Consider the following 144,179-nt stretch of genomic DNA (forward strand, 5'->3'; position numbering starts at 1 on the left):
AGAAAACAGTTAAGACTTATAAGCAAATGGATGTTTATGACAATATGGTAGTTTCATGGTTGCCATTTCTGAGTCAAGCACTTTAGTTCCAGATTGTAGAAAGCATCGGTTGTGTTCTGCAATCCTGATATACTGCAGCTCTACCAACTTGGTCTTCCATATCTTTGTCTATGTCAGACCTGTGGGCAAATCCTCTAGCCACAGTTTTCGTATTCACCACACCCAATTGTTCTACACAGAATTCTTCTATAACCTTGCTTTATAATTCCTTTAGTATCATTAATCTTTGCATTCTTGGTTGGGAGAAAATTCAGTGTCTTCATGGAACATTTTCAAGTCTTCATTCAGTTCAGTGAATGAACCAAACTATCCATAAAACAAGTTTATACATTTGTCTCCTTTTGCATAGCTATACCTACTCCTATTGCTGTGACAGGGACATTTTCTTTGCAGCTGCTTCATAAGGTAGTCTTGACAAGGTGTCTGCTGTTGCGTTTTGTTTGCATGCTCGGTACTCAAATGTTATAATTATATTGAGACAAGACAATGTAACACTTTGTTGATGCCACTATTATAGGAATGACAGACCTTAGTCCTGGAATGGTCAACAAAGGCTAATAGTCATTAATTACTCAAGGAAAAGACTTATAAGGAAAAGAAATAGCAAAACCTAGTAACTGCAAATATAAACACCATCACTGACTTCTCTTTTTGACATATTTTTCTCACTTTTGGTCAGTGTATGTAATGAGTAAACAGTGGACTTTTCATTGCCACTGACCATGTCATTGGCTAATTGCTACTCCAACCCCATTCTTAGAAACATTGCAAATTTTAGTGCACCGATGGTATTGTAAAGCATGAACATGTACAGATTGCTGAGGCTTTTTTTGCACATATTGTACGTCTTTTGCCGATCTGTTCTCTACCACAATAGTTTGCCCTTCTTTAATGACTTTGAAGTGGAGTCCATGCTGTGGCAATGTTGGATCATCCCCAGAAGTGAACAGAGCTCAGTAATGTTTTCTAGTACTGATAATGGCCTCCACTTACTCTTTTAACTGGCTGCAGCTGATTTCATCCACTCATAAACCTAAATATCTTGTCACCTTCCGTAGAAAGGCACATTTGGTTTTTTTTAACAAGCAAAAGACTAAGTGCTGAAAAACATAAATTTAAACAAAATGCTGGAAATGCATAGCAGGTCAGGCAACACCTATAGGGAGGAAAACAGTGTTAAAGTTTCAGGTTGATGACCTTTCTTCAGAACTAAGGAAGGTTGCAGAGAAGGGGAGGTGGTGAGAAAACACAGGGAATGTCTGTGATAACAGGGAGAACTAGAAAAAAACAATGATGCAGATTGCTGCCGGCTGAGAAAAGATGATGAAGTTTGTAATGGTGGCTAATCTATCTGGAGGACGTGTAAATAGAAGGAGTTGAATGAGATCAGAGGAAGGAGAAAGGAAACAATGTTGTAATTGTGAGATACAGATTGTAGCATTTGCTGTGCTGTGTTTAATTGCTTTTATTTCAGATTTTCAGCAACAGTTTGGCTGAATGAAGACCCTCCTTTTTTTTGATATTGCTATCTTGCATGCCTGTTCAGATATCAGATAAGCATTTTTAATAACTTGAATTGGGAATGTTCAGCTGTTAGACCACACACAAACCTGGCTCGCAATGTGTGATCCAAGAACACACTGAGATTTTAATACCATATCAGATTTTGTTAGAAAGACTATGTAATCTCCTGACCTCTGACTGCAGGTTCCAAATTTTAATGCTCCACTGTCTCCAGCACTGGGTTGAAATAGTTTTACAGCTTTTATAATACTTTGTTATATGGGACATTGGTTGGCAAGAAAGTTTACAAACATCACATAAGTATTTGGCCCATTTCTATTGACAGGAACATCATTTTGTTCAGTAATGGCTCCATTCCAAACATTTTCGCCTGCACCCTCTACTTCGGTTATGTTATTCACTCTAACAATTTGATGTATGAATTGAAGGGCTCTAGTGCTTTGTAATAACTGCTGCAATTTCCAGCGTAACTAACCTGGGACTGATTGCCATTTTGTATTGTGCTCCAGTTTGATAGTAACTAGGCTTGTCTTTTGTTGCAAAAAATTTTATGAGCACTATTTTTTCCTCATGCTCAATGGGCACCTCAGATGCAGCAATTAATCCTGAACTTTAGACTCAACCTGCCAAAGCAGTCATGTGTCCCTCAATGTCTCCGACATCCTTGTCACTTCTGATGTCTGTCATTCTTTGCCATCCCATCCTTGTTACAGGAACATTATTTATACTACTTTATCTATGGATTAGATGAAAAAAATCAGCAAACCAGTAGGTCACGCAAGCTATGTTAGGATTTGACTGCTAACAGCATTTGTAAGAAAGTTACAATGATTGACTGAATGAAAGTAATTTTTTTATGACTAAGCTCATATATTTTTATTTGGAAAAGACTTGCTTTAATGGTAATGAGGGCAATTTTCTGTGCTGCACTCGACCTGTTTGCTGCAGTCTACATTGTGGTGCGAGTCACGCAGCAATGAATGAGTGAGATTGCAGGATTCTCTTTGTTCAGTGGTTGGATAAAAATGAATGCCCTTAACACCTACGTGCAACCAATCTGTGCTACTTCCTGTGCACTTGCTCTCTCTGCAGCTTTAATTATTTATCTTAAGAAATAATTTATACTGTAACAGGAATTTGTGATAATTCTGATTAACCCATTTTGCACTAAATTACCTTTGCTGCAAGCAGGTCATTTTATTATGAATAACTGTACACAGAATTTTTGAAGGTATTATCAGAGATATCAAAAATAGAACACATACAAATATTTTCTCCTTGATCTGAATAAAATTGAACTTAGAATTACAATGTTTCTAGCCACAATGCATTTATTTTACTATGGACGGATAATAAAGGATTAATTTGGTAACAAATGTGTCATTGTATCTCATTAACCTGAAGATTCAGACAAGCTTCAATTGGACAATAAAAATGTGGTTAACTGCTGCAATAACTTAAATATTTCTTAAGATTTTAAATGCTTTACATTTTCTTTGATTATGAATTGAATGTATAATGTCATTATTTTATTATCAAATAATTTAAAACAGTTGCTCTCTAAATGGTTCACTTTGTTGCAAAATAAGTAATTTTACATATTTCCCACTATATTCCATATATCCCATGCACTTGATTATTTAATATATTAAATACACAAAATATTTTGCTTGTCATTTTATGTGGAATCTAAAAGTTCCACTTAGGGCTATATTTTATATAATAAATTAATTAAGATGCTATTCTTGCATTAATTAATTTATAAATGCTATAGAGAGGTCAAAACCTTTTGTGTGGGTTAGGCGTTCCACCTCAGAAATGTACTCAAAAATACTTTTCCATATAATAATCTGTAACAGTCTGATATTTTGAATAAAATAATTAACATTCAAATCACAGAAAAATTGAACAGAATGGTATCTATCCACTTTGCTGATGTGAATGAACCAGTTGGATGCATCTTCTAGGGGGTCAGATAAAAATATATGTGAAGAAAACTGCTTTAATTAAATTAGCATCTGGATTCTGCTAGAACCATTTTTAATGTGTATATTTTTTGATAAATTCCAAGCCTGTGCTATTGAATTGTAGTAATTAGTTTATCTTGTACATATGAAAGAAACACACCTGTCAGGAAAGTGGAAGAATCCACTATTCAGAAATCCTATCCTGAATGAGTCATCCAAGTTCTTTCTCATTGGATAAAGCCATTAGCACCCAAGGGATTGTTTGGCAGATGCAGCAAGGCCTTATTTCATTCACAGAATTATTGGTATGCGCCCTTACCATTTCATTCAAATAAATATAAATGATTTGAAATATCACTTTACCATTGGATAAAAAAATCCTATTTTTTTTGTATATGCTGGAATGAGATGATATTGTATTAAAACCTAATTCTTTGCTGATCGGAATGCATGGAAGCTGTGTTAAAATGTTGAGAAATTAATGCAGCAGAGATTATGAATGAGATTTACATTATGCCTCTTAATAATGGTGTTTCTCTGCAGTGGAGGAGGAACATCACTAAAATGGTGGGTAAAAATGAAAAGCACTATTTAATGCTGCTTTATGGATCTGGAAAGCAGAACAGTTCAATTTATTTTAATGGAATAAACCACATTATCGGAAAAATGCTGAAGCTGCTGTCACTGTGTCTTAGTTTCACAGTATTCTGACAATTTTATTTTTTAGAAACATAATTAAATGAAGAAGAAAGTGTGAAAATGCTCAGTGGTATATTTTAGTTTACCTTTCTATGCTCGGTTTTAAAATTGAAATAGAGTTATCTAAATTAGAGCAGAGGCTTTTGAATTCATGCTTTTTATTACACATCGACATCACTGCAGAAAGTTAAGCTGTTTTTCTCAGTTACTTTACTATTCAAATCCAGGTTTCTGACTTTGTCTATTATGAATAAGATTAGATGGTTTTATGTGGTTTAATGTATTGTTTAATCCACACAGGCAGATGCAGGGATTTTTGAAAAGCTATATAACAGCTGCATTCAGAAAGGGAAGGGTGTATAGCTTGCTGAGTTTAAATGATTGAATGTTCCAGCACAATAACATACATAAGTAGGAATAATTTTGCTGAAGGTGAAATTCCTGGTGATTAGAGCAGTTTACTTTCTGGAAAAGAAAAATTCCACGGCTTTGGATGAAAATGCCTTTCTATCAAAATGGGAATGGGAAATTTGAAAATTGATTGGTTCTAGTGTGCTGTAAGTGGGTGGATGGTTTTGCAACAGGAAGTGATTTGCAGTGTTCAGTGAGCCTTTTGTTGAAAAGGGTCTTCTCATTTGTGTGAGTCATGCTTTTGCTGCGAGCAGCTTGGCAGCTCCAAGCAGGACGGTGATCTCTGTCTTAGCAAAGTACTACTACGCCAGGCCCTTACCTCTGCACTTAGGAGACGCATTTATTTCTGTGGGTATTTATTTACCTGGGTTTGTCGGGTTGCTTTTGGCACTATGAGAGGTCTGCTATGGTAGAACAAATGCATTCTAAGTTTGCGTCAGATCTGGATGTACTTGTACAGAAAATCAGATAGAAGGGCATGCTTCACCGTGCAAAGTATAATCGTTTCAGGAATGATTCAGTGACATCATTCGATGAGCTTATACACAACTTATCAATGAACGGCAAGGGCTCGACTGTTACGACGACAACAACGACATCTGCTGCATCTTCATACCCAGAACCACCAGAGGTGCTCCGCAAGGACCAGGAAAATGGGCCCACGACCCTCTGCAACTTCATCCAAAAGATGTCCCATCTGAAATTTGCCAGCACAGGCAGCCTGTTGGGCATCAAAAATCTGTCCTCTGCAATGAAAGACCTTGCCTCCTCTAAACAGCAAGGCAGTTCAAGCACTCCTAGCTCAGTTTCAGCAGCTGTAGACACATGTAACCCTGTCTCCTCCACTCCGTATTCCCAGCAGGACATGAACAAGATGAGCACTGACAAGAAGACCAAGGTAGAAGATATTCACTTGTGTGGAGAGGATTGGAATCACAGTGGAGGCTTTGTTAATAAACCCTCACGAGGGTGGCTGCACTCTAATGAGAAAATCCTGGGACCTGGTGTGACGTACATTGTAAAGGTTGGTTCTTTTTCATCTTATAGTCTTATCTGAAAACTTGAAACCATTAAATTTACAAAGCAGCCCCTTTACTCATCCCATCACCACATAAGCTTTAACCTGACCCTATAGGAAATATACACATTAAATTATACATCATGTTTAGTGGGTGCAACGTCAATAAGAATGTATGTCTAAAAATTTCTCTTGCATACTTCCTAGTTCTATATATTGCAAAGATTCATGCAAGATAAGCTATATCATTGTAAATGAAGATTATCTACTTTGTGTTCCCATGTCATATGTTTGAAATGTATTAGTGGCTATTGTAAAATATCATTTGAAACTGCTTACAATATGTAAAAATCTTACATAGTGCTACAACACTTAAGATTTTTTTTGTCAGCCTCGAGTATTAATCTACTTCAGTACAGCTCGGAAGCTATTCTTGGTCACGGAGCTGGTTCTGATTTTGAATTTAGATATCAAAAAGCTGTATCCTACAATAAAAGTCAGTTTGAATAAACACTATTATGTAAATGAAAAATGTTATCTCCTGCACATCATTCTATGAATTACTTGTCCATGATATAGAAAGAAATATTAATATCAAACCAATAACAAAAATGTGAAACAATGAACCTGGTTCAGTGCTATACTATAAATTCTTGTGAAAGGGTTACTGGCAGTATAATTGCGTGTCCGAAGGATTATTGCAGATGCAAAATATTTCTCCCACACTGGAATCCTGGTGCCATGTGATGGGTACAACAATAAAAAAATATTTATAACAAGGAATGAACATAATAGAAATGGCTGGACCAGTACTTGCTGCCAGAATATAGTCGAACTTGAGGTAAATGGGTTTATGTTATAAACTTGAAGGAACCTGCTCAGATAAGGTAATCAGTTTTTATGAATAGTAATATTGTGGAGGAATATGAAAATTACCATATATAAGGTGATGTCAAAATATTATTTAGAATGATATACATAATATTTATGATAAATTTCAGGTGCAAATCCTAAGCATTTTTTGCACCTGGTCCAGAAAATAATTGTGCAGCTAAAAACTATGTACTTTAGGAGTGACCATACAAATAATTTTGAAGATTTGCAGGAATACTTCATAATAATAATTATATAAGGTGAATTGGGGGGGTATTATTTTTTATGGAACTTCATATAAGGTCCTGACCTATCCCTACACAACCAAATTATTTAAGAAAAAAATCTTGATAAAAGATTTTCATCCACAATAGTCAAGAGCATTATAAACTCAGTGTGCCTGGGGATTTTTTTCTTTTATGAACATTAATGTTTGAAAATACCATACCGCTGTCACTAATATATTAAGGAAATTCTCCTTCCATTAACATGGAGATCTGGATTATTCTTTTTTGCTGCTGTTCAAAATGGTGGTTCTAAAATCAGATAACGTTGAAAGACGCATTTTTACGCAATTAAATACCACTGAGCAGAATGTGCAATTCATTTAAAAAAAATAAAACTAGCTGCAGCTTGATTTATTCCAGGACTACATGTGCACTTCAAACCATACATTCTGAATTTTAATGTATAAAGTATGAGAAAAAATGGTTTACTGAGAATCACGTAAAACTACATTTTAGTGACACCAGTGTAAAGGATGTAAGAACAAGAATCTGAGAATTATATTATTGCAAATTAAATACTTATCCAGCAGCCTTTGTGATAAACCCATTACGTGTTGAAGTGCTCTTGTTAGGACAACTTTCCTAAAGATTCTTCTATTTAAATTTGAACCATGAAAAGTGAAGTAGTTAGTGACACTTATGTCATTTGTTTTATCATTAAAAATCATCTCTCAGGCTGCTGTTCACGTGAAGGAAGCAATAAATGTACATACAATGCATGCACTGTGATGAAACATTACTGCTATTCTTAATGGCTGTGTATCGAACAAATCTGTATCTTGCTTGCAGCATTTTTTAATTAGTGCCTCATGTTCACTCCTCACTTCATGCATCAATGAAATAAACAACCTTTTTTGATACAAGTACAAATCTTCCTAGAATTATGTTAAGCTTGGTACTTTTAGATTATAATGAATTTTCTGTGATGATAAATTTGAAAAACAGACCAAGGTATCTTTTTTGAAAGGGAAGAAATAAAAGGAACGTATTTGAAATTTATGTTTTACCATAGTATTTGGTTTTCAGAATTTGGTTTTATACAAATTGAATAGCATCTGGACACTGGGGATTATTTCAAGTAAGGTCATAAGTGAAGATGTTTGGTGCTCACTTCTATTCATAACTCCTCAGAAAAAGAAACAATCCATGCCTAAAAGCAGCAAGACCTGAACAACATTCAAGCTGCAACTGATAAGCAGCAAGTAACATTCACACTGCTCAATTACCAGGCAATGACCATCTCCAAAAAAAATTCTCTCGTCCTCCCTTTTAATGCTCAGTGGCATTGGCCCCTTTAAATCATCCACCATCAACACCCTGGGGATTTGCCACTGACCAGAAACTTAACAGGACATATTGTATAAATACTGTGGCTACAGGAGAAGGTCAAAGACTGGGTAATTTGTGATGAGCATCTCATCTTCTCATTCTCTAAATTCTTCCTATCACTTATGAAGTACAAGTCATGTATGTCATGGAGTATTCTCCAGGTGTCTAGATGAGGACAGATTTTGCAACACACAGAAGTCTGACACCATTCAGAACAAATCAATCCTACTCCTATTGGCATCATATACACTACCCTAAATATTCACTCTGCCCACCTTAAGCACACAAAGTCTGTAGTGTGTTCCATCCACAAGATACTGTAGCAACATGCCAATTTTTGTTCAATCATACCTTCCAAAACTGTAACATAGGCTCACCGCAAAGATCCCCTCCAAGACACGCTACACCCATCTTTAATTGTCACTGCTTTAAAATTATGGAACTATCTACCTAACAACAGTGTTTGAAGTACCTTTACCATATGGAATGCAGTGGTCTAAAAAGGCAGATTACAAACTCTTTTTCAAAGGCATTAAATGCTGGTCTTGCCGGCAACATCCATATTTTGTGAATGAAAAAATGATTTCATATTTGTATTAATTGTCTACTAGTCCCATAAGACATTTCAAGCTATTTTTCTTACAGATGTGTAATGGACAGTCTTGCAGAATAACATAATACTGAAATGAAGAAATGTGTGTCAGCTGACAGACCTGGATCATTAAGATTCTTTGCCAAATGTCTCCTGACCTTCCGTAAAGATTGGCACAACACAGATTATCCTCGGTCTCAGCAAAATGGAAAACGCTCGATTGTCATTTATGATATTTTTCCATAACCAGCATCAAAAGTACACAAACACTTGAATGTTATTAAAAATGACCTCAAAGGCACAGGAAATACCAGATTGTGGAAATATAACAAAGGAAGTAGAATGAATGTCCAATTCTGTATCAGTGCCTGCTTGTTTAGATTAAAATTTATAAACCTCCTAGGTTGCTGCAGAAACAAATGACTTTTTGTTTATCTTTTCATGGATGTGGACCTCTCAGGCAAGGTCAGAGTTTAATGACTGTTAAGAAAGTCATGGTGAAGGTGATTAGGGAATTCCTGGAATTTAATCTGGTAGGATAGTGTGTCCTAAAGTGGAACTTGCAGGTGGTAACCTTCCCATATCCTTCCTGACCTTGTTTTTTTAGGTAGTAGATGTCACTGGTTTGAGAAGTGTTGAGAAGCCTTAACGAGTTGCTGTAATGTATTTTGTAGGCTGCACATTCTACAGCTATGGTGGTGGAGGGAATGAATGTACAGGGTGGAGGATGAGGTATCGGTCAGACTGGTTGCAATGTCCTGGTTGGCTAAGTTTTTTTGAATGTTGGAACTGCATTCCTACAGGCAAGAAGAGATTTAATAGACTTAATAGAGATTAAATAGATTAAATTCCTGATTTATGCCCTGTAGATAGCGGAACAGTTTTAGGGAATCAGGACGTGAGCATTCATGACGGAATACCAACTCTCTGATCTACTCATGCAGTCATTGGCCAATCCTGCAAAGCAGGTTACTATAGGGTGTTAATGGCAGAGGAATGTGGCTATGGTAATATCATTGAATGTAAGGGGGAGGTGGTGACACTCTCGCTTGCTACAAGTAGTCATTGGCTAAAACTTACATGGCACAAAAGTTACCTCTTGTTTATCAGCCCAAGTCTGAATGTTGTCCACACCTTGATTTAAAAATGATTTCTCAATTAGCTTTATTACTAATTCAATAAGTTGCCGTGTATAAAAAATAAATTTTGGGCATCCCAGAGTTTCAACTTTTCTGCTGACATATGGGAAATGCATAAAACAAATAGAAAACATTTATTAGGAAACAAACTGAGCAAGTTCATGGCAATTACACTGGACATTGTATTGTCATACAGCACAGAAGCAGAACCTTTGGCACACCATGTCCATACTAGCCACCAAGTATCAATCTTATTCCATTTTCTTTCACTTGATGCCATGGTACTTCAAACGCTCATCTAAATACTTCTTGTGAGAGGCCCTATCTCCACTGTTGCCTCAGGTTATTCTGCATCAATGGGAAAGCAATCCAATGGTTGATCAAACCTCATACTAAGGAAGATGGTTATGGTTGTTGGAAGTCAATCTACACCAATTCCATTTCCAATTCCAATTCCATGGTAGGACTTCACTGCAGGAGTTCTTTCGAGCAATAAATAAAAAATAACAAAAGGAAAAACGTTGCAATGATGAGGCCTTCCGCTGTGGTGCCTCTGAAATGTCCTCCTCCTTCCTGAAATAAGGCTTCCTCTCTACCACAGTGGATGGAGCTCTTAACCACATTTCCTATATTTCCCGTCCATCTGCTCTCACCCCACCTTTCTCCTCAGACAGAACAGCAATATAATTCCCTTGGTCCTCTCCTTTCACTCCACCAGCCTCTGTCTTCAATTATTCTTCACAATCATTCCAGGTGAAGCAGTAATTCACTTGCACATCTTCCAATCTAGTCTATTGCATTTGGTGTTCTCAGTGTGGCTTCTCCTACACTGGAGAAACTAAACACAGGTGCTCTGCAGAGCACCTGAGCTCAGTTGCCGGGGGTGATCCTGAGCTTCCTGTTGCATGCCACTTTAATTCTCAATCCTACTCCTCTTCTGACCTATCTGTCTATGGCCTCCTCCACTGCCATTGTGAGGCCCAATGTAAACTAGAGGAAGAACATTTTATCTTCTGGGCACATTCTGGAATGAACTTTGAATTTTCCAACTTCAGGTAAACTGCTCTCTCGTTGTTTTCCATTATCACATTTGTATCCCTTTTGCACTTTGTTTCTCTAAGATGCCATACTGGCAGTCAGTATTCATGCTCCTTATCACTTGATCTGTCTTAACCTACCTTCATATAGTCTTTAGTCTTACACCTCACCCAGGTCCGTTTTGAAAACTGTAAATCCTCCATTCTCTCCCCCAGTTATGAGGAAGGATAACTGACCTGAATCATTAACTGGTTTCTCTTTCCACAGATGCTGCTCAACTGGCTGAGTTCTTCCAGCATTTTCTTTTTTTTTAAATATTGTTCAGTGGTTGCCAAACATTATTTTGGTGCATCCCACTTAAGAGATTTTTTTCTGTTCCCCCTCATTCTCTGCCTTAATTATAAATATTAAATAAAACTATTTGTTTTTATGATAGTATGACCATCTCTGTCCTGCATTTTAACTTTAGCATGTATCCAGGTGAACAGCCCTTGTTTGAAAATCGAGGATTAATACTAGTTTGTACTAGCTTTACCAATTTATTCTGAAGGGCAGCTCTAGATATGTTATTTAGCTAGTTATTTAATGAAGCAAATTATACCTGTGTACATACTGTATATATTCATCTAATTTGCAATCAACTTGGTAAAAATAACCTGATCTATTTACAATTTTGCAATAATCACCTTAAACTGATTGAGCTTATAAAACTGAAATAAGATATTTCCCTCCACTCACGCCATCACTTTAAAGTATTGGATGTTTTCTTCCCAAATTTAAATAAATATCTGTCCAAGACAGATGGCTTCGCTGTTCCTTTGCTAATGATGTCCTATGTGGATAAGCTGTGTTATTTTATGGTTGTTTTCCTTTGACTGATTTGCTCAGGTATGCCAGCATATTTTCCAATATTCCTAATTGTTAATAGCTGATAAAGCAAGTAAGATTTTTGTAATTGTACCTGCTGGAAGCAATCAGCATGTTTTAAAAAAAGATTCTGCTATGTTGTGTTCTCTAGTTTTGTGCTACTCTGGTACTTTTGTGCACTGGGGCCAGCCTTCCCTTCTCGTGGATTAAATGTGCCTTGATTTCCTGGAAATTTAGTAATTCCTTATTGTTTGTTCATCACCATCCTTAATCTGGTAGGATAAATGTGTTCCAGTTCTATAGTACCTGATGCAAACTCTTTGCTGATTTCCCTGTTGATCCACTGAATACATCTCACTAACCCATGGCTTACAAAAGAAGCTAAGGACAGTATTAGATCTAAAATGGAGGCATATGAAGTTGCTTGAAAAAGGGGCTGGCCTTAGGATTTGGAGCAGTTTAGAATTCAGCAAAAAAGGGCCAACCATTTAATTAAGAGAGGAAAAATATAAGAGTACATTTGCAAGGAACTTAAAAATGGATTATGAAATCTATATAAGTATGTAAAAATAAAAAGATTAGTGAAGAAAAATATAAGCCCTTACAGTCAGAAATGGGAATATACATATATATAAAAAATAGCAGATGCTGGAACCTGAGATAAAAATAAACTAAAAATGCTGGAAACAACTCAACAGGCCAAGTAGCATCTGTGGAAAGAGAAGCAGAGTTAACATTTCGGTGCTGAGACCTTTTATCAAAACTGGGGGAAAAAGGCTCTCTTTCCCATTTCTGATGCTGGATCTTGGACTTGAAATGTTAATATTGGCAAACTTTATAACAGGGAACCATAGAGCAATTAAACAAATACCTTGATTTTTTTCGTCATGGAGGGGAACATAAATAACTTCCCAGAAATGTTATGGAACCAGGAGTCAAATGAAAAGGAGGATATAAAGAAAATTAGTATTAGTAAAAAAATAGTGCGTACAAATTAATGGCCTCATATTCCAAACCTAGAGTACTAAACCAGGTAGTCATAGAAATAGTGGATGCATGCCACTATTTGCCTTCCAAGCTTTTATAGAATATGGAACAGTTCCATATTCCTATGTCCATGAAGGGCACAGATGTTAGACTGGGTTTGTGGCAGGTCGTGAGTGTCGTTCAAGAGATGTACTTATTTGACCTTTTGCTCACCCAATCTGCCTGAGGCAAATGCATCAGTCTATGATAACACAGGAAGGAATAACCACCACACAGTCCTTGTGGAGACAATGTCCCATCTTCATGTTGAGGTCACCCTCCATCTTGTGTGCCACTATAAATGTACTAAAATGGGTTGGTCTCAGAACAGATCTCAGAACTATGCATCTATGAAGTGCTGCGTCCATAAGGAGCAGGAGAAGTATATACCACCATTAAATTATAATTTTCCGAATGTACTGCTGTTACTTCTTTAATTCTTTAATAATTGATTCTAACATTTTTTTCAACAATAGATGTTATAAGGCTTATCGGTCTAGATATCCGCATTTTGCCCCCAACATCCTTTGAGAATAGGGGTGTCACACTGGCACTTTTCCAATCATTTGGTACTTTTCCAGAATGTAAAGATTTTTGGAAGACTATAACTAACGTTTCCACTGTGCTGGTGCCCACTCTTTTTTAGGATCCTAGGACATAACCTATTTGGGTCATGAGGCTTATCAGTCTTTAGCCCAATCAATTTGCCTAATACCAATTGTTTAGTGGTTATGATGGTATTTAGTTCCTCCCTGGCATTATTAGGTATGAATGCAATGCCCGTAGTACCTTCTACTGTAAAGACTGATGCAAGATATCTGTTTAAATCATCTGCCATTTCCTTGTTCTCCATAACTATTTCCCCAGCCTCATTCTCTGAGGTGTCTTTGTCCATTTGGACCTCTCCATTTTTAAATACTTAAAGAAACTCTTATTGTCTGTTTTTATATTTCTTGCTAGTTTGCACTCATGGCTTATGTTCTCTCTTTATTTTTTTTTGTACTTGTCTGGATTCTGAATTTATCCCAGTCTTTGGATCTGTTCCTAACCTTTGTTTCCTTGCACGTTTACTCTTTTAACTTAATATGTTCTTTAATTTCTTCAGTTAGTCATGGTTAACTCTCCTGGCGAATCTTTCCTCCTAATTGGGATACATTTTTGCTGAGTATTATGAATTGCACCTTAAACGTCTGCCACTTTATTCCTGAATGTTAAATTCCCAACTTTGATCCCCTTGAAATTATGTCTCTGTAATGGCAATCAGGTCATACTCAATTTGTCTCCACAAGACTTGGGTTCTTGATTGGTAAGGGGGTTAAGGGTTACAGGGAGAATGGGGTTCAGAAAAAAAATCGGCCATGGTTGAATGTTGGAGGAGACTAGATGGGCTGAATAGCCTAATTCTGCTCCTATATCTTATGACATACCCATTCAGCTTTATTTGTGCTGTTATTTTTCTACCTCATTACAAATGTTTTCTGCTTTATAGGTGGATGACCTTACTTCAGAACTGGCCAGTTCTGACACAGACAGGAAAGGGTGGTTATCTGAAATATTTGAATTTGTTATCAAGTCTTGAGGGCAGCAATATGCCTAGACAGAGATGAGATACTGTTTCCCAAGCTTGCATTGAGCTACATGGAGGCATTGGTTGTCCTTCTTCTTCTTCTTAGACATTCCCTTAGGATTGAGGATGACTTGCTTCCTCTCTGGTTTTGAGAGTCCTAAGGTAGTTAATAAGGCCAATGCAGGAATGGTGGACTCTTCCAGAGATAGGCAGGAAATGGCTGATGGAATGGGCAGATGGGTAGTTTGTTAAGTAGTGTACTTCTTTTGCTGTGTGTGCAGGGCTTCTGTATGTTTCTGACATATGGCTTCAAGTTTCTCATTGCCATTCCAAATGTTGCTCCTCCACTTTGAGCAGTCAGGGACCAAAGGTTCCCAGGAGTCCATGGGATGTTGCACTTCAAGGAAGCTTTGAGCACATCTTTGCATCTTTTTTTTAATCTGTGGTAATCTCTTCCCATGACAGAGCTTGGAATGATGTATTTATTTCAGAAGTCTAGACTTGGAAGTGAAATTGATGTGGCCTGCCCAATGTCGTTGACCAAGTAGGGCCTCAGGTCTGGGGATTTTGGCCTGCAAGAAGATGCTGAAGTTGATTCTCTTGTCCTTCTGGTGAATATGGAGGATTTTGTGGACTCATCATTGATGATATTTTTCCAGTGCCTTGAGCCGCCTCCTATAGGTAGTCTGGGTCTCAGAAGCATATAGGAAGGCAGGGATTACTGCTGCTTGGTAGATCATGAGTTGATGCCAAGTCTTGATCTTCAAATACCCTTTCCCTCAATCGATCAAAAGATGTGCTGGCGCATTGAAGACGGTGTTGAATTTCATTATCAATGTCTGCCTTTGCTGAGAGGTGGCTCCCAATGCTGTATGGTGCAGTGGAGGCAGTCTGGTAGAGAACTTTGGTCTTGAAGATTTTGAGAGTAAGGGCCATTCTCTTGTATGCTTCAGTGAATGAGTCACTGATGTCTTGGAGCTTGGACGCAAGGAAATGCAGGCATTATTTGCATAGTGCAGCTTCACTATTGAATTTTGGGTGACCTTGGTTCCAGAGTAACATAGGAGGAGTGTAGTTGCTGTTGGCTGAACAGTTTCTTGTTAGTCCTGAAGATCAACTCCACTTGCAAGGGATGTTTGTTGGACATGAGGTACAACTTTATGGCAAGAAAGATTGAGAGAAGTGTTGGGGCAATGACAATGGTCTTCACAGAAATTGATTCTGTTGTAGATCACTTGTTTAGTATCATGACTTTGACTCCATCAGTCGATATGAACGCTCAAACTCCCTCCTCAAATTCAGCTGTGCACAGAAATTCATCTCCATCTTATGTTTGCTCCACAACAGAGACATTGTAGGATGCCAGTGACAGAGAGGTCAGTGAGAGATAGATGGAGGCCTTCTGCAAAGCAGTTACCCTATATTTAGTTTCTCCAAAGTTTTCACATTTTTCCCAGTTTTAATGAAAAATTATTTGTCCCCAGATTCTGCCAGACCTGCTGAATATCTCCAGCATTTTCTGTTTTTATTTCAGATTTCCAGGAGTTTTGATTTTGCCTTTCATGTGTTTTATGGAGGCTCATTTGCAGGCATAAGGGAAAAGCTGGGACTAAATTGGAGAATCTTTCATAGAAATGGAATAGGAACATTAGATCTTATGGTATTATGATTAGTGGAACCTAATAGGCAGTATCACATATGATTTACATAGAAATAATCTGAAGCATGTCTGCCTACACAGCTCCATTCAAACATATATGAAAACATGCACATTCATAAAATGTAAAACGCTATAGTGACAATGCTTCAGAATTTATCACCTCATACAAAATTTGAGGGATGTGTTTCCTTGTATATTAGGAAAAAGACTATATGATTAACAGTAGGATGGTTCATTTTTAAGTGTTTGTATTGACAGGTATTAGTGCATTTTTAAAATCATTTTCTGGGGTCTGGGTATTGCTGGCAAGGACAACAATTATTGTGCACCTTTAAGTATCCTTGAGAAAATAGTGGTGAGTTGCTTTTTGAACTACTGCAGTTCTACTGGTGAAGGTACTCCCACAGTGCCATTGGGGAGGGAGTTCCATGATTTAGACCCAGTGATGATGAAGAACCAGTGATATATTTCCAGGTCAGGATGGAGTGTGACTTGGAGAGGAACGTGCAGGAGATGGTGTTCCCATATACTTGCTGGCTTTTTTATTCTTCTTGGTGGTAGGGGTTTGGTAGGGTAGCCTGGCTGAGTAACTGCAGTGCATTTTCATAGAGACATAGAGCATAGAAACAGGCCTTTTGGTCCACCATGTCAATGCTGATCATCAACAGCCCATTTATACTAATCCCATTTACCACCACTTAGTCCATATCTTTGGTGATTTCAAGTGCTTGTTTCAGGTTCTTCTTAAATGTTCTGAGAGCCTCTGCCTCTAACATCCCCTCAGGCAGTGCATTTCATGTTTCAACCATTTTGTAGATGGTGCACACTGCAGCACCGATGGCAGAAATAATATACAACAGCTGAATTTTTTAAAGCACGGCAACTCTACCTGAAGGCATCTGTTCTCTAATATCTGATGAGCTGATTGATGTTGAACCATAAATAAAAATCATATGAGATGGCTGCCAAACTTTAAGTTCCTATTTATTTATTTCTCTGTGCAAGAAAAGAAAAAAAATTACATAATTTTTAAAATTTCAATTCCTATTGTAAAACTGGTGAGATCAAATTTGTCGCCTATGTTGCTCCCCTTCTGATTTTCCCAACCTTTAGACTCACCACCAGTTTTGTTTTTGTCAAAGCTGAATGTTACCCTCTTGGACAATCCAAGTTTTATTTCCAAGTTTTTGTGGTGTACTTCTTGACTTTGTGTGATATTGTAACCAATTAACCTCTTCATACATCTGTTTTATTTGCGTCAAAGGAAACAGCAGTCATGAATACTGTAAATGGGTTGTCAACTCATTTTCATCTGTATTATACTATATCACAAATTCAAGTTTCACCCCAGTGTACTTAAAGAGAAAGACAGATGTAGTGATAAAGATATAATGAAGATAAAGGGAATTCTGAAGATATTTATAGCCAATGAAATATTTCTTAATTATGATATTTATTTGTAGTAAAAGCAAAAAATGCTGGAAATACTCAACAGATCAGGAGTAAGGTCTTTTATTAAAAGGTCTTTTATTAAGACCTTTTATTAATACTGGGAAGACTTAAAAATGAAACAAGTTTTAGGTTGCAAATTAAGTGGAGAGGTAAGAAGAACAAAAGAGAAGGTTGGTAATGGGGAGGAGTCTAGGAAAGAATGAATGGCAAATACAAAAGAGATTGCAGATACTGGAATCTGGAGCAATAATCAGAATGCTGGAGGAACTAAATGGGTCAAGCAGCATCTGTAGAGGCAAGAGATGTAAGTTGATGTTTCAGGCCAAGACCTTGCATCAGGACTCAGAGAGAAGAGGGAAGATTGCTAGGTGGGAAGATGGCAGTACAGTGGGGTGGGGGTGGGACAGAGGCTGGTCAATGATAGGTGGATCCTGATAAGAAGGGAATCATGGGCCAATGGAACTAGGTGGGGGGAGGGCAATGGAAAGGTGAATGAAGGGAGAAGGAAACTAAGAGGACAGGTGAGTATGTGTGGGAGAACACGGGGGGTGTGGGTTACCTGAAAATGCAAGTTTCATTGTTCATACCATTTGGGTTTTAAGCTATCCAAGCAGAATATGAGATGTTGTTATTCCAGTTTGCGTTTGATCTCTCCATAGCAATGAAGAAGGCCGAGGACAGACAGGTTGGTGTGGGCGTTGGAAGGAGAGTTAAAATGACATTCAAGACAAGCTTGAGCTAGCCGTTGTGGACAGAAAATGGTCAATGCCTGGTTTCACTAATGGAGACCACATTTTGAGCACTGAATGCGATAGACCAGGTTGGAAGAGCTGCAGGTGAACCTCTGCCTCACATCAAAGGGCTGTTTAGGTCCCTGGGTGGTGGTGAAAGGGCAGGTGTTACACCTCCTCTGGTTGCTGGGGAAGTGCCAGTGGATGGGGATGGCTGGGAGGGGAGGTTTGAGCAGACCAGGGAGTCACAAAGAGAGTGGTTTCTGCTGAATGCAGAAATGGGGGGAGACGGGAAGATGTGATTGGAGATGGGATCACACTGGAGTTGTGGAAATGGTAGAGGATGATGTGTTGGATGCAGAGGCTGCTGGGGGGAGGTGAAAGGAGAGGACCAAGGGAACTCTATTGTTATTCTGCCCGGGGAGAGGGGGAATGTGTGCAACTGTGCAGGAAATGGAGGAAGTGCATGTGAGGGCTCCATTAACTATGAACTATGGCAGAGAGGAAGCCATGTTTACAGAAGGAGGAGGATATTTCAGAAGCCCTAGAATAGAAGGCTGCATCTTGAGAACTGATGCAGCAGAGAGTGAGGAAAAGGGATGCATCCTTACAGGAGGTGGGGTAGGAGGAGATGCAGTCGAGGTAGCTGTAGGAGTCATGGAGTTTATAGAAGATTTCAGTGAGAAGTCTCTCTCCTGAGATGGAGACCGAGAGATCCAGAAAAGGAAGAGGAGTGTCAGAGATAATCCAGGTGGATTTGGGGGCATGGTGGAAGTTGATGGCAAAGGTGATGAAATTGATGAGTTCTGCACAAGTGTGGGAAGCAGCATCGATGCAGTTGTTAATGTAGTGGGGAACTAGTTGGGGGCTTGTGCTGGAATAAGCTTGGAACAAGGACTGTTCCACGTAGCCAACAAAGAGGCAGGTGTATCTAGGGCCCATGCGAGTGCCCATGGCTATGTCTTTGATCTGCAGAAAGTGGGAAGAATCAAAAGAGAAGTTGTTGAGGGTAAGGACAACTTCTGCCAAGCTGTTGAGAGTGTAGAGCTGATGGTGCTGGCTGAAAGAGTGAGTGAATAGCAAAAGTTATATCTGAAAGAGGTGTAAATAGGAGGAGATAAATGAAATCTGAAACACCGGAATAGAGAAGCTAACTGAAAGTGAGATACAACATTGGAATGGCTATTATCTGAAATTTTTGAATTCACGATTGGGTTGCTGCAATGTGCTTGATGAGAAGATGAGGTGTTGTTCCTAAAGCTTCTATCGAGCTTTGTCAGAACAGTATAGGAGGCAAAATTTAAGAGATCAGAGTCAGTGTGGGATGGGAAATTAAAATGATGGGCAACTAGAAGTTCAGGGTCATCCTTGTGACTGGATGGAGTTGTTCTGTAAAGCAGTCATCTAATCATGTTTATTTTTATTTTTATATCCTTCTTTATATTTCACTCTCCTACTTTATGTGTTTCATGTATTTTTCTTCATTTTACTATTTAATTATAATCAAACTACAGCATCCCACATCCACTTTATTTAGTTATACCCAGAATCAGAAGTAGATCTGTGATCTTTATGGATCATTGTGTTCACATGATTGGTGCTAATTCAATTTGCTCCCAAATACAGTTGCAAGTACAGTATACTCTTACTATCTGGATGATTTATCAGATCAGAAAGCTACAATTGATTAACAATGATGAAGGCAAGTATTTTTTCTCATCGTGACATCTCACATGTCCTGTTAATTTCCACAAAAGACTATGGGAGGGGTGTTGGTGGTGGAACATTTAGCCCCTAAAAACATCTGGATCTGAGTTGGGTAAGAAATAAAAACATAAAAAGAAACAAAGATGAGCCCAGTCCAGTTACAACTTAGCCACTTACAGCTTTAATATCTTAATGAAGGAGAGTGTCTGCGATTTTAATTGCCTTTCAGGTTTGTCAAGGCAGCTCCTACCCTAATCTCTCTGGTTGACCCATTGTCCTCGCTTTTCCTGATTTCTCTCACACTTCTCCTATCCATTGATGTTTGTTTCCCACTCCTGCAAATCCCCACCCTTCAACATTGTTGACCTTCCCAACACCAGTATCAATGCTTCTCCTTGAATCCCCATCCCACCTGACATCCCCATCAATAAGAAATCAGAATCAGGTTTATTATTACTGACATAGGTCTTGAAATTTGTGGTTTTGCAGCAGCAGTACAGTGCACATAAAAATTACTATAAGTTACCAAAACAAATAAATATTGCAAAAGAGGAATAATGAGGTAGTGTTCATGGGTTCATGGACTGTTCAGCAATCCAATGGCAGAGGGGGAGAAGCTGCTCATTAAACACTGAGTGTGGGTCTTCAGGCTCCTGTACCTCCTCCCCCATGGTAATAACGTGAAGAGGGCATGTCGTGGATGGTGAGGGTCCTTAATGATGGATGCCACCTTCTTGAGGTACTGCCTCTTGAAGATGCCTTTGCTGGTGGGGAGGGTTTTGCCTGTGATGGAACTGGCTGAGTCTACAACCCTCTGCAGCTTCTTTTGATTGTGCACATTGGAACCTCTATACTGGTAATGCAACCAGTCAGAATGTTCTCCACCGTACATCTGTAGAAATTTGCAAGAGCCTTTGGTGACATACCAAATCTCCTCAAACTCCTAACGAAGTAGAGCCCCTGGCTCAGCAGCTCAGACAACATCTGTGGAGAGAGAAAAGCAGACCCATTCTGATACAAACTGCAAAGGCTGATTATTTAGAATTGTTGAATTCAATGTTATAAAGTGCCTCATCAAAGGATGATTGCTATTCCTTGAGCTTACAATAGGCTTTGTTGAAACAATGTAAGGGAGCAAAGACAGAGAGGTCAGTGTCACTATGCGATGAAGGATTAAAGTGATAGGTGACTGGAAATTCAAGGTCACCTTTCTGGACTGAGCTGTTCTGAAAGAGGTCATCTGATCTGTTTCTGGTTCTCCCACTGTAGAGGAGACCACGTCATGTGCACCGAGAACAGTACACCAAATTCAATGAAATAAAAATGAATGGCCAATGTTTCAGTCTTTCGATGATGGGAAGGGAAATGGCAAAAGTCAGGTATTGCATCTCCTGCAACGGCCAATCCCTCCCCACACTTCTCATTAATGTCACACCAATCCTTTAATCCCTCCTTCCATCCTCTACATTTCCCTGTTTGGCTTAGTACTGTTAATCTAATTTCTCAATCTGCCTGATGAAAACCAGACAGCGAATTCCAAAAATGCCATTAAATACAGGAGCACATAACGAAAACATGTTCTACTAGATTTACTCTGATTTGTAAAGGCTGTCCTAGTAACTTAACCCTTGGAATCCATCTATGATTCTAGTAAATCTACACTGAGTACCTGGAAGTTCAGTATGTCCTTTCTAAGCTAGGTACCCAAAACCCTTCACAGTATTGCAGATTGCTTCAAGCAAGTCTTTGTATAACAGTAGCATAACTTCCATCCCCATGTTTTCAAGTCCTTTAGATGTAAAAGCCAGCATAACATATGCCTTTTTGAGCATTTTCTATAACCCATGACATCTTTATGCTCTATGCAGGTGGACCTTTAAATCTTTTTAAACATATTATATATTTTGGCTTTTCACTATTCAATAATAGTGTTGCATCCATTTTGACAACTCTCTCAGTTCCAAATTCTTTGATCCTGATACAGGTCCAATTCCATGAGCCATTGAGACTGACATTATTCCTCATAGGGTACAGATCATTCTGGTGACACCCTCCACCCTTTACCACACAGTACATATTAATCCAAGTTACCTACACAAGCTGTGTCCTCAACCCCAAAACATTCTTTCCTCTGAGTTACTACAGTGGTCTAACTTTTTGCCTTTGTCAGAGAGTTATTCCCACCAAACTGGGTTCACGACAGTAAGAGTCCAAGAATCAGCATTAAGAGCTCCTCTGTTCCTACTCTTACCAGACCTATGACCGTGTGATAACCTCAGTATTTCACATTTCCACATTGCATGATTGGTTTATCTTGCACATAGAATGAAAATATGAACTAGCTTTTAAGTGCTGCTTTTAAATCTGTTGAAATAGATCAACGTCATAAGGAGAATCATTTTTCCAGAAAAAATGGGCTAAGAGTTGTGTGGCTAGGTACCTATCCCTCTTTGTCTAGGATGGATAGGAATGTTGATGGAAGATCTTTGCCTGAATGTACAGTGGGCACAGGTCAGCTGGGAATGGGTTTTGTGGTCTCTTGCCATTGTTCCCACATTACCTGCTACTTGGATACCTCAGGGTAGGTGAATACTACAAGGGTCATACTATGGTCAAATCTCATTGACTGAAGGGACTGCACAGGCTTGGGGAGAAAGCCAAAGACTTCATGTGAAAACTGGCCAAAGCTGTATTTCATTTCTTCCTCCTCAGGATCTCCATTATTTGGGAATCTGGATGTCTGAGACATAACAAAGGACTGAAAGATCTGCACTGTAGCCAGGTTTGAGGTCTCAGTCTTCAAATAACCTTTTCCTCAGTTGGCTCAAGACTGTGCTGGTGCTCTGAAGGTGGATGATGAATTTCATCATTGTCTATTTATGCTGAGAATTAGTTCTTTGCATATGGGAAGTGGTCTGTATTGACATGTGTCTCCCTGTGAATATCTATTGTCAGACAGCAAGATGGGTTGGTAGAGGATCTATGCCTTCTGAATGCTGAGTGGAAGACTTAACCTCTTTTATCCTTCAGTGACTGTGTCAACAATGACTTAGAGGTTGGCCTTGGTAACTGAGTTTTGGGTTCCGGGGTAAAGGTGCCATAAGCTGCAGAGTTTCACATTTGTGCTGTAGATTAGTTTCACTCCAGTGGGATGCTTGTTGGGGGTTGAATAGAGCATTGTAACAGGAAAGATCAAAAGATGTGTCAGAGCAATAACGCGGCCTCCCTTGACTCCAGTCTCTACTGTAATTGGATATGTGCTGGACCCATTGGTTAGGCTTGCATGCTGGTATGAAACAAGTGTAAGTTGGAGGTGAATTTCTGCAGGCAGCTACTTTCCAGGATACTGCTTCACAGTGCCTTGTAGCTGATGGAGTCAAAGGCTTTAGTGAGGTCAAAAAAAAAGGATATGTATAGTGGTTGGTGCTGCTTCCTGTTTTTCTTGGAGCTGAAGATCATATCCATTATCTCTCTAGCTGAACAGAATCAACATGGCGAGTCATTTAGCAGCCCTATGACCACTGGGACGAGGTTGTTGAGGAGAACCCTGATGATGACTTTCATTGTGGCAAACAGACAATGTTGTTTTAATACTGTTAAAATGTAGTAATGCCATTTCTGGACCAAAATGTAGGAATGCTCAGCAGTGGGGCAATATTTGTGGAGCAAGCCCTTTGTAGCATATGCTGCAGTTACATGTTTGCCTTTGCCGGGGCCTGTGATGGGATTTGTTACAGATGCTGAGGGTCTGAACAGGCATTGGATGAGCTGGCCAGAGAACAGCATGGTGGAGTTTGAGGCTTTGGGACTGGGATTGGGGACCAGGAGCTGGGTCAGAGATTTAGAGTCAGAAGTTAGGCAGTCAGATGATCACAGAGTTTAGGTGGGGGATCTGTAATCGACAACATTGGGATTGGGAATAGGATTCAGGGCAATTAGAGAGTTGGGGCCAAGTTTGAAGTGGTTATGGGGTGCTTGGTGGGATGTGAGAATGGCATGAGGGGTTTGGTACCAAAGGGGACATTGCATGGGAAATAATATAATGTGTCATGTGATGAAAAGAAAAACATATCAGGTGAGCAAGTGCAACTCACATTGGGAAATTCCCAGTTAATTTTACAGAGTGACATGGAACAACCCAAATATGGTTGTCAATGCATTTTACACTGGGAACTCCTATGGAAAACTGAAAGAGGAGAGGAGGAAAGATGTGTCTTGTGATGGCATCACATTGATAGTGTTGGAAATCTTGGAGGATAATCCATTGGGCATGGAGGTTGGTGGAGTGCAAGGTCAGGACCAGAGGAAAGCTATTAAGTTTTGGGAGGGAGGGATAATGAGAAGTGAGAAGTGTGGGAGACGTAACAGCCACAGTAAAGGGACCTGTCAACTATGGTGGAAAGAAACCCTCTGTTGAAGGAAAAGGAAATCATATCAGAAGCACAAAGATCAGGGGTTCATAAAATCTGCTCATCTGTCCTGTGCAGCTGAGCAGATTTTATGAACTTGTCCTTAACACACTTGAATTAAATCCCAACCCTAGTTTAATTCAGGCATTAATCAATTTATTTGAAACACATCTGTTCTCTCCTAGAGTGCATCATTAACTTGTAAGATTAAGCTTTTCTATACTTGCTCTTTGGTGTCAAAGAAGAATTTGAACCTGAAGCTCGGAAAAAAAAAGGGAGGCTGACTTTAATAGCTCCTGAAAATTTGTGAGGAATTCAAGAAGCTGGACTACCCTATGAGTGTTGCTTCCAATGCAATCTACACACCTCTATCTTTATTTTATCTGAGTTATGCAACACATTGAACCATTCAACAGTGCTACTGTGTGCCTGAACACCTCAGTCAGGACCCGAATAAGCTGCCCTATCAACTTTAAAGATCACCCGGACTACTTAAAAGGAAAATTTAAAAAGAGATGTATTTCTCCCTGCTCCCCACCTTCCCTCTTCATCCTTCTCCACATCATTAATCATCCAGTTCCTCCCATTGCCCTTTTTATCCTCTCCCAATGCCCTATCCCCCTCCTTGCTGCCCCTTCTTGCTAACCTCTTCCATTCCTTCCCTCCCCATGCTGTTCACATTCGCTCGCTCCCCACCATTTCCCCATCTGATCACCATCCCTCCTCCTCTCCTTCCATTCTCCTCCCTCCCCATTCTCCTCACTTCATGTCCCACTCCCCTGCTCTCCCTCTTTTGCCCCTCTTCATACCTCCTCCAACCCTCTCCAACTTCCTATCACCACCTCCTACTCTCCCTCCCCCATCACTCACCATCCACATTATTCACCTAATTTGCCCTCAAAAACCATCTCTATCGGTGCTCCTCCCTCCCTTTTTCTCCTCTTTCCCCCACCTGACCCTCCGTAGAGGGTCATATCTCAAATAACAATGAGTAGGAGTACAGGAAGGAGATAGCTTAGTGACACGGTGTCATGACAACAACCTTTCCCTCAATGTCAGCAAAACAAAAGAGCTGGTCATTGACTTCAGGAAGAGGGGTGGTGCACATGCACCTGTCTACATCAATGGTGCTGAGGTCGAGAGGGTTGAGAACTTCAAGTTCCTACGAGTGAATATCACCAAAGCCTGTCCTGGTCCAACCATGTAGACAGCATAGCCAAGAAAGCTCACCAGCGCCTCTATGTCCTCAGGAGGCTAAAGAAATTTGGCATGTCCCCCTTGACACTCACCAACTTTTATCGATGTACCATAGAAAGCATCCTATCTGGATGTATCACGGCTCGGTATGGCAACTGCTCTGTCCGTCACCACAAGAAACTGCAGAGAGTTGTGGACACAACGCATCACATCACAGAAACCAGCCTCCATGGACTCTGTCTATACCTCTCGCTGCCTCAGTAAAGCAGCCAGCATAATCAAAGACCCCTCCCACCCAGAACGCTCTCTCTTCTCCCCTCTCCCATCAGGCAGAAGATAGAAAAGCCTGAAAGCACGTACCACCAGGCTCAAGGACAGCTTCTATCCCGCTGTTATAAGGCTTGAACGGTACCATAGTATGATAAGGTGGACTCTTTACCTCACAATCTACCTCGTTATGACCTTGCACCTTATCGTCTACCTGCACTGCACTTTGTCTGTAGCTGTGACACTTCACTCTGTGTTCTGTACTATTTTACCCTCTACTACCTCAGTGCACTGTGTAATGAATTGATCTGTATGAACGGTGTGCAAGGCAAATTTTTCACTGGACCTCGGTACATGTGCCAATAGTAAACCAATTCCAGTTCCAATTTCTTCCCACTTTTGCTCTTCCCCTAACTTCACCTCTCCTCGCCGCCTTCCTTCTTCCTCTTCTCTCCTTCCCCTCTCCATTCCAGTTCTCCCACCCACTTGCCCTCCCCTTTCTGGCCTCCTCCCATTTCTACCTCTTGCTCAACTCTTCTTCCTCCCCATCTCCTCCTCCCTCTTCCTCTTCTCCCTTCCTCTCTCTCTCTCTTCCTGCCCATTTCTCCCCTCCTTTTCCCCTTTACATTTCCCCTTTCCCACTTTCCCTCCCCCTCTTTCTCCTCTCCCTCTCCCTTGTTCCTCTCCTTTCCTTCTCCTTCACCTTCTGCCCCTACCACCACCTCTTCCACTCCCCACTCTTCCTTCTCCTGTCCTTCCCCTCGTTTGCCCTGTTCCCCTCCAACTTCTCCGCATTCTCACATTCCTTCTCCTTGACACCATCCTTGTCTTCCATCTTCTCTTTGTCATCACGCTTTCCTTCCTTGAGCTTCTTCCTGTCTTCCTCCTCCTCATCTTTTTCCTCATCTCCCATTTCCTTATCCTTCTTTCTTCCCAATTCAGTAATTTGAATCGTATAAATCAAGGCCGACATTTAAAGAACAGAGTCTATAAAGTGTCACCATGAAATGCATGTGATATTACTCAAAAAAAAAACACATGTTTGTGGTATACATAGAAGTTTTTAAGTTCCCCTTACTTCACCTTTTATATTTTGCATATATTTAGCATCCAAAGACCTCATTTATAGAACATCCATTTTATTAGTGTCTGTTTTAAGGTGCACTGATGAATGTATTGGAAAAAATGAAAGAAATTACTGACAGTGTAAGTCATTACAAAGGTGGCAATTATGTGTCAACAATGTCAGGAGCCTGTTAGCTAAAATGATCGTAATACTCAGATTCCTATATAAGTGTTCAGGAAAAGGTGCGTGACTACTTCTAAATTGTACATTAGGTTTTGTTGTGCTTCTGATTCATAGGTAATTGATGCATAAGGGGCAGTGTGTTCCTTCCACATATAAAACAGACATTTCTACTGGGCCAGTTTTGCACCTCATTAAATTCTAAAGTAAGCTGCAGTATTAGTGAGTTCCTGCCAAAAATGGGCCGTGGTTCTATTATTCCCTTAGTGCCTGACTGAGTGGATTAGGGGTAACCAGGGATGTCAATGAAAGTGTGTTGTGTAGACTTGTTGTAAACCACTACTGGGAGCAGGTCTAAGTGGCTGGCAATATCTGAGAAGCATCTTTTCTTACAATTCAGAGTTATCAGGAATATAGCTACAGAACTGTTCACGAAGGGCAATCTTGATGTCCAGGAAGTTGCAGTGTGAGCAGAGGTATCTAAATACTCATAATAATCAGAGTCAGGAGATGGACAATGTTCTCTCAGTACTTTGTTTTAACTTCAACATTAAATTGGTACATCTGGTGACGACGTGCCCACGATTAGGATGATAGGATTTTATGCAATGCAGGAGAAGAGGGTGAATGCTGAAAGTAGAAGCATGGTCAAATAGACAGCTTTGACAGAACTGAAGTACCATTCCAGATCCAGTAATAATTACAAGTACAGTCATCTCTGTCCCAAGCAGCTCATTAATTTCATTGGAACTTTGCAAGCTAGCTCTGGGCTATCAGTAATGTTCACTTGTGTATACTTGCACGTCACAACATTTTGCAAAACAGAGTGGGAATGTGACACTTTTGATGTTGTTCAGGCTGAGAAAACCTTGCTCCAGAGCATGAGGCGCTTTGTATTTTGCACATTTTCTATTTTTGTTACCAACGTCTTTGACCTTGCAACAGTATTATTCAAAATATGGGCAATAATGTTAGCATTAAAACTTATTTTATTTACTCGGCAATTCAGAACAGGGAACATGTGGTTATATTACAAAGTTGAAGAACAAAATTGGTACTGAAACTTATAATCTTAAAAGTTCAAGATGGATGCATCCATTTTAGGAGTGTTGAAAGCTGTTGGGAGAGATTCAAAAATAGAAGTGTGGGAATTGTCAGTAAGGATGGAAGACAACCAATTCCTTTCTACCGGGAAACCAGCTGAATTACAGCCCCTCGGAGAAAAGTAAGCATTCCTACTCAAAGGAATTTATTCAAGAATATGACAAACTGATGTTTATTTTTGGTTCTTAACTTATATCCAGTTGTGGTAACATGAGGAGCAAAATAGAGAAATATTAACAGTAATGTTGGTAAGAGCTCTGCTTTCATAATTGGGCGACATTAGAAAAGACTGAGTGGCAGAGTGATGCAAGGTGGCACAGTGACATAGCAGACAGTATTACTGCCATGCAGCTCTAGCCATCCAAGTTTAATTCTGACCTTGGGTTCTGTTTATGTAGAGTTTGCATATTGTACATGTGACTCAAGTGCTCGGGTTTCCTTCCAAAAAATATATGAAATAGAATTGGGTAGATGAAGCATGAAAACCATCAGGGACACAGTATGCAAATTGTCTCAGACTATAATTCTAAAAGATTGGTTATGTATATCACAGATACAAATTCTGGGTGAAGTGAGTTTGGTTTATTCCTTGGCATCAATTTCCAGAAGCAGTGGTGAGCTTGGTTAATGAGAATCTCAGTCATTCACTTGTTGGATCTATAATGAATCTCCGTAATTAATTAGCACAAAAGCTTTTAAACTCAGATCTAACCCTCTCTCCAGAACGGAGAGATAGCAGTATGAATTATTATATGTTTACTGGGTTCTCATACACTATTTGATTTCAAAAGATTTGTTAATGTCTAAGTAATATAACATTTAATTGGCACCTAGAATCTATCTCCATGTACTATCTGCTTTCCAGATCAATCAACCTGGCCTGGCCCAATAGATAATTTATATCCAGGTGTTAAGATATGGTAAAGATAGTTTCATTATTAACTCCAGAAACTTTGGAAAGGTGTGAAACAAAATATAGAAATCTTGCTATTTTGTTTCAGTAGATACTTTGGAGAAAATATATTCTCCTTAGATCTTTTCTAATCCTGAAATTAAGTTAGAATCAGAATCAAATTTATTATCACTGACTTATATAATGTGAAATTTGTTGTTTTGCGGGAGCAGTACAGTGCAAAGGCATAAAAATTACCATAAATTACAAAATAAATAGTGCAAAAAATAGGAATAACGAGGTGGGATTCTTAGGTTCATGGACCATTCAGAAATCTGATGGTGGAGGGGAAGAAGCTGTTCCTAAATCATTGAGTGTGGGTCTTCAGGCTCTTGTACCTCCTCCCTGATGATAGTAATGAGAAGAGGGCATGTCCTTGGTGATTGATGCTGCCTTCTTGAGGCACCACCTCTTGAAGATGTCCTTGATGGTGGGGAGGGTTGTGCCCGTGATGGAGCTGGCTGAGTCTACAACCCTCTGCAGCCTCTGAGATGTTGATACTCAGGAACTTGGAAGCTGCTCACCCTTTCCACTTCTGATCCCTCAATGAGGACTGGTGTGTGTTCTCCTGACTTCCCCTTGCTGACGTTGAGTGCGAGCTTGTTGTTGTGACACCACTACACTGGCCGATCTGTCTCACTGCTGTAAGCCTCCTCATCATCATCTGAGATTTTACCAACAACAGTGGTGTCATCTGCGACTATATAGATGGTATTTGAGCTGTGCCTAGTCATGAGTGTAGAGAGAGTAGAGCAGTGGGCTAAGTACACTTCCTTGAGGTTTACCTGTGTTGATTGTCAGTGAGGAGGAGATGTTACTACCGATCTGCACTGACTGTGGTCTCCCGATAGGGAAGTCGAGGATCCAGTTGCAGAGGGAGGTACAGAAGCCCAGGTTTTGAAGCTTGGTGATTAATACTAAGGGGATGATGGTATTTTATGCCAAGCTGTAATCGATAAACAGCAGCCTGACTTATGTTTTGCTGTAATTAGAAATAGATATACAACAGGTTTCACATTGTAGGGCATGCATGATTCTTTTATTTTCAAGATCTAGGCATTGCTGGAAAGGCCATTGTTTTTTGCCCTTGAGAAGGTGATGAGCTGAATTCTTGAACCACTTCAGTTCGGCTGGTGATGGTACTCCTACAGTGCTGTTGGATAGGGAGTTCTGGGATTTAGGTTCTGTAACAACAAAGAACCACCAAGTTACTTCTTTCAGGATTCTCTGTGACTTGGAGGGAAAAAACCTGCAGGTGACGGTATTCTAACACTGTACATTGGATGTAGAGGGAATGAACGTTTAGAATGGTTGTTAGGATGCCAGTCAAGTGATGTGTTTTGTCTTGGATGGTATTAAGATGTACTTCTTCAGGCAAGTGTAGAGTATTCCATCACACTGCTGGTTTGTTCCTTGTAGTTGGTGGAAAGGCTTGGGGTGTTAGAAGGCAAATTATACTCTGCAGGATATCCAGCCTCTGATCTGCTATTATAGTCATGGTATTTAAGTGGCTGGTCCACTTGCGTTTCTAGTCAATGGTGAAATCAAAGTGTAATAGTTTGGAAGTTACAATTCAACAAATAACTTGGGCATAGCAAGGACCTAGATAACAACAATGAGATACATTTATTTTTTGGAATGTTTGATTGAGGGAAAATATTGACCAGGGAACCAGGATACACTATATTCTTCAGATCGGACCGTTTAGATCTACAGAAACAGACAGACAAGGTTTTGATTCAACACCTTATTCAAAACAATGCACCTCTTATAATAGAGTACTCCTGCTTACTGCAGAATGTGGCATCCTAGATTATGCACTCAAATATGTGGGATGGATCTCAAATCTGCAATCCTGTGAGGCGGGAGCACTACTGGGCTATGCCAATGTTAAAATAAAAGCCTCAATGTGGCATTTATTTCTGTTATTGTGCACTGTGGCAGACTTGGTAATGAAACTATTATACCTATATATTTATCATGTATCATGAGGAAATTAAATGCTCTGGCACAAAACTTAATTTATTGTTTTGGTACAATCTTGAAGAAATGAATTTATAGAGTTATTATCATGGTTAAAGCTGCTATTATTCTGGAGTATTTTCACCTATGATGCTCTATGTGGGACAGGAAACTTATGGACTATTGATGCCATTGGAGTTATAGAAAGATGTAGTATAGAAGGCCATTCAGCTTCTCATACATATTTCAGATACTTTTTCCCACTAAGATTTCCCGACCGTTGTTTTATCAGCTTAGTATATTCTGAAGTGTATTTTTTGGAAGTTAAGAGGTATAAAAAAATCTATATTTAGAAAATGAAGTTCATTCTAAAAAGGCTCTCCTTCCAATGAAATTGCAAATTTCTCTATTCATGATATATTATCTAATCAATCTATCTTATGTGTATGGTTACACATCCTGTGAAATTTCCCCCTGAAGATTATTAATTCAGGTCCCAGGATGAATGTTGCTAATGGGTGAAGTGATTGGACATTGGTAAAATAGTTCACTTAAAGCATGACTCAGTAAAGGCAAAGATCAAATTAATTGTCTCACTGATTTGCTCTTTTTCAAATGCAAAAAAAAAGAAAATTTTAGAAAATTGTGTTGATTTTGAGCTTTTGCTCACAAACCTGAGTTCTGCAGTTTTCATTCGATTAGATTTCGCCTGGTGCAGTAACTTACAGTAATTTCACACGTTACTTAACAACGTGATTGCTTTTGCTTGGGAGTCTGGTGTTGCCAGACATTACATCACTGTCGATGCTTTGTCTAAAAGGCTTATGGAAGAGCCTTTTGGGAACCAAAAAAGATTATAAAAGCAAAAAACCAAGACTTGCATTTATATTTGCATCTTAAATCTACAGCTCTCTGCTTCAGAAGTTTTGTTTATTACTTAAAGAAGTAAAACTTTGAATTAATAAACCCACAGACAATACTCAATTATATGCTCTGGGAGATCTAGTATTATGTTGCCACAAGTGGTATCCTTACCAATCTAAACTTTGGTGTTCTAAGTTGTAAAATATTAATTTTTCAACATAAATTGATGTTGTTGTTGAACTACGCAAACTGAAGTAAATAATTTGGAAAATGATCAATTTCTTTACCAAATTATCTTAAGTAAATATGCACACAAACACTTAAGATGTTTAGCTAATGTTAAGCATTGAGTCTTAAAGTTTGCAAATGCAATCAGGGTCTAGCAGTAGGGAAAACTGACAGATAAGGTCTCCCCAGGACTTGTGTAATTCACAGTGTGCGCACATAGGTCTGGGACATGATTCAGAATTTTTGGCTGAGAGCTGGTAGTTCAGTTTGGAAGCACCACCGCAGCCAACATCCTTTGGCCCGTAGTATAGATAAATCAATTAGACCATTTCAGTGTCCTATAAGACTAATACTGCCATTTTGTTAAAATGCAAGATTATAATATTTTTCTCAGTGCTATCAGCAACACAGAATCTTTCAGAGAACAATAACATTGAATAATTTATACTTTTACTGATTCTGCATCTGAGGTTATAAATTGAGAGAGGCTTCTCTTTGTCGTTCAGCATAATGTTGGTGATAAACCAGGAAGTAAAAGTGTAAACTATTTATATAATTTTTCCAAAGGTTCTGTTTGCAAAACACCTTTGCAATGTGAAGCCATATCCCATTGGGAAAAAGAGAAGCCTCTTGGAATTGTCCTTCGATGAACAGGGCAAAATAGTTAAATATAATTACCATATTACTTTAGAAGCTTGGGTTTGATTCCAGTCCAGACTGTTGAGGGCAAGTCATCTTAATCTGTTAACTGATTAGGTTGCAAACTAAATTAATTTCTATAACTTTAACAAAATCTCACTGGGTGCAGTACAAAATTATCCTGTAAATTTGCATTAATTGAAAATATTGCTTAAGAGCTTCAAAAACAATGATTGATCAAGTGAATGTAACTCCTTTTTGAGGTTGCATTTCAGTCTGCATTATAATCTGGCTGCGATGAAAATTCTGTCAAGTTTCTTTTAAGGAAGGAGTGGGTGTGGGGAATGGTTGGCAACAAGAGGGACGGAGGATAAGTACATTTCTGGCTGATGGGAGGAGTCAAGAAGATCAGGTGATGGAGCTTCAGAAAATCAGGGCCTCAGGGCCATTGGGAGATTGGTTTGTTACGGCCTTGGAGATTGAGTTGCTGGGAACATTAGTGGTGGCAAGGTTTAGGGCCAGAAGATGTTGGAAGGGTGAAGCTGGTGGACGGACAAGAATTGACAGCATTTGGAGGAGTTTGTCTAAAGGATCAAAGGTAAATATAGGAGCAATGTTAATGTTTCCTGTCTGCACAACTTGATTCAATATTGCTGTGATTTTGTTACACATTTTGTATCAATATTTTCTCACTTTAATTTTTTGGGATTGAACAAAGGTAGTCTTTATCTAAACCAACATAGTCTAATTTCCCCAAAAATGTTCAAAAGGAGCATTGCATAGAGAATGATATTACCTCAGGATATTCCCTAAGATGGAAATTTCACCAGGAAGTGTCTGGTAAAATGTCCAGAGTGATATGAAAAGCATTTCGTTGTGGGAAAAATACATTTGTAATTGTGTATTGGTAAAATAATCCACAGAATGTGATCAAGTACCTGGGTAAGAGTCTTTCTCAAGGCAGTTAGATCAATAACAAAATATCATAGTCCTTTGCTCAATAGGTGCCTTAATAAAGTGGATCTGTTCCTTGGTAGCATATTTTACTAATCTTTCAATTCTTGGGTGAACATCACCCTAATGGTTCATACTCAATATGTCTATATTATTTCTCCTTTAGAATGGGTATCAATAAGCCCATATTGGTATTGGTATGAAGAAGTCCAAAAATTCTTCAGCCATTTCCCTATGATACACTACTATAAATAACAGATAACACCTTTTAATCTGGCAAAATGTCCCCCAAAGTTTCCAGGATTGTTATCAGAATATAGCCAAGCTATCATCACAGATAATGTCGAGAGTTTTCATTCAGGATTTTTCTTCCCTCTTCTTTTCTATCCTTGCTGTTCTTGTATAGATTTTTACTCGAGGCCTGGAGGTAAAGGGTTAGTAGTATTGTAAAATGACATTCACTCTCATCCCAAAGGCATTTTCTTCGAAGGGACCAGGGAATGCAAGCAACTTAAAGGCAACCAGTGATGCACATCTTTGGAACTATAAGGGAGCATGTAATTTGTGGTTAAGTTATTGATTTTTCACTTCCAAAAAAAATCTTGTATATGTTAATGTTTCCTGTCTGCACAACTTGATTCAATATTGCTGTGATTTTGTTACGCATTTTGTATCAATATTTTCTCACTTTAATTTTTTTAATTGCACCAATGATCTGGAGTGATTTTCATGTGTTGCCAAAAAATGACTTAAGATGCTTTTATGTTAAAAAATATTTTTAGTGATTGAAGTCTATAATATTCAAAATAAGGGCTTAAAGAAAGGTGATCAGCCAAAACATTACACAATTCACAAGATAATCAAACTCATCTGATTGATTGTCGTTGCTATCTTCCAATTGAAGTCTCAGCCTCTTTCAAAAGCCAGGTCACGGACATGGTATTTTTGCCAGAACTATCGCTCCGAGACCAATTTAGGCAGTTCACTATGGTCATGTAAAGTGCACCTTATTTGCCTGAATGTATTTATACTATTTAGATATACAGTATTGATAAAATAATTTTCTTCAGTGTTCTGCTTGGTGGCTTTATTTTTCAATCATTTTGAAATACTGGAGCATTTTACTACTCAATATTGAAAATTACAGTATAATTACAAATTTGTTGTAGGGCTCATTTTATGATTCAGGAAAATATTGAAATAATATTAAAGGAAAAAAAGAATCTCATTCCCTTGGGCTTTCTGAAAAAATTGTTTTCTAATCACTCATAGAACCTCAAAATACAGTGCAAATAATTTTTGACCTGTTAATTTTTCTTCATTGCAAAAATTCTAATATTGAAATAAATGCTCAAGTAATATTTAAAAGAAAACAATCACACATTTCACAATATTTAATGGATATTCAGTATTTCTTTTGTATTCTTTAATTACTATCAGACTTGAAGGGCTCAACTTCAACCAGAAATCTGAATGTGCAATTAATAACCCTGTCTAATCCAGTGATTCTAGCACTGAAGTCATGAACTGTATACTCTTCTGGATAGCAAGCCTGACCCAAATTTCTCAGAAATTTGATCTTTGCTTAGGGTACTGGCTGATTAGACATGAGTGATATGGGAGAGACTGGGTCAAAATCAAAGTTGAGAAAATTGCAGGGGGAGACACACACACACACACACACACACACACACACACACACACACACACACACACACACACACACACACACACACACACACACACACACACAATCTTTCTCATCTGATGGTACTTCATTTTTCAAAAAAGCCACTGTTCTGAATTTTGAATCCCACCTTGTTGTGTTGACAGTTTGAAAATTTCATTGTTTAATTGTTTAATCTTATGAATCTGAGATCTTAAAGTCCAGCATGTAGAGAAGGGAAAGATGGAGTGAGAAAGGCATAATTAGAGAGAAATATAAATAGTTTATTTCCTCAAATCCATTCTTTTTTGCAAAAATAATTGAATTTTGAAAGCAAGCAAGTCCTCTTTCAGAGAAACAGATAAAATTGAGTGGAAGAGGGGTGTGGGAATAAGAAAATCTGTGATGGGTAAAGAGGCCTCCAATATTTTATGGTCTTGCATGAACATTTAAAAAGAATTAAGATAGGGGGCAAAGGGGAGGCTAGGATAGAGGAGTTCAGTGGGGAAGAGAGAGAGAGAGAATTTTTGGGGTATTTAATGATTAAGAAGGGGAACATATAGGGAATGCAGTATGTTAGGGGAATGAATTTAGTGAAATAAATACATGAAAATGAAAAATAATGAAATTGCAAATAGTGATAGTGGCATTTAGGAGGCTGTGAGATAGACACATGAATATGCAGGGAATGGAAGGAGGCAGAAGAGATTTAGTTTACTAGGCATCATGTTTGGTGCAGAAATTGTGGGCTGAAGGGCCTGTCCTTGTGCCGTACTGTTCTGTGTTCCATTGTTCTATAAATGGGGGGGGGGGGGGGGGGGAGATCATGGTGAGGAAATCACCAACGATCGCAGTGCCCTAAGTGGAGCCGGAAGCTGTTGGTGTCTTCTTTTTCCTTGGCACATCATTCTATCCATTATGTCCCAAGTAAAAGAAAGAAGATAAATAAAATAACGGAGGGAAGCAAATGAGGACAGAAGTACTGAAAGATTAAGGGGAGAGAAACAGAGGAGATGAAGAAAATAACAACACATATTTGGAGCAGACTCGATGGGCCGAATGGCCTGCTTCTGCTCCCTTGTCTTGTGATCTTGTGATCATCAGAGACATTTATTCACTAGCCTGCATTGTAAATATAAGTTAAATTCTTCTAATTATATTTGATGTACAAAATTAGTAATTTCACTCGCAAAAGAAACCTGGGACATCTTAAGAATGTGGTAACAATTTATACAAATGCAAATTCTTGTTCTTTTTTCATGAAGTCTGATATATGCTATAAAAGATCTAAAATATCATTAAGCACGCTGCTGCCTACACAGTTTGATGTCTCAGGGCATGACCAGTACCATCAGTTCTAATGTTAGTGGGTGAATTTGTTGAGCTAAAATCAGCATTGACAGATTAGCCTGTCATTTCAATAATAGGGATAAGTTCAATGTTTAAACTTCTGGGAGTAACCTGGTCATAAGTACCTTGCCTTTAGAAATAGTTTCTGGCCAAAAATAAATCATTTTTATTCATGCAATCACAGGTTATGATCCACTGGAAAAATTGGCCCACAATTTAAAGTAAATTTTCATTTGAAAAGTCAGAGAAGTAGCAACTAAAATAACAGTTGAAATAACAAATAACACTGGGAAGAAAAAGACAATTGAGGAATAAGCAAATGTGAGACAAAGCAGAGATAGGCCTAAAAATCCCTGATTGGTACCACTAAATGCAATGAATTTCTAAAGTGGAACACAATGCTTTGCTCCTAGCTTATAGTGTGTTTAGCAGATTGACCAGAGATAGATATCAAAGGAAGTAATGTTTCAAAAATGTTAGATAAGTTGTTAAAATTGATTAGTTTTATCATGAAGCATTATTACTTCAGTAATAGCTATTTCTGATATCTGAATATTTAGTCATTTTTTGATCATCATAATAAAAGCTTAACAGTTGAAGAGGTGTTCTTTTCATGAAATTCTGCACCCTTTTTTCTCCAAACTTTCCTGCATCCTCACCACAAAACTCAGCGTCAGAAGTTTGCAAAGGAACATCTAAACAAGCCTGATGCATTTTGGAAACAAGTCCTGTAGACTGATGAAGTTAAAAGAGAACTTTTTGGCCGCAATGAGCAAAGGTATGTTTGGAGAAAAAAGGAATTTCATGAAAAGAACACCTCTCCAACTGTTAAGCACGGAGGTGGATCGATCATGCTTTGGGCTTGTGTTGCAGCACGGGGAACATTTCACTTGTAGAGGGAAGAATGAATTCAATTAAATACCAGCAAATTCTGGAAGCAAACATCACACCGTCTGTAAAAAAGCTGAAGATGAAAAGAGGATGGCTTCTACAACAGGATAACTATCCTAAACACACCTCAAAATCCACAATGGACTACCTCAAGAAGCACAACCTGAAGGTTTTGCTATGACCCTCATGGTCCCTGACCTAAACATCATCAAAAATCTGTGGAAAGACCTCAAAGAGCAATGCATACAAGACGGCCCAAGGATCTCACAGAACTAGAAGCCTTTTGTAAGGAAGAATGGGTGAAAATCCCCCAAACAAGAATTGGAAGACTCTTAGCTGGCTGCAGAAAGCATTTACAAGCTGTGATACTTGCCAAAGGGGGTGTTACTGACCATGTAGGGTGCCCAAACTTTTGCTTTGGGCCCTTTTCTTTTGTTATTTTGAAACTATAAAAGATGGAAATACGGGGTTCGATTCCCCTCGCTGTCTGTAAGGAGTTTGTACATTCTCCCATGTCTGCGTGGGTTTCCTCCGGGTGGTCCGGTTTCATCCCACATTGCAAAGACGTACAGGTAGGTTAATTTGGGTTTAAAATGGGCGGCGCGGACTCGTTGGGCCAGAAGGGCCTGTTACCACGCTGTAAATAAAATTTAATTAAAAAAAAAAGTAATCTTGCTTAAAATATTAAAGAAATGTGTCATCTTTAACTTTATGCCTTTTGGAAATCAGGTCATCTTTTACTTGCTTAGCTATTCACAGTAACAGAAATTTTGACCAGGGGTGACCAAACTTTTGCATGCCACTGTATGCTCTCACCTCAAAAATCCCAACCAGCATAATTTTGCCAATTATTGTTCATTCATGAATTCTCAGTCATTAGACAAATGATGGAAAGGTTTGCCAAAAGTGTAATCAAGCAGTACTTAGCCACCAATAGCCTACTCGCCAATGATCAGTTTGGGTTTCACCAAGACCACTCAGCCTCAGAACTTATTATAGTCTGAGTCCAAATATGGACAGAAGAGTTGAATTCTAGAAGTGGGAGTACAGTGAGGCAATAACCCTTGATATGAAGACCGCATTTCACTGATGTTAAGGATCCCTAATAAAACTGAAAATTGATGGGTTTTGAGGGAAAAGTTCTCCATTGACGGAAGTTATACTGTTCACAAAGGAATATGGTTCTTGGAGGTCAATATCTTAGACCAGGGCTTCACTATTTATGAGTTCTTCATTGCTGATTTCTAGGCTGAACCATCTCCAAATGTTTTATTAATGGTTACAGATCAGAAATGGATATGCTTACAGGTTTTTCTACCACTCGAAATTCCTCAGGCAATTAATTAGTTCACATACAACAAGACCTGGACAATATACAGGCATGGGCTGATAAATGGCAAGTAATACTCATGTCACACAAATACTGGGTAATGGCCACCTCCCACAAGAAGGAGTGTACAACTGCATCGCCTTAAAATTGAACTGCATTACCATTTCAACTGTCTTCCCTGTCACCTGGGGGTTGTCAATGACAAGAAGCTATATAAAAACAGTGGCTACAAGAGTAAGCCAAAGGTTGGGTGTTCTTTGGCATGTAATTCAAGTTTTGATTCCTCAATGCCCTTTTGCCATCTATAAGCCATAAATCAGAAGTATGATGGAATAGTCTCCACTTGCCTGGGTAAATAAAGCCTGAGTATCAAACAAGCAACTTGTTACCATCCAGGATGAAACAGCCCATATTCAGTACCCTATTCTTCATCTTAAATATTCCCTTCACCACTGGAGCTTTGTGGCTCTGTTATGTACAACTTTTATGAGTCACTGCAAAAGATCTCAAGGATTTCCTTGTCAGTGGCAACTAAACCCATGACTTCTACTGCCTAGATGGACAAAAGAACACCCTCTGTGATAGATAACATAGTACTCCTGTCCTGTCCTATATATTTTATAAAATAGTTAACCACTATGTGCTTCTTTAATACAACCCCTCAATGGAATTACCATTACTTGGTTGTAATCATACCTAAAGGCTTTCTAACAATGTCTTAGCTTCCAGTTCCAAACTTGAATTTGCCCCACCATTGGTAAAATTTCCTATAGCACTCTAAGCCTTAACACTAGAATTTTGCTTCTAAACCCCTATATTTCTTATTTCTCCTTCAAGGTCCACAAGTAACCCACCACTTGACAAAACTTTTAGTTGTTTTCTTCTTTAGGTTTTTTTTCTGATTACGCCTCTGTGCAGCATCTTCAGATGGCTTGAAGGTACTCAAAACGCTTCATGTTGTTGTTGATACAGATTAGTAAAGCAAAAAACATTATAAACAAGTCTAAAGTTAAATAGCTGTGATTCTCTGGTGAATCATTCATGAGTCACTCAGTAATTCTGCAATTTAGTAATCCCTTGCTTCTGCATTTCCAAAGAACATATTGTGAATTTCACAGCCGACAGGTCCTTATATAACTCCTATAGTTCCAGAAGATACCTACACATGAGTTATGTAACCCTCCTCTGCAGTTAGAATATATCCAGAACTGCAGACTAAACTGGCAAATGAAATATTAAATTTAAAAAAAAGTTGGGGATGCCCAGCAGGCCTTCGATATCTGAAAAAGTAAGATAAGTTTGTATCTTGGCTACAAACTTTTAGTTGTTTTCAATTCAGATTGACCAGGCGAGTGATTCCAATTTTTTTTTCCTTTTAAATGAAATTTTTAGCATTTATTTTCACTTTTTTATTTCCATTACTGCATAGTTTAGGGACATTGAAGTCCATTCTGGGAAAGCAGTACTTTTGGTGACTGTAAAACTCATGTTTATGGAGAAGGCATTCCATATAGATTCTCTGGAATTATAAACAATATATAAATTCCACCAATCCCGATCTTGGTGCCAATGGAAGAATCATGAAAACAGATATCGAATTTGTAGGGTCTTTGGTAGGCACCTTATTCTCATGGGACGAGTAGGTGCGAGAATCAGTCAAATTTCCAGGGTCTGCTTATCATAACTGGAGGAAAGTATGTTACCTTTTACTCTTGTGAGGGAGGAGAGAGAATATATTGATCAAGCATCTTCTCTTGAACTTAATCATGTCCTTCAACCCTCCTGAGCAAAGGGCTGATCTGAAAAAAAACTCATGGGTGAAATTATGCTAGTTTTCTGGAATCCTTGGGCTGCAAGTAGTACTTCCAGAATTTGGTGTGAATCATTAATGCATGCACAAAGAACCTTTGCACAGTAAGCAGACAATGATGCCAGTCAAAATATATTACTGATTAAAGGCCAATATTGACACTGGTAACACAATCTCTTAACTTTGCATGGTGGGTCACATGTTCATGGGAATGAAGTGCTCATTCTCTTCCCTGCACACTTCAGCCCAAAGCACACATGCATACACACTATTTAGAGGATTCGTTAAATACCTTTGGGTTAGTTGCAGGTTAATATCTCCTGAATGTTGCTATGTCTCTAGCATGTTGCCTAGACTTCTTTTGAGTTGAAGGAATCCACATGAGTGATATGACAAATGCCTAAAGAGGTTTTTCAAGACTTCAGCACACTTAATTATTTTATGGCAGGACTGGAAAATTGAGCAAAAGACTCATGGATGAGGACAGACTCCAGGAAGCTGTGTGGGATGGTACATGGGTGGCTCTGAGGTAATGAGGAGGGAGAAGTAATTTCAATGGAAGGCATGTCCTTCTGAGTGTTCAGGAGCAGTGTTCCTGTATGACTGGAAGGAGCAATATGCTGACATTTAAGTAAGGATGCCATTATTGAAATCTACATTAACTGTAGCCACAACATAAACTTAAAGGAGGGCAAGGACTGTATTGTCATTGATTACCAAGGTTACCTGGGCAATGAACGTTTATTCATTTGTTTCCTTCAATGCAAAAGCTTGGATATATTTGCAGTATCTTGCAGTATGCCATCCATGGTTGTGCAAGGGTGGGCACTGAAGCTCTCTGTTCAAAGAAAACTTCTTACAATCCATTCTCTATTGCAAGTAGTGGGAGAATGTGGCTTTGTAGGATTGCATGCCTTCCCCGATGCTTGATTCCAAGTATAGGAATAGGACTTGTTTGTATTCTCGATGGACTGAATGGCCTATGTCTATGTCTGTGCTTCAACCATTCACTGCTTCTTTGAAAAATGAACAGAAGAGCTGAATTCTGAGATGAGGTGAGAATGACTGCTCTTGACATCAAGGATGCATTCATCTGAGTGTAATAAAAACAGAATGTGCTGGAAACACTCAGCAGGTGAAGCAGCCACTGTAGAGAGAGGAACAGAATTAACACTTCAGGTTGATGACCTTTCATCAGATTTAGGAACAGTTTGAAAACAAGTATGTTTTAAGTTGCAGAGGTAAGGTCATCAACCTGAAACGTCAATTGTTTCTCTCTCCACAGATGTTGCCAGACCTGGTGAATATTTCCGGAATTGACAGTTTTTATTTTGGATTTCCAGCATCTACAGTTGGTTTGATTATCTGAATGTAGTAATTTAGTAGTATCTCTTTATTTTATGTTGTGGCCAAGAAGATGCTGTTTTACTCAGAGGAAGTTAGTCCACAGTGATGAACCAAAGGATAGACATTGGGCAATGATAGCTTTCTCCTGATGATACAGCCAATCATTCCAGTCTGAATGTTGTGTAAACACACATGCAACATGCATTCAATGAAACCAATGCTGCCACACAAAATCTGATAGTACAGACAGACCACTGGTACAAAGAAAGCATGTTCCCATCAGCTCGACTGTTATGGGTGTCGAGATTTGCATGTTGCACAACCTAGAGTCATAGAGTCATAGAGCAATACAGTATAGATACAGGCCCTTCGGCCTAACCGGTCCATGCCGGCCATGGTGCCCACCCAGCCAGTCCCAATTTCCTGCATTCGGCCCATACCCCCTAGGCCCCTCCCCTCCACATACCTATCCAAGTGCTTCTTAAATGATACTATTGTACCTGCCTCAACCACTTCCTCTGGCAGCTCGTTCCATATACTCACCACCCTCTGTGTGAAAAAGTTACCTCTCAGGTCCCTTTTAAATCTTTCCCCTCTCACCCTAAACCTATATCCTCTAATTTTGGACTCCCCTACCCTGGGGAAAGGACTGTTACCATCCACCTTATCTATGCCTCTCATAACTTTAAACATTTCTATAAGGCGTTCTCCTCCTTTCCAAGGAATAAAGACCTAGCCTGACCAACCTCTTCCTATATCTCAGGCCCTCCAGTCCTGGCAGCTTCCTCATAAATCTTTTCTGCACTCTTTCCAGTTTAACCACGTCTTTCCTATAACAGGGTGACCAAAACTGTACGCAGTACTCCAAGTGCGACCTCATCAATAACTAATAGAACTGAAACGTAGTGTCCCAGCTCCTATTTTCAATGCCCTGACTGATGGCCAGCACTCTAAATGCCTTTTTCACCACCCTGTCTACCTGTGACGCCACTTTCAATGAACTATGCACTTGTACTCTTAGGTCACTCTGTTCCATTACACTCCCCAGTGCCCTACCATTCATTGTCAAGTCCTACGCTGGTTTGACTTTCCAAAATGCATCACCTCACACTTATCTTTATTGAAATCCATTTGCCACTCCTCAGCCCACTTCCCTAACTGATCTAGATCCCCCAGTAATCTACCATAACCGTCTTCACTGTCAACAACACTTCCTAATTTCGTGTCATCCGCAACCTCGTCACCATGAGGGGACAGCTCTGGCCACAGGCTGAACAATTGCAGCAGAAGGAGCAGGAAGGGGGGAAGCACCTGAGATAGCCCTTTCTGCCTATGCAATGAATGAAGAACTTGTTTGAATGTGATATCAGTAACCACAATCCACAGATTCTATCTCCCCATAATCCCACACTTTGCTTTTCTTCTTACCAAAATTAAAAGATACAAGTGACCCCCGTTCAGGTAGTGGAAATTCACACAGAATTCACAAATCACTCTCCAAAAATTTGAGATATGGAGTAAAATTCACTGAAAATACGGAAAATTGCAATATGGACTATTTCCTAGGAACGCAGCTCCCTCCCTGTAATGTGGGGTTTGCCTGGACTATGAAATTCAAAGTCTGCCACACATGGATATTTGTTGCCTTGATGTCAAAGAGCAGTTGCTCTTACCTCATCACTGGAATTCAGTATTTTTGTTTATATTTTACACAATCACACCCTGGATGGAGGCTATTCAGCCCATCAAATCTGTTAGATTTTAGGTGATCCCCTTTATCCCATCCCCTGCTCTCTCCCCATGACCCTGCAAATTGTTTTCTTCTAGGTTGTTGTCCAGCTACTTTTCTGAACACTACAATTGACTCTGCCTCCACTGGTGGCACGGTAGTGTAGCGGTTAGCATAACACTATTACAGCGCCAGGGACCCCGGTTCAATTCCCTCCGCTGTCTGTAGGGAGTTTATATGTTCTCCCCGTGTCTGTGTGGATTTCCTTTGGGTGCTCCGGTTTCCTCCCACATTCCAAAGACGTATTGGAATTGGTTTATTATTGTCACTTGTACCGAGGTACAGTGAAAAGCTTGTCGTTAGGAGCTGTGGGCATGCTATGTTGGCGCCGGAAGAGAGGTGACACTTGCGGGCTGTCCCCAGCATATTCTCAGTAATGCAAAAAGACGCATTTCACTGTGTGTTTCGATGTACATGTGACTAATAAATAAATAACTTAAATATCTTATTACCCTGGCAATGATCTTAGATCTTAACCATTTGCTGTGTAATTAACTTTTCCTTATGTTATTTTTGATTCTTTTGTCAGTCACCTTCCTTCTACATTCCTGGTTCTTGACTCTTTTGCAATGGCATCAAGTTTTTCTTTCTATCCAGGATTTTGTTCCTTTATCAGATCCCCTCCTCCTAGGGAGAACAACACCAGCTTCTCCAATCCATCCATTAGTTGTAACTCCCTCAACCCTGGAATCATTTGGAAATTTGGAAAAATTTCTCCAAAGCCTTTACATCTTTCTTAAACTGTGGCACCCACACCTGGACACCTGTGGCTAAAACTGTGTGTTGTGAAAGGTTCATCAAGACTTCTTTGCTCTTGTACTCTATGCATCTATAAAACAATTGAGAATTCCACCTGTTTTTTAAACCACTTTCTCCACCTGTCCTTCCACTTTCAATGAACTATGCAGATATCCCCTCAGATCTGTCTTTTCTTGTAGCCCTTTTAGAATTGTGCCCTCTAGTTTACATTGCCTCTGCTCATTCTTCCTACCAAATTGTAACAGTTCTCATTTCTCAGTATTACATTTTATCTGCCAATTATCTGCCCTTTTCCACTAGCCTGTCAATATCTTCTTGAAGGCTTTTACGATCTTCCTCATATCATGTCTCCAGGTCATCTGCAGATTTGGAAATTATGGCGGCATGGTAGTGTAGCGGTTAGCATAACACTATTACAGCGCCAGTGACCCAGGTTCAATTCCTGCCGTTCTCTGTAAGGAGTTTGTATGTTCTCCCCGTATCTGCGTGGGTTTCCTCCAGGTGCTCCGGTTTCCTCCCACATTCCAAAGACGTACAGGTTAGGAGCTGTGGGCATACTACGTTGGTGCCGGAAATGTGGCGACACTTGTGGGCTGACCCCAGCATATTCTCAGTAATGTAAAAAGAAGCATTTCACTGTGTGTTTCAATGTACATGTGACTAATAAATACATATCTTAAATATCTTACATCCAAGTCTGGAAGCTTCAGAACCACAGATCAGATGCTGCTCAGTCTCTTGCTGTTTTCAGCGCACTCAACCAATCTTTGATAAGAGATTTAAAAGAGTTTTGAAAAGAGTCAAGTAAAGACTGCACTTTGTGATGGTTAGGACCTCAGAAAGAGGATAGGGTGGAGCAGCTCTTCGGCACTTTAGGCTGAAAATTATTACTTAAACTTCAGCTGACTTCTTTTTCATTAGGTTCCCATGTCACTAAAAATGTTAAATTGTCTACTCACATGCATGATTGAATGTGGCAGTACTGTAGGATTTTCATCCAGTCTGTTGGTTGTGTGATCACATGGCTCTACAGCACATGGCTTTTGCTGCTTGGCATGTAGACCTGGGTTTGACTTTAACCAAGTGCCACCTCATTTTATAGTATATGCCTAATAATGATTCAGGCATACCCTTCAATGGTCCTAAATGAGTCCATGTCAGCACCCTTGTTTGATGGTAATGACAGAGCAAGCAGTATACTAGCTCATGTATTGTGGTGGAATACAACTCTGCTGCTACTAACAGTCCATAATACCTCGTGAATACCCTACTTTGAGCAACTAGATCCATTCTTAATACCATGGTGTAGGATCTCTTTAGTGTGATTACAATAGTATGCTAACTTCTGTAAATCTAGTCATGGGCAGATGCATCTTCAGTTGATGGATTGAAGGATTTTCTGTCACGTTGGCTTGTTTACCTTCTGCCTCAAGCCCAGTATAGAAGCTACTACCTTTAGGACTTGGAAAGTGGTGGTAATACTGAACTTAGTGAATACTTAGTAATACTTAGTGAAGGACATTGGAGTCCCCCCATCCTCTTCATTCTGTACCTTTGGTTCTCTCATTGGTCCTTCCAGTGGTTTTCAACATGAAGGAGCATTGATTGAACATCTGAGAGGACAGTAGGTAGTAATCCTTGTCCATGCTTGATCTGATACCACGATATGTCATGGGTTTCAGAACCGATTTTGAATCTCTCAACACCCTGCTGCCTGTGTACAATTGGACCGTCATCTCTGGTGGTCAATGCTGCCAGAGGGACAAGGCCCACACAGGGATGGTGACAGAGCAGATGGAAAGTTGGAAGGAATATATGATTCTATGAATATGATAATGTCGGTTATGGCTTGATTCGTTCTTCATTGTGTGGTCATTCCTTTGCTGTTCTAGTGCCTAGGTCTATGTATGGTGATCTATCTGGCCTTATATTTATTGTTTTCTGTAACAGTTTATTATAACCGAGTAAGTTCCTTGGCTATTTCAAAGGACAGTTAAGAGACAAGCACATTATAATGGGTCTGGAGTCACATAGAGACCTCAGGTGTTACTAATGCCAAATGCCCTTCCTTAAAAGCATTAGTCAACCAAATTGTTGTGTGAGAGTCTGGTAGTTTCATGGCCATTATTACTGATACATGCTTTTTATTCCAGATTTACTTAAACGACTGCATTTAAGTTCATCAGCTGTTATGCTAGGATTCAAAATGATGTCTGAATCATTGTTCAAGGTCTATATGTTACTAGCTGTGAAACACAGCCACAATAATACTATTCCCAACAAGCTGACCATGCATAACAACATTCTGAGCTTCCATGGCAGTCTGAGCTACCACTGCTCGTGGTGTAATGGAAGAAGTAATATTTACTATTACATCCTGCATCTTCAGTATAGACTGTTCAGCTTCATTTGTAGGACAACTGTCAGAAACCAATGGAAATGGGGACATTATAAGTTGTGACCCTGCAAAATTATTTGGGGTTCTAGAGCTCCAAAAATGAATAACCACACTGCTCAATGCAAGACACAGAGGAAATTCTTTGAAATAGCAGATCAAAGTACCACCTATTCAAGACAGTTTTCTGTGAGATGCCATGATAGCTAGCTGCTGTTATGGTACATAAACAACAGAATTTCTGAGGAGCAAAAAAAAACTGCTGGAAGAACTCAGTGGTTCAAGCAACATCTATGAAGGCAAAGAGATGGTCGACATTTCAGATAAAAACTCTGTATCAAGGTCCTGAGACAGGGTTTCAGCTTGAAAGTTGAGTTTTTCCAGTAGTTTGTTTTTTGCTTCAGATTCCAGCACCTGCAGTTTCTTTTGTCTTTAGAATCTCTGAGGATTTTTGCCTTTTTTTATCAGAAATCAAGATGTTCCATAGAACTATGTCAGGGTGTTTTATTAAACTTTTGTCTTTGAAGAGTACTTCAGGCTTGATTTCAATTTCAGCCTGCCTGCCTCAGCCTAGCAATTGTAGTGGTTGAAGCTATGCCAGCAAAGCTGGATCAAGATATTTAATGAAGGCATCTGTGAATTTCAAGTTCAGTTTGAAATACTGAGAGAAAGGAAAAGCTCATAAGGGGTGTGTGCCTTGTGCCATTTCACCTGATTTTCTGCATAGTTTCTGCTAGGTATGCAGAGTTAAAATTGTGATTTCCTATCCTATTTATGATATATGCTGTTTATTGGAAAAATCTTATCTTGACTGCTTATGAGGCAATATTTTGTGGTGGTATTGAAAATTGTCCTTGATTGCTTACACTAAACAACACATACTTGGTGGTGGCTGCCTTTTGTAATCTACCTCATTTTGGAAAGAAGAATGAAAATATATTTTTAAAAATACTGTGGAAAAACAATGTGTTGTTTAGAAGGATCTGGGAGTTTTTGTACACAAAATACTGCAAATCAATATGCAGATAAGGGAACAGATTCAGAAGGCAAATGGTGAATCCATTTATATTGCAAGGAGGCAGGAGACCAAGAGTAAGTCCTCCAATTGTGCAGGGCTTTGATGAACCCACATTTGAAATAAGTGTGTGGTTTTGGTTTCCATGCACATTAAATTGTTTACCAGATTGACTCCTGCAATATAGGGTTTGTCCCGTGAAGAGAGATTTAACAGGATGGGTCTATAATCACATGAATTTGAATGGGTAAGTAGTAAGAGATGGTTTTCCCCACCTGAAGTGTTTTGAGAATATAGTTTCAGGATAAGAGGTCAGCTATTAAGGTCTGAGATGAACAGAAATTTCTTTGCACATCTTTTGAATTCTCTACCTGAGAGAGCAATGGGTGCTGACTTGCTGAATAAATTTTTGGACTCAAAGGTAATCAAGGGATATAGAAACACAGCAGCAAAGTGGAGCAATAGAAAATCAACTGTGATTTTATTGAACGGCAGAGAAGGTTTAATGAGCTATGTGGCCTAATCCACCTTCTATTTCTCATGTGCATGTATGGATAAAGGACTCTGCTCTGCCTCTTTTTTGCTGTCAGAGCAACCCCACAGTATTTCTGGGCCTATGTTTAATAGATGAAAATATTTGCATTGATGGATGAATCTGATTCTTATTTGTTGAAAGTAGACTTTTATTTCAAGTTAATCAAATTACCATTCAACTTAAATGTTACCAAAATGTTTTTCATCAAATTATCCAGCTTATGATTAGCTCTAAATATCACTGTGTTATAAAACTTATGCTAATATGATATTTAAAATACAGAAAGATAAATTCAGTTTTAACTCAATAAAAAATAGCTGGTTTATCTTTGAATTCAGAAACAAAATGATTAACATGCCTGGTGGTTTAATTAAGCCATTAAAAAAAAGCCAAAAAAAAACCCTGCAGATGTTGAAAATCTGAAATAAAAAGAGGAAATAATAACCAGTTCTGGCAGTACCTGTGGAACGAGAGACAATTAATGTTTCAGACCAATGAATATGCTTGATTTTTTTATTTTTCCTAGGTCTGACGAAAGGTCATCAACCTGGAATGCGGACTTTGTTTCTGTCTCCACAGATGCTATTTCCTTTATTTCTGGTTTAATTATGCATACTGATTAACTGTTAAATGGTAATTAATATTTCAACTAATGTCACATTTGCAGTAATGCAGAGATGCAGTTTTGCAAGATTCTAGACCAGATGTGGAACCCTCCTAAAGGTCTTTGGCGCAAAATTTGCCCTACAATTTATAGTTCCAACTGAGCTGTAAGCTCTTGTGTGGACAGAGGCATGATAGATTAACCCCACAACACATTCCTGGAGATAATGTTGGTGAGACTCACAACTGAATAACCAGTCAGAAGTTACCTAAAGTGGAGTAACTGTTTCATATGTGTAACCCATTAATAGACATGAAAACTTTGTGAAGAACTGCTTCAATTTACTTCATTCAGGAATTTATGGAAGGGGCAAGAATATCATTATATGAGATGAGTGGGAATTGAGACAAATATTTTGGCTATCTGGCCTCAAGAAGGCTATCTTTTATGTTGTCTAGTGCCACTATGACAAGAATGTATAGCTGTTCTTCATTTTGAGAATCAGTGTGTTTTGAAAATCAAGAAAGCACATGGATGAGTAAGAATCAAGGGGACAACTTGTTAAGCTTTGTTTTTGAGTTTACCTCCCCAAATGTTGAGCCTATTGTAAAGTGTTTGGTGACATTGAGATAAAATGACTTGTTTGACCTTGGATATATATGTGAAACTTAGAAAGATATGCTTCATGAGGTCATTCTTAAGGATGAGGTTTGAACCTAGAGCATGAATGTTTTCTAATATCTGTGGCATCATTCAATGTAGGGTAGACTTTCCATGGCAGAATTTCAGTGAATTTTGACTACTGAAGGAGCCCACGCCAATCAGAGTGGAAGTGAAATCCCGTTTGGAGCCAAACGAAATCTAAAGTGATAGAAGCAATCATGCAGGCGGTTATGTGGGCAAACTGTCTGTGGGATGGAAGATTTTGGTTGATCCGATAAGAACTCCGCCTCTCCGCAATCCCACAAATTTGGAATAGAGCAACTTACCTGCTTTTGGTGGCTGACAACAATCTCTTTAGGAATGTTCTGATTGGTAGCAAAACTGATACCAAAGTTACCTGAAATGTTTGCCTTTGAAATAGGGTTGTGGAAAATATTTAAAATATGGAACGCTGTGGAGGTGGGAACTCATGGCCACATTCTGTTCATCTACTTACATCTTAAATTGTTGATAAAATTTAATTTATTGACATGGAGCTCACATGGATATTGTAATAAATCACTGAAAACCCCAGCCCTGACAAATTACATGCATTTGTGTAATCCTACCTGTTATGATTGCATCACACATAGAGAAACTCTGCTGTAGGCTCAGTCAAAGTTTACAGGATTAGGAAGAACTCAGGCCAATGTGAATTTGAGAGCTCTAGCACATCTGTGATTCCTCCCCATCCACAGTTGGAGAATCTGGCGACTTCAATACAAGCCTGTTATCTTGCAGTTCAATGAAATTTACAAGTCTACACCACTTTAGTGAACAAATCTGGGTGCATGCTGCCTCCTTTACAAAAGCTGAGTGCTTCAAACGACCAGTAAATAATGCGAGTTTCTTATTTTTGAGGAATGAGGTCCCCCTTTGGAACTAGACCTCCAGATGGACTCCATTTCTGCTGTGATTGTGCAGGTGCACCTGCTGAAACCTTCCTGGAAAGGTTGGTCCAAGGCTGGGTGGAGGCATAGTTAGATCCCAGTCTAGGACCACTTTATCAAACACTTGCTACGAGCATGCAATTGTGTACATGGATGGCACAAATTTAGGAGAGCTGCTCTGCAGATAAATCAAATAATGGCCCAACCTAGTTATTCCAACAGAATTTTGGCTTAAATGTGCACCATTAAATGAATGCTACAGATCATTGCATAGCATGTCAACAAATATTTTAAACACTGTTGTTTGCTCATTGCACACTTTCCAGAGGAGGCAGGACTATGAGGCAATGCGATTCCATTGGTGCCCATCAACAGATGCTCCTTGGAACAATGTGACATGATTTCCCATGCAAATGTATAAAGGAGGGGTGCACATGGAAGAAATCCATCCTGTGTGTAAAAAAACAGAAGATGCCAGAAATTCTCAGTGGGTCAGCCCACATCTGTAGGAAGAGAAACAGAGTTAATGTTTCAGGTCAGAGACCCTTCGTCAGAACTGGGAAGGAGAGGAAAGAAGCTCGTTAAACTGCAGGGAGGATGGGGGAGGGAGAATATCTCTGATAGGGTAAAACTGGAGTGACCATAGGGATAAGCTGTAAATAATGTTATCAATGAGAACCCCATGTGTGAATGACATGAGGTTAGCAAGGGTGAATTATAACCGGAATTGTCTGATAGAACTTCCACTGGTTGGACTTCATTCTGGAGTTGAATGAATTTTCAGATATACTGTATGGTGCTGGGAAAAACAATAAGTATCTGGATTTCTAGGCCCATATCTTTCAGAAAATGGTCAGTATTCCTCCATTACCAGCTATCCTTTAACGTACCAAAGGTGGCGGTCCAGTAATATATGTAGCAAGGGAATTTGAGTACAGGAGCAAGGATGTCTTGCTGCAATTATACAGGGCCTTGGTGAAACTACACATGCAGCATTGTGTGCAGTTTGGATCTCCTTACCTAGGAAATAATGTATCCGTCATAGGATGAGTGCACTAGACTGATATAGCATCCTTAATGTAGAGAAGTGTCTAAGGATGGTAATGGCAGCAATGGGGTGTATCCGTGATGCCAAGGATGTAGAAGGGTTTGTTATCATATGCAGCGTTTCAAACAATACATATAATACAACCATAACATCTACCTCTTGGAGCAGCTTGTTGGAAAACTTGGTTGATAATGCTCCTATGAAATGACTTACGAAATTTTACTGATTGCAAATGCGGTATAGATGTCAGTTGTTGCTATTAATATGCTTTCAAATATTGTAAGAAATAAATTATTATTTGAATGGAACAAGAAGAAAAGTAATTAATGTATTAGACTGCTAGAGGTTATGAAAGATAACAAATTATTATTGAAAAAGGTATTGACATTATTTTAATTTTTTTACAGTATCTAGGCTGTATAGAAGTGTTACGGTCAATGCGTTCCCTTGATTTCAATGTAAGGACACAGATTACAAGGTAAGGTACTATTTTAAAAATGTATTACTCAGTTATTTCAAATGTAATTTTTCAAATCTTAATCCTGGTCGTAATAACTTTGTGACTTAAAAATAACATCATATCTTCAAGAGATTACAGTATATCTGAGAAAAATCATATTGGAACCTGTATGATTTGAGTAAATACTGTGAAAGCTTCCTCAATGTGTCAAGCTGTATGTCAGTCTTTCAGACATCTCAATGATCTTGTACATTACTTACACAGAGAGTCTTTGATTTATTTACAATATGCTGCTTAAGGTGAAACATGATCAAGTGCTTCAGAAAGAGATTGCTCCCTTGCAGTAATTTAGTGTTCAGACTGTGGTCTTGCCACTGACAAACTAAATTTATGGGAGTGGGTGGCTTCTTGTCAGTTGGAAAATGGAGAGCTAAGTTGCAATGCAGGAAACATTTTTCTCTTTGGTTGTCCAATGAAACTACAAAAGAGTAATATTTATCTGAAAGACCTGATTGTATTTTGATTGGAGTCAGTTAAGGGCCCAGTTGTGGGGAGTTTCTGACGGCAGGGTTCTGGGTGGGGAGAGGGAAGACAAATGGTGACACAAGAGACTGCAGATGCTGGAATCTGGAGCAACACACAATCTGCTGGAAGAACACAGTGCGTCCAGCAGCATCTGTGGGAGGAGAGGAACTCGCAACATTTTGGGTTGAAACCCTGCATCAGGACAAATGGTGGTCGTGGGTTATGGTCATAGCAGTCTGTAGATGTTGGCTGTTGGATTATTAATTGCAGGGTAAGTGGGAAAGGAGAAAAAATGGTGGTCAGGGTGTCTAATCTCAGGGGGAAGCTGATGATGATTGGGAGGAAGATCCTGGTCCAGGTGAGGGTGTAGGGAGAGATTGTGGAGGAATAAGTTGCCTGGGTAACTTGTTGGGTCTGATGGAAACACTGACGACATTAAGCATGTCTGACTCCTGCCTCTTCTGGACCAAAAGGAGCACTATAAAGACAACTCATAGATTTAACACATCTGCAAGGTTTCCCAAGGCCAGGATACCTGGCTGACTATAGTTAATAAGACAGATACCGTTAAAACAATCTCTCATTGAAATATTTGAAAGACCGACCCACTTCGTGAGAGTAAATTGGCCATCCAGCTCTTATCCCATCTCTGCTAAAATCAGATCAGTTTCAGATAAACTTTGTTCTTGCTTCAGATGATGTGCTTTTTTAACCCCCAGAGAAAACCAAACTCACACATAGTAAGTTTTTGAAGATGGAAGTAATTCTGAAACAGGCTAAAAGGTCAAAATCTGACCATTTCTTAAAATAAAACTAAATGGTATGTTGATAGAATGTGCAGCATAGCAGAATAGAAAATCTAGAAATATTGTTGTGCATTACTTGATTGCATTTTATCAAAGCACAATCGCCAATAGTGCACCTCCTTAAATTAGCTGTGGGTCCTCTGTATATGAAACACATAGGCACAAGGCTGTCAGATGTGTCAAATGGCATGAAATGCAGATTTTGAATCTAATTGAGCATGTATGAGGCTTGTGAATGGTGGTCTTGGATGCTATTGCAAGTCTAAACCGCTCAATGTCTGCTTAGGCTGTAATCAAAGAACCATGGCCTTATTTGGTTTTCTGCCAGGATCTCAGATGCATCTGTCATCTTTTAGGTAGGTCCTCCTCTAAGTAGTACTTTTAATATTCATTCCCATCATGTCTTCATCTTCTCCACCTCCCACCACTCCTCATTATCAACTATTGAACCAATCCCAGCTCTGCTTCTGAGTCCGCACCTGTCCAAACCCTATCTCCATTTATCTGCTAGACCAACACCCCACTATACTGTCAATGACTGATCAGTTGTCTGTCCGACTTCCAACCCCACTTTGATCCTCTCTTTGACTGGGTCCTGCACCCCCCCCCCAACAAACCTTGTGCCAGTTCTCCTAACCATCCCCACATTCTGATTTGATACCAGCTCCTTCCACACAAGGTCAACAGTCTACCAGCTTTGCAATGACTGGAGGTCGTGGATTAAAGTCCTTTGTGGAGTTGAAGTTGGCAAGGTATCTTGTGCCTTGTGTGTGATGGAATTTTGGTGCTGGGGGACGTGCACAAGACAGGTGTGTGCCACCCAGTCAGTGCAGCTTCAAAGTGCCTTTTCAAACCATGTATTTAGCTCGTCAAGATTGAACAAATGTTTGTTCCCATTAGTTTAGGTCTACTCTCTTCATCTTTTTAAAGACATTGTATTCTTTTGAACTCTCATCAGCTGTTTATGGAAGTAAGCTAACTTCTAACCTTCTTCTGTAGAAAGATTTTTATTACATGCCTTTCCTATGTTTATATTAAACTTGTGTTCTCTCATTACCATCTCGTGGACCAATAGAAGCAATATACTTGACTCTCGATTATCTAGGGTATGGGAAACACACAAAATACAAAAGATAATACAAAACATGTTGAAAGAAATTAAATCTATTGCATAGTTCTTACTTTATTATGTATGCCGTATGACTCAAGGATATTTATCAACAGAGTGATTTGGTAGCGCAATTGAGTAAGTTCTGTATTTAAATGTGCAAACAGCAAAACAGCAGGTGATCCCTGGGGCTTCATCAGGGAGAGGGATTATCTGCCCTGGAACTCCCACTGGGAGAGAGATTGCTCGGCTGGGGCTCCAGCTGGGAGAGGGATTCTCCACCCTTGTGACTCCAGCGGGGAGAGAGATTGTTCACCCTGGGACTTCAGCAGAGGGTCAGGTACGTGGGCAATTGTGTCAGGATGGCAGAAGGGGAGGCACTGTAGAACCACTAATATTATAAACTGCTATGGCATAATCGGTATCATTGTTTATTCAGCCATAGTCTTCTGTAATTTTTAACTGATGCAGTTCCAGTTTTAAAAGCCCTAATTTGAAAAATATCTCCATTCATAAGTGCACTCATTCATTTTTGGTATTTTTCGAGCTTGTGTGAGCTATATCATTCCCTATTGCTTTTATATCCTGCCCAACACACAGTGCATCGTACCAACTGTACCCAAACATAAGCATTGGATAAGTTAAACATTATCTACTTATGTTTATAATTAATGTATCTAAATATAAGATCAAGAATGCATTTTGCTTACTTCTAGGCCTTATTTGCACTATTTCATTTAATGAAATGTGTGTCTGCAATCAAGATCCCTTTTCCTCCCTGGTCCATTTCAGATCTTACTGTTTAAGGTATATTCCTTCCTCTGTTCTTACTTGCAATTATGCTGCATTACATTTATTATCATTAACAATGTTTGCCAAGCATCTGTCCATTCTACTAGATTACATCTGCTGATGATAACCCAATTTGGTATCATCAGCAATTTTCAATCTAATTCCTACAGCTTTCAAATCCAGATAATTTATACATAAATTAAGTAGTAGGACCCATCCCTATAATCTCAGCAGATCTTAGCAGGCATTCAAGTAACCAAGTTCTGAACTCAAATCCATGTTGGGCAATGCAATCAGTGTTTCGTGACACATCAGTGAAACATTAAAGGTTAGGAATTGACGAACACTAATAAAACACTATCAATATCCTATGTAGCAGACACTCTAAATGATGTCATATTGGATGATACTTAAGCTATTGTGTACTGTAAATAAATGAATTTTCATTCTTCATAGCTTGGTATTAGGGTATTTGTACTTGCCAAGACTGACTTTACAGTCATTTTTTAAAATCTCAATAGCTATCTGTATTTCCATATGATGCTGAATTTTCTCTTTGACTTCCTAACCTTAGTTAAATTAAGTTAATGAAGCTGCCACATCTAAAATGTTAACTTGCTGTTCACTCAACAGATGCTGCCTAACAGTCAGAATGTTTCTAGCATTTTCTGTTTTTGCCTTGTCAAATGCACAATTAAAAAAGAATCTTCTATCAACCATACATGCTAGGAAATGGTAAAAAAAAGGAACCATATGAGCATGGTATAACCAGAATATTTGGGCATTTGATGAAAGGTCATTGATCTGAAATATTGACTTTTTCTCTCTTTGTAGATGCTGCCTGACGTGTTGACTATTTCTAGCATTGCTTATATTTCAGATTTCCAGCCTTGTGTATTGAGGATTGATTGAAAAGAATGTACCAACATATCTTTACAACCTTTATTTCTAGTGTTGGCTGCTTCCTTGGTGATGCACCCTCTACACCATAATAACTTCCCAGTAAGTCTGGGGAAAACACATTTATGGCTGTAAGCAGCTTCTCATCCCTTTTGGCCAATGTTACAGAGACAAAGTTTGAGGAAATTTCTGCCTGTTTGCCTTAAAATTTCTTGATAATTCCGGCCTGCTTAGACTGGAGTAGAGTGGACCTTGTCTTGTTTTGGCCTGATTCATTATTCCAGAGGTAAAAGAGAAAAGGGACCACAGACAAATGAAGCAGGAGGTTACTAGAGTCATTTCAAACACTAAAAGAAACAATTAATCACATCCACACTATTCGGTGCTGTTTGAAATGAGTGTATTGTAGTCCTGAACTTATTGGTGCACATGATATACGCCCTACATTAGTCACCACTTAAAAAAATATTAAACTCTACAATATTGTGGTAATTGATCTATGTTGTTTATTGATAAACCAACGTCATATCAAATGTTATACAGGAATGTAATTGGTAACATTATCAGAAATCTATTCAATATCTTTTCATATGCAGGGCTTTGATAAGCTAACCACAGGGTTATGAAATCTGCATATAATCAGATGATGAGTCTCATTTTATTCTCTCCTGAAGATAGAGAGAAAAAGTCTTTGGGCCACCCGTGATGCCATATGCAAATAATATCCATTTTTTTAAGAATTGTAGAGATTCTTAGGAAAAAACCCATGAGGCAAGATAACATAATCTTTATCATTATTCTAATTATATTCATAAACTCAGTACCATCCCCTATTGCATGGTCTATGGCACAATGAAATATTTTCATAGAGCATTTAGTTAATACATTGCATTGCCTGCAGCATAGAGTTAGTGAGCGGGTTTGATTTGCCCTGTTAATCTTTCCTTACCATAATGCTTTTCTTTTTCAGAGAAGCTATCAGTAGAGTGTGTGAAGCTGTACCAGACACCAAAGGGGCTTTTCGAAAGAGGAAGGTATCCCACCAATTCTTTCTTTTTATATTTGCTTTGACCATGAAAGAAGCTAATTTTGCAGTCTTTTCAACGTGTGGTAGCACCAACTCATTGGTCCTGACTGTTAATTCCATGAATTTTTGCTTAGTATAGGGAGGATGCCCTCATGGACAGTGTAGCTTAGAATGATAGGTCTACAACATTATTGTCATCATTCCATGACTCACGTTTCCATTAGGAATGTGAGATTCTGGAATTAGAACTACCATTAGATTTTTGCACCCAAATTATTGAACTTGGAAATCCATTTAATAAGACACTTTCTAATGATTTTTTTCCCCTCAAACTCCCACTTGCACACAGGAGATGTTGCAAAACATGAGAAAAAATTATTTACAATTCCCTCCGCCCTTCCACTGAAAAATGTTCATGCTCTGTAAGAAGGAACTTACCTAAGGAGAAAAGCAATCTGAAACAATATGTCATAGTTTGGTTTGCTCCCTTCATCATCCTCTGATTGCAGCGTCCACTCTTCACAAGATGCACTTGTCAAGGCATCTCTAGCAGCACCTCCTAAGGGCACAGCCTTTAAATGGAAGACAACAATAGCAAATACATGGAAACAACACTGGGCCACCCACCGTTGTCATTATTAGATGAAAATTCTGAATCTTACAGCCTTACAGAATTATGGGAACTCCTTTGGTCACAGACTCCACAGCTCAAGAGGAAAGTTCACCATCACTTCCTCAAGTTCAACTAGGAAGGAACAATAAATGCAAGCCTTGTCAGCAATCCTTACATCCTGAGAAAATGTATAGTTCATTTTATGTTTTACCAATTATTAAAATAAATAAATGAAATGTTAATTTATGATTATATTTGAAAAGCAGAAACTAAATAAATCACAGCAATTTAGGATAAGTTATGATATATGCAATTCAAAGTTACTTTTTTAAGTGTCTCCTGTCAATAAAGGTTTGGCTAATTTTTTTCTGTGTGACTTGCCTCAACAGCCACCAAGTAAAGCATTGTCTAGTATACTTGGTAAGAGTAATTTGCAGTTTGCTGGAATGAACATCACTCTGAATATTTCAACTAGCAGCCTTAATCTAATGACGCCTGACACAAAGCAGGTAGGCAGGATTAATCCAGATTTGTACTGGTTTGTTAATGTTAAATCAGCACAATAATATCTAGCTATTATGTTGTGTTATACAATAATATTTAGCTGATGAGGGGTCTCGATCCGAAACGTCAACTCTCCATTTCCCACCATAGATGCTGCCTGACCCACTGAGTATTTTGTGTGTTGCTCCAGATTTCCAGCATCTGCAGTTTCTCTTGTGTTTCAATATCCAGCTATTTAATAGTTAAATCATATCAATGGACATTGTGGAAAATTCATATTCTGGTTCAAATCAATTTGGGAATTTGTCTCCCATTTTTAAGAATATAACATGCATACATGTGCAATTGGTATTTACTTGATGTGTGAAATATCTGGTGGTGTAACAGTCTTAATGTAAACAGTCTTCAGAAAAGGATGTGACCATCTGACATTGTATTCTGTTGGGGGGGCACTTGTGCTGGATATTTGTCTAAGCTACGTTACACAGTTGGAAGGTGGACTGGGGAAGATATATTTCTGCCTAAAGTTTTTTTGGTATAATGGAGAAACAGTAATCACTAGAAACACTTAGATGGTCAAGTAGCATGCATGGAAAGAACTAATAATTTAATGTTTCATGCATGGACCAGAAAATAGTTTGCTGTTAAATTATTTTGAATATGTGTCAAATGAACTTTAGTATTCTAATTGTGGGGGATCTGGAATTGGAATTGGAATTGGTTTATTGGAATTGGTTTATTATCGTCACATGTCCCGAGGTACAGTGAAAAACTTGTCTTGCATACCGTTCATACAGATCAATTAATTACACAGTGCATTGAGGTAGTACAAGATAAAACAATAACAGGGTGCAGAATAAAGTGTAACAGCTACAGAGAAAGTGCAGTGCAGGTAGACAATAAGGTGCAAGGTCATAATGCGGTAGATTATGAGGTCGAGAGTCCATCATACTAGGGAACCATTCAATAGTCTTATATAATAGGATCTCGTGCTTATTACTCAAATTCTATAATAAAACTGAACATTCTTTTCATGGAATTGATGTGACTTTTGCCAAAGCATTGCCAGCCCTGATGAAGGTTATTATGCTTAGCACCATGTGGATCTCTGTAAGAAACAATGATGGAATTCTTTAAACAATTGAACATGCTGGAATTCATTCCCCACGTAAACCTATAAAAAATGTATGTAATATTTGAATATAAGAAAAATGCTTTGTTATAAAATAGTCAAGGTATTGATTTCGTCAGGTATGGATTTTTTTTCTGAAAATGAATACTTTAAAACACGTGACTAGAAATTAGATGATTTCTAAATAGAGTCATACAGCACAGAAACAGGCCCATCAGCAGACCATGTCTGTGCTGACCATCAAGTACCCATCTATACTAATCCTATTTACCAGCACTTGCTACATTACCTTCTAGGCTGGCAATTCAAATGCTCATCTAGATACTTATTAAATATTGTAAGGGTACCTACCTCTACCACACACTCAGGCAGTGCATTCAAATCCCAATCATTCTCTGGGTGAAAACAATTCTTTCTCAGAACTCCTCTGAACATCATACCCTTGCCCTAAACCTATGCACCTTTGGTTATGGACATCTCTGCCATGGGATATAGGAGCACTAAATCTGAGTCATATTGTTTTCCAGCACCTATTCATGTCTGTGCAAGTTGGATGCAGAATTGGATTAAAATTAATCTAAAATTGTGCTGTGTTTTCTGCATGCACACTTATTTTCTCTTGTGAATGTGTGGTTCAGGATGATGAGAGGCTCAAATCCAACCTCTGGACAATCCATTCCTGTCTTAATTGATGCACAGTCTTCAGGCTGTAAAACAAATCTCTCTGCCAAGGGACATAGATGCTGAGAGTGCATTTGCTGCTGACTCATTTGAAGTGGACTGCAAGGGAAGGTGTACAGTTTACCATCATGGACCTTCATGTTTGTGTTGATGAGATTGAGTGGAGCAGGTGCCAGGAAGGCCCTCAGAGCAGAGCTGAAAAGGAGGTGGCAGGAAGTGGCTGCTAAAAGAACTTCCTGCAGTGATTTGAAACAGAAAAGTTTGAGAAGATAAAGTTCCATGACCTCCCCAGATATGTCAAGGTTAGCGCTCTGACACTTAAAGCATTACCTCACAAATGCAGTCTTGAAACAGATACGGCTGCACTCTACACTCCCTCACACCTTGAGAAGGACATACACATGCACTTGCAGACTTCCATAGCTACCATTTCTCCAGTTGGTATCCTATACTCCTTACTGCCTTAACCCTTTTTGTCCCCTCACACAATTTAAATCACATATCCACACAGTCACAATTTAAGCAAGAAAATGCTGTCACTTTGATCTTAGCTTTCTCATTTGTCTTGCAGGATAAGATATCTTGCAACTGCTACCTATCCAGGAAAATCAGAGAGTTTCTTCCAGTCCCAAGACACACCAGGAGGAAAGAGAGATGCTGCTTTTTACAGGCTTTGTGATGACACAGGTCATCATGTTTGCTGCAGCTGAGGATGCTGTGGGTGAAGAAGGTATCAATGTATCTACAGGAGCTTTATCATGCTTCCTTCTTTACTAGTAATCAGTGTTCTGTCTTTGTATATCTGCTTGTCACCTGGGCACTCTGTCAGCTGTGCCATGTACCAGCCCTTCTCTCTGTGTTTATTATTGCAGTGTCTCAGGCAGCTGGCTAGCACACATTTCCTCATCATGTGCAGGAGCAAGATTCCACTGAGGTGGATGAAGAGGAGGAAGATGGAGGAGGATGAGGAGGATATCTCATCATTATGCCTGACACCACCAAGTGCCATCAGATACCAAAACCATTGGAGTGAGGAGGTGGAGTTGAACGTGCTAGATTGGAGGTGCACACTTCTAATGAATGAACAAACATTTGGTTGACATTATTAATGGGCTTCAGTTAAGCCAGATGGATAGGAAAACTAGTGTGCTATCTCCCTGGAGTCAAAGGTATACATCAGTTCTGCTTCAGAGGACTTGGATGAGGGCTAAGTTAGGTGTGCATGTATGAAAAGGCTGATGTGGAAGCATGTGTTAGGATTTGGTGTCTGACATCATGTGAGAAATATCAAGATTCATGGAGGAATCCTCTACTCTCTCACAGTACTAAGAGGAGCCCAGAAGGCATACCTCAGTGTCAGCTAGCACTGATGTTCCACAGCTAATCCATCAGCTTTCTGTGTACACGTAGCCACAGGTAGAGGTTATCCAAAATCTTTGTGCCTCTGGGAGTTCCAACCTTCCAATCAGAGCCCAACTTGCTGTCCCTTGGGAACTGTCTACTGTTTTCTTCGAAAAGAGATACCACCTTAAAACAGATTGCTGCCACCCTAGAATAGACTCCTGTTCTTCAAGAGCAGAGGGCTAACAGCCAGGAACATAATGTTGCCATCATGGAACAGTCAAGGGGTCTTGATAATTGGTTTTAGTGCTGCTCTTGTAATATTGATGGCAACTTTATGAAATAGTACACAGAAGACGCAGAGTTTGTTATCTTCCCTGTCCTGGGTTAGTTCCAGTGGCATTGTGGATTTTGAAAATGTCATCATCTCTTTGGATGTCAGCATCTATTCTTCTGCTACTGATGTTCAGGCAATGCTTTCTCTGGTGTCCCACTACCAGCTTAATAACCTGAAATGCTGCAGTTGTCAGTGGGATTTTCCGGTTCCAGAGCTGTCCATTGTGACTAAGAGACAAGCAGATATGCAAAGACAGAATACTTATTGCTGCTAAAGAAGGAAGCATGGTAAAAGATCCTTTAGGTATTTTGGTATCTTCACCATCCTCAGCTGCAGCATGGTTTATGGCCTGTGTCTTCCCCACAGCCTGGTGTTTCTTTGGGACTGGAATGGCACATCTGATTTTTTTTTGGGAGAGGTAGGTGTTGCAGGTCACCTTATCCTGCAGTCTGCCCATTAGAAAGGGAACAGCCTTCCAGAGGTCTGGCTACAGCCTTTGGAGCTAGGATAGGCTGAGGCTTATGGGGGCAGTTTAGATGTAACAGGCTGGTAAAATGAAAGTGGAAGGATTTCACTAAGAAAAGCAGAAGTGGTATCAGATCATTATGGAGCTAGTAATTTTCCTTTGATGTTAAATGCCTGAGATTTCAGTTCATTAAAACTTTTTTCAAGTCATTCCAGTCACTGTTTTGTTCATTCTACGCAAACTCAAGAAAGACCTTGGCATTCCTCTGTAATAAGGAGGTGGATTTGGAACATGGTAAAGGGAATGAGTTGTCTGGCACATTTATCTAAAGTGATCAGTGTCAGGGAACTTTCCCTCTGTCTGTTGCAGCCGTTCCTTGACTTACAAAAGGATGTGTTCTGGGAAAACATATGTTAAACAAAAGTTTTTGGATCAAATGAGTTTGACAAACTGCATGAAAAGAATTTTGGTACAATGTATTCCTATGTACAGAGAGTAGTGCATTTTTAATGACAAATAGTTTCATAAATTAAAGACATGTACCCCAAAGAGTCAATGATGTTATAGTGAAAATTCATAAATCAAATTTTTGTAAATAAAGGAATTCATGTTTTAACAATGATTTATTCTGAGCCAGTTGCAATTTCTTCTTGACCTTTATTTTTTCAGAGTTATAATTCTAAGTACCTTCCCTTGAACCTGAACTGCCGGTAAGGCTTTCTTGGATGTAGACAACAATGGATTAATGTTCTAGAGGTGAAGACATGATGACTAGGTAGTACAGTGACTTGAAGACATAAGATAAATAGAACAGAGTGCTCACTTACATTATGTTGAGCATGCTTTAGGTTTCCTTCTCACTTAAAGGTCAACCGTTTCAGTCAGATAGATGAAATCACTGTAAGTGATCCCTTGACTGGGAAATGAAATGTTTCAATATAATGAGCAGCCTTCAGGGGTTGAGAAGCAGATGTAGCCCATGGATTTCATTTGGATTTCATGATCTGTGAAATAGGGACTAGAACTCACAGATGCACCAAGGGAGAGAAAACCACTAATGATTGCAATGTTTCACCTAGTGGACAATATGCCTGATAAACTCCAGTGACAAAGAGTGATTCAGGTGAGTGCTGTATTGTTATATTAAATTCATCATGGTTAAATGTTATTGTAGTAATACACAGGTTCTTTTCAAACATTTTAAACTGTTGCAAAGAAACATGGATGTTTTTCTCCCTTGGTGCATCTGTTCTCAGATCTAAACAATTAACTTTACACAGACTCGTTGGGCCAAAGGGCCTGTATCTGTGCTGTATTGCTGTCTTGCTCTATGACTCTATGAGATGAAACCCTCAGATGTTTTTAAGTGAAGAATTTTTGTAGTCATAGGGTTATAGAGTCATAGTCATGGAGATGTACAGCATAGAAATGGGCCCTTCAGCACACCATATCCTTGCTGACCTCTTTGTCCATCTACACTAATCTCATTTGCTAGCAGGTGCATTGATCATTTGTCAGCACGTGCATTGGCTGACAAGCTGGGGCATCTACAGCAATGTCAAGGAGCAGGGAGGAGACTGGCACCAACCTTGCACAGGTCTTTGTGTTGAGGTTGGAGCCCAAGTTTTCCAGTATGGAACTTGGGCAACTCCATTTATGGACCCAATCTATTTGCAGTAATTGTTGGTTGAAAACTCAGTTATAATCACAAAATTAGAGAAAAAGGTATCCAGTCTTGAAGAAGTTGAAGAATAGACTTCTACCATGAGAGCACAGACTGCTACTATCCTGGCTATGGTTATAGGTTTTCAAAGAGGAATCCAGGGAGTCAAAGCAATCTGTCCTCCAACAGACCTCTAAGATAGCTGAGATTCCACCTTTGGGTCTATGTTTTGTGGAGTGCAATCTCCTGCTCCTTCTAGGATGATATCATTCCACTTTGGCTACAGTTCTAGTGCCTTCACTGTTGCCCAGCACAGTTGCTGGTCATGCCAAAGTGATACAGCCAGAAGCTGAACTTCCTTGACACAAAACTGCCAGAACTCAAGCTCTGAGGCCATCTGCAGTCTCCTTCATTTAAAATCAGCAGAATTCTACCAATTATGCTGCAACATCTATGGTGGCACAGGTTGTGAGCACTAGGACAGGCAAAGACAAAGAGAACCAGGGATAGACATAAAGGTAATTAGCTGACATTTCTGTGTAATATTGGTATGCTGATTTTTAAAGTTGATTTGACATGTTTATTTTCTGTTGAATTTGTTTTTATTTTATTGCTGGGTGGAGGCTATGATTGACAGAGGCAGAGGGAACACAGAATATGAGACTATGGGTTAAAAGAGAATTTGGAATATGTTTGCTGGTATCACAGTTGGAAGAAATGTTCATTGACTGCCCAGCAAGAGAATGTGTATCTTGATAACCTTCTCCTATATCTTCTCCCTTCTCCTTCCACTCCTCCTCCTGTTTTGCACCTGCTTGCTATATAGTTGATGGCAAAGGCTGTGGCTTCATGGTGACGTTGTGCAGCTGACGGCAAACCTTGACAAATTCAACACATTGCTGAACTTCTTCCCTACTGTTGACTAACCTTCAAATTGCTCCTTTTCCATCACAAGCACTAATCTTCCTCCTCTCTTGATTGCCAGGGACTAGCTCCAAGGATCACCTACCAGGAGGTAGAAGCACAAAATGAAAGTGAAGCCCTGCCTTTAAAGTCAGCAAGACCTCTGTGCCTCTGGTCTTTGATGATTTGTCGATTTCACCTGAATCTTTCCTTCCTTCCTGTAAATTTCATGGTTGTTATTATGGAGTGGTAGAAGAAAGAAAGTAAAGACCATCTGAAACATATTCTAGTGAAGTTTTGTGTGATTTTTACATTCTATAGGAAAATCTGAGTTGTGAATGATTCACATTTTTAAAAGATGGTCTCATGAACAACAAAATGTTAATTCCCTCAGCATCATCAATCTTTCTTTTTCAATCTTTTTATTAGTTTTCAAATTAATACAGATTAATATATCAATGTTTATACATGTAATACAAAGAGATCAGGAGAACAATCATGACAGGGATAATCATAAAGAACAATAAAGTATAAAAAAATCTGTAGATCCAATGATCTGTTAGTGAATGAATATAATATATCAATCTAATTACAGAAAGGATGTAACTGCATTTGAGAAAGTATAGAGAAGCTTTTTGAGGATGGCTTCAGGAATGGAGAATTTTAGATCATAGAATGATTGGATCGCCTTGGGCTATTTAAAATGGAGAAGGCTGAGAGAAGGCTTAATTGTGGTGTATAAAAGAATGAAGGACCCAGGCAGAATAGAAAGGAAGGATCTCTCTCCCTGAACAACGAGATCAAAAACCAGGATGCTTAAATTTGAAGTGAGTGGGAGAGTTGAGGAAAATATTTTTACCATTGCAGAGATAGCAGTCTATAACTCACTGTCTGAATGTGTTGTAGAGGCAGAAAACCTTGCTATAATTTAAAAGTACTTGGGACTCGTTTATAGTTTAAAAGTACTTGCTATCATGGATGATGAAAAGATGGAGGGCTATGTGGGAGGGAATGGTTAGATTGATCTTAGAGTAGGTTAAAAGGTCGGCATAACATCGTGGGCTGAAGGGCCTGTACTCTGCTGTAATGTTCTATGTTCTATGTACTTTGAGCTCCATAACCTACATGGTTACAGAATGAGAGGCAAAATGTGCAAATAAGCTGGCAGGCTCTTGTTTGGTTGAATTGCCTGTGCTATAACTTTCTATAATTCTCTGAAGTATAGGACTAATGAACTGTTTTTGGGATAGCAAAATCAAAGTACTCTAGAAAAAAGTGACAAATTCTTGTCAGTTAATGCATGTTCTAGTGAAATAATTATCTTACAAAACATTCACAAATAACTTTTTTCAGTATTTTAGATTAATGGAGGTCATTTTCAAGTTCTTTGAATATTGGGTGGGGTATAGAGATCTTGGTGATCAGAGAGGAAAGATTGCATAAGAACTTCTTCAATCAGTCTAACTTTTATAATGTCAAAGATCTCAGTATGAAGTTTGCTGTGCAAGAGCTGGTAGTGCATGGTCAAAGAGGAAATTTAGTGCCCTTAAAGGATTTATGGGCCCACAATTGAGGCTTAAAGCAGTCTTTGAGCTGAAACATTAACTCTGCTTTAAAATGTTGAACACTTTAAACGTTAATTTAGTTTTAAGGTACAGAAAGAGGGGGGAGGGATAGAGGGCACAAAGGGAATATCTCTGATAGAGATATCTGATGGATGGTTGCTATGGGAATAAGCTGTTAATGAAGTTATCTGATTGATAACTTCACCAACAGCTTATCCCCAATTTATCCCCAATACTTTCAACCAGATAACTTCATTAACAGCTTATCCACTCAACAACTTGGCCTCACTCTATCACCTATCCGTCCTTCCCCATCCTTCTGCAACTAACTTGTTTTCTGTCTTTCCCAGTTCTGACAAAGAGTCCTCAACCTGAAACATCAACTCTGTTTCACTTTCCATAGATGTTACTTGAGTGTTTGCAGCATTTTCTGCCTTTGTTTCATATTTTCAGCATCTGTATTTTCATCAACCTGGCCCGGCTCATGTTGAATACACAAAGCAGCAAATGCTGGTGTCAGTCATGAACCTCGAAAGCTGATTTTTGTTGTTGTTGCTCACATCAATATATTCTGTGGTACTTTTCCAGTTTGTACAGGGGTTATGTTTCCTGTCCACCATAACTATAAACTTATCCTCAGTTACTTGTCTTAAAGACTCATTTTTAGTAGTGGGTGGATGTTACACTGCCTTTGAGACTTGGTTCCACTGAATTTGAAGTTGAATTTTGGAAGCGGAGTATAATGCATGCCACGACTGTCTGTACACATTTAGCATATGACCAAGGTGGAATTTTGGTGGGGTCACATGGCAACCAAAAAACAGGTGTCATAGCTGAATTTCTAAGTTATGTTTTTGGCATCAAGGGTTTTAGTTTGCAGATATTCTGTGGATGTATGCAAGGTTTCCAATTTCCAATTTAACCCCTTATTTCCTGGGTGCTCACCAGAAGGACATGATTACTTTTGGCTTTGCTTTCACTCAGTAGTATTGTTGCTGCAATAAAAAGTGTGCTGAGTTTTGCTGGATAATGGGTGAAGGTAGAGGTAGAAGGCAGAATATTTGGGTACTCCTTTGCCTGGGACTATTGGATTACATAAAGCAAGTTCAGGGTGGGAGGGTTGTATCAAGGGATCTTAATTTTCAGGCCACTTAAATTAATGTTGTGCAAGGTCCCTTTACAGATGTCATCTGCACCTCATTTTACTCCTTGAATTGCAGCCAAGCAATGAGTACACCCAGGTGCAAGACAATTGCCAAATGGTAACTTATTATGTATGCTGGGATTTGCTTCACACGAGCCATGGTGTCCCACTCTCCCACACAATCTCATCATTTAAAATTCCCTTTTATCAAGCAATTATATAATTCCTTTTACTGTTTCTTACTTTCCATTTATACCTCTGGCAGATTTCTGTGGGGTGGCACAGGGGAGGTCACAGTTGATATTACTAGTCCCAGCCAGCTGACAGTTCATCAGTACATCTTCCAAAGCACTGCTCCTCACATGACGCAAAACCACTCACGTCAATTGTGATGACTTATAGGCAGGTTCCTGCCTTTTTAAAAGATTCATGCTGTGGAGTTAAAAATGCACAGCGTGTGAGGAAATCAGAAACTTCAGCTTTACTGTTCAAAACTCTGTCCCCTTGCCAATGTAGCTCACCCGTGGACTCGACAGGGAATACGTAACTGGGATGTTATGTGCAGAAAAATTAGTTTCAGAAAGAACACTAGTTTCATAGTGAGAGAATTAATTGGTAAAGAGGAAGTGTAATTACTTTTTTCCCACTTTCTCTTTACCAATTAATAGCTTACCATTGGATTAGTTATAGGACAGCTGCCTTGGTGCTTTGTTGTAGATGTATAAGAAAGATTGGGAGAATGGAAAGAGCAATAATCCAAATCATCTGCTGAGAACTCAATGAAAAGTTTGGTTGAGATGTTACAAATTGAGATATGTGACTCAACACCACACACAATTGCCTCTTCTCAACTCTTTGAAAGCAGCTTCCTGAATATTTTTTTCAGATAGCTATTCCTTCCAATAACAATGCCAGGAAGTAGTGAGGGGATGATTGATGATGTTATTTGGTAATAATTGCTTTGTGAGTACCTTCAACAGCTCCTGATTCATAACCTATACTAGGTTGGTGTTATTTATGTTACCTTGGTTTATAATCTCTCTCAGTGGAGATTAATGGTTTGTGTTTTTGGTCCTGATCCAACAGATTATAGCAAATCATCATATGCAGTCCATTTCCTTTGCATCTGGTGGCGATCCGGTAAGGCATTACTTGATTTCAGTGACAGCCTAAGCTAGGATTTATATCTTATCATGTTAAGAAGAAGTGATAAGCCTGACATTCCTTATTTCTTATTTAGTAAGCTTTCAATGTTTTCTTTGGCATTGGGCTTTTTCTTCATAAGCACCTGACTGGCAAAAGTAAATCCTTTCCTTTTGTACTGATTGAAGTGCTCCATGTTATGCAGCTGCCATAGTTTTAAGCCAAATTAATTCAATAAGAATATTTGTTCCTTAACTTTCTAGCCAAAAGCAGTATCATCTCCTATAACATCAATTAGATTTGATAAATTCAATAATATTCTAAAGACAGTATGATTTAAATAGGTTTCATGGTATAAACCTCCTTTAAGGATGGACATTATCAGGGTAAGGGGGAATTCTGTTAATCATTTTTGAGGCTGTATAAAATGTTTTTTTAATAAAACATGCAAGGACACAAGCAATCACAATTTTGTTGTAGAATACTTAAGCAAGCTAACTTGACCAGTAACTGTCAATTTCAGACATGCTATCAAACAAAACAGCCCACTAACACTGAAATAAAGCATCTTCCCCATTCCATTAAATTGCTAGATAAAAATAACACTTACCTGGCTCCTGAATTATCACATAACTGAAAGGCATTCCTCCTGCAGACAGAAATTGAATGATATTCTGTACTAGGTAATTAGGAATTGAAACTTTCTCCCACATTAGTCTGCCAAAAATTGCATATTCCTCCACAATATTAGAAGTCTTGGTAGTTTTCCCCTTTAGGTTATAAGGTATTGGCTGTCCCTCTACCAGGGTGCTAGGAATCAGATCCCCCATCTGTCCTAGACCAACAGGATAGAATTCTTAAGTCAAACATTACCACCACGTTGGTTTAGTGAGATCAATGGAGAATTTGTTTCTAAATCTACATTTGATAGTGACGGTATACGGAAAATAGCAAATCCTATCCACAGCTAAATGATTTGCCCAGTTGCACACAAGATCTGCAATTTAATTTTGGTAACAGAACAAAATTCAGAATTGAAGTTCTTTTGAAGTGGGGAATTTTAAGGTTTGTGAAGAATGCAACCTAGGAGTCCACCTTCAAAGAATTCTGATTGATGCTGTTGCTGGCTCTTGAAAATTTGATTAACTCTTGAATTAACCCTAACCCTAAAACAACCTAAACCTAATGTATGAAGTTTTACCTAAACCATGCAAAGATCAAATAAGTCTCTGTGCAACACCACATTTACCACTGTCATCATAATCAAAAGGTGTGTTAACTTCCACATCTGTTCATTCAACAATGTATAGGTTTGGTACAACCACCAACATTTAGAATGAGATACAGAGCACTACCATTCAAATGTTTTCACACTCTATAGTGAGCTGGACATTTGTTTGTTTAATGACAAAGTGAATTTCCTAAAATGCCAACTATTTAAATAGATTTTCACACCATGAAGAAGTATGTTGTCATTGGAAATAAGATGTGAATATGTATGTATTGAGATGTCTTGTCAGCATTGAAGGGGAGATAAATACAACCAAAGGATGTACACATAATGATTTGGGAGAAGGGGAGAATTGCGAGAAACAAATCAATGTAGAACTAGATGGTTTAAATTAAAAAATATAAATGAGACTTTATATTTAATTAGAAAGATGAAGGCAAAATTAAATTAAAAATTAAAAAAAAACAAATTGTGCCTTTTTACCTATTTGAACATTGGAGAGAACAATCAGTAATTAGGATGTTTACATCTCTGGATCTATCAATCCCATGACTTTGTCCTTTGTGCTTCAATTGTTTAGTGCCTGCAAATTTGACATGCAATGTACCTCTCCACAAAGGTGGAAGACAAGATTCATGACTGCAGGTTTTAGTGGAAATTTATTTTGAGTCTATTTCTATGGAATGTTATTGAATGGATGTAATTTAGCAATGTGAAGAACCTTTAAGGGAGCTTATCCATTAATTGCTTAATACAATGTGATTTACAAATGTTGATTGCCATATTTATCCTTTTTTTAATCTAATTATCAAATGCCTATTTTTCCTGGTAATAGTGAAGTATTCCAAGCATAGTAATTTTTCTTAGGTTTAACTATTCATGGTAAGAAGCTGCAGCTATGGTTCAGGAAAGAGGAAAAGTGCTTCCCCAGGGCCTCAGCTGGTTAAAGCAGTGAATAATGGAACTAATCAGATAAGGAAGGATGAAAGCACAAAAGCAAACTGACAGTAGTCACTGGGCCAGAATGACTATGTGAGAAATCTTCAGATTACTTGCTCTCAAACTATTTCACACAAATTTTCCCACAAATTATTTCAGCCAAGATAAAGCTAGCTGTAAACTCTCTCTGAATGGTCTGAAATTCCAATCTATTAAAAGAACTATTTTTTAATACTTTTCCCCCACTTCATTTATATTTTACTCCTCTTCACTAGGTCCTCTTGCACCATCTATATTATCTGAATCATAGAACAGGTAGGCTTTCTATGTAAATGCCTCTTCATAACCAGTCCTGGTGATAAATGAGAGTGGTTTAGGATAATACTTGCCCTCCTTCCTTTTGATAAGGTTTTCAATTAGATTTTTTTTCATAACCAACAGTCAATTTTATGCCCTGGTTGCATATCAGTTTGAAGTTGCAGCTTGCTTTCCCTGTGTTGTATGTAATATCAGAGTCTGACTAATATTTTATTCCAATCAGCAACTCTTGTGACAAAAATCAACTGCTTTAAAGATGAACATATATATATATATATATATATATATATATATATATATATATATATATATATATATATAGAATATAGTGAGAAAAAAATAAAGGTTTAATATTTTGTAAACCTATGCAGCAAATAAAATGAACTATTTTGTTACAAATATTATATCATTCCATCGAGTGATTTTTCTTCTTTCTACATAACAGGACACCACAGATTATGTTGCATATGTGGCAAAGGACCCAGTGAACCGTCGAGGTAATTAATGTTTTGATTTGCTTTTAGATTGCCTATGAGTTCTTGAATTTATTTTTTATTAGAAAGAATTATACTCAAATAAACATGAGAAAATATTTCTTCAATTCACTGGATAAGAAAAAATTGAAGACATTTATGAAGAATGGATTTAATGGTCTTGCTGCATATATCATATTGAGGAAATCTCATTAAATGAACATGAGCATTAATATCATTAATATGTCATAACTATGCAATATGCTTATTAGTTCCAAATTGCACTTCAACATAACACAAGAAAGTGGGATGAATTTCAGGAAGGTTGTAACTTTATGGACAGATTTATAACTTTGTTTTATATAAATGTGTATCTGTTGTTGAAAAATTGTGGCTGGAATGAATTTTCTCTTTGGCAAAGTTAAAACAAAATCTAGAGTAAAAATATTTGCAACTTTTTTTTCTGTCATTGTGGAGGTATCTTATTACAAAACTGTCATGTCTTATGATGACTTCTTTCTGACAGTTTGTCACCTTTTGAAAACTGTGATATCCAAGTGGGTAATTGAGGGATGGTATGAAGGACCATATGGCTATAATACCCGTATTGAATAATGCACTCACATACAAAACATAATTAAATGCTTACCTAACATTACAAACTATAGCTCAGAAATGACTGGTTGAAATAAAACCGTACAAATGCTTAATACACTCTTATGACATTCTGCTTTTAAAATTTTAATGAAGATGTTATTGCCAGCATAAGAATAGTGGCCAGCGCAATACTATAAAGGTGTATGAACAAGTTGTGCTAATGTTATCAATGGCAATTTTTATGCTTAGATTTATTACAATTTTGTAGAAGGCATAGATTCTATATCTGTGATGCACAGGCAACATGTACAGAAACTTTAATCCAACTGTCATTTACTTAAATTAATCCTCTCCTCCCTATGGATATTTTTAACGGGATGGAAATGAATGTACCACCAATATCAATCCTGGGCTTTTTGTGGCATTTTACTTCCACTGATGTTCTGACTGCTTGGATATCATACTAAATAAGCCTGCAGGCATGTGTGGCCAGTTGTATGCTTGCTATCATATCAGTCAAAGTGGGTGTTAGGTGAACATTTGGGAATTATTTAAACAGAAGAAAACTTTACTTAAATTTAGATTCTGCACTTCTTGTAGAATCTCTGTCCAATGTTCAAGTGTTCAGATGCAGGATCAGATGTCTGGAGGCTTCCCTGCTCCCAGAGAATAAAAATGTCCCTTGTCCTGTCCATTGTCTCCTGCAATGAGCCCAGGGCATAAATGAAAAACCTTGATGTACCTCCAGCACTTGCTTTGGATGTATCTTTCCAACTGAAGGTATTACTCTAATGGTTTCAGGTGGTCCTTTAAGAAGTCCTAGTTACTTTTAGGTGGCACCATAGATTCTCAACACCTATTTTTCCTATGGGTATTAGATTATTCAGTAGCACAGGTCTTATCAATATCATCAAGTGCCTGAGTTAATTGCAAATGCGATCAGGTCAAAGATTATTAGATTATGGAATTATTCTCTCACCATCTGTTTGGGATCTGATGGCTTATTTGGAATAGCAGCTGCCCAAGAAACATAAAAACAGGAGTTGGTTATTCAGTCCTTTGAGCTTATTCTGATAAATGATTGGATCATGGTTGATCTGTGCCTTTAACCATCTTTTTCTGTAACCTCTTGATGGCCTTGACTAACAAAAGTCCAGCTGTTGCTGTCTTGATTTTTAAAAGCCATGGAATTATTCCAGTGCTTTCTGGGAGTCAAATTCATATTTTGACTACTTTTTTGTGGATAAGTCCTTCCAGATTTATTTCTAAGGGACCATCTTGAATTTGAAGAAGTGTAATTTTATGTTCACAAGGATGTTACTGGGACTGGAGGGCTTGAGTTATAAGGAGAGGATGGATAGGCTAGGGCTTTATTCTCGGGAGCATAGGAGGCTGAGGGATGACCTTACAGAGGTTTATAAAATCATGAGGGGCTTTGATAAGGTGAATGGTCACAGTCTTTTTTCCAGGGTAGTGGGATCTAAAACTAGAGGGCATAGGTTTAAGGTGAGACTGGAAAGATTGAGGGGCATCTTTTTCACACAGAGGGTGGTGGGTATATGGAATGAGTTGCCAGAGGAAGTGGTTGAGGTGGGTACAATTACAAAGTTTAAAAGATATTTGGACTCATACATGGATAGAAAGGGTTTAGAGGTAAATGAACCAAACGCAGGCAAGTGGGACTAGCTCAGGTAGGCATCTTGGTCAGCATTGACAAGTTGGGCCGAAGGGCCTGTTTCTGTGGTGTGTGACTCCATGACTCTATGTTCTGAATTTTCCAGATTGTACTTCTGTATCACTATTGAATCTTTTTATTATTTCAAAAAGCTCAATTTGATGACTGCATAACTTTCCAAATTCGAGGGACTTCAACCCAAGTTTTCCTGTCTGTCCTCAAAATTCAATTGTTTCACCTTGGTATGGATCTTTCTGGTAATTTTTTGTTGTAGCTATCCAAATCTGTCTAGTTATTCTGAAGCCTGAACTGAATTCAAATGGAGTCTGAGAAATGAAACATATCTTCCCTACCCATGAGCTCGAATTCACTTGAAATAAAGGTTATAATTCCATCATTGTTTGATTACTTCTTTGTAACTGTGCACCAGATTTTCGTGATTTGCTTACTTCATACCAAAAATACCACAGAAGGAGGCCATGCATCTCAGCAATTCTAATGCTGATTCATTAGTATGGTTTTACCTTGACTTTGCCCCTTATGAGAAACAATATGCAGAGGCAGAGACATCTCTTGTCCCTTTTTCTCTGCAGCACCTGGAAACTAATTGTTCCCTAAGTAATGCGGAGAGGAATTTAAGAGCCACAATGGGAGCAGTAACTTTGTCTTTTTGCCATATATTGAATTGAAAGCATTGTTTCTACTTAGAGCTTTCAAGTCATTACAAAAATAAAATCTTAAGTTAATCAGCATTTTAATTACAGAATTAAACAATATCACAATACCAAAATTCTCATTGTGTTCAAATCTCTCCATTGACTTATCTCTATATCTACAACTTCCTCCAGTGTTACAAATATCAGAGCATGGAAAATTTATGACACAGAAGAATAGCACTTGTTATATCATGTCCATGCTGATCAGAAAAAAGCTACCCAACCCAATCCTACCTTCCATTATTGGGCCCATGGTCTGGCAAGTTACAGAATTTCAGGTGCCTATCCAAATACTTCTTAAATCCAATGAGGGTCTCTGACTCTATCAACATTTCAGGAAGTGAATTCCAGATGCTTACCATCATCTCCCCTCTAGACATTTTACCAGCATATACCAAAATTGGGATGACACAAAGATTAGCATGGCTCCTGACAACATGCTAATTCATGAAGCATTCCATGTAAGAGAAAGGGTGATGAGCGAATGATCAAGTAAGCATGTATAAGTTTGGTTAAGGTTTGATTGTAACTCACTCTCCACATGCTTTAGTGTTGATGTCTCAGGCAGAGTAAAATAAACTTAAACTTCCAGGACGATGCCAGCCAGTGCCTTGAGAATGGACGATAAATCAAACCGGGGCCTTGCTTTCAAACTAAGTCGAAGAGTCCAGATGTCTCATTGGATCTAAGTGTCTGGGAGAGGATAAGCCTTCCCTGCATATCCCCTCTCCCTCTGTGCTTCTATCTTTTCCTCACTCTGAAATTTTGGTTGATCTTTCTATTGGCCTTCTCTCACTTCCTGCCCCCCTCTTTTTCTGCCTCTCACTTTCTCTCTGTCTGTCTGTCTGTCTCTGTATCTCTCTCTCTCGTACTTCTTCCATAACATCAGCCAACTTAAACTTCTACCTTAGTCCTTCTGCCACTAAAACCCTGATTCAAGCCTCTGGCCTCTCCAGCCTTAACTATTCCAGTCCTCTCCTGGACAGTCCCCATCTTATACCCACTGTGTTCCCAGAACAGATCGTCAATGGTCAGAAGAAATGTGCAGCCCAGGGACACCACTAAAAAGATAAGAGGGATACGTGTCCCCCAACCCCCAAACTGCCCAATATAGATAGCTGTTGACGGTTAAACAAGCATTCTAAATAAAAGGTCAAATTAAAAATTTGAGGGTGTTAACATTCATGAAAAATTTTCCACAAACTCCTTTTGTTGACAAGTATATGAGAATGATAGCAAAAATCAATCTGAAATACATCAACCTATTGATTGACTTTACTAGACCTTCCTCACTTTACACCCCTGAATTGAAAGGAATTGATATGTGAAGACTGTAGTGCTTCAGAATCATTTACTTTCTTCGGTACTTTGGAGTAAAGGCAGAAAAATTGTGCTCCTTGAGACAGAGTTCAAGCAAGGACATTGAAGGGACTGAAAGTTGGCTCAGAAATTGTCTGCAAGGAGTTTCTGTCATTTTGATCCAACATTACCATATTCTAATGATGGGGTGAAGGCACCTTTTCCATCTGCTCCCATGCATCTGATCATAGGTCTGTGGCATGACTACAAATGTTCTAGGTTCCCCTAGGTACACTTGGTCAACACCCCACTGAAGGGTGGAGAGTTGAGAGTAAGATAAGGACTTAGTAGTATTGAATTTAATTTAGAGTAACTTGGTTAATTCATGGCAGGAGAGCTCTGACCTGTAGAACGCTGCTGCTACTCTATGTGTGCAGGAGGAGTATCCAGTTGCAGCAACTAATTACCTTCATAATGTAGCTACAGCTGTGGATGGATTTATTATGGAGCATCCATGATGGTGAGATGTGCATGGATTACACATTGGTCACCACCACAGGTAAAGATTGTGCAGGTAGAGTAGAAAAAGACAGTGGTGCAGTACTCTCCCATGGCCATCCCTGTCTCTGAGAGGCATACTTCTTTGAGTATTGTCAGAGATGACTCCTCAGCAGCTATATTTGTAGCATGATAGGTTGCTCTGCTGCACAAGGGGGTAGGACAAAGAGTGAGAAGTCTATTGTGATAGGGGTTCAACCATGAGGGCAACAGAAATGAGGCCAGAAATGCGACTCCAGGACAGTATGTGCCTCCTTGGTACTAGGGTCAAGGTTGTCTTAGGGCAGCTGTTAACATTTTTGAGGGGGAGAGTGTATAGCCAGTTGACATGATGCATAGCAGTACCAGCAACATAGAGAAAAATAGGGACGAGTTCCTACAAGTATGATGTAGGAATATGACAGGTCATTTAGAAAGTAGGACCTCAAAGGTAAATATCTCAGGATTACTCCCAGAGCCATGTGCTAGCAAGAGCAGAAATAGACAGATATACTGGATCATTGTGTAGCAGGAGGTGGCGTAGGGGAGACGGATTCAGATTCCTGGGATGTTGGGATCAGTTATGGTGAAGATGGAACCAGTAAATCTGGGCAGTGCCAGGACCAATACTAGCACTGTCCAGCAGAGTTTAAACTAGAAAGGCAGGAGAAGTGGTACTGAGCAGGGAGACAGGGGAGGGGGGAATGAGGGAAATGAAACACAGAAAAGGAAGAAGCAAAAGTGGGAATACAAGGGTGATGGGCAGAGAGGACCATCCTACAAAATACCTTAGAAGGCAATAATGTTTAAAAGTCAAGTCTAAAGGCATTGTGTCTCAATGCATGGAGCATTTTCAGTAAGGTAGATGAATAAACAGCTTCAATATATATGGCAATGATATTATTGCTGTTACCAAGATATGGTGGAGTGTTCTTGTTAGTAAAGCAGGAAATTGGTGTGGTGGTGAGGATGGACATTAGCTCGGAAAATCATGGTGTGGAATCAGTATGGATGGAGCTAAGAAACACTGAAAGGAACAGCAAATGTTGGTAGAAGTTGTCAATAGTTCCCCAGCTGGTAGTGGTGATGTAGGTAATGAAATTAAATAAGAAATTAGAGATGCATGCAAGAAGGTAACCGTTTCTCCAAAGAGTATGATTTAAGTACTTCTGTCAACTGACCTGTGGCTCTACTTCTAATTACTGGATTAGTGTTCCATGTGGTGCTGTTGCTTGGGCATGGCATTGGTTTTAATAAATAATCAATACAGTCCCCCAGATTGATACAAGGCATGGTGATACCAAAGCAATAGGTGGAAATTTTATTCTAGTACTCCACTCTAAGGAAATAGCTCAGAAATAACATTGTTTCTGGGTAGCGATTTAGGAAGGAAACTCAATGTTGAATTAATAAAAACATTAAAGAACTCTGTATCTTATGGTGCCTTGCTTTTTAAGTAGCTAAGCCTGCCCACATCAGTTAAAACAACAAAGCATTTAACTCACCTCATTAGGACAAAGCAAAACCATTACAGTTTCCTATTTTGACCATGTACATGTGTGGAGCAGTCTGTACTATAGTTGCATTTATCCATTTTGTGGCTTACAGAATCTATAATGAAATATTCAGATTGCAATGCCGGTGTTGTTTTGCTGTGCAGTGAATCACAGTGTATTTACTTCTGTGAATTTGGCACTGTTGACATTACTTGCAGCAATCTATTATTTTGATCAGAAGAATGAATCTTGTATTTGATTTGACAGCTAAAGTTAATTCAACAGGAATCACATATAAGCTGAAACATGACTGCTGTTATTTAATGTTTTTAAAGCATGCCATATATTAGAATGCTGTGACGGGTTGGCTCAAGATGTTATCAGTACCATAGGCCAAGCTTTTGAACTTCGATTCAAGCAATATCTACAGTGTCCTACTAAGATATCTAATATACATAGCAGGTGAGTACTGATAGCATTGCCAATTGTTTTGTTATTCTTTCTTACAATAAATTTGGAAAGTGTATTTTTATCAACTGAAAAACAATAAAAGCAAGCTGGGAGTAGAAATATTAAAAGCATGCAATGGGAAACTGAATGTGGATGAAACTCTCCACCTTTTCTTAATGTTCCCAGTATTAATTGGAGTTACTGATGTTAGAACTGGGAATGGAACTCTTTCCATTTCAGGCAGCTGGTCAAAATGGTCAACCAGCAGTATTGGGTAAAACACAGTTTACTCAGTTCAATATCACTAGCTTTTTATGGCCATCAAGCATTCCTAGGTAAGGCACTGTAAAACCAGGTGCAAGGGGAGATTTCATGGAGACAATCCTCACAATGTTTTTCAGCTTCGAACTCAGAAATGCACAAGAATGGACAATTTTTCCTTTCCCTGCCGCAGGCTTCCTCTGGCCTCCATGAATAAAAGATTTAAAACACAATTTCTATGAGTACATAATCACTAAGACTTGGAACGAGATCGCCAAAATATATGTACATGGAATGATAGCAGACAAATGAAATGTTTTAACTTATCAGTCAGGACTGAGTTACAATGCAGGACCCAGAGGTAAAAAGCACTATTGAGATTATTGGATCACCATATCATTTAGGACCTTGATTTGTTCTGTGGCTCTGTGATTGCAATGTAGTGGTGGTTGAAAGGAATCTAATGTTATAATGCTATATACATCACTAGAAATATTATTATTTTTCACTTTCAAATGAACAATCTCAATACCTTAGACTAATAAATATATAAGGCATGGTTAATCAACACAACCTCTGTACATTTTATGTTAATTTCTGATTTTAACTGGTTTGCAATGGTTAACAAAATTTGTTTTGTGCATGAAGGTTAAAAGTAAAAAAAACAAGTATGCTCTACATTTTGGAAGAATCTGCTATTGCAAATTAAATATTGAATAATGCAAATTCTTTATTTAGAATTGTTCAATAATGTACCACACAACCCTATTCCATTCATTTTTAAGTATATTCCAAGAAAATAAATAATGATGTTGTATTTCTTCCTTATTAATCCCCTTTGTTTCACTAAACTGCAGCTAAAGAGATTGTAGGGATTTTACTGTTGATTGACCAAGTAGATGCTTAATAATCATTTCAAATGTTATCAAGTATGATGAAATTGTTTCTGTCAGTAAAAGTATGCAAAAAATCCACCACTGGCTGACAAGGGTTTTTTGTTCTAGGTGTTAAGAAAGCATAAATTTAAATATATAAATATCTTTTAGTCTGCCTTCAGTTAATTCATCTGAGGTGGTAAATATATCATTTTTTATTGCTTTGATTGTAGCAGGGCAATCCCAGTCAGTCTCAGATTTTTTAGAACTCACTATGATTCTGAAATTAATATTAAAATTATAGCACTAAAGCCATGCAGGAAAAGTTTTTATTACATAAACATGGGGCTAAATTTTTAGTTGCCAACATGCTGGGAGGAGGCAACTCCTGGAATTAAGAGAGAAACCTGTAAGTTAGAAAAGCATGTCTGTCAGGTTTCCTTTTAACTCAACCACTGTTTTTCTGACACTGCCAGCAATTCCCCATTTAGGTGTTAGAAAGTTCAGAATTTCTACCCGTGTGTGTGGATGCAGAAGACCTGGAATTCCTGACAGCTAATTGTCTATGATTTTTTGACTACTCTCATTAAGGTGTGGAATGGCAAGGCACTAATGTCCTGCAGTTACACAGAACTTACACTGGAGAAGCTTTCCACTATTTTTTAAAATGTATTCATTTCTCAGGCACATTTCTGGCAAGGCATGTATTGATTGCCCATCCCGAATTACCCTTCAGAGGGTGGTGGTGTGGCACCTCCTTGAACTGCTGTGCTCGTTCTTGTGAAGTTCTTCAGTGTGATTGGGTAGGAAGATCCAGTGATGATGAAGAAATCCATGCACCTGCTGCCCTTGTCCTTCTTGGTGGTAGAGCTGTGTGTTTGGAAAGTGCCGTTGACGTAGCCTAAGTGAGTAACTGCAGTAAGATAAGATAAGATAAGATAAGATAAGATAAGATAAGATTTCTTTATTAGTCACATGTACATCGAAACACACAGTGAAATGCATCTTTTTTGCGTAGAATGGTCTGGGGGCAGCCTGCAAGTGTCACCACGCTTCTGGCGCCTCTTATAAGTGCTACACGCTGCAGTGACTGTTCACAATTGGTAGAGGGAAGGAATGTTTAGGTACTGAGAGGGGTACCAATCAAGCAAGTTGCTTTGTCATGGATGGTGTTGATTTTCTTGAGTATTGTTGGAACTGCGCTCAACCAGGCAAGTAGAGAGTATTCCATCACACTCCTCACTTGTGCCTTGCCGAAGGTGTAAATACTTTGGTATCAGAAGGGAGTCACTCAGTGCAGGATACCCAGTCTCTGAGCTGATGGTGGGGAACTCAACAATCTTAATGTCATTGAATGTCAAATGCAAATAGTTATATCCTCTTTTGTTGGAGATATTAATTGCATAGCATTTTGCGATGTGAATGTTAATTCTCCCTTATCAGCCTATACCTGAATGTTCTCTTGGTCTTGCTGCATTCAGGCATTGATTTTTTTTTTGCTTGGGGAATTGTGAATGGAATTGAGCATTATGCAATGTTCAGTGAAGGTCCCCATTTCTGAATTTATGATGGAAAGAACAACGTCAACTAAGCAACTGAAGTAGGTTGGGCTTTAGGCTCAGGTCCAGGTCCTGAGGAATTCCTGCACTGATATCCTGGGCTTGGCATACCCTGACCTCCAATGATCACAACTATCTGCCTCTGTCCAAAGTATGACTTCACTGATTGGAACTTTTCCCCTCTTGTTGTCCATTGACATCAGTTTTACCTAGGTTCCTTGTACCTCATCAGTGAAATGTATGTTACTGTCAAGGGCAGTCACTTTCACCCCATCTCTGGAATTCAGCTCTAGTCCATGTGTGACAAGGTCCAGAGCTGAGTGATCTTGGCAAATCGCAAAATGGGCATCAGTGGGCAGGTTATTGATGAGTAAGTGCAACTGGATAGCACTGTTGACAACACCTTCCATCACTTTGCTGATGATTGAAAGTAGACTGATTGTCAGTAGTTATCTGGATTGGGTTTGTCCTATTCATGTGGGCAAGCTGTAATGGGCAATTTTTCCATATTGATGCAAAGATAGCAGTGTTGTAAATGTATTGGAAAGCTTGACTAAAAGTGTGATTAGCTCTGGAGTGCAAGATTTTAGTACCACCGTGCCACTCCTAGTAATAGACATTGAAGTTCCAACCCAGAATACATTATACATTCTCACTTCATTCAGAGCTTTTTCTGTGTTGTTCAACATGGAGGCGGGCTGCTCCCTCCTATAGAACCACCTCTGATGGGTGTGTCCTGTCAGTGAAACAGGACATAACAGGGGTTGTAATGGAGGAATCTGGTACATGATGTCTTAGGTTTAATTCCTTGTGAACAATTATATCAGGTTGACTATTCTGTCAGGCTGACAGCTCTCTCATTTTAGACCCCAGTCCCAAGGGTTTGTGAGGAGGACTTTGTAATATTATCTGGATTGGGAGCAACTTTTCTGAGTCTGAATTCAGTGCCTCATTGATGCTGGGTGGTTCTTTCAGTTTTATTCTGAGCTAGGTTAGACCGGGTGTGGAACCACAATCAATTGTAATGGAGGGGACACTACTGAAAGGGACCAAGGAAAGTGTTATATAATTTATATTTTTTGAATTATTTGTGGTTAGTTAAGTGATTTTCATTTTGGAAATGGTCACCATATACCATCAATGTTGCTTGGCACTAAGTTGAACGTTGTACAATCTTGCTGCATGCGGCCTGCTTCTTTTTCTGAAAAGACGCAAATGGAATTGAACATCACACAATCATCTACAAATACTCCTACTTCTGGCATGAATGTGAAAAAGCAGATAAGCATAACTGAGCCAAGGACTCTGCTCTGTGGAATTCCTGTGAGGATGTCCAGGTACAGCAATGATTGATCACAATGCCCAGAGTTAACTTCCTTTGCACTGATTTGGAAACATCTTCCAATTCTGTAGATATCTGTGCCTCTCAGAACAGATTACCAGGACATCACAGGATCCATAAGTGAGCTATGAAAGAGATCATTCTCAGATTGAGGGATTCCCAAAAAAGACTAAGGAAGAACTGCAGATATCCTTTCTAAAAGGGCCTTGCTGGAGCAGGTGGATTTTGATGAAGATTTGGTTACATCGTCACAGCAAATGACACTAGGCTTAATGTTAAGAAGTTGGAGTACATCTTTGTGGCATTGCAATTTATTTTTATGTTGGCATTACATTCGGAACATCAAAATGATTGCGTACTTCCCCTAGTCAAACCATTTTATTAGATCATTAGTTACATACTGGGATGTTGATCTAAGTTTCTTTTTGAAGAGGTTTGGAAAGATTAAAACATTTAAAATCTTTCCAAACCCCTGCTAAAGGGCAGTACTAATTCGAAGGTAATGAGTAAGATTTATCACACTTAAAAGAACATTGTGTGGGCTTGAAAAGTCAGTTCTTTTTTTAAAAATCAATTGCATAAAATCATGATTCATTTTCTCAATCAGTTACCATGACAATAGAAATTATTGGATTCTACTTTTTACTAACAACTTAAAAGTGAAGATAATAATGGATCACCAACCAACTCTTCTGTCAACTTTATCTTTCAACTATTGTCTCTCTGTCATTGCCTAGTGATTGGATTCCTAGGATAATAGCTGAATAATAAGACAAATGTAAATGCAGAATTGTTGTGGCTAGACATGTAGAGTTGCAGATATTAACCTGACAAGGGTTTTTTTAATTGAAAAAAAATCTTTGCATTTCTTCATATTCACTATCTACGTAGTACATACTTTCTTTGTTTATGTATATTAATTTATTCCTAATTTTGAACTTGGTAAAAATTTAACAGAAAATAGTAATGATATTAATTGTTTTCTTATGTACTGAGGAAATTGTCAGCTGCATTATTTACGCATCCGTTTTTTTGTTAATTCAATTCTCTGGAAGATCTGGGAATGAAATAGTACTAACCCAAAAGCAAAACCCTGCTGATGCTCGATATTCAAAATAAAACTGAAATATTCAGCAGGTCATGCAGCAACTTTGGAGAGAGAAAGAAAGTTAATGTTTAAGGCAGATGACTTTTCATCATTCTCTTAATTATGCCAAGTTTCTCAGACAAAGGGTGGGTGCCATTGTCAGGTTAATACAATGGCAATTCAATCCAGAGAAGTGTGAATTGATATTTTTGGAGTGGCAAACTCACATGGGAATACAGCGGTCAGCAATTAGTGCTGCTGCCTCACAGCTCCAGAGACCTAGGTTTGATCCTGACTTTGAATGCTGTCAGTGTACAGTTTTCAGTTTACAGTTTCCTGTGATTACGTGGATCTCCCTGGGTGCTCCAGTTTCCTCCTACGTGTCAAAGGTGTGCTAGTTGGTAGTTTAATTGGCAAATGTAAAGTGTCCATAGTGCAGACAGGTGCACTGAGAGTAGATGTTGGGGTTAGTCGACAGGATGCAAGCAGACAAATGGAACTAGAGTCATACGGATCCTTGATGGTCAGCACAGATCTAGTGGGCAGAAGAGCCTGTTTACATGCTGTATGACTCTATGACAATAGATGGTAGGGTAATGAAAAGTGTAGAGGAATGGAGAGACTTGGAAGTAAGTGTTCATAGATCCCTGAAAGCATCGGTCCAGGTAGATTAATGGTTAAGAAGGCATACTTAATGGTTAAGAAAACAAGATGTAGGATGTAAAGGAAGGAGGCTAAAACATGAGTTAGGCCACAGCAAAAATAATGTGTACAGTTCTGGTCACCGGATTATAGTAAAATTATGATAGCATTAGGGAAAGTACATAGGAAATTTATGAGGCTGTTAATGTGTCTAAAGAATCTTAGCTATTGGAAGGTACAGGACCCTGAAGACTCAGACCTCAAGGTTCAATGACAGATTCTTCCCCACTGCTGTCAGGTTCCTGAACCAACCTGAAAAACCCTAATTCTACCTCAGATTATATTTCCCTCAACTTGCACTAATGTTGTTATGTTATTTTTGTTTATTTTGTCATGTAAGTTATGTATAATTTATGTTAATTTATGTAATTTTTGTTTGTCATGTTCATAATTTACTGTGCTGCTGCTGCAAAAAGTTATTTTTTATGGCATTTATACCCTGGGAATGTACGCCCATGACAATAAACTTGAATTTGAACTTAGGTTGGCACAGCAACAATAGGCCAAATAGATTCTTTTCTATAACTTCTTTGATAAACATTAAAATTAAAAATTTAAAGTGTGCACCTGGCAAATGAGGCTTCCTGCAGGGAGCTAGGAGTCAGAAAATTATCCCTGTAATGACATTTAATTTTCCATTGCCTTGAAATCATTCTCAACAGATGAACCTTGTGCAAATTTATTTTTTTAATGTGAAGTAACACAGTGCCAGGAGCATCTGAATTCATTTTTCCTGTCATGGATCTCATGTTTGTTGGAAGTAAACGGAAATCAGTGCCACTAGGAATTTAACTCCCTTGGTATCTTTACAATAGGCTATTTAAGCTGTGTAAATATTAGTGCTGATGCAAGAAAGGAGTGAACATTGGCTCAGTGGTGTATTACTCCTTATGAGTGATACTCAGAAAACTGGGTTGACATCTTGTGAGGGGACTTGGGTCACATGTTGCACTGCACCTTAGAAGATGGTATTCCAAAGACATGGTCTCAAAGAAATTACCCAGCTCTGCTGCACATCTCTCAGGAAGGCAAAATAAGGCTTCAGCTAAGTCAATGAAGAATATTATGTTTCACTGCTGGATTTCCAACATGAAAAGTGGGTAAACAATTAGAAAAGTCTAAATAGCCAGATAAGATACAACTTCTCTAAACTGTGATCATTCACTTTTTAGGGAAATCTGGTTTGATCAGATGGGCATGATACGACATACCAGAAGGTATGCCTGGCCCCCATCACACCTGAAAAGAAATTACCTAGGCATGGAAAGAAAGCATTGATATGCTTCACAGTTGAACAAACATAGGACAACATCTATCCCACAGGACTGTTCCCAGCTTGCCCCAGTGAGCAGCAAGCCACTCATGCTTGCAGCTCCTCTCCCTGCAATTATCTACAAAGGCAATTAGGTCTGTGAATCTAGTTACTGATTTGCAATGCCCTGCACGCTGCAAGACCTTCATGCCAAAAATACCAAGCCGTGCCTCAAAAGTGCCTTGACAGCCCACTAGAGCTTGCTGCCAGTCTTATTACTGGCTGTTAAAATAGTCCAAATACTTTGAATGTCTGTGAGTGTCTCTAATGTTCATCAACATTTAAAAATAAAGACAATTAAATATTAATCGTACTACTATTTTTTTAAATATTAATTTTTTAAAAATTATTAAAAATTAAATGAATTAAACATTTATAACGCTAGAAAATACATTTAAATAATTTAAGTTAATTAACTACTGGATTAATTTAAAAATGCAAATGACCTAAAACTTACATCTCCCTTGGCACAATTCTCCTCATTGAAATGAATGGAGTTAATAACCTGGGACAAGTTCAGCAGATACTTTCAGCTTAACTGCTGGGAAACAACAGGAAGGTGACATTCTACTGCTCTTCTCCTTGAGTTCCCACTGCAAGAAAGTTGCACACCATGATGCAAGAAAGGATTTGCCATCACTGCCCCCACTAAATGTGGGATCTGTTAAAAATGCTCACTAGCCTTGAATCCATTGCAGGATTCAGGGAGGGAGAAGTTGAGTTTCTCTCTGCATGTGGGAGTTAATTTCCTTACAGTAACTTATAATTGATTTATTTTGCCTGTAGAATTGATTGGGCAATCTCAAATATTACACCTTCACAGTGCATCCATAGTGACAATGCTGCAAGTTCAGATACTACAATATTTTACAAAGTATGATAATTATGGAGAGTTTGAGATATTAGATAGGGTTATGGTACATTATTAAGAGTGCCAACTGCTGTTTCTCAGCAGTGTTGTACTGTACAATGTATAAAATGCAATGAGCAAAGAAATCACTGGTCAAGGGTTAGTAAATACACCTTCCTCATAGGTTTCATTTGCGTCCTGCAATTGTGATGTCTGAACAGCAGAAAGTCTCTTCTCACCAAGTTGTATGTTATGGAGTTGCCTACGTGAATTTTCCAATAGATTTGAAGGATGTTGCAAAGTACCTCCTCAGTAATCAGCAAGTAGTTCATCGGAAGCTCCTATATCCAATCTTTGGTTTACGTGAGCCTCACTGGACCAATCCCTTCAGTTCAGTTCCTTGATAAAAACATAAGCTGTTGTAGCAGTATATGGCATTTGTCCATCAAAAATTGCTCTTAAATCAGGCTGCCTATATAGAAGAGAAGAATGTGACAAGAGGCTACTGAAAAATACTGTTGTATGTTCATCTGATTTGTCAAATATGCACCCATAACTAGGGATTTTTGGCTATACAACTGCAAAAAGCACTCTGCATCCTTAAGAGGGTAACGATATGCTTAATAAAAATATGGCCTAGCTCACTAATGTTGTTCCAGAGGGTTATATGTACAAATAATGGGACAGATAAAAAATTGGAGAGGAGAGGAGAGGAAATATAAAGTTAGATGGCAAAGAAATAACAAACTAGCTTTGATTGTATTTATAGAAAAAAACAAAAGATAAGTAGCAAATGAAATTTGATCCATTTCATTAAATCACTCAGTCAGGCATGACTTGCAATACTGATAACTTTTATTGAGAGTTACTTGGCCAGGATGTCTAATATTCTAAATAGTGGGACTGAACACAATAAATAAGAGAACTGTAGCTCAACCAACTTGGAAAGAAGTCCTCATCAGTATGTTTCTGGAGAGCAGTAGATGTCAATTCTGAGGATTTAAAGAGAATCAGTTTGAGCTAGCTGTCTTACCAGCTGTTGCTATTCGTTTGATCCTGAGGAGCGAATAAAGGGAGAGGAGGGAAAGTTATCTGGTAGTGACCCAAAGAAGTAAAATGGAGTAGGAGAACCAGTCCAGTTTATCATAATCATACATAAGGATAAGTTTAAAAAACATACTAACTCTTTAGTGGCGGACCCCAGTGATCTTTTTAAGGACTACTAGTTAGATCAAATTAGAAAGTGAAACACTAAGCAGAGAAGATGTTGGTATTGATATGAGTAAAAATGGACCACATCCAAGGGGTCGAGCACTAACCTTAGGTGAGTCTCAGGCATGCCTGAATATCATCCAGTTAATGTTAGAGCTAGACATATTTCGGCTGTTCTTGAAGTGTAGAGAACAACCCCATAAGATTTGACTGTTTTGCCCAGCTTTTGTCCAAAACACAGTTGCATCGAGTCCCAGTTTCTACTTAAGTAAACACAGTAGGCTAATGGATTTCAGTAACAGGAACATCATTTTTCAGGAACTAAGGCAATACTCATTTCCTCAGGACATTTGATATCAGGGTTTGACATTCTGATATTTGTAATGTAATAGTGTGGATGTTATAAGAATCTAATTGGCTTTGTCTTTGTTCCATGAATCAACCATCTTCTAAATTCATGCAGAATGCCAAATTTGGAAGAATCACCTTGGTTTGGTGAAGATGAAAAGGTAACAGAGCATCCCTATTATAACAGTATTCCAGGGAAAGTCCCTCCTCCTGGCGGGTTTGTTGATGTCCGACTTAGAGAAACTCAACAGCCAGGGTTGAATCAGATTCTGCCTGCACATCCTCTTGATGCTAACCAGGTTGGTAAATGTTCATATTTCTCCCTATGATCTTTTTAGCTTTGATATTTAAAAGTGATATTTGATTGCTCAGATATCGCCTAAGAATAAGATTATTCAAACTTGAATTTTAGATTAAAAACAACTCTCATTGCAGTGCAATAGGTTCAGGTAAATGCTGTGTATTCTGTTCTAATATAACAATTAAGATAATAATTAAAAAAACAAATATGTCTGGGTTGCTGAGAAAATTTATACAAAGAGTACCTTCATTTTCTAAGTTTCTTTGAAAATAAATAATAACTTCTACTGATTAAAGATAGATTTATATTTTCTGCTGACATTATGGGTACTACATGGCATTTTACTAAACTGGATAGATTTAATCTATCTCAGCCAGACTCAAGAAGGTGTCAAGTATTAGGGTAAGATTCAATAGCTTCCTACCACTACCTCATGTGTAAATCTTTGAGCAGCACAATGGCACAGATTGTAGAGCTTGTTGCCTCGCAGCTAGTGGAGGAATGGGATTGCTGTGATGAGCCAGTAAAGATTTGATGGGTAAGGAAATATGTAAGTAGACAGTAATTGGCTACTGATTAATCCACAGAGGGGATAATATCTAACATCCACAGAATCAAGGTTTGTTGAATAGTAATCAAGAGCAGGAACCACCTTTCTCTTCTGTGGCTTAGCAAAGTGGAATTGTAACATTCTACTGACTTTTTATTAGGATTCATTGACTACTGAGGCAGGAAAGAAAATAGAGCCTCAAAGTAACAAAACTGGAAAGCATTGGAATAGTCAGCATTAGTTTTAAATGCTCGATCAACGTTATTGAATTCATCAAAGCATCAATGGAAATAATAGATAACAGTAAAGTAGTGGATATAAATCTGGATTCCGAAAATGTCTTTGATAAGGTGTGGCATATTAGACCCTTGAGAAAGGTCAGATCCTTGGAATCAGGGAACAAGTAGAATGGTTAGCAAGCCGACTATGAAAATGAATAAAAAAAGGAGTAGGAAATAAAGTGTGGGATGTGGTGCTCAACAGGGGTTAGTGCTGGGTTCACTGTTCACTATTTCCATAAACAATATGGTCCCAAAAACTGGGTGCAATTGGGTGCTATTTTTAATAGTGAGAATAACTGTGATTAAATATTGGAAGGTAATAATAAACTTGCTGAAAAGCCAATAATTACAAAATCCATTTGAATAAGTATAAGTGTGAGATGGTAGATTTTGGTAGTAAGAAAAAGGAAGTGCAATACTATTCCAAAGAGTAAGATTTTAAATGGGGTGGAAGAACAGAGGATCCTGGAGTGCCAATATAAAAGACATTAGTAAAGACAATCCCGGTTAATAAGACTAATGTGTAAGCAAACAAATGTTTGACTTTTATATGGAAGGGCAGAACAAAAATAGAGAAATTAGGTTAAATATATAGAATCTTGGTTAGATCACACTCAGAATAATGACTTCCCTAGAACAAAAAAGATATAGGAACTGGAGAAGATGCAGGAAGATTTACAAGACTGATATCAAAACCGATATCATTACTAAGATTGAACAGTTAGGTGCGTTTCTTTAAAAATGAGGTTAACAGAAAACTGGAGATTTTTAAAGAAAGATGTAGGAGAAAATTTGTGGGTTGTGGGAATCATTAAAAGCAAATTAATAGATATAAAATCAAATTTAAAAAGCGAACAGAATGTTTCAAAGAGATTGAACTACAACAGAGTGGAAATTAATTTACAATTATATAAAACTCTGGTTAATTCCCACTTGCAGCATCATTCCAAATAAAGAAGTGTTTGTATTCTTTTAATCTTTCTTGCTCTGTGTTATTTTAGGCTTGGAACCCTTAGTGTTGAACAATTTTACTTTGTTACTGTAGCCAGTGTTGACCATAGGACAAGACCAAAGCTACTACCAAGGCCAGCACCTGGGTGAGGATCACAGTGAAGACTGGAGACATGCACTCGACCGATCTGGTAAATAAATAACCCTCCTGATAATAGCTGTCACTGAGTCAATTGTACACACAACAAAAACTAATAAACAGAACGTTGTAATGCAAAACAATCCTCCCAGTTAGAAAGATACAAGGAGTTTCTTATTGATAATATCATTAGAGAACCTTGTGTCACTTCCTTATTCAGTAAATGAATTTCCTTTAGCTCTCTATGGAAGAGTTCAATTGTAAAATACACCATGCGATGTTGCAAATTGTGCTATAATGCATCAATTTCTCACTTAGAGTGAAATAATCATGGTAAATGCCTTGCCTGACATTCTTTTTCAAAGGACAGTTATGATAAGAGCCAGTATAACCGACCCATGACCTAGTTTCTCTTCATTCTCTTGTATTTCACTGTAATTCAAGTATTTATCCTATTTCCTTTAAACAAAGTCCATCTCAACTGACCTCTATGGCAAAGCATTCCATACTTAAAAAAACCCTCTGTATATAAAAAAATATTCCTAACAGGTATTCTCATTTTCTCAAAAGCAGTTTTAAATTAATCATTGTCATGATGTATCAGCTCGAATAATGTTTGTCCTTAATCACCATATCAAAACACTTCATAAGGCAACAAATCCTGAATAAATCTTATCTTGGCCTTCACACAGAAGCAAGGCCAGCACTTCAAATCTTAACTGAAGTCTTCCTTATAATTATACTTGTCTACTTCTGTCAACGTAATGAATAATTTATGCTTTATGTTCTCTGTGGCTCTAATGCTCTTAACTGTATTGTTTAAGACTGGAAGCAGTACCCCAGCTATGGACCAACCAAGATTTTAGTCAAATTTATCATTATCTCTGATGTACCCTATAACTCTAATTAATATTATTGGAAAATTGTACAGTAAGAATGATCTATGTTTATACAGTGTCTTTAACTTAGAAATATACACTAAGAGGAATACTCTGATGTTCATACATTCTAAACCAAAGAGGCTGACCAAAATCTTGGTGAAAAGAATATATTTTGGGCAGAGTTTTGAAAGAGAGGAGATGTAGTAGAAACACAGAGAATTTAGCTGAAAAATCTTCCAACTGTGGGACGATGGGAAGGTGGGTAGAAGAGGCCAGGATCACAATTTGAGATATATAGTGCAGTTGTAGGAAATTATAGGTTTTAGAGAGGGAGCAGCCCATGAAGAGATTAAAACAAGAAGGTAAAATTTTAGAGATGAGAAAAAACTTACTTATGCATTAGTGTATGACTGAGAATACATTGTCTGAAAAGGTGGAGAAACAGATTACATAATAATTTTCAAAAGGAAATTACATATATAGAAGGAAAAGTTTACAGGACCATGGGAAAAAAGCATAGGAGTGGGATTGTCAATCCCTACAAACCCTTGAGAAGGTAAACCACTTTCTTGAACTGATGCAATCCTTTGGTGAAGGTACACCTACTATGCAGTAGGGGAGAGAGTTAGACACAATGATGCTGAAAGAGCATCAATGTATTTCCAAGTCAGGATGATGTGTGACTTTAAAGGGAACCTGGAGATGTGGTGTTCCCATGTGCCCTTCTTGGTGTTAGAGTTTGTTGATTTGGCAGTGCAGTTGGAGGACCCTAGGTCAGTAACTGCAATGCACTCTCTAAATGATACACTCTGCAGCTACACTGCAGTGGTGGTGAAGGAAATGAGTGTTTAGGGTGGATGGCATAACATTCACTTGGATTGTTTTGTCCTTACTGGTGTTGAGCTTGGATTTTCTTGGAGCTTCTCTCATCCAGGCAAGTGGAGGGTGTTCCATCGCACTCTGCTCTGGAATGGACTTTGAATGTCAGGAGATGAGTCACTCCCCACACAATACCCAATCTCTGAAGTGCTTTTGTGGCCACAGTATTGATGTGGTTGATTCAGTTAAGGTTCTGGTCAATGATAGCCACACAGATGTTGATGGTAGGGCACTATTATGGTGCAAATATTATTTGCTGCAACAGTCCATGCCTGAATCTTGTCTAAGTTTTATTGCATGTAAGCATGGTCTGCTTCATTTTCTGAGGAGTTGTGAATGGAATGAAATATTGTGCAACTGTCAGCGAATATCCCCACTTCTCATTGCATGCTGGAAGGAAGGTCATTGATGAAGCAATGGAGGTGGTTGGGTCTGGGTCACTGCTCTGAGAAATCCTGCAGCAATGCCATGTGTCTTGGCTGGTTGATCTCCAACAACACCTCCCTTTGTGTGAGGTATGACTCCAACTATTGAAGTGTTTCCCCTTGATGTCCATTGACTTTAATTTTAGCAGGGCGCTTGGATGCCACGTTATGACAAATGCTGCCTTGATATCATGAAGAGTCACTCTTGCCTCACCTCTGGAATTCAGCTCTTTAGTCAATGCTTGGACATGGTTGTGATGAGACCTGGAGCTGGATGGTTCTGTCGAAACTCACGCTGAGTGTCATTGAGCAGATTATTGATGAGTAAATGATGTTTGATAAAACTGTTGATGACATCTTAATCACTTTGATGGTTAAGAGGAGATTAATTGGGTGATAATTAGCAGGACTGGATTTGTTCTTGAGTAACTAAAGAACATGTACAGAGGTCTCTTTCTGTACTATAAGATTCTATGGTTCATCTATGTAGAATATCACAAGCCAAGAGGGTAGCCTCAAGTACCTATAAGCAGTGCTGGAAGGCATTTAATGACCTCGCCAAAAAGTCATGGTCAGTAAATGTATCCTCTAATGCTGTATCCAACTGCGCCACCAGATTCAAATACAGCTCAAAGCATCATACCCCATCACCTACCTACTGGCAATCTCCATCAGTGAAATCATAACTAATGGATAGGCTTCACCAAAGACTCAAGTCTCACAGCCAACACACAATAGCAAGATAACCCTATCACCCAAACAGTTAGCTGTCATTCATTAACACACTTCCCTCTCTCTCAAGCAAACAAAGAGGCACACTAACAGATGTAACTCCATCTCGAAGATACTGGGGGACTATGATGAGGGACTTTGCCAAGGGCCTTGCCAATGCACTGAAGAGGATGAAGACGATAGATGTTCTCTCCATGGGAACACAAGCAGCAGCCACTCAAGATCTCAGTGAGATAGTGGAAACTCAAACCACTGGCACCAGGACTCCAGGTGCCCACAGTCAAAGGGAATGGCGGGTGTCGCATCATTTCAGCTATCTGATCTCCAGCAGATTACTAGGATTACTGAGTCATCACCCCAGGGAAATGGCATTGGTCCTGTGGAATTTTCTCCTCTCTTCCAGGGATTCTCAGTTCCAAGAGGAAAGTCTATGGAGCCACCCATCTGGAAGTAACTAATTTGTGCAGAACCCTTTAAGCCACCAAGTCAGTTTCCAAACCTGAAAAAGTTCATTGTGTTTAGAGCATTGAACTTGAGTACTCGTGGATGGATTGTGAAGGGACCAGCCCACCCGTCCATGACTTGTTCATTTTAGTGATTACCTTTGTTTAACTGTATGCTAAGTAAATTTCAAATAACGTCAGTATTTTGTCAATGCGAAGCTAAGTGAGCTACACTATCATTATATTTCCTGTAGTCCTTTAAGTTTTGTCTGGAACAATAGAAAGGAAGACACAAAACATTCTTTTGCTTCTCTGTGCATTGCACTGATGAGTGAAAAGTGATTGAATACTAACTTTGTAATGAAATGAGAATGCACATAAAGTGAAATAAGTATAGTAAGATTTATGGAATTCCTTTGAACATTTTGAAGTCGAGAAGAAGCCTAGGATTTTTGAATCCCACTTTTCTTTGCAGTCAACCCTAATTCCAATTTCCGGGCACAGGGTCATTAGAAAGTGGGCAATTGGACCAGAAGCAAAGCAAAGTGGCATGATGTCCCATTCTAAGATGGAGTACCTGAAGCTTGTATTTGGCTGAAACAAAATTGCAGACACAATATTTAACATTTTTTGCAGGAACATATGAGCAAATTTGTTACTTATTTTTGTCTCCTGTCTAGTTGATAACCTTTTACGTTTTTCCCTCTTGGATACTTAAGTAGCCTCATATCCCTCAACAAATGTTCTTAGAAAACAAAGACCAATAATGGATCAAGCTGAGTTAAATTTGCAAGGTATCCCAGAGTGCCCCATGGCAGCATCAGGGTTTTTTTATTTCATTATAAGGTCACACCTAGAAAGTGCTTATCACCTTAGTAATGTAATATATTGATATAAGTTACATCGTAGAAACCATGGAGTACAGACACCTCTCCAAATTGTAGCTGCCCCTTGGAGTTGTCCATAGACTCAATCTTCCAAGTTCCAAGTCTCTGCAGTTCTCTAATGACTTAGATCTCCTTTACTTTCCTTACTTGAAATCTGTAGGCTCTTCAAGTGATTTATATGTTCAGCCTGAGGTGAGACTTCACATACCCAAAGGTGGAGAAGCTCCAACATATGTCAACACTCAACATCTTGATCTGAAGGCTCTGGCAACATTGCAAATAGATCCCAGCTTCAGCACAGAGATCAGTGAGTCATTAAACAACAGTGAAGACAGCTCAATAAAAGATGTCTTTGATATGAGTAAGTATCGATTTTATTCTCTTTGCCACCCCTAATAATTTTAAGAATGGTTGTCAGAATCATGGGCACTCTGCTACTTTAAGGAGATTATTAAAAAAAACTGTTTGCTTAGCTTGTGATAAACAACAACAGATATTTACTCAATGAATCTACTATAATTCTGCCATATTCATCATTCTTTCACTGTAAACCTTGGCCCAATCTTAGACCAGAAAGTAACAGAATTGGAGAAAGAATATTTATTAGTCGATGCTTATCTTATATTAAAAATATCATTTTAGCGCCTTTAAGGATTTTATTTTGTATTATTCTATTTGATGTCACACTAAAAGAAGAGAAAGACAATTCAACAACTGTAATCAGAGACAAACATTCATATGATTCTTTTTGAGTATTGATCACTATTGTGATGGGAATGTAGAAAAGAATAGAACAACATTTGTTGATGTTACAGCTAGTCTGAATAAGCACAAAAAAATTCAGTTACTGAGTCCCCAGGTTGTTAGATGTACTAATTATCCCCTGTAATGATTTAGAAGTAAATGCATATCATTTCAAGTTTGTTGTCCACCCACCATGTATCAAAGAGAATGGTGTAAATAGATAGCACAATCTGCAGGTGCATAATTATCATTTCAAGGCGTTAACAAAAAGTTCCTAGGAGTTCAGAGAACCATTGAACTAACCTGTTCTTAGTAAGGCTATTTTATTACTGAATGTTTTAAAGTGTCAAAGGGAGTGTGAGAAGGGTCACAGCTGTCATGAACACAATGGACCAAATGGTCTCCTCCTGTGCCAGAAATATCTATGATTCTGTAGTTATGAGTGCAGGAGGATTGGATTAATCCCAAATGTTCTTGCTGCACAGGGTCTCAAAATATCATAATCCAGCTCTGGCAGAAACCCTCAATGTAGGTTCAGCTGTGTGTAGGTCCAGTGTGCACTGGTTAATGAAGGGCCTCCAACATGTAATCTATAAAATCTTGATTATGGGCTTAGTGCGAATAAAGCTGGATGCACCTTTTCTCCGTGTTATTTATTTTTCTGGATATGGGTATTGCTGACAGGGCCAGCGTTTATTGTTCATTCCTCATTGTCCTTGAAGAGGTGGTAGTCTGCCAACTTGAATTCTGGTGAAGATATTCACACAATACTGTTGAGAAAGGAATTCCAAGATTTAGAACCAGCAATGTTGAAGAAACTGTGAAATATTTCCGAGACAGGATGGTGCGCAACTTGGAGGGAAACCTGCAGGTGGCGTCGTTCTCATGCACTTGCGGCCCTTGTTCTTGGTTGATGTGTTTGGCAGGTGCTGTCAAGGTATCCTAGCTGAAAAAGTGCAGTACATTTTGTAGATGGTACACAATGCTGTCACAGTACATTGGTGGGAGAAGGATTGGATTCTCAAGGTGATCAATCAAGGCGTAGTTTTGTCCTGAAAGATGTTGAGCTTCTCCACTGTCATTGGAGCTGTATATCCAGGCATTTAAAGGGTATTGCATCACACTCCTGACTTGTGCCTTGTTGATTGTGGAACGGCTTTGGGATGTCAACAAATGTCACTCACTACAAATACCCAGTCTCTGACCTGCTCTTGTAGGCACAGTACTGGAATAGTTTGGATAGAGGTGTGGCTTTTTCTGGAGTACAGGTGTTGAGTACTACACCTGGGACGTTGTCTGGTCATGTAGTCTCTGCTGTATTCAGCGCTGTCACAGAAAATAAATCAACTTGGCTGAAGACTGACTTCTATGATGGTGGGGATGTTAAGAGGAAGCCATGATAGATCATCTACTCATTACTTCTGAACGAACATGATTGCGAATGCTTTGACCTTGTTTATAGCACCTTGATGCTAGGCTCTGCCATTATTGAAGATGGGATGTTCCAGCTAGCTGTTTAGTTTCCACAACTAGGTTGGTAGGACTCCAGAGGTTTGATCTAATCCATTGGTTGCAAGATCATTTAACAGAGGGGTCTTGGGGTGCAAGTCCATAGCTCCCTGAAAGTGGCAACACAAGTGAATAGGGTGGTGAAGAAGGTGTACTTCATGCTTTCCTTCATCGGTCAGGGCACTGAGTATAAAAGTCAAGAAGTCGTGTTGCAGCTGTATAAAATTTTGATTTGCCTTCAAGTAGACAGACACATGAATATGCAGGGAATAGGGGGATATGGATCATGTGCAGGCAGATGGGATTAGTTTAATTTGGCATCATGGTTGGCACAGACATCATGGACTGAAGGGACTGTTCCTGTGCTGTATGTTTTATGTTCCAGCACTGCCCTTTGCTCCCTGCACAACAGTGTCCAGTTGTTTCTTAAATGATTCTAGATTTCTTTTAGCAGAAAATTATTCAAGGAACTGATTTCTCATTCCATGAAATCAATTTTAAAGTTATCTTTTACCTGTTTATTCTTGTGTTGCTTATTCTCATCCATTCCCAAGTTTTTCCTTGAATTTCACAGCTTTGAGCATTTTCAGTTTCAGTGAGGTGTGAGTGATAAACTATTGCTCATCCCTTTTTACCCTGACTTTAAGAATCCCTCATATTCTGCATGGCTGAAACTCCATGTAGGTTGGACTTTATAGAGACAATGGGCATCCTTAGCAAATTTGATGTTCATTCCTACCAAGTCTGGCATTAATGAGTATATAGATATTAACGAAAGACATTAATGACTGATATGGATTTTTATAGCAGTTGGACTATTAGCAGTAATTTATTGAATTCAACATTACAGCTTGCCATCATGGGATTTGAAGTGACAATCTCAGGATTACTATCTGAGTATCATAACCACTGGACTACTATATCCTTCAGTTAGGAATCTTTCATATGTAGCACAGTGCCACAAGTTATAACAACTTTGAATCCTTTCTTCATGCCTAGAACTAAGGTCTCATTTATAACAAAGTCAAGATATTTACTTTGAAGCCCTTTTTAGAAGAAGGCACATTTTCATGTCTTTAAAAATATTTCACGGCAGCAATTGTTTAGAATATCTGTGACCTTGTAGTTATTATAGATTTCCAGCCTAGCATTTTCACCACTTTTCGGACTGTACTCTTACTACTGCAGCACTACACTTATTTTTTGCTGTTATAATTTTTCTCTCCATCAATGTCCTTTTCTAAGTCTCTCTTTGCCATTCTGGACGCATGTTAATTTATTTTTGTGTGATCTTACTTTCAGTTTAGTGAGTTCTGTCTCTCTTCTGCCTCTAGGAGTTAGAGATCATGGTGACCAGGAGTAGGTAGTGCCTGAGTCAGGCATGAAGTTGGTCACAGGTCTATATCTGAGCTGATGTAAGGCCCAAGTATTTGAGGATGATGTCTCATTTATCTACTGTTGATGAGCTGTGGGAGCCAAGTGAGTGCTCCCCTGCAACTCAGTAGCTCCGAGATAGTGGAAAACTGGCTGGCAGTAGGTGGGAAGGCAGGGGTTGGGGTGGCAGTGGATGGTTGTGTGGACAGTGGGAGGGTACAATCCTAACCCTAGATCTGCAGCTATTTTCCTAACCTTTTTTCTGTCTGTGGCTTTTACAATTACCAGTTCTAAACGAATGCTGCCTTTCATAGCTTCTCTGATGCACTGATTGATGAAATAGACTAGCATTCCATTTATCAGCTCTGTCTATTAAGCCACTATTTTCTCAGCTGGTGCCCAGGATTGATAAATGCTAGTTTCAAGGCGGAAGTGAATTTAGGGCAAACAACTGTTAAAACCCTCGTAATATGTTTATCCTGAATAACTGTTCAATTTTTCTTGGCTGTTGCTGCATCATCTATCTTTGTGTCCTCTGCTGTGGGGCTCCCATTGTACTCTTTCCCCATTAGTCAAACCACAATGTCAGTAGTTCCAGGTCTTATTTAAAAGAAAATCAGGAGGACAAGTTGTTCAGGCAATATAAGAGGTGTTTGTCCCTTATAAGGTGTTTAAGGATTCCATTACTCACATAGTTTTCTGTTTTCTTCTAGTTCCTACATACCATTGCAGGGTGAAGCATGGTGAGAAGGAACTGGATGTTCATGATTAAAGTTATGTTTTCATCAGAGTTGGTATTCATGTGAACAATCAGGGCACAACCAGCTCTCATAAACAGCAAAGTGATATAACAAAGTTATTTGTCTTAGTAATAGTGATTGGTGGATAAATATGGGCTAAGTCACCAGATATAATTGCCCTGCTGTTTTGCAAAATAATGCCAAGGGATCTTTTGCATCCACAAGAAGAAGTAGACAGAACATTAGTTTAGAAACTCATTCAGATGATGTAAAACTTCCTCACTTCTGCACTGGAATGTCAGTCTACATCTTTGTGCTCTAAAGCTGAACAAACCCAGGGCCTTCCAGTTCAAAGGAAGGAATACTTCCAGCTGAGATATGACTGATGCTAGTTTGATTGCTGACAATAGTGAGAATTACACCCAGAGTAAGACACCAAAGTACAATGGCTTCTCATTGATGCACCATAAACTGTGGTATTACATGTGCTTTGTTAGAGTTACTAAGATTACTTCCTGTAATGAAATTTAACCTACATAGGTTAAAAATGTGTCCATGGAAGAAATACCAATTAGAGGAAATCTTCATGAATAGAGCCTTAATGCCATTACAAGAATTAGCAAGAGTAATTCCTACACATTATGGATCTTTTCACTTACAGAGAAGCTAGATGAAACACCTCTAAAATATATCTCCTGTTAGAACATGCTCTTAGCTTTCAATATAGAAAGGGTCAAATCCATTCTATTTTATTGAGCTATCTTTTGTAAGGTTCCTGTGTTTTAGTTCATCTCTAGACAGCCACAAGTAATCCTGGAAAATGTGAGAAAGTGATGGAGGAAAGCTGCCCAATGGGAAACCTAATGGTATGTTTCTTTCCTGTTTCCACTGTAACCAGAACCATTTGAAGACGCCTTGAAGCATCAAACTTGCGAGCAGTTCTCAAACAAAGCTTCACCGGTTCCGAGTGACAATCCTCATTTACCTAGGACAATCATAGATGCAATGAAGGAATGTCTCGAGGAAGAACCATGGTTTCATGGAGAAATGAGCAGAAAGGATGCAGAGCAGCTTCTGTCAACTGATGGTGATTTCCTTGTTAGAAAAAGTACAACCAATCCTGGATCCTATGTATTGACTGGCATGCATAATGGCCAAGCTAAACATCTTCTCCTGGTAGACCCTGAAGGAATTGTAAGTAATTGTATTAAATTGATATGAGATTAATACTGTCATATCCTCAAATATTGGAGCAAATAACTTTGTTCCATTTATTTGGAATGTCCTTCTGGGGAAACTTTATGATAAAGTAATGTAGAGATGTTGAAGGTGAATTACTTACTGATAAGAATAAATCCAATCCATAAACAGTTTACTTGATAGTGTTGAGGCAGGATCTATTAGAGCAGATCATGTGTTACAGTCTGTGTTGGTATGTCACAGGCATGTCTCAGCTAATATGGATGGCCAAGTGTGCAATTTGTCTGCATGTTTTCAGAGAGAGGCAGTGGGCAGCAGCAGTATAACGTGTTGTGATTCTCTTGATTATCTGGCTTTGTCTGCAGAGAAAAGAAAAAAAGGCTCGAACTTGATTTCAGTAACACATCAGCTAAAAATAGTAACATTTAAGCACAGGAGATTACTGTGTCATGTACTGAATCACATACCATTTATAGGGTTTGATACTCCTATTAATATTACTTCTGACATTATCACTTACATCTGTGTTATAAGAGCAACCATATATATTCAGCACAAAGTGAAGATACCTTGCAAGCAATGTTTTCTGCAATGATACCAGCTTCTCTTTTATAAAATGTGCATTTGTACATAAATAATTACTTGCAAATAAATAATTAGTGCTTATAATGATAACCATGGAAATATCCAGAGTATAAGCTCTTTGATTTGATGGGTATCTCCTCCAATATTCATCTTACTTGAATATGTCATAACAGCTACCACAATTCTAAAAGTATTTCCTTGGCTTCAAAGTACTCTGGGACCTTAAGGTGAGAAATGTTCTTCATAACTATAAGCCCTTTCTCTTCATTAGATGGTCTATTTTAATCTTTCATGATTTCTATTCTGTGGTAAGCTATTTTATTATTTCATTCCATTTCCATACTTAAGTTTGCATTTAACCACCTTCATCTCAAAGGCCTTCCTCCCAAACCGCCAGCTAATGCTCTGGGAGATTGAGACCTCTTTCAAACACAGTGACAATCTCAGATGGTTTTAAGTATGCTTGGCATAACTTATTATGTGTTCTTTAGTCTTGCTCAATAGTCTCAATAGATAAATTGGTATAAAAAATAAAAGGGGCTTACAACATCTGACTTTTATAAACAAACTCATTCAAAGTTTCCCTGCCCAAATCTTCACCCACATTAAGTCCCACTCAGCCAACACCTCATCTTCACTGAGATACATTAATTCTCTATCGTATCATATTTGGAAATCTTATCTTCCTCCATGGATTCCTCACTGGACAACCTCTCATAAAAGCTTTACTTGTTCCCATGTCTGCCTTGATTCCAGCTCTTTTTACGTCCTATCTTCTGGCTTGCTGTTGATGAAAGCTTCTACTTCGACCTTGAGAACCCCACTCACCTCCTTCTAAAATCCCTTTGCAAGTCTTTTATATTGAGCATTGCAATAAAGTTAAGATTAGGTCATATTTCCTAACTCACTCTCCATGTCTTGGTTTTCTTTTTATTCAGTCACTATGTAAATGCAGGTCAACGTTGTTGGATGTCTCTTGGAGCACTGACATTTTCCCTCTTCACTTCATTAATAATACCATGACATTTCCTCCAAGACAATAGCTAAATGCCAGTATTGAATAGTTATGTTACAATAAACTTCACAATAGGCTGAATTTCCAACTTTGATGAGAATATAAAATTAACAACATAGAATTAAAAGCTCATTGTGCACCTGTCTAAATTTTATTTTCATGAACTTCAATGGAAATGATCATTGCCAAGTAGTTTAATGAGCAGACAACCTGATGTTGCCTTTTTTGCTTATAGACCTTGCTTAAGTTGGAACTTCCAGTAAAAGGATACATTTCATACCAGTAGGATTGAGCCTTATCTACGTTTAACACATTTCTAATAAATATAAACAGACTAATTATTTACTTGTGTGAAAGCCATTGTGACAAGGCTTTTTTTCTTCTTATCATACTGCTAAGTGTTGTTCTGAAATGAAGGGGGACAAAATGGTTTTGAGACTTATTCTCAAAGACATTCCAACATGAAGGATTAAAGCTATCCATTGCCTGGTTATAATGGCCTTTACATAAAATAAATTTGACTTTGCTTAATTTAGTTCCTAGAATATATACTTTCACAATGCAGCATTATTTGTTTAGGTACTAACTGGCAGTTTCCTCCCAAAAATCTGAAATACAAATTACCCTGAGAAATTGAACTAGTGTACCAGAGAAGCAGGAGACAGTCTTCTGAGGTTGGAATTGGATTATATTTTTGTATAATATATCAGGCATGTTCCACATTTGGCTCCAATGTTACTGGTCAGGAGTTACATGATGTTAGCAATAAATATATCAAGTGGAAACATATATTTCCTACTGTTTCTTATATCTCAATTAACATAAAATCTGACCTTACTGAAATGTTAGGACTATATTGTTCCAAAAATCCTCATTGTACTTATTCTAAACCTTAATTTAAACTCCTGGTAAACCTGTCGGTTTCACCATGTCCATGGTTTCCCCCTCTGTTTCAGGACACAAGAAAATAAGAGCAGGAGTAGGCCACCTGACCTCTCAATCCGGCCCTACCATTCTATATGATACTGGTTGATCTACCACGGGCCTCAACTCCTTCTCTGTGTCGGATCCCAATTGTTCTCAGTCTCCTCAATCTTTCAAAACGTTACCTGTCTCTACTTCAAATACTTATAATGAGTTAGCCTCCACAACTTTCTGGGTAGAAAATTCTAGAGTTTTACCACCCTCTACAAGAAAAAAGGGTGCATACCAGTAGCATAACTGTTCTGTGAACTACTACTTTGATCGCTGCATGCAGCATGAATATAAGTCAAATTTTCATTTTTCAAAATGCTTTAAATAGAATTTAAAAACAAAGTCATAAGCATACAAATTCAAGTAAGAAACTCTTATTTTAGTTTAGGAAATGCAATGATGTGTACATGCGCTAAAATTTTCATATTTGTATGTTTTTAAAGGTTCGGACAAAAGATCATATATTTGAAAGCATTAGCCACCTTATCTACCATCACCGTGACAACAACTTGCCTATAGTCTCCTCTGGGAGTGAACTGTGCCTGAAGCAATCGGTTGAGAGAAAGCAATGATTGCTAAAGCCAGTCATGTGATTTTAATAATCTCACAGAAATTCTTATTTTCTGGCTATTATTTAGTGGAAACAAAGAAGGGATCTCTAGATCTTGTGATAACTGTTTGATTTATGTGAAATGATGTTGTCTGGTTCAGAGAAAGTGGGTGTTTTACTTGAATTCTTATTGCAAAAGAGTGGATTGGACAAAAAGATGTTGTGAAGGTGTTTTATGTTTCAACTTGAACCAATATATTTCTAAGAGATATTGAATCATTTACTATTGTATAGATGAAATGCTGATATCTAGCAGTCATGATGCAGAAAATATATTTTATGATTTTTTCTTGATCTATTCAATGGAACATTTTACTAAAGAAGCACAATATTTAAACTGTTTAAAGGAAGACATTTAACTGAAATGACTTTAATTGCAGCTACTATTTTAAGGAACTACAGTCTTTTAGAAAAATAATCCAAAAAGTTATTTGGTGATGAACCTGAAATTGATGGTGTAGTTTATTTTGTCTTTACAAATTGTAAGTGAAATTCTATTTATGTTGTACTTATGTGATCATGTTATATGACTGCGATGTTTTTATCTGAATAATTGAGAACACATGAGAACCATAATAACAGTGTCTGCTGCTGAAAAGTGGTTATTACATGGGTTTTTCCACTTTGAATGGTTTTCATTTACTTGCAGACCATTTTAATTCTTTTGAGGCACCAAATGCTTTTGCACAGAGATAAGAACTGATATTGGTATGAAACCGACACAGTGTACATTTTAAATACAGCTGATGAAAAATTATTCTATTGTTAATGTTTTATTGATGAGGCAGTTTATCTGGCATAATGTGTGAATGGATGCAGATAACATGCTGAATACTCAGAGATTTAAACAATCAGAACTTACCACAATACAATTGTTATTTAAAAACAATTCTTGAATTTGTATAACTACTTTGTTCTGTGAATTGAATGACTAGCTATGTTACAGTTTTTCTCATGATCGTGAATTGTAGGTAACAGAGTATTTTGATGTAATAGATGCCAAACAATTTTCAACATAATTGCTTAGCAGCAAATCGTACTAGCTTATTAAAGGTTACATAAAATACGCACAAAGCCTGCGGTAGATTAGTTCTTTATTTAAATCAATTGGAAGGTTAAAACTTTAAGAAAAGTGCTGAAGCTAGTGGTTGTTATCAGTTGAAATGGCTTTTCTTATGATATTACTATACCAAATAAACAGCTACCAATCATGGACACTCTGACAAGTAGAAGTGAAGAAATCATTGACTAATTTTTACTACTTTTCTCAACATCATGGAAAACTACCATCAAGCTTAGCACAAAATTAATGCACAGTATTTGGCAAATATACAAGTTGTCATCATATTTAACTCTTAAAACACTAGTATTGTGCTAACAGCGTGGAGTTCATTTTTATTCAGCAGATTGAAGGTTAATAAACAATTTTAAAATACAAAGCAGTTGCTGAAGATAAGAGAATTCTTTTTCACAGATTCAGTCAGGCAATGCTGAATTTCTAGCTGTGCTATGAAAAATGTGCCTTTTGATCAGATAGTAATGTGTATCTCAGAGGCTGCTGATTTGAATATAAATGAATTGCGACATTTTTTCACAAACTATGTTTACATTTGTATCTGTTGATTATTACAAAAATTGTATGACTGTTGGCAATAAAACAATGATTATGTGGTAATTTTGTTTTTATTTATAAAACTATAGAGAAAAAAACTTAATCAATATTTATTTCAGAAACCATTATTATTAGTAATGAAATCATACCAAAAAAAATAGCTGTGGAGTCATAACGGTAAAACGAATGGTAGAAATCTAAAATAACACTAGAAGTAGTTGGAAATGTGGAGCATGTATTTTATCCCCTGTCTTTTGTAGTATTTGGCCACAAAATTCATCTGCATATTTTGTACTGGTGACAATTTGTTTCTAGTTTGGCATGTTGTGCACTTGCACATATTTGTAAAGTGAGTCCCACCCCCTATCATATTGTGATGGAAAATGCAGAAGAGGCTGATCATGCCATTGATCTTCGCACTGCCAAACTGGACTTCAAAGGGCAGTTAATTGCATGTATTCAATAACGTTGGAGACGCCTGATTTTAGCAGCAAGAATAGTCCCAAACTACCGAGATTTTGTGGGATAATCAGTTACTTACAGGTTAATTTCTGATTTATTTCTACAGGCTATTGATTTGATTTGAATAAAGTATTGTCGATATGCCAGATTTCTTTGGAGTCTGTAAAGTTGACAGGGAGTGCTTTTCCAGGAGTTCAAGGAGTATGTGTTGATTCCACTATGCTTGATTGCTGCCAGACCTGATACCTATGTAACTTTGGAGTGTAGGTGTTGGGGAGAATGAAGAGTTGAGATGATTCAGGACAAGACGCAAAAAAGAAGGGTGGAAGTGCAGGAGAGGAGAAAGGCCAGATCCATCATGGGCCTTCTAAAAGAAGTTCATTTATTCCCTTCTCATCAAGAGTGGCAGCAGTCTGGGCTGGTTGGATGATGAGCAACAAGGACACTGGTGAAATGGCATTATTGGGGTCACAAATGCTATGAGGATTGACAGCAGGATTGTGCTCCATGGAGCCATTGCCACTACCCAAGCAAAAGCCTCTGCAATACTTCAATAATACTTGCAATGTGTTGCAGATCACCCTTGAAATTTAATACCTAAAACCATAATGTGAATAATCTGAACTTTTATAGCTGGACACAGACATCATGTGACTTCTGGGCGTAACAATGGAAACTGAATCATTGACCATAGGCACTGCATCTTGGCTGGTTCCGCTAGACTACTAATGGAATTTCCTACCACTCCTGTGCTTTAAAAGATGTGCAAAGTTAGAGGTGGATTCCTCATTGCTCCTTGCACCAAGCATTTTATTCCAAACCACTGCTATGGCTGCAGGTTGCTTGTGCTCAATCACTCACCGTGCACTAGAACGCACACTGACTGCGCATAACTTGGAATGTTAACTCAGGTGGCCCTGTGTTTTCATGATCTCCTTCTTCTGGTTCCTGCACCATTGCCCAGCTAGCCAGCTTGCTGTCCCTCTCTCCAAGGGGAGGAATGGCACATGGCCATGATTGTGATAAGAGGTAAATGGGGTAAAGTTAGCCAGATACGACAAGAAAAAGTACTGTAGGAGAAGATGGAAGAAGGAAGTATGAAGGACAATTATGTATATGAATACTGTCATCTTCATTGATTAACCCAGCCACTGGTCAAGGTTTCAGCTGTGACCATTTCAATTATAAACATCTTCACTGAAAGTGAGGGGTGGTTGGGTGATGAAGTGATGCATGTGCACCTGCCTTCTGCCAATTCCCTACTACTTCCAGCAATTCTATGCTAATCCTTCCTGTAAGAGGGAGGGGAGTGTGTTAATTTGTATGATGCAATGTGTGAGTGACAGGGCTGTTGTATTTGAATAGTTTGGCAGTGTGTGCAAGTCAGGGATGTGGATGGGAAGCTTGCAATATGAGGGAGCATTTTGCCTTTATGAATGTTCAGTTTGAGTTCTGATTCATTGGTAGCTGAATGATGTGGAGTGCTGTATTGAACACTGTGTGCGGCTGGTGGTGCAGTGGGCTAAATGGATACAGATTAGTCCTCCAGTGCAATCCTAGTACCTATTTTCGAATGCCATAAATATATCTTATTCTGGTAAATTGACATCATTGAATGACATTGTTTAGAAAATAAGTTGTAATTATTCATAAAACATAGAACATTATAGCACAGTACAGGCCCTTAGGCCCACGATATTGTGCTGACATTTTAACCTGCTCTAAGATCTATCTAACCTTTCCCTCCCAAATAGCCCTCTGTTTCTCCATCATTAATGTGCCTATCTAAGAGTCTCTTCAAGTCAACAAAATTTTAAAATTATTTTACTACGTTTTTCAAAAAAAAGTTGTGGTTTGTGTTAAAAGGATATGATTTCCTACCTCATTTTTGTAAAAACAACCAAACTATTGGATGCACTGGTGCAGAGCATCTGGCCTGTGAGATGACTCAATCAAGTTTGCCTCAGTGAGCGGTAAGCCATCCATATGAGAAAGAATATGTTGTGGGGAAATAGGATTGATGGGATTGTTCTGAGAGCTGGCATAGAGTTGATGGGCTGGATGGCCTCCGTCTACATCATGAGAAATACAAGTCCCTCCATAGAAGTGGTTTGATAGCCATTTAAGAATGATGGGAGATGAAGATTGAGAAAGATCTTTATGTCCTTGTGGATGAGGTCTGGAGGAGCAGAAATTATCTCAAGAAGTGAGTCTTATGAAAGTAAGAATCCAGGAGAAGGAGTAGGCCACTCGGCCCTTCAAGCCTGCCCTATCATTCAATATGATCACGGATGATCATCTCTCTCTTCTGTGCCAGTTCCTCTTGATTTTTAATTCTCTGATCTTTCAAAAATGCACCAAGTTCCTCTTTAAGTATCTCCAATGATCTGGATTCCACAACCCTCTGAGGCAGAGATTTCCGGAGATTCACCACAGTCCGCGAGAAGAAGCTCCTCCACACCTCAGATTTAAATAACCACCCCCTAATCTTGTAATGACGTCTCCTCGCTTGAGATTCTCCCAAAAGTGGAAACACCTCAACATTCTGTATCATGTCCCCTTGGGATCTTGTAAGTTTAAGATCACCCCTCATTCTTCTAAACTCCAAAAGAATATAGGTCCATTTTTTTAACTACTTGTGATAGGACAACCCTCTCACCCTAGGAATTCCTACAAGTATATAAACATAAACACAGTCCTTTGGGGTAGGAGTGTCTAAAACTAGAGGGCATAGGGTTTAAGGTGAGAGGGGAAAGTTTAAAGGCGACCTGAGAAGCAAATTTTTCACACAGAGGGAGGTGGATTATGGAAAGAGCTGCCAGAGGAAGTGATAGATGCAGGTACAATTTCAACATTTAACACACATTTGGACAGGGACATGGATAGGAAAGATTTAGAGGAATTTGGATCAAATACAGGCAAGTGGGATTAGCTTAGGTAGGCACCTTGTTTGGCATGGATGAATTGGGCCAAATGGCCTGTTTCCAGGCTGTATAACTCTATTCCTTAATGACAATTACTAGAGATTAGAAGGTTTTTAGGTGACCTCAGTAATGTACATATAATTCTTAAAGGTGTTGTCAGGGTAAATTCATCGAGGCTGTTTCCCTTGGCTGGGGAGTCTGGAACCAGGGTTTTAAAATATTAACTGTTCCTTTCACTGCTGTCTTTTCCCAGCAAGTCTCCTGCAAATCATGACCAGGAGGAAAGGACATGACTTCCAAACACAGATTCTTTATACACTATGACCATTGTGTCTCCACTCCCAGCTCCAGATATGGTTGTGTGTACTAATGCATGCTTGGGTTTTCCTCCCATGGTCTGTTTATACACAGCCATATTTGTTCATGCTGGGAGTTTACTCCACAATTTCTTAACACACTGCCAGATGGTTGATTGTAATCTGCTGCTTGCCTTAGCTCTGGGAAGTTTCTGTCAACTCACGTGGAAGGTTTTTCAGATAAGTGCATACTTCTAGAAAATATTGTCATTTCTGAATGTCTACATTAAATGAGTGGAGTTTCTGGTCAATGGTGACCCTCAGGATTTGATAGTGGGGGACCTAGCAATGGTATGCTATTGAAAGTCAAGGGATTCTCTCTCCTGTTGGAGACGGTCATTGCCTGGCGCTCTTATTATGCAAGTGTTACATGCCACTTATCAACCCATGCCTAAATATAGTCTGGGTCTTGCTTCATGAGCTGCTGAGGAGTTGTGAATGGAAGCAAACATTGTGCAATCTTCAGCAAACATACCCACTCAAGTGGCATGAAATTCCCTTGACTTTCAATAGCATTTCCATTGCTAGGTCCGCCACCATCAAATCCTGAAGGTCACTATTGACCAGAAACTCCACTCATTTAAAGTGGATATTTGGAAATGACAATATTTTCTAGAAGTATGGATATCAATTAGCTGCTGAATATGTGTCTGGATTTCCTGCCTGAGATTAGACAGCCCAGCTCCAGTGGACCTCCATTTTGGTAGTAGGGCCACAGAGAACTTTGCACTGGAGCCTTGCCGGCAATGCCCCTATCCCAAAAATTGATTTTTAAAATGCCTCTGCAACCTACTCCACTTCTGGCATTTGATTCCATTAACGTCAATGTGACTGAATATCAGAAGCAGAATAGAAAGTACATGTGCTTCTGTACAGTGTGTTTAGCATTAATGGCTGAGCATGAGTTGCTCTATGAAAGGGATTCCATTTCTTTACTGGAAAACTTTGATTTTATTTTGAATTTCTGAACAGCAATTTTCTTGAAACAAGGTGATTTTTTTGCATTATTTTCATCATTTTATTAATATTTGTACCATTAAGTAAGGTAAGTAAGTTTGAGTCACTTATTTAAGACTGGCTCACTAATAAATTGATTTTCCACAATAATTGTGGATTCTTTGTAAATATTAAAGAGGAACTTCCTGAATTGCATAATTGGCATTCATCTCTACTTTTTAATCATGCTTAATAATCGTTAAATTCTGATTACATTACATCAGTGAATACAGTTAAGTACTGGTTATAAAGAGTTAATTTGACATGTCTTAAAGTTGTGAAGCATGAATTACAAATGCATGGCTTTCTTTTGATAGGAAACTAGGGTAATTTGGACCTTGTGCAATAGAACGGGCATTAATGAATCAGCAGCCTGCTTTACATATTTCTTTATTTTTATTTTTGCTCATTTCAGTAGAAGTCCAAGCTGAGAGAGATCTAAAACATGTTGGCAATTCCCTGACAACCTTCTTGTATCTTGCTTTGTCCAAAGGATCCCAACATGAGGCAATCAGATTTAAAAAGTATTTTTTATTTATCTTGCAGCAATCATAAAATAGTAACTGGAAATCTATTACAAAATATATGCAGTCATCCACTCTGCAAATGTTAAAACGATTATGATGTTATCAATGTGCTAATTTTCTATCGCTGCAACCAAGACATTTGTATATTATTTTCTGGTTTTTCTTTCAATGGTATTTACTTCCACAATAAGTTAAACTACCCAGAGAATTAGAAACATGTTTGTGTTATAGTCTGGATTCTATAGTTCAGGTTCCGCTGTGAACTGTTCTGAATTTTCCAGCCTCAAACTCTGCTTGCAGTTTAATATCTGGTTTGCAATCAGCCAAAAGCATTCTAATCTGGTGCATAATAATGTTCATATATTTCCTTATGACCTAGAAGGAGGCAATCCCATTGATGCCATTCCCCTTCTTATTTCCCTGTAACCTATTCTCTCTCCCATGTCCATTAACTACCGACTGATTCTCCTACCATCAACCTACACTACAGGCCGATTGTGATGTGGGAGGAAACCCAAGCAGTCCCAAGGAGAATGCAAACTCCAGCAACAGAAGACAGAATCAAACTTGTCGCACCACTGACTTTACCTTCATCAATATTGCTTTAATTGTGTAGAAATTCCATGTGATTTGGTTCTGATTTATCAGAAGGATTTTTTCAACATTTCTGAATGCAGTTTCTTTTTTCTTGTTATGAAACAAATTACTCTTAGAGTGAGTGCAACAGTGTCCCCCTCAGTTCTTGGAATGCTCCAGTACTTACCTCTCACCTTGAATGCATGGATCCTGATTCCCATACTCTATTTGTTTTAAAAGCTGACTTTCCTTGAGAGAGTGAAAGATTAGTCAAATAAAGGTTAATTTTTGTTTGGGTTATATTTATTAATGACTCCTGGAAATATGTATCACAAAAGATTCATAGGAAATAATCTATCTTATTAGACTGCAGATGCTGGAATCTAAAGGCAAAACGCTATGATGCTGGAGGAACTCAGCAGGCCAGGCAGCATCCGTGGAGAAAAGCAGGCGGTCAACGTTTCAGGTCAGGACCCTTCTTCAGGACTGAGGATAGAAAAGCCCAATATACAAGAGGGAAAAACAGAGCAGTGATGGGTGGACAAAAGAGGGGAGGCGGGGTTGGCACAGGGTGATGATAGGTAGATGCAGCAGGTAAGAGATAGTGATAGGCAGGTGTGGGAGAGGAGGGGAGAGCAGATTCTCAGGGGGATGGGTCAAAGGTAAGGAGCGAAAGGAAAAAAAGGGTAGAAAAAAGAGAGATAGGCTAGCAAAGTGAAGAAGAGTAGAAGCATGGTGGGGGGGGGGGGGTGGGTTGCGGGGAAGGAGGGTGGGGAGAATTCAATATTCATGCTGTTAGGCTGCAAGGTTCCAAGATGGAAAATGAGGCGCTGTTCCTCCATTTTGCGCTTGGAATTCTCGTGGCAGTGGAGAAGGCCGAGGACTGACATATCAGTGATAGTGTGAGAAGGGGAGTTGAAGTGACGGGCAATGGGGAGATGCAGATCTCAGATCTGAATAGACACCTTGTTACAGGTCCTCCCCAGGTTATGAGCAGCCAACTTATAGACAGCCTGTACATACAAATGAGCATTTGGGAGACCAGTAGGATGGATGGGAGTGGATTTGCCTGCCGCAGGCATCTTCTGCCAGGTGGAAATGGGGGCATTTCCTCTCAGCAATTCTCCCACTCCATCAACACCACTTGAACTACAACAACTGAGGACTGGGTCAAGCGAAGCTGAGCTAGGAGCGCTGAGCAGGCTCACTCGTTCACTCACTGAGTCAGTGAGGCCGGCTGGCGGCCACTCTTCCTGCACCTGCTTGCTCTCCCATCACAGCTGTTTCTGTCATCCTCTCCCACACACTGTTATTGTTCATTTCCAACTTACGGACAATTCGGGTTACGAACAGTTCTCATGAACGTAGCTCTGTCATAACCTGGGGACTGTAGTCTGGGTTAATTTTGCAAAAAGTTCTGTACCCTCATTGAAAAAATTGCATGTTTACAAAAGATATAAAGGCACATACGTATGCTACGAAGGACAAATTAGATTTCAATGTGAATATCTGATTTCCAATAAACAACACAAAATCCAACAATAGCAGAACTTTATTTTAAAAGCTAGAGCACGTAATTTGTACACTAGCATTTTTATACACAAGTACAAGCATGGTTCACTGATGTCACTGGAAATTACATTCTATTGTATAATTTCCCTCAATTACCTGGCAAAATACACAGCCACGATTATTTCTTAAATAGTAAAAGTCATTCTGTAAAAAGAGAGTTACAATTACATGCACATTGCTACTGTCAATAATACAAGTAGATTACACAGAGACAAGATAATGCTGGCACACTAATAATTTAGGAGTTAGGTGCGCTTTGAATCCCAGAAGTTACATTTTAATAGTTTGGGGACAGGGAAAGGGGAGGATGGAGATGGGAGGATGTTGTTGGTGACATGTTTTTGAAATACCTACCAACTCTAACTTATATTAATGGATGAATATAAAAACTCAGGTTTGCAACTGATGCTGAACCAGGAGAAGTACTCAAATCTACGGTGCTAATTCAGTAGCCACAAATTGAGTTGGACGGAATAAACATGTGGACCAATTAAACTCCATTTAAATATTGCTCAGAAGAAGAAAACTAATTATTCCAGGAATACCATGAAAATTAAATTAAAAGAGAGCTGGGGGGGGGGTCATAATAACCTTTATTGACATGCCCAGTCACTGCAGAACAACAATATGCAAAACAATTAACATGCTGAACTAAATGACCAGTGTGGTAGAGTGCAATTCAGAGAAAGTCATGGTGAAGTGGGCAATGTTCATGCAGTGGCCAACACACTGAATAAAGATGCTGCCTAACCTGCAGAGTGTTCCCAGCATTTTCTGTTTTTATTTTAGATTCCCAGCATCTGAAGTTTTATTTCTTTGATTTTCATATTGAATACTTTGCCTTTAGTTCTAGCTTGAAGTGATAATGAGATATTGAAGCACTGGGGAGGCTGATCTGTTGTGTTAAAAAGAATTTTTGTCTATTTAGCCTCAAAAAGTAACCTGGAGGTGGTTTTATGAAAGACAGTATATGCCATTGGAAAAAATAAGTCAAGATCTTCAAACAAAATTAAGAGAAGATGACAAGAGAACCTGGTTCAAAATAGTTAAAAGAACACTGAGAAGCATTATCACGAGGTTATTCCCCACAAAAAGTGTGCTTAATGCATGGAAGGGAATTCCAAATAGAATCCTGTTGGTAAAAAATGTTATAATTATTTAAGAAACAATAAAATTGTGTAAAGTGTGGATGTGAAGGGAGAAGCAGTGTTTGATCCTTTTGGATGGATAAGCTAAAACAGGCAGGAAGACCTGCCGCATCTGTCTTTACCTGGTGGTTTTGTGAGATTTGTCTATTCCACATGGATTATATTGGACATAGATTAACAATGAATTCATCAAAAACACTTTTTGACAAATAGTACCTTCTTTACAAAATGTATGTGCAATCTAGTCAATTAACTATATGTACATAAAATAATTGTCATAAAGCATTCACAACTGGAAAGTCACCAAATCTGAGTGAATATCAACTTTCAACAAAACAAGTTGCTTACAAATAGAGTAAAATCACATGTTTATTTGAAAGATTAATTCATACCACCTGAAGTCATGTATTATCTAAGTATGTCGCTTAAATTTGCAAATATTACTTAATAGTAATATTGTTAATGCACTTTTCAATCAGTTGTAAATTGGAATAGGTAGATTTTTAGGAGATAGTTCTAAATACATAATAAAACAAGTACATGAAATACAAATAAACACAACCTATTTTCAACATCCTCCTTCATATACTGAACTAAAACCCCAAAACTATCTCTCTGGGTAAAAATGTATCATAGTTACACTGTAGAATTCTCATTCTACAGCATAATCAGCATTCCGTTTATTTATTTAAACCAGGCAGCAACAAGCTTATGGTTGTCATTTACTAATTCTGTCTTCTCAAGATGGTTTTCTTCGTCTAACTGTATTTCTCTCATATTGAATACGTCAAACAAAAATATATCTTTAAAATAGTCATAATTGTGCAAGGCTAATTCAGTCAGGGTGTTACTGGGATGCCAAAGAAGAGGCAGAGCAACTCCTCCACATGTATAGGCTGTTGTGAATTCCCTATAAATCTGAGCCTTGTATATTCAAACAGTGCTGGGTTAGATGTTGACATTAGCAGGTGACAGTCAATGGCAGCCCAATTCACAGAATCCAGCAGCACAGAAGGAGGCAATCTCACTCTTCCATCTCTTTGAAAGTTCCCCCGATTAGTCCCATTCCTCAATATCTTCTACATAGGACAACAAAATGTCCTATTCAGCAAAATTATTTCATTCCCTTTGGACTGTATAATCAACTTCTGCCAATTTTTCAGGTAGTACATTCTAACTTGCTGCCTAAATTAAGTTATGTCATCTCTGGCTTTTTTGCCAATTACCTTAAATCTTTGTCTTCTAGTTGTAGATCTTTTTCTAATAGAAAATATTTTTTCCCACCTACTCTACCTTCATAATTTCAAGCAATCTAATTAACTTCCACTATTTGAAGGAGAACAATCCTAGCTTCTCTGGTCTCTTCATAAACATAAGTCTTTCAACCCTGGGACCATTCTAATAAACCTTCTCTGCACCCCTTGGAGATCTTCGATGGACATAACAAAAAAAAGCACAATGTGATCAATTCTCCACTATGGCATAAGGCCAAGATCTGATCCACCGTCTTTCTCTGTCTTTCTTTGAAAAGAGATAAAATGCCTCACCACTTCTCAAACTGAGGTTGACAACAGACCCCCAAAAACCAAACCGCCCCCCCCAGGTTCCCGTAAATATTTTCTGAGAGGCTGATGGTGGAGAGGTGGGAAATTTGGTTGTGATTGGTTGGCATGCTGCTCTAGGCTGTGCCTGCTGGTTGGTACCTTTTAACAAGGAAAGGGAAGCTGACATTTGTGCTCAAGTTAGGATGGGCCTAGACTGGAAATGCAGCAGGTAGAAGTAAGTTCAGAGACAAGGTTTCTTTCTGAGAAACACAGAAATCAGAAAAGTTTTTTTTTCACAGTTCTAAATTATTATTATTTTGCATTTAATGAAGCTTACCAGAAGGATATGATATCCAACTAAAAAGTTAATTAAATAGTTGTCAGTATTTACCGCTTAGAAATTGGGTCAAATATTCCGGTATGGAAGGAGAGCTATGGTATTTCGCTTATTTCATTCTGTAGATATTTGATTGATGTTTGTTAAATTTTGAATAGATTTTGGCTTTGGGAAGAAATAAAAAAAACCTACATTTGATAATAAAGGATTTACATTAGTCCATTAATAAGTATTTTTAAAATACTTTCTATATGTGGCACTTTTGTATTATGTGTCATATAGTTATAAAAAATTAAAAGGGATTTATGTGATTTCCAATCTATTTAAGAGATCTTTTAACCAAAAACATTGTATTATTTGACTGAGTAAGATCCGAGGTTAATATTTGACATATTGAGTGCCCTATGTGCTTTTTAATGCCAATATTAGTGAACATAGAGAACACAGAGAGAGTTAGCACAAGGGTTTTGGGTGTTCATAGAGAAACAATATATGGTCAGGAAATGCATCCCAAGCAGAGTCACTGATAGTTGAACGTTTATATTTTGTAAAGGTTCATGTGATCTAACCCTGCTATTTTAAGGACAGAGGCTTTCCCATGCCGTTGACAAGAGTAGTCTATAGTTTCCCAGTGAATACGAGGACAAGAACTGTAGGTCTTTGCCAGAGAAGTTAAAAACTAGTGTCAAAAATTATATTGGATTGAATTCAGTGGAATCCATAAAATTACACCATGGGAAAAATTGTGAAGATGTAACAACATGAAAATTCAAGCTTAATTATCCCAACATAAAAAGTACCAATTTATATTAAATTAAAAAATTAGAATTTCTGATTAATAATACAAATACTTTCATTGCAACTAAAATGGTAATTGTTTCATAGAATTTTATGCAAAAAGTTGGTAAAGTCCTTTGTATATTATGTGATGTGTGAGCACTTAGTACACAGCTTTGGTTTGTGATTTTTAGTTCCAGATATCAGAATTCTGTAACGGTCATTCCTTCTCTGAGTCTAGAGCTAAAGAAGGGACCAACCTTTCGTACAAGGAATTAAGGGTTTATAAAAATAATGTTTTAAGCTCATTAAGTTGAGAAGTCAATACTGTATATTAAGGTAGACTAGCCATCAATGGTCAAAATTCTCCTTTAGGAGTTGATAAATTAAAAGTCTTGATTTCATTTAAATGATTTGTGATTTCTGAGGGCTCTCCTTTTGGTTTCTGTGAATTACTGCCACTGGACTTGCTTTTGCTGTTATCTGCAGCAGACTGAATTGGCAGAGCCTTGGAGACTTTAGTACTGGCCAGGCAGCCACAGAGGAGACGGAAGAAAGCCCGGCGCATCTCTTTGCTGGCCAGAGTGTAGATAATGGGATTCATGCCAGAATTGAGGACTGCAACTGCAATGAACCAATCTTCCTGATACAGTATGCTACACTTTTTTGGCTTACAGGCAACATCAAGGAGCAATAGAATGAAAAGTGGGGACCAGCATGCAATGAAAACCCCGACAACAATGACCACTGTCCTAAGTAAAGCCATGGATTTTTCAGAATTGTTTTTTGTGAATTTTCTGTTTGCGACTTTGCGGCTGCTTGACTTAACCAATATATAAATACGAGCATAAAGTATTACAATAGCCAGCAAAATTGCACTGAAGATGCTTATACTGAAGACAACATATGTTTTGGAATAGAGGGGCAGGACTGTGGAACAGTCTGAAAAATTGCAGATACAGTTCCAACCAAGGATAGGCAAGGCACCAACTAAAATGGAAATCAGCCAACAGGCGCCGATGAGCAGAAACACTCTGTGTTTTTTACTAGAATCATAGGGTCTCATCTTTATCATAGTCATGTGCCTTTCAATTGCTATTGCCAGTAAACTAAAGGTGGAAGCTCCCAATGCTACAAACATGCTTCCTTCCCTAATGAACCATACAGTTGGTGTGAGTCCGTAAGTCTTCTTCCCAGACATGAGGATATTCACTTTGTAGGCTATTCCTGCCAGCAAGTCAGACAGGGCTAGGTTACCAATGAAGTAGTACATGCGGTTGTGAAACTTGTTGTTCTTCCAAATGGCCAGGAGGACCATGAGGTTTTCGAGCACTATGAAGCTGCAGATGATCAGGAAGGCCACTGTAGTTAGGTCCATGCCATCAGAGGTTTTCCCCCTTTTGTTGAATTTCCCTGTGTAATTATAGTGATGCTCAATGAGCTCTGTTCTGACACAACCATTGACCATTTCAGTTGGAGAAGCAATTAAAGACATGTTGGTGTTGAACGATACTTGTACTGTTAGAATTTGCCCACTAGATGGAGGCTTTGTCCCATCATTGATACCGTCAGGCAGAAGAAATCCTCGAGATGATTTTCTCACATGCCGTGAGCAAGAATAGGTGTGAAATTTTAAAATCTGTGTGAATGAACATAATGTTTATCAATATGTAGTTTAGTTTCTGGAAATACATGTTTATATGATGAACTAATATCAATTAATCTAGGCAAAATCTCCTTTTAAATAATACACAAGATACATTTAGATAATATGCTCTCAGAGCACAGAGAACTTTATAAATGCCTTAATGCATTTCAGTTTGACAGCTCAAAAGCTGTTTTGGAAATGGTTTTCTGAAACTAGGTTTATAGAAAACTCCCAGTGGATTGGGAACAATGCAGGGAATGAATGATTAATACATGAAATCTTGGAAATAAAGGGATATTATGAAATTAACATGTTTTACATTGGCTATGGTCACATATTTTACAACTAACTGATCACAGCTGTTCCACAGAAAACCTTTCTTAACTGCAACCATCAGGTTCTTTATCTTATGCATTTCTGGTGGAAGATAAAAATGTATTAATTCAGTCCTAGTAAATGCCTTGCCGGTTTGTGAAAATAGGCAGGTGAAGTAAGGATTTTGCGTGGATAGTTGACTCTATTTTGCAAATTGAGGTGGTTATTTTATACAACACACACAAGATGCTGGAGGAACTCAGCAGGTCAGGCAGCATCTATGGAGGGAAATAAAAGATACTGCCTGACCTGCTGAGTTCCTCCAGCACTTTGCGTGTGTTGCTCCAGAGTCCAGCATCTACAGAATCTCTTGTGTCTCTGGTTATTTTATAAATGTTTCTTCATTTATTTGTGAGCAATTAAGTCTCAATAACATAAGGGGAAAATAGCTCATTAATTTAAATAAAGATGAATTCACTTTGACAGTCACTTTTATTAATTTCTTGCCATGTAGAATAAGAATTAATTGGAAATGCCTCACTTCAAATATGAGGATTTACCAAGAAGTTATGTTCAGAAGTCAATGTAATGATAAAAAATGAAAGTCATATTCAATAAATGGACTTCTGTTAGATTTCTGCCTCCTATGTGGGGTTTGGTGCAGTCAGAACATTACAGGGAACAAATTTGTCTATGAGTATTTGTGTTAAACATGCAAAATATATATCAACCACTAATTATTCATATCTGCACATCTGGTTCCATGAATGGGAGTGATTATATGGAAGTGAATACAACCAGTGACTAATATTTTTGGCTGTGTTTGGTACTGGTTACCAAAGATAAATTTGTCCCTCTAAAAGTTTAAGGAAAATTCTCATAAGGTATTGAGATACTAACTTAATCTATGTACTTATTTTTTTCACTATTGGAAAATTCCAATTACCAATCCAGTAAATATTTAAGCAACAATAAAAATTATTATTCATATATGCAATTTTAAGATTTTTTTCTTAAAGGAACAAAGTTACAATAAATAATTAAAATAATGAATAATAGGGCAAGTCACAGAGTGAAAACTCACCTTTCACATCATTTTCAGTTTTTGTAGTTTACTTTTAACAAGTTGAAGCTTGAGATTGGAGAGGGAGATTTACTTGCTGCTCATTTCTTTATCAAAAATTGTTGAGTTTTGAGTTACCATCTCATTATTTTCTTAGACTGACTTTCTTCTTGTGTCAAATTCACAAACAGGATCCTCATTTTACCCTTCAGGTACACTTCTTCAAAACTCCACAAGGAATGTCACAGGCAATTTCTGGAGTGAGTTGGTACAATCTTCCAATATTTTTGTTTTTGCTTCATCAAATTGCTTTTATAGACTTGAGGTGCCAAATGGATCACTGATTCACAATCGCCCCTTTCCCAGAGTAATATTGCAAATACACTCAGGTTACGTTCTTCATTGTGCCTTTGCTAATACCACTTACTGCTTGTTCTCTTCGGCAGCCTGTTGCAGTTTCCTGTGCTACTTTTTGGCAGTGTTATATTTCAAACATTTTAGCCATATTCTTTGTGGTCTGGTCCTTGTGAAAGTCAGTGTTGTTCAGCTCCCACAGCTTGCTGCAGTTTTCTTAATCACTCTCAGACTGAGTGACTAATATGAAGTTCTCCTATATTATAATCGTTTCTGCCTGGTCTTTCTAGTTGGGCAGTCCCTGAATTGACAACAGATCCCGCCCACAGAAGGCAGTCCCTTGCACTTTTGTATGTATGACGTGTTGTTGAGGGAGGCTTCAGATTTGAGGGAACTGAAAGAAAGATACACAAGGGAAGGAAATTTCTCTGGAACTGGAAAGAAAGAGATAGCATGAGAGACAATATGAGTAAGTCACTCAGAAATAATTCCTGGAATATACCTAGTTTAGTAAAAATGTAGAACATTTTGCAATGTATTGGTAATGATCTCTGACATCAATATTTTTATTTAAACAATTTCTCAGTATAAGTATGACATAATTTAAAGACAAAAATTACTTATGTTTAATGAAGATAATGATATCAGTGAGTTTTTAATGTTTTTATTCATATTATATATCAGAAATTTAACCATTTTCTTGACTTTTTGTTCATTTGCACAAGTATTGGTTTGTAGCTTAACAACCTTTTTCCAAGTTTTTTCCACGCATTTTGTGAAATTGCACTTGAAATTTAAATTGTACAAAAACAAAATAGGCCAACCGCATCTGAGAATCCAGAGTTAAGCTAAAGTGAAAATCCCTGTGACAGGAAAGACAATAGCCCAAATACATACCCTGCTGCTCAACATCCCACCACTAGACTGGATGTTTTATAATTGTCTCCTTTCCCAGATTCCCTTATCAATTAATACCGATTACACAGTTACAAATCAGTGTCTTAATTTGTGCAACATTGGAACATCAGAATAGATTCACTATGCCCCTTGAACATGTTCCATAATTCAAAGACAATCTGTATGATAACATAACTTACACACCTTTTTTCTAGGTTCCTTTATGCTCTGACCTAAAGAAATGATCAGTGCTGGACTTGAGATTTTCAACTGACCATGCTTTCACAAAGATTTGGGGAGTGCGATCCATTTATCCAGCAGCCTGGATGAAGGAACAACCAGGAAGGTACTAGGAATGTGAACGTCTCTGTTGGAAGCACATGAAGGCTCAACAACAATGCCAAAAGGAGCTTAGAACCTCCAAAACTGCCATCCCCATTGATCACCTCCTGCCCCACCAATGCTGAGACTGCAAATCACACCTTGGCTTCAACAGTAGTTTCAGAACTGTAAGAACTAGAATGGAAACATGTTGCCCCTGACCCCAAGGGAATGCCTAAGAAAGAAATAACTTAAAGCAATTAGTATTTATGTGAATATAATGTAAATTAGGTTGTACATATACAATTGGGGCAGCACAGTGGCACAGCCAGTAGTTCTGCTGCCTACTAGCACCAGAGAGCTGGGTTCAAACCTGTTCTCCAGTGTTGCCTATGTGGAGTTTGCATGTTTGCCCCGTGACCACATGGGCTTCCTCCGGGTGCTCTAGTTTCATCCCACATCCCAAGGATGTGCAGATAGATTAATTAGCCACAGTAAATTGCCCCTAGTGTATGGGTGAGGGGTAGAATCTGGGGTGGGGGGGCAGGGGAGTTTGTGAGAATATCAGGAGAGTAAAAGTGGGATTACTGTAGGATTGGTATAAATGGGTGCTTGTAGGTCAGCACAGATTTGGTGGGCTGAAGGGCCTGTTTCCGTGCTGCATCACTCTGTGACTTGAAAGAAGAACAAAGCACTTGGTCATATGCCAAAAAACAGCTGGGCAACTATTTACAAAGTTCAACATATTATCTTTCAGTCTTCAGAAAGGCCATTGAAAATCCTAAAGAGGCAAAGCTGACTGACTAGTGCTTGGCTGCTTTGCACTACTTTGAGCATGGGATGATTACAATCCATTGGCAGTTAAACATTTTCAGATCCTGAGGCCATGGAAGACACTTTATAAATGCTAATCGGAGACACAAGAGATTCTGCAGATGCTGGAATCTGGAGCAACACGCACAAAGTGCCGGAGGAACTCAGCAGGTCAGGCAGCACCTGTAGAGAGAAATAACCAGTCGATGTTTCGGGTCGAGACCCTTCATCAGGACTGGAAGAGGGCAGAAGCCAGAATAAGAAGATCAGGAGAGGGGGAGGAGTAGAGGCTAGCAGGTGAGTCCAAGTGAGAGGGGGAAGGTAGGAGGATGGGGGAGAGGTGATGAAAGGGAGTGATGTAAGAAGCTGAGAGGTGATAGGTAGAAGAGGCAAAGGGCTGAAGGAGAAGGAATCGGGTAGGAGAGGGCAGTAGACCATGGAATAAAGGATGGAGGTGGGGAAAAGATGGGCAGGTTATGAGGGCGAGAGAGGGGAAAGAGAAGAGGTGAGGGGGCCACAGGAATGAGGGAAGACAAATGGGGGGGGGGGCAAGCTCTTTCTTTTCATTACAGCAGGTGTGAATCACAAGGCACGTTCAACAAGATCTAAACAACGGGAACATATTAAAAAGATCAGTGTTAATAGCCTAGATATTCCATTGTAATGTCAGTAAACCCGTCAGTGTTTGGTGATTTGAAACTGTAAAATCTTCAACAGTCTCCAGATTTCCTCACAAGTAGTTTAATACAGAAATCGCAATAGTGATTCAGTGCTTCTCAGCAGGTCAGGCGGCATCTGTGGGAAGAGAAAATAGTAAAATTTTAGGTCAACTTACCTTTGACCCATCCCCCAGTGGATCTGCTCTCCCCTCTTACCCCGCACCTGCCTATCACTATCTCTTACCTGCATCTACCTATCACCACCTTGTGCCCAACCCGCCTCCCCTCTTTTATCGACCTATCACTGCTCTGCTTTTCCCTCCTATATATTGGGCTTCCCCTTTTCCTATCTTCAGTCCTGAAGAAGGGTCCTGACCGGAAACGTTGATCGCCTGCTTTTCTCCACAGATGCTGCCTGGCCTGCTGAGTTCCTCCAGCATCATGGTGTTTTTCACCTAGATACCAGCATCTGCAGTCCTTTGATTCTCTAGATGAATGTTCATGTTAATTGGTGGTCATTACAAACTTCAGAATGAGATCAGAGAAGGTATTATGTGGCTATCTCCTGTATTAGCACATCGTTAAAGTCATATTCCTGCCACTTAGTGCACAGTTCAGGACAATATCTGTTTTGTCACTTAATATTCTGGCTAGTTGTATATTCAGGGAGCCATCCCTCAACACTGTAACAAAAGAGGTATATTTTGGGTGTCTGGAGTTTGTGCTTAGAAGCTTTTGGACCAGCAAGTAGTATTTGAATATTCAAAGAGATTCTGCTAGTTAGGAAGTGCTCCTGTTGTAAATATGTAATTCTGTGCAGTTACCTGTCTATATTCAAAATGTTAAAGTGAAGTAAGTAATTATAGCCATTGAAACTGTAGTTAATCATTTATTTTGCCTTTTGTGTTTGAAAAGTACAAAATATTGTGTGAGGAGAGATTCTCTCCAGAAGATCTGTTGTGTTGAATGAAGACTTTTATATCACCAGTCTCAGTGTGTCTCTGGTGACTCAGTCAGTCACAACAGGCAACATGGACACTGATTAACCCATAAAATACAGACAGGGTTGAATAGAGGCATACAGCAATCTTTGTCACGTTCATTTTGCATGGGCCTTGATTATAGTTGCAGTCCCTAACAGGAAGTTGAGGATCTGCTGAATGGTGTCAATCCATCCTACTAACAATGCTGGTATATCCTTCATCTTTCATTTTCATATGCACAGCCTTGAGGTAGTTCTCTTCCCTTGAGTAGTTTACTCTGGCTCAATCTTTTCAACCCTAACAGAAAACATGAAGAAAAACGCTGTCATCTGTACTAAACAGACAAACCAAATATTATGCTGATACTCTTAAGTTTCATCAGTGGATCAGAATTAAGTTTTAAGTTGTGGTACAAGAATCTTTGAATAATATACAACAGATGGTTATCATCTTTTGCATATTAACTGCAGCTGACAATTGAAGAGGTAATTTGATCATATTGTTTAAAAATATAACATTCTAATTCATTCAGTCCTGCATTTTTAAAGTCCTTTAGTAGTAGACAAATCAAGTTAGAAATGCTTTTTATCAGATTCTCTGATCAGTGATAATAGGTGGAACAATAAAGTTAGTCTACAAGAATATACTCTCAGTCTACAGTACTCCCTCCAATCAATATAGTGTCAAACAATGAAGATTTATTCTTCTAAGAATTGCTGTAACTTATGACGCTTTGGTTCTGACGACAGGAAATCTGCCATTTCTGGAAAATCCCTACTCAAGGTAAACTGAGCAGCCTGTGCACTTAGATGGTTCTAATTCATCAGCTTCTGCTCTTGCAGGTTAACATGAAAAGTTTGGTTATTTGATTAAATTTCTCCCTGAGTGAAAGTATTTGCATTCCAAGGTGAATTGTTGGGTTACAGAAACTGACTGAGTTTCTGTAGTCAGTCCACAGATTTGATTTCCATGGTAAGTTAATCACCTAGTAGATTGAGTGGTCTCAACCAGATGAGCAATGGAAACTACACTACTGTTCTTTGCTGGTAAACTGCTCAAATTTAGCTGCTTGAAGACCAATACCACTACCTGAGAGTCTTTGGGCTCTGGGCTTGCCAAGTTATGCCCAACTTCTCTGGACCTATTGGTATAAGAATGTAACTAATAGCTTAGGAATAGCCTGCTCTGGGCACAAGGCTGACCTTCCATCTCAATGCAATCTTCTATCCTATTGGCACATCCTTTGATTCCTTTAATATTCAGATATCTATAAGTCTCTCCTTCAAATGTAATCAATCTGTGAGCCTCCACTATCTTCTTGGGTACAGAATACCAAAAATACACTGCTCTCTGAGTGAAGAAATTTCTCATTTCAATCCTAAATGGTGTACCCCTTATTTTGAGCTAGAGTGCTACTATCCTTTGGCCAGAATTTATTGTCCATCCCTAATTACCCTCTAGAAGAAGATGCTGAGCCACTTACTTGGATTACTTTAGTCCTCCTGTGGATGGTATTCCCGCAGTGTTGTTGAGCAAGGACTTCCAGGAGTCAGACCAATGATGATGACAGACAAGTTATATATTTCCAAGTTGGGATGTTGTGAAGCCTGTAGGGCAACCAGAAGGTTGTGGAGTTCCCATGTGCCAACTGCCCTTCTCCTTCTTGGGGGTGAGAGGTCACCAACTTGGGAGATGCTCTTGGACTAGTCAGTGCAGGAACTGCAGTGCATTTTACAGATGATGCACACTGCAGCCAACGAGCAGTGGTGGACGAGGAAATCAATGTTTCGGGTGGTGGCTGGGGTGCGAGTCATAAGGGCTGCTTTATCCTGGATGGTGTCTTGAGATCCAAACTCATCCAGGCGAGTGGAGAGTATTCACCATGCTCCTTGCTTATGCCTTTAGATGATGGAAAGTCTTTGTGATGTTGAGGGTTGTATCACTCGCTACAGGATGCCCATTGTCTGACTTGCTCCTGCAGTCACAGTATTGTTATGTAGCTGGTTCATTTTCTGTACCAGAATATTGATGGTGGGGGAGTCAGTGATGGTAATAACATTGAATGTCAAGAGTAGGTGGTTAGACTGCCTCCTAGCTGAGATGGTCATTGTCTGCTATTTTTGTGGCATGAATATTACATGCCAATAATGTGACTGCTTACCCTGGTCTTGCTGAAGGCATGGACCACTTCAGTTACTGAGGAGTTGAGAAGAATTGAGCATTGTGCAAATATCAAACATCTCAAACTTATGACGGAGGGAAGGTTATTGAAGAAACAACTAAAGGTGGTTGGGCCTTTTCTGAAGAACCTCTGCAGTAATTTCTGGGGCAGGATTGATTGATCTCCAACAATCACAATATTTCTTTATGTGAGATATGAGCGTTTTCCCTTTGTTGGCTAAGGGACCTTAATACAACATTCAGTCATATGCTGCCTTGATGTCAAGGGCAGTCACTCTCTCTTCACCTCAGGAATTCAATTCTTTGGTCCATGTTTGAATGAGGACTAGAACAGAATTGTATTAGTGAAACTCAAACATGTCATGGGAGAGGAGATTTTTGGTGAGTCAGTGTCACTTGATAGCACTGTTGATGTTGTTGCAGGTACAGTAGTGAGCAGTTAGCACAATGCTATTACAGCATCAGCAACCCGGGTTCAATTCCGGCCGCTGTCTGTAAGGAGTTTGTATGTTCTCCCCGTGTCTGTGTGGGTTTCCTCCGGGTGCTCCGGTCTCCTCCCACATTCCAAAGACGTACGGGTTAGGAAGTTGTGGGCATGCTATGTTGGTGCCGGAAGTGTGGCGACAATTTACGGGCTGCCCCCAGAACACTCTATGCAAAAGGTGCACTTCACTGTTTGTTTTGATGTACATATGACTAATAAAGAAAGCTTATCTTATCTTATCTTTCTTCACTATGATGATGATTGAGCTGGTTTGCATTTTCCTGCTTTTTGTGAGGACACGCTTCTGCTTAAATCAGACCTAGCCATTTTTGCTGTAAGTTATCCATCCATGATATTGGCTCAGTCGTTTTTCTCCCTCTTCATTAGCCTGCCTTGATCTGCTATTTGCAACACATCAAACTTCTTTGTCATCCTGTAACTGCTATCGTGACTTCCATCCCAACAGCAGTTTTGTCCTGAAGCTAGCATAGATATCCCCTTTGTCCTATCCATCCCTCTGCCCACCTTCTCTTCAATTTAAAACTAACTTTCTTCTCTCTTTCCCAGTTCCAGTGAATGTTCTTTGACCTGAAACTTTAACTCCATTTGTCTTTCCACAGATGCTACCTGGCCTGCTGAATGTTTCCAGCATTTTCTGATTTTGCTTCAGTCAAAGAGGCTGAGTCCAGGAGACTGATCTGGATACGTACTGGAGGGGCTGGGTGAGGGGTGGGGAGGATGGTGAGTTGGACATTTGCTGCACCATCCCTTCACTCTGTAAGGTTCTCTCTCTGTCTCACCTTCTGCTAATTTCTATTCCTTCCCCCAAGCTCTCCCTCCCTCTCTTTGTCCTCTCTCTCCCTGCCATCCCTCTTTCCTGTTCATTTCTATTCCCTCTCTTTCTCCCTCCCTCATCCCACTCTCTATCCCTCGCCCCTCCATTCCCTTTCCTCCCCTCCTCATCTCTCTTTCTCAAAACATATTGACCACATTACTATCCTACAAATACGTTGTACAGATAGATTTTAATGTGAAACTTAATGGTTTGTCATTTGTTTCAGTTGCATACTGTGAAAAATGGTGTTGTCTTAAAATTGTTTTTATTCAAATTCTTCTTTGGGGCTGATTTTAATAAAAAAATAGTTTGTCTGGGATGATGTAGCTCAGGCATAAACTTGGGAAATGGCATTTTCATTACACCAGATTTATTTTCTTTAGAGCTGTTTAACATGGTGGAATATAGGACCACAAGAAACCCTTCATTAAAATTCTTATTTGAGCTGAGGACCAAAATTATTAATTGAGGGAACCTTCAGCTGCAGTCAGAATCTAGAGCATGTGGTTACTTGTTGCATTCAAGATGGTAGAGTCAGTGGTAATGTACTATATATTTTTAAAAAGTATATATGTATTTTTATCTTGTCCTCATTTACTGTGATGGTCCTATTTCAGAATCACCTGACTTTGGAAGCAAAGATGATGTAATGTGAAATTGTGACTCTTTTATGAAACTTTGTCTTGATTACATTTGATACTGGGTGAAATCTTGACTAAAAATAATGTAGAGTTCTTTATCACAGTTTGTTAGCTGGGAATATCTGATTCCACCTGCACTGGAAAGATATCATAATATATTATTTCCCCCAATCAAGATTTATGCATTAGATGTCTCTCTGTCAAGACAGTATTGGTTGCATACTTAAATCAGTAGAAACTTCAGGTATTAACACAGTTACTCCCTGTGCTGTTTCCATGGCTATACTTCTTACATTCCTCCAGGTCCAAACAAGCTCCTGGTCTCATTGCCACAGCCGTCCTTCACAGCAGAACATCCATGAGCTGTGAATAGGCCTCAGGTAGAGGATGCTGATGCTCCATCCCCAAGTCACCCTGACGGCCTTTAGAGGGCTTGCCGCTGTCAATGTCTTTTTAACTATTTTTATCTGATAGTTAGGGACACTTAAAAACAGCTGAAATAGAGTCAAATAAAGAAATGAAAACTGGAAGTTTAAATTTACTTAAAAACACATTGCAACAGAAAGGAATCAAAATCATGACTATTAAGTCAAATGAAAAAAAAACAAACCTGAAGTAATCTTTCCATCTACATGGTGACCCCATTCAACTGATTGGGGCCGTGTTACATTCACCAGGCATGACTGTCCAGATGAAGGGTCTCAACCCGAAACGTCGACTATCCATTTCCCTCCTCGGATGCTGCCTGACATGTTGAGTTCCTCCAGCATCTTGTGTGTTGCTCCAGATTCCAGCATCTGCAGTCTCGTGCGTCTCCATGACTGGTGTAAAGTTGAGGAAATGAATACAGAGGCCCCTGATCTCAGATGACTAAACTCTGCCCCTGGACCCAGTGCTGTGCTCAGTAGATGAGCAGGAGCCCAACTACTTGAGCATCATTTCTGCAGATCATTCCTGACTCCCACATTGCAATGTGCAGATCCAAGAACCAAGTGATCCATGCTGCAATCACTACAGAACCACTGACCAATGAACAGCAGAATCCAGCTCTTAGATGGGTGAGTACAATTCAAATTAAGCCGTAACATTTTAATTATCATAATTATAGTATATTGGCATTATCCAGTTTTAAAGTACTGCTATTAAATCATGTAAGGTGATGATTTTCACTCATTTAACCTTCCTGGAGATATAATTCCATTATCTGTCAACAAGAAACATGCATCATTTATTCAGTACTTTTCAAAACAGGACATTTTATTGATCATCTGCATTTGAGAATTGCATAAAGCTGAGAGTTAAATAGAAATCCTTTTTGACTGAACTGCTCAGGATCTTAGTTAGTCTTAGACTGAATTCATTTTATTCCCAAGATAACTACATCAGTCAAAAAAAATGACTTTTATTTCAAAACTATCTAAATTATCGCTTTTTGTCAGAGATTAAAATCAGCCATGAGTTTTTTGTACTTCCTGGAAATAATTGATATGGCTATTTTCTCATAAATTATTATTGCATTGCGATAAATAGAATTAATTTTGATGCAGAATTATTATGATTGAATATTATTTTCTGTCATTAGAGATTGCATGACCACCAGCTATTTGTGATTATTGGCTAAGGTTACAGGATGTGGAAAATATCCATCGTCTGCGTCACACAAGTTGACCTATTTTTGTTCTTAAGGTTATTTCTGTAACAATGAAGGTTATGAACACAGCAGAGATATTACAACAAACGAGGTAGTTTTTGGGTGGCTGTGTAGGGCCTGTGCTAGCTCATTAACCAGAGCACCCTACAGTCAGCCCATTTTCTGCCCTTTCTTCATATTATGTTGTAGTGGCTGCTACCATGATGCAAAAATAAAGACATGAGCCTGTGAACTGTTGAACAAGACTGATTTATTTTCACGCCTTCTGCGGGCCTTTTAAGGAGCACGGTTCCCGCCCTCTGAACTCGGAAATGACGTATGCGCTACGTCATCAACTTTTCGTGCACGCAGGTTCTCCCCTGTCGCTTGGGGAAGACGAAGGCCCAGCGCCATCTTGGGCCTCGCCATTGTGACGATGCGCGCCCCGACCGTTGAGCCGGTTCGGTTGCTCAGACGGTGAGTCGCTACACAACTCCCCCCCAAGAACCAGCGATACGGTCCCCACAGTTCACGGGCTGCGCTAGCTGTTGCTTGGGTGGTCGGCCTCTGCGTCACGGTGTCGGGACCTTGACCGGTTGTTGTAGGTCCAAATGGGCCGGTTTGAGGCGGTCTGTCGTGAAGACTTCTTCCTTGCTCCCAATGTCCAAAATAAAGGTGGACCCATTATTTCTGACGACTTGGAACGGCCCCTCGTATGGTCGTTGTAACGGTGCCCGTGGTGTGCCCCTGCGAACGAAAACAAACTTACAGTCTCGGAGTTCCTTGGGCACGCATGATGGGGACTGACCATGTCGCGAAGTGGGAATTGGTGCCAGGCTGCTGAGCCTCTTGCGCAGCCTTCCCAGGACTGCTGCAGGTTGTTCCCCTGGCCCCCTAAGGGCTGGTATGAACTCCTCTGGGACGACCAGGGGCGCACCACACACAAGTTCAGCTGACGAAGCAAGGAGATCCTCCTTGGAGGCAGTGCATATGCCAGGCAGGACCCAGGACAGTTCGTCGATCCAGTTAGGACCTGTGAGGCGGGCCATCAGGGCTGATTTCAGCTGGCGGTGGAAACACTCTACCAACCCGTTTGACTGAGAGTGGTAGGCCATGGTGGTGTGCAGCTGCGTTCCTAGCATGTTCGCTAATGCAGACCATAGGCTGGAGGTAAATTGAGCGCCTCTGTATGAAGTGATGTGGGCCGGAACACCAAAACGCGAGACCCAAGTTGTGAGCAGCGCCTGGGCGCAGGAATCAGTCGTGACGTCTGAGAGGGGGATTGCCTCTGGCCACCTCGTGAAGTGGTCCACGATGGTAAGGAGGTACCGTGCCCCTCTTGAAACAGGCAGGGGACCAACGAGGTCAATGTGAATGTGGTCGAACCTTCTACGGGTAGGCTCGAACTGCTGCGGTGGGACCTTGTGTGTCATTGGATTTTTGATGTCTGGCAGTGCGGACAAGTCTTGTCCCACTCACTGACCTGCTTGCGTGGGCCGTGCCAAATGAACCTGCTGGTGACTAGTCGGACAGTCGATCTGATGGACGGGTACGCCAACCCGTGTACGGAGTCGAAAACACGTTTCCGCCGGGCTGCAGGAACTATCGGGCGGGGCTGACCTGTTGTGACGTCGCACAGGAGGGTCCGTTGATCTGGGCCGACTACGAAATCTAGGAGCTGCAGGCCTGAAACTGTGGTTCTGTAGCTGGGCAGCTCGTCGATGGCTTGCTGTGTGTCAGCCAGGGCCGCGTAGTCTACACCCAGGGACAGGCTGTGGATGGTCAGTCTGGAGAGCGCGTCAGCAACGACATTGTCCTTTCTGGAGACATGTTGGATATCCATTGTGAACTCGGAAATGTAGGGCAAATGTCGCTGCTGGCGGGCCGACCAGGGATCGGAGATCTTAGAGAAGGCGAAGGACAATGGCTTGTGATCAGTGAAAGCGGTGAAAGGTCTGCCTTCTAAAAAGTACTGAAAATGTCTGATTGCCAGGTACAACGCTAGTAGTTCTCGATCAAAGGCGCTGTATTTAAGTTCGGGTGGTCTAAAGTGCCTGCTGAAAAACGCCAAGTGTTGCCAATGGCCTTCGATTAGTTGTTCTAGTACCCCGCCGACTGCAGTGCTAGATACGTCCACTGTGAGGGCGGTTGGGACATCTGTCCTGCGGTGTACCAGCATCGCGGCGTCTGCTAGGGCTTGTTTGGCCTTAACGAAGGCAGCTGCGGCCTTGTCGTTCCAGGCAATGTCTTTGCCCTTGCTAGCCATCAGCGAGAACAAAGGGGGCATGATACGGGCTGCTGCAGGGATGAAACGATAGTAAAAGTTGACCATGACAAAGAACTCCTGCAGCCCTTTGACCGTGTTGGGACAGGCAAAATGGTGGATAGCGTCTACCTTGGCGGGTAGGGGTGTTGCTACCTCGCTGCTGATTCTGTGGCTGAGAAAATCGATAGAGTCGAGGCCGAATTGGCACTTGGCTGGGTTGATAGTGAGGCTGAAATCACTGAGGCGGGAGTACAGTTGGCAGAGGTGGGAAAGGTGTTCTTGGCGGTTACGGCTGGTGATCAGAATGTCATCTAAATAAGTGACCACGAAGTCCAGATCGCGGTCTACCGCATCCATCAGCCGCTGGAAGGTCTGCACGGCATTCTTAAGGCCGAACGGCATCCGAAGGAATTCGAACAGGCCAAACGGAGTGATGATTGCAGTTTTGGGGACATCATCAGGGTGGACCGGGATTTGGTGGTATCCCCGGACGAGGTCCACCTTGGAGAAGATGTGGGCCCCATGTAGATTTGCTGCGAAGTCCTGGATATGAGGGATAGGGTAACGGTCTGGGGTGGTGGCGTCGTTTAGCCTGCGGTAGTCGCCACAGGGCCTCCCCCTGCCGGTGGCTTTGGGGACCATGTGCAGGGGGGACGCCCAGGGGCTGTCTGACCTGCGAACAATCCGTAGCTCCTCCATGCAGCAGAACTCCTCCTTCACCAGGCGGAGCTTGTCGGGAGGGAGTCGTCATGCTCGAGCATGAAGGGGCGGCTCCGTTGTGGTGATGTGGTGCCGCACCCCGTGTTTGGGCATCGAATTCGTGAACTGAGGTGCCAGGACCGATGGGAACTTGGCTAGGAGCTTGGTGAACTCATTGCCAGACAGGGAAACGGAGTCCAGGCACAGGGCTGGTAGGCTGGCTTCTCCCAGAGAGTAAGTCTGGAAAGTTCTGGAGTGCACTAGCCGTTTCCCTCGTAGGTCAACTAACAGGTTGTGGGCCCGGAGGAAATTGACTCCCAGGAATGGCTGGGCAATGGCGGCAAGGGTAAAGTTCCAGATAAAACGGCTGTCGTCGAATTGTAATTGGATTGTACAGGTACTGAAAGTTCGTATTGTCGTGCCATTTGCAGCTTTGAGGGTGGGTCCCTATTGCCTGCTGCGAGTGCCGTGGCCGGTCAGGGGCAAAGCACTGACCTCTGCTCCTGTATCGACGAGGAAGCGATGGCCAGACTGCTTGTCCCAAACGAATAGGAGGCTGTGTTGGTGGCCAGCCGCTGTAGCCATCAGCAATGGCTGGCCCTGGTGTTTCCCTGAAACTTGCAGGGTGGTCGGCATCTATGGGCCTCTGAGCCCCACCTCTGATGGTAGAAACACAGCTGGTCATCAGTGTCGTCATCTGTGTTTCTGGGGTGTGATCGCTCAGCTGCTGGGACTGGTTTAGGTTGGCGTTGGGCATGTGGTCTGGCGATTTGGCCGACGGACGAACCGCTCTCACATTTGGCCCTCCACAGGATATCTGCCTGGGCGGCTACCTCATGTGGGTTGCTGAAGTAGGCGTCGGCCAGCCACAGGTGAATGTCGTCGGGCAGCTGCTCGAAGAAGGCCTGCTCGAACATCAGGCAGGGCTTGTGTTCCTCAGCCAAAGCCAGCATCTCGTTCATCAGGGCCAATGGAGATCTGTCCCCCAGGCTGTTGAGGTGAAGCAGGTGGGCGGTGCGCTTGCGATGGAAGAGGCCGAAGGTCCGAAGGAGAAGGGCCTTGAAGGCCGGGTACTTATCTTCCTCCGGAGGAGATTGGATGAAGTCTCCGACCTGGGTGGCTGTCTCCTGGTCCAGAGAGCTGACTACGTGGTAGTACTGTGTGGAGTCGGAGGTGATCTGCTGCAGTTGAAACTGGGCTTCGGCCTGGTTGGACCACATGCGGGGCCGAAGCGTCCAAAAGGCGGGCAGCTTGAGTGCCACTGCGTTGGCTGCTGTGTTGTCGTTCATTGCGTGGGTTCAAAATCCTTTTGGACCATCGGGGTCACCAATGTAGCGGCTGCTACCACGATGCGAAAATAAAGACGTCAGCCTGTGAACTGTTGAACAAGACTGATTTATTTTCGCGCCTTCCGCGGGCCTTTTAAGGAGCGCGGCTCCCATCCTCCGAACTCAGAAATGACGTACGTGCTACGTCATCAACTTTTCGCACGCATGGTTTCTACCGTCGCTCAGGGAAGATGAAAGCCCAGTGCCATCTTGGGCCTCGCCATTGCGACGACGTGAGCCCTGACCACCGAGCCGCTTTGCTTGCTTGGATGGTGAGTCGCTACAATTTCATATTTTCCTTTTGCTATTTGTTATCCAAAATTATGCTATATTTTCCCATGAATAGTTATTGTGTTAAAGTGTTCCAACTTGTATACATGGTAAAAACATGGTTCATCATTCATATTTTCTGCTGACATTTTCCCCGGAATCTCTTCTGTCCTCTTTTCATGACCATGACATCCTTTCCAAAGTAAGATGCATAAATCTGGAACAGTAACCCAACCAATGACATGTATAAATTTAGTACTACCTCTGCTTTGTACATTGTATAAAAGTCTAGGAATCCAAATATTTTCTTTCTAACATTAACAACTTACTCTTGCAGTCATAATGGTTTGTGTAGTAAAAGCAGAATATGCTGGAAACACACAGCAAGTGAGAGAAAGTCTGTGAGAGAAATATATAGTGTTAGCATTTCGGGTTGATAATGTTTCCTCAGAAATGGGATGGGAGTTTATTAGGATCGTTAAGGAGTTGCTACACAAGTTCCTTCCCTTCCTAGGGATATAGATCACGTCTCCTTCACGGTACCTCCCCAGCAGGACCTGTAGTACTTCAGCCATGCTGGTGCCACTGTTATCCTTGCAGTCACTGGATGTGCACATCCTGGCTGGTAGAGCCAGTTTTGAATCTTTACTCTACCTTCAGGGAAAATTGTGACAAATCACTATTTAAGAGCCTCCAGCTCTCCACTGCAGTCCCTTCAGGCAAATACAAATTTGGTAAGTGTTGGTATTGGTATTGGTTTATTATTGTCACTTGTACCGAGGTACATTGAAAAACTTGTCTTGCATACTGATCGTACAGAGCAATTCATTACACAGTGCAGTTACACTGGGTTAGTACAGAGTGCATTGAGGTAGTACAGGTAAAAACAATAACAGTACAAGGTAAAGTGTCACAGCTGCAGAGAAAGTGCAGTGCAATAAGGTGCAAGGTCACAACAAGGTAGATCGTGAGGTCATAGTCCATCTCATCGTATAAGGGAACCATTCAATGGTCTTATCATAGTGGGGTAGAAGCTGTCCTTAAGTCTGGTGGTACCTTCTACCTGATGGAAGAGGAGAGAAGAGAGAATTACCCGGGTGGGTGGGGTCTTTGATTATGCTGGCTGCTTCACCAAGATAGCGAGAGGTAAAGACAGAGTCCCAGGAGGGGAAGTTGGTTTCCATGACGGACTGGGCTGTGTCCACAACTCTCTGCTGCTTCTTGCTGTCCTGGGCAGAGCAGTTGCCATACCAAGCCGTGATACATCCAGATAGGATCCACATTTATAAACAAGCATCATTTTCTTGCACACCACCCAATTAGCTTCATACTTTCTCCACATAGCACCCTTGGGCTTTTCAGCTTTGACATGAACTGCCAGAAAGTCAACCTCATAGTGATTAATACATCTGCAGTATTCTCCTTTTGTATTTTCTATAAAGCTCCTTCATAAAATACAAAAGGAAAGTACTGCAAATGTTGACAATCTAAAAATAAAAGCAGAAAATGTTGGAAATACTCAGCATGTCAGGCAGCATCTGTGGAAAGAGGAATACTGTTAACATTGCAGATCACATAAAATACAATTGACTTGAAATGTTACCTCTGTTTCCTGCTTCACAGATGCTGCGATTGCAGAAGATTGTTTCACATTAGATTGTGAGAGTGAAGAAGGTGGCACAGATTCAAATGAATAAAATTCAAATTTAAGATTAGCTTAGGGTTTTTTTGTGTTGAAGCGACAGAGACAAACTTCCAAAATAGGTTCGTGAAGCTGAAAGCCCTGGAATGAAAAAATAATTGGATACCACAGATCTGACAGGCACTGGCAAGTGCAATCCTGCGTGCAGCTGCTGGGATTCTGCACAATGGCATTTCAGGACAATTGTTTGCAAAATACTATTGTTTTTCATATGAAATGTTGTCATAACTACTATAAATATACATTGCATTACACTATTATATATTCGTTATTCATCTTTTATTAATTTTGGTCTGAAATCAAGAGTCTGTTGTGAAGATGAAAGCAAATTCCATTAGTGGAATGGGGTTGAATTAGCAGTTGAAATGTCAGCACTTGTCTGAGAGTCAGAAAGTTGTACTTTCTGACCCCAATTTCAGCACTTGAATATAAAATCCAGGCTAAAACCATAGGGCCAGGGAACAAAGTTGAAGGTGCAGTGTTTTACTTGAGAGTTCAGACTGAGACCCAAGCTGGTTGTTTGGGTGGCTGCTGAAATTCTGCTTGACTTTTTGGAGCTTTCTCGGGTACTTGGCTGCCACAAGAAGAAGAAATTACTTACAGCTCTACAGTGTCAAGGATATATTGCAATACCTTGTGCAAGACTAGCCTGTTATCTCACCCAGTATAATGAGACATGCACTGGACATGGAGAGGAATATTTCAGCTCACTAAGTACAAAAATTAACCTACTGTGTTACAGGTCAATAAAAAAAACTGACACAAACTTGCTCCCTAATATTTTGCACCCTTTGTGTTGTTTATTCCATGTTTTCTTAGTGCAGGTGAGAGTGGAATTTTTTAAAGAGTGGAACCAAGAGGAATGAATGAGGAAAGAGGTAATTAAGAGAGTCTAACTTGTGTTTGTATTTGTGTTTGCTCAACTATTTACAAGCCCACCTGAAAATTACGTCTGGATGCCTTGGTCAACCACAATGTTTAGCCTCTATTTTAACAGTGGATGCCTGTTTTTCCCAAATGAAAGATGAGCAGCCAGTCGTTAAATTTTGCCCCATCATGGCAAAGGCCTACAAAAGTCATCAGAAATGTACAAAAGAACCAATAAAAAGAAAATTGATCATGAAGTTCCAACCAGGAAAAACATTGGAGCCAAAATAATGAATCAAGAATTGATCATCATAAAAAGTGCACTCTGACAGTTTCTAGTCACCCTTCAGACCTAGCATTGGACAGTTTGGATTTAACTTAAAAGACATTAGGTTCAATGCTGATTTTAAAGGGATGTCTCTGAGTTAATATTCCCATGATACAAAACACTGTGTACTTGTCAGCTACCTGCATATTTTTCTCTTTTCTCTTCTTCATTGCTCACTTGGGTGACCTTCAAGGATGACTGTATGATCTCTCTCTGTTTTTTTGAATCCTTTCACGATCAATGATTACTTGAGTGTTTTATCTAAGCACATTTCTAAATCTTCATTTAAGTTTCTAAGATCATTTATATTTAATCTAAATTGGCTAAGAAGTTTTCACAAGGAATTTAATCCATCTTGAGGGAGAGAGTATGGATGCCATGCTGTTAGACTGAACAAAACACAATGTTTACTGAGCAGAGTGAAATCTATTAAGTGTTTGTCAATGTCTAATTACAGTACTTTGTAGTTTGTTAAATAAGTTATTTCCCTAAAGAATGTTTAAAAATTGCTCATCACCAGGCCCCTCATTTGCATTTACTGTAATATGCAACATTATATAATTGGAGCAGTATTTTATCATAATGTTCATACTTATACTTGCATAAAAATGGAGCATACTTGAAGGGTGATCCAGAGAAAATCTGGAACAAAACTATTTTTCTGCATCATGTAATTATCTATTTTAAAGAGACAGGAAAAAGATTAAGAAGCAGAACCTCAAAGATGTTAATCTCTGGATTAACCCTTGTGCCAAGTGCTGGTGATTATAGATATTGGAGAATAGCACAGAGATATACACATACAGTATAAAATACATGGCTGGAGTGACATTATGCACATGGTGCAGCAAGGAGATTCTTGGCTATTAAAGAGAGTTTTGAGAGGGTGGGATAGGATTAGGGCAAGCCAGATGGATTGCACATCAACAGTGATGAATCCAATGTCCAATGTCTCTATACCACCTTCCACTTGGGCTTTTGGCAGGGCAATATGGCCACATGGGTTTTCCCTGTGTACTCTGGCTTCCTCCCCCATTCCAAAGAAGTACTGGTAGGTTAATTGGCTGCTGTAAACTTCTACTAGTGTAGGGGGATAGCAAGAGAATTAGGAGTAGTTGATGGGTACCTGAGAGAGCATAGTTTACAGGGAAATAATGGGGAATGGGGTTGATAGGAAAGCTCTGATAGCTGGCGTAAGCTCAGTGGGCTGAATAACAATGAGATGAAATGAAGGTATATTTGAAAAGGAGAAAATAGATGCATGAAATAGAGTGAGAGAGGTAAATAAATAGAGCCAGAGTGAGAAATAGAAAGTTTTCAGAGTGGATCTGACTAAGAAAGAAAACAAGAAGGTCTCATATAAATTTACAATGTGTATATGCAAACACAATAAGTGTTTTAAACAAGGTTGGGAACCATGTGGGGTTACAATCTTGTGGCAATAATTGAAAACTGACATTTAAAAAAATCACAGGAATGGGTTCTAAATAGTTCTGGATGCATGGTATTCAGGAAATATAGGCGTGGGAAGAAGTGAGGGGAAATGGCAGTATTGATTATGGACAATGTTGCAGTATTACAGAGGGAGGATGTCCTCAAATAATCAGGTACAGAATCTTCTTGTTTATAGTTAAGAAACAACAGAAGTATGATTGTAGAACATAGAACATTACGGCACAGTACAGGCCCTTCGGCCCACAATGTTGTGCCGACATTTTATTCTGCTCTAATATCTATCTAACCCTTCCCCATTTCTCTATCATTCATGTGTCTATCTAAGAGTCTCTTAAATGTCCCTAATGTATCTGCCCCCACAATCACACATCCACCACTCTCTATGTAAAAAAACTTACCCCTGACATCTCCCTTTTATCTTCCTCCAATCACCTTAAAATAATGCCCTCTCATGTTAGTCATTTTCGCCCTTGGAAAAAGTCTCTGACTCTCCACTCGATCTATGCCTCTTATCATCTTGTACACCTCTATCAAGTCACCTCTCATCCTCCTTCTCTCCAAAGAGAAAAGCCCTAACTCACTCAACCTATCCTCATAAGACATGCTCTCCAATCCAGGTAGCATCATGGTAAATCTCCTCTGCACTCTCTCTAAAGCTTCCACATCCTTCCTATAATGAGGCAAACAGAACTGAACACAATAGTCCAAGTGTGGTCTAACCAGAGTTCTAAAGAGCTGCAACATTACCTTGCAGCTCTTGAACTCAATCCCTTGACTAATGAAGGCCAACACTCCATATGCCTTCTTAACAACCCTATCGACCTGCGCAGCAACCTTGAGGGATCTATGGATGTGGACCCAAGATCCCTCTGTTCCTCCACACTGCTAAGAGTCCTGCCATTAACCTTGTATTCTGCCTTCAAATTCGATCTCCCGAAATGTATCACTTCACATTTTTCCAGGTTGAACTCCATCTGCCACTTCTCAGCCCAGGATTATACCACTGGAACTCTTCGAAAGGCCACCGGCTAGTAAGATGCAAGTTTACACGGAAGTTGTAGAGATGTGCAAAAGCTAGAGAGTACTGATTATCGTGGTTCAACTATCTGTTGTCCACAGGTAATGAATGGGTTCTGTTTTTACAGAAGTCCATAAGTCAATTTCATCCATGAGTTGGGAAGTAGCCAAAAATCACTCAATATGGTAACCATACCTCCACAGTATTGTAATGAATAGTATCAAAAGCACATAAGACTGACAAAAAAAGAACAGTTTGGAGAGAGACAGGAAACTAGTTTTGCTGGTAATAGGAACAAATGTTTGTATGTATATCAGACCTTAGAATTTAATGATTCACGGGAGCTCGTTCGTATGTAGGGGTGTCCATACGTCGGGTGTTGGTAACTCTCAGATGGCCTTTATGCAATATACACTCAGACAGAAAATAATATATGAGAGATAGAGGGGGAGGAGATTCTGAGTGTTTTTGGGAGAAAATTCTTAATATGTGCCAGACCACAAAGAGAAAGTATCAGCAGAGTAACACTTTGGTAATAGTGATCATAATATCACAAGGTCCAAGATTACAACAAAAAGGCAATTGGAGAAGGATCCATTTCAATGGGATGAAAACAGATCTGGCTTGCATAAATTGGAAAAAAGTCCTGACAGGCAAAACTGTAATTGAAAAATGGGAAGACATGAAAATGGAGATGTTTCAACTGCAGTCTAGGCACATTCCCATGAGGGAGAAGGGGAGAGAAATTAAGAGTTTCATGTTGACCAAAAAAAAGTGGTAAAATGGAGTAGAGAGAAGAGACATATGACAGATACCACGTTGTTAATACAAGTAAGAAGCAGGCTGATTGTAGAATGCTTTGAGGGGAAGGAAGAAAGGAAATGAGAGAGGCAAAGAAAAAGAACTGGAAAAGCCTGGCAGCAGGTCAGAAATTGGGTATCCAGTTGGGAGTGTCTCACCTACTTACACCCCAAGACCTTTCCACATCTACAAGGCACATCAGGATGGAATACTCTTCACTTGCAGTGCCAGCAAATGTTCAAGAAGTTCAACGTTATCCAGGACAAAGCAACCCACATCATTCCCTCCCGGTGCACATTGCCTGCAGTATGTACGATCCACAAAATGCACTATAATTACAGTTCTAGCAGCACCTCCCAAACCCATGACCTCTATCACCAAAAAAAGACATGGACAGCAGGTGCATGGCAACACTACCACCTACAGCTTCCCCTTCAAACCGCACGCAATCCTGATTTGGAAATAGCCACCAGTCATTCACTGTGATGGCTCTAAATCCTGATACTTTCTCCCCAACAGGACAGCAGTGGTTCAAGGTGATCACCGCCAGCTTCTCAAGGGCAATTAGGAATGGGCAATAAATGCTGGCCTTGTCCAGATCCTGAAAATCAAACTTAAAAACAAAACATAAGAAATAGTGAAGGAGATTGACCACGGAACCAAAAGTGATATGAGGAGAAAACCTTTACATTGCCAGAGGTAGTAATGGAGGGAGGTTTTATTGCCGCATTCAGAAGTAATCTGGATAAGTATCTGCAGGGCTGTGAGGAGAGAACACTGGAATGAGACTAGAGCTAGTACAAGCTTGAGGGGCTAAATTGTCTGCTTCTGTATTGTAACTGTTCTGTGAGTAGGTCATCAAATCTGGTGAATCCATCTACAAGTAATACTTCTAAGAAAATCAATGTGCATATTTTATAAATGATTTTGTCTTGACTCTTTTGCATTGCTGAAAGCCTTTATACTTGCTGATTGATTTTTCTGCTGTCATCTGAGTGAGCCAAGCCTCAAGAGATACATTGAGAGCAAGAGAAAAGGGAAACAGTTATAAAATTTATGACTAAACTAAATGACAAGTTTGTCTGTATTGACTCAAGTTATTTGAAATACTTTACCCTTTTCAAAAAAACTTGCTTAAAAAGCATTATTTTTTTCTCATGTTGTAATTGCATAATATCCTGGAGTAACCGGAGCAGAACGCAGGTAGAAATAATTTGGGGAATATTTGTCTTGCTCCCTGTTGTTCTCCATACTTCCTAGCCAGGCCTGTCGGAACTGGCCGGGGCTGCATATCTGGAAAGATACCACCATCTCTGACTCTGCCAAAACCCTCCAATACCACTGGCAGGGTATGTAAACCAATGTCAGTGCCCTCTCCCAGCCGACCTCCTGAGCAATGAAGTCCTAATTACCCTCTGTCAGGTCAGATGGGTAGGCCACATTGTTTGCATACCCAACGGCAATCTCCCAAACCAGGCGCACCATTCCGCTCCATAGGAAAACAGAGGAGATCCTTCTTGGGAAAAAAGATATCCTCACTGACTCATGAATGATCAAAATAGAGAAAGAGCATCTGGGATGGCACTGAGGATCTCTTTGTTGGGCGTACGCATAAGAGCAGTGAAAATGGTGGAAGGAGCGTACTACCTCCCCTGCTACCCACCCTTCTGCCCCATCAAGCCTCCTGTCCCACCTATGGCAGAATCTGTGTTTCTTCCATCGACCTCAACAGCCACTTCATAACCCATAGGATTGGAGAGGAGGCAAGTCATCGTTGATCTCGAGTTACTGTGTAAGAAGTTTCATATCTGTTGAGATATGGGTGGGAATCTTGTAACAATTGGAAATAACATGATTATGTCATTAAGTGTCTTTCCTGTCACTAATTTGCCAGCCCTCCATTCTTCTGGGACCTAGAATTACTTTGACAGGTTGGATGTGAATTGAAGATTAATCTCCAGGACACTGCTGCTGGTAAAATTCTTTGAATATTTTCACACTGTAGCTCAAAAATATTGATGGGAGAAAAGAAGCCTTTTGATTAACTGTTAAGGCTGAATAACACAAAGAGTCTGTTTGCTCAGTGTGGAAAGCCAGAGATGCAAGAGATGGCCCAATGGCAGGAATGTGGCAGAGAGATGACCTGAGGTGGGAGGTCATGTAATGAAATCTCCAAGAATACAATGGTACCCAACTTAGTGATACCCTGCTGTGTGCGGATCCATTCTAGGGCTCTTAGTCCTGGTGTGTACTGTAGCTCTACTTTAAAAAAAGGCAACCTGCTGCTCTGCCTAGAACCTGGCAGTCCCACAACAATAAAACAGTGATCTCATCGCCACATGGCTCTGTGTGGATTGAGCCACCAAGACAATCTGGAAGAGCCACCTATGATGACTTGTGTTGGGCAGGTTGGGGTGAGCAGTGCAGCCAATCAGCACTGTGGCATGGGGTTATGGAGTTCAGGGTTACACTCTGGCCAATGTAGTGTGTGTGGGGCCATTGCCAAAACCTCCTCTGTGTAATGACAGATTGCCCAGGCCCTACAGTCTCTCTCATCACCATCTGTTGGATGTGATGGAAGCTACTGTCTCTCCCTCTCTTAGTTCAACTACACAACTCCCCTGAGCCCAGAGATGTCCCCATGGTTACAAGCTCTTTGGGCACTGATGAGATCCTAAGGCTGACTAAGTGTGCCTCTTTGCCAGTGAAATTTGCTTCTGCATTTAATTTTTACACACTTTGAAATGTTAAAGTTGCCACCAGTTTTTAATTCCTTCCTAAATCCCTGGTAAATAGTGCAAACACCTATGGTCCATTTTGTGATTGTTTTGTAAATTTTTCAGGTTTTACCACCAATAGTTATGTGAGGCAGAAACCCAGTGATATTAGGCATTCAGGAGAAAGAAACCCTGAGCTTTCGGAAAGTTTCCCTCACCAGCAATTAATTAATCATCCCATCTGCCCGCAGGACAGATCAGTGGGATGATCTTGACTGGGTCTAACTAGTACATGGCAAAGACCAACAACATTGGCAGATGCTCACCTCACCTTGAGGTCCTCACTTTCTAAAGAGGAAGTGGAAACATTGAGGAAGGAGAGATGTATTCTGGATGATATACTGAATCACTTTGGTTGGAAAACTTTATTTTCATTAGAACCAATTGTGGCTAAGTTTATACAATAACGTTGATCTCAAAAGAATTTTGTTTCTACCTTGTATGACAATATTATTGGAGTGACTGAGATATTGGAGTGACTGAAATATTAAGTACAATAATTTATGACTGTTCATCACGAAAAATATTCATGATGAAGACCTGTTTTTGTGGCTTCCCCGTAAACCATATTTAAAAAGCAATTCAGATGAAGTCATCCCATTTTTCTGCATTAAGTCCAGATATTAGGTGTGGTCATAACTGAAGTACCGCTCTCTGTTCAACAAAAAGCCTCTGCTGTTTTCTTCCGTGGAATCTCATGACTATCTGCAGGAATTTTGGGAAAATAGTCACCAAAACCCGGGAGGGGTGACATGGTTAAAATGGACAATAGAGAAAGCCTTCCGGAAACTTAACTATTTTTTGTAAAAGAATGGGCATTGGCTGCAGATGCCCTTTAGTTTTGTCTTAGTCCTTAAACTGTCTTTATGAACAAAAGACACATTGAATGACATCACCATTTTTTGAATTTGATTAAATATTATCCCGCAAATAGCATAGCTGCAGAGAAAACAAGTTCAAATCTAACACTGCAACCTAGTTATAAAAAAAGGAAAAAATCTGAAAGCTGAAATCGGTAAATGAGATCTTGAAGCCATCAGATTGTTGTAAAGACCCAATTAATTAATGTCCTTTTGGATTTCTGCTGTCCTTGCCTTCTCTGGACAGCTGGAGATGGAAATAAATTACAGTCTTATTCATAAAGCATACAAATTCTCAGAATAAATAAACAAAAACAAGTAACATTTATAACCTACTTGCATGAAAGTGAACTATGCATGATGTGCTGTTTCTTGAGGTTATCTCAGCAACTCTTCAATAAGGAAAGATTTTCCTCTCCAGTGCAGTGATTGGTGCAATGTTTACAGAAATATGATTGACACCTGCCTCAATGAACCTAATGTTCCAGGGTCAACCTCAGTTAGATATTTTCAATTAGCCCCAAGGCAAGTTTGGTGAGAAATGACTGTCTCAGAGTTGGACAGCTTCCCAGAATGAGTCCAAAAAATTTTTGAAAAGTTGGCTGCTGTTGATTAATTGTAGCTGTTGAGGCCATTGTATATC

At 39.3% G+C, this 144,179-nt stretch overlaps 2 protein-coding genes across 2 annotated transcripts; one reads left to right on the forward strand and one right to left on the reverse strand.

The window, feature by feature from the left end:
- Positions 1-4,923: 4,923 nt before the first annotated feature.
- shc3 (SHC (Src homology 2 domain containing) transforming protein 3) lies at positions 4,924-105,011 on the forward strand. The gene is made up of 12 exons (XM_052019889.1): positions 4,924-5,685; positions 52,308-52,378; positions 57,462-57,525; positions 58,521-58,640; positions 68,954-69,007; positions 71,944-71,995; positions 78,627-78,753; positions 88,405-88,588; positions 90,467-90,563; positions 94,919-95,119; positions 100,024-100,319; positions 103,344-105,011. The coding sequence occupies exons 1-12, from the start codon at positions 5,140-5,142 to the stop codon at positions 103,470-103,472; spliced, it is 1,941 nt and encodes a 646-aa protein (XP_051875849.1). The 5' UTR covers positions 4,924-5,139; the 3' UTR covers positions 103,473-105,011.
- A 7,512-nt stretch (positions 105,012-112,523) lies between these two features.
- Positions 112,524-119,956, reverse strand: LOC127572865 (sphingosine 1-phosphate receptor 3). Its single transcript, XM_052020559.1, has 2 exons — positions 119,389-119,956; positions 112,524-117,980 (listed from the first exon to the last, which is right to left on the reverse strand). Exon 2 carries the CDS (start codon positions 117,834-117,836, stop codon positions 116,700-116,702), a length of 1,137 nt encoding a protein of 378 aa, XP_051876519.1. The 5' UTR covers positions 117,837-117,980; positions 119,389-119,956; the 3' UTR covers positions 112,524-116,699.
- Positions 119,957-144,179: the final 24,223 nt, after the last annotated feature.

The sequence above is a fragment of the Pristis pectinata genome, chromosome 7 (assembly GCF_009764475.1).
Source record: "Pristis pectinata isolate sPriPec2 chromosome 7, sPriPec2.1.pri, whole genome shotgun sequence".
Lineage (NCBI taxonomy): Eukaryota > Metazoa > Chordata > Chondrichthyes > Rhinopristiformes > Pristidae > Pristis > Pristis pectinata.

What these genes read in the sequence shown, in the direction of transcription:
- LOC127572865 (XM_052020559.1), bottom strand. Translation starts at nt 117,836, where the DNA reads ATGTCTTTAATTGCTTCTCCAACTGAAATGGTCAATGGTTGTGTCAGA.
- shc3 (XM_052019889.1), top strand. Translation starts at nt 5,140, where the DNA reads ATGCTTCACCGTGCAAAGTATAATCGTTTCAGGAATGATTCAGTGACA. An exon ending in ACATGCACTCGACCGATCTG is followed by an intron (nt 90,564 to 94,918) that starts GTAAATAAATAA and finishes TGAAATCTGTAG; the next exon opens with GCTCTTCAAGTGATTTATAT. An exon ending in TGGTAGACCCTGAAGGAATT is followed by an intron (nt 100,320 to 103,343) that starts GTAAGTAATTGT and finishes ATGTTTTTAAAG; the next exon opens with GTTCGGACAAAAGATCATAT.